The sequence below is a fragment of the Podarcis tiliguerta genome (assembly GCF_965153285.1).
Source record: "Podarcis tiliguerta genome assembly, chromosome: 1".
NCBI lineage: Eukaryota > Metazoa > Chordata > Lepidosauria > Squamata > Lacertidae > Podarcis > Podarcis tiliguerta.
The window spans coordinates 133,474,373-133,596,268 of NC_139534.1; the positions used below are offsets into that span (position 1 = coordinate 133,474,373).

Consider the following 121,896-nt stretch of genomic DNA (forward strand, 5'->3'; position numbering starts at 1 on the left):
CACAGCGAGAGGGTGTCAGGGTGGGGGAGGCCAGAGTGGACAATCCTAGGTGGGGTGAACAAATAGCCTGAGCTGCTATAAGCCACTAAGTTTCCATCATGATCCTGTTGTTGTTGTTTAGTTGTTTAGTCGTGTCCGACTCTTCGTGACCCCCTGGACCAGAGCACACCAGGCCCTCCTGTCTTCCACTGCCTCCCGCAGTTTGGTCAGATTCATGTTTGTAGCTTCGAGAACACTGTCTAACCATCTCATCCTCCATCGTCCCCTTCTCCTTGTGCCCTCCATCTTTCCCAACATCAGGGTCTTTTCCAGGGAGTCTTCTCTTCTCATGAGGTGGCCAAAGTATTGGAGCCTCAGCTTCAGGATCTGTCCTTCCAGTGAGCACTCAGGGCTGATTTCCTTCAGAATGGAGAGGTTTGGTCTTCTTGCAGTCCATGGGACTCTCCAGAGTCTCCTCCAGCACCAGAATTCAAAAGCATCAATTCTTCGGCGATCAGCCTTCTTTATGGTCCAGCTCTCACTTCCATACATCACTACTGGGAAAACCATAGCTTTTACTATACAGACCTTTGATGTCTCTACTTTTTAAGATGCTGTCTAGGTTGGTCATTGCTTTCCTCCCAAGAGGCAGGCATCTTTTAATTTCGTGGCTGCTGTCACCATCTGCAGTGATCATGGAGCCCAAGAAAGTAAAATCTCTCACTGCCTCCATTTCTTCTCCTTCTATTTGCCAGGAGGTGATGGGACCAGTGGCCATGATCTTCGTTTTTTTGATGTTGAGCTTCAGACCATATTTTGCGCTCTCCTCTTTCACCCTCAATAAAAGGTTCTTTAATTCCTCCTCACTTTCTGCCATCAAGGTTGTGTCATCTGCATAGGAAAACCATAGCTTTAACTATAAGGACCTTTGTCAGCAAGGTGATGTCTCTGCTTTTTAAGATGCTGTCTAGGTTTGCATTGAGAATTAAAGAGAGAGAATAAAAATAAAACCAGTTAAAGCGAATCCGAAGATCATCTGGCTCCACTCTGCCTCCACAGTCAGAGTCAGCAATGTCACAGGAGGGGAGGAGGTTCTTGTGCTTGAATCCTGCTTCCAGGATTCTTCGCAGGCATCTGTGAGAACAGGATGCTGGACTAGATGGGCGAATGGCCTGATCCACTGAATGGTTCTTAGGGCAGCAGACTTTGGGTTCCCAGGTGTGCTCCCATCCAGGTGGAGGATAGAGCCAGCCCTGCTTCAGTCCAGTTGGTTTTATGCCTACAGACCAGCAACATGGGGGCTGGGGGAGAAGGGACTTCATTAAAAGCAAAACAGCAGTAATGAAGCAGAAGGGCCATAAGGAAGCTTGCAGTATAAGTTGCCAACATTCTGCAAATAAAAGTTATTTCTCTCCACACACTCCCTCTTTCGTATATGCAATAAAAAGGGAGCGACCCAAATATCCCAGAATCTCATTTCTGCAAGGTAAACAAGAAAGCCATAAAGAGATGAATTCGTATCAATCCAAATCACGTGGGGCAGAATCTCTCCGCAACTGCGCAGCTTTCCCAATCCTCCCCCTGCAAATTTATAAAACGTACAATTTTTTTTCCCCCAGCAGAATGCCCCCCTCCCCTATTTTTATGGAGTGTGGGCTCTTCTCTTCTTGCAAACACCTTGAGGTTTGTTTGAGTGAGTAATAGCCCGGGCTAATGCAAAGAGATATACCGCCAAGTCGTTATTCTTGTCATCATTAAGCTGGCAAGTTGGCAATGCAGTCTAACCTGGAGTGCCAGAAATAATGAGGGTGCCAACCGGCTCCAGATGAATAATTCACAAGGTCCGATTCCCCCAGTTCCCAACAGACCCCTTCAAGCCCCCACCCCCAGTAATAATGTGGAGCGAGTACAAATCCGTATTGTTCGGCTGAGAGTCTTATCTCTTTACCTCGCTCATTTGTTTCCTGATAATCACCACTGTGCAGCCGGTTTGTATTCCGAGAGGAAACCCCAAAACAGCAGTGTGCAACTCTAATCTGCACAATACTTGAAGCTGGAGAGAACAGATGAAGAGGCTGCTGGATGAGGCCCATGGCCCATCTAGTCCAGCGTCCTGCTCTCACAGTGGCCAACCAGATGCCCCAAGGGGAAACCAGCAAGCAGGAGCGCAAGAGCAACTCTCCCCTCCTGTGGTTTCTCCAGGAGCCATCGAAAGCCCTTTCCTCCTCTAATCCTCTTCCAAAGCCATGCAAGTTGGGGGCTGTTATGTACTGAGTTTAATAGGATCCAAAAGGCAGCAGTCTGATTGGTCCACAGGAGCCACCCAATCCAGCTCCAGGTGGAAGTGAATCCGCAACCTGATTGGCCTACAAGTGAATCCCGGAATTTGCCAATCACATGGGGCCCATTGTGTAAATAATGTATATAAGGCAGACATTCTGGGGGAACTTCCATTCCTCCTCACCACTATGAGCATGAAATCCACTATCGACTCTAAGTATATTTCACTGGTGACGAGGATGGGATCCTGCTGAGCTGACCGCCACACACAGCACCGCAGCACCGCCACCTGCCGCACCGCTGCCTCGCACCGTGTATCCAGGCTTCAGCTCCGCGACCCAAGGAACTCAGAATGGCAACCGACAGCAGCTTCTCGCCCTTCAACCCAGCATCTGGAGACTGGGAAGCGTACGCCTCCCGTTTCACCTTCCTCCTAGAAGCCAAAGGGGTCACCAACGATGCCATGAAGAGGGCGATATTCTTCAGTGTCTGTGGAGAGGAGACGTTTGAAATCGCCCGGGCTCTCCTTGCGCCTGAAGACGTCGCCACTGTTCCATACAAAACAATAATGGAACAGCTGAAGGAGCACTTCTCGCCGCAGCCCTCGGTGGTGGCTGGTCGAAATGCCTTCTATGCAAAGCAGCAAGCCCCTGGGGAAACCATAACAGGGGCCATCCCTGCCTCCTGGGGGATACCTTCATCAAGCCTGCAAGCTGGACATGAGCTCAACAGCCTCCTGCCCACCAGAAGATCCCAGCAACGGGATTCAGGAGGAGAATGGCTGACAGCAGATGCAGAACACAGCTCTCTTCTTCTCCATGAATTTGTCTAACCCTTTCAGACCATCCAAGTTGGTGGCCGTCACTCCCTCCTGTGGAACTATGCGCAGTGCCACAGTTTAGCCATGTGCAATCACCCCACCACCCTGTTTTGCACCCAAAGATGGTCATAGAGCCAGTGTGGTGTAGTGATTAAGAGCAGTGGACTTGTAATCTGGGGAACCGCGTTCGCGTCTCCGCTCCTCCACATGCAGCTGCTGGGTGACTTTGGGCCAGTCACACTTCTCTGAAGTCTCTCAGCCCCACTCACCTCACAGAGTGTTTGTTGTGGGAGAGGAAGGGAAAGGAGAATGTTAGCCGCTTTGAGACTCCTGAAGGGGAGTGAAAGGCCTGATATCAAGTCCAAACTCCTCCTCCTCCTCCTCCTCCTCCTCCTCGTCTTCTTCTTCTTCACTGCCGAACATGTGTGAACCTTGGGGGATATTGTTGGATTATTTCCTTTTCTTTGCTCATATTTTGTTAATTCTTGCTTACTATTTTTTCAAAAACTTTTTTTTTTTAAGAAAGTCTCCTCCTCCCTAGGGAATCCTGGGGTCTTCTATGTCTATGAATGGAAGTGGGGGTCTGGAAGAAGCAAAGATCACCCATGTCAAAGCAATAATTCTTCAATATCAACTTTGTTGGGCTGGTCATGTTGTGCAGATGCCCGATAATCATCTTCCAAAGCAACTACTCTGTTCCGAACTTAAAAATGGAAAGCGTAATGCTGGTGGTCAACAAAAGAGGTTCAAAGACTGTCTTAAAGCAAATCTAAAAAAAATGTAGTATAAACATGAACAATTGGGAAACACTTGTCTGTGAGTGCTCCAATTGGAGAACAACCTTTACCAAAGGTGTCATGGGTTTTGAAGACACTCGAACTCAGGACACAATAGGAAGGCACGCTTTGCAAATCCACACCGTGATCAGCTCCCACCCAGAAACCAATGTCCCCACTGTGGAAGGACGTGTGGATCCAGAATTGGCCTCCACAGTCACTTATGGACTCACTGTTAAGACTGTGTACATGGAAGACAATCTTACTCGGCTGCGAGGGATCGCCAAAGAAGAAGAAAGAAGAAGATGCCTATGAATGGAAGTGGGGGTCTGCAGTGCGTAATTACGGACCCTCCAAGTTTCCCTATTTTCCAGGGACAGTTCTAGATTTACAGAAGCCGCCCGCGTTTCTCACACACTAATACCTCATCCTAGAATCATAGAGTTGGAAGAGACCACAAGGGCCATCGAGTCCAACCCCCTGCCAAGCAGGAAACACCATCAGAGCACTCCTGACATATGGTTGTCAAGCCTCTGCTTAAAGACCTCCAAAGAAGGAGAGTCCACCACACTCCTTGGCAGCAAATTCCACTGTCAAACAGCTCTTACTGTCAGGAAGTTCTTCCTAATGTTTAGGTGGAATCTTCTTTCTTGTAGTTTGGATCCATTGCTCCGTGTCCGCTTCTCTGGAGCAGCAGAAAACAACCTTTCTCCCTCCTCTATATGACATCCTTTTATATATTTGAACATGGCTATCATATCCCCCCTTAACCTCCTCTTCTCCAGGCTAAACATGCCCAGCTCCCTTAGCCGTTCCTCATAAGGCATCGTTTCCAGGCCTTTGACCATTTTGGTTGCCCTCCTCTGGACACGTTCCAGTTTGTCAGTGTCCTTCTTGAACTGTGGTGCCCAGAACTGGACACAGTACTCCAGGTGAGGTCTGACCAGAGCAGAATACAGTGGCACTATAACTTCCCTTGATCTAGATGCTATACTCCTATTGATGCAGCCCAGAATTGCATTGGCTTTTTTAGCTGCCGCGTCACACTGTTGGCTCATGTCAAGTTTGTGGTCAACCAAGACTCCTAGATCCTTTTCACATGTACTGCTCTCAAGCCAGGTGTCACCCATCTTGTATTTGTGCCTCTCATTTTTTTTGCCCAAGTGCAATACTTTACATTTCTCCCTGTTAAAATTCATCTTGTTTGTTTTGGCCCAGTTCTCTAATCTGTCAAGGTCGTTTTGAAGTGTGATCCTGTCCTCTGGGGTGTTAGCCACCCCTCCCAGTTTGGTGTCATCTGCAAATTTGATCAGGATGCCCTTGAGTCCATCATCCAAGTTGTTGATAAAGATGTTGAATAAGACCGGACCCAAGAAAGAACCCTGTGGCACCCCACTAGTCACTCTTCTCCATTTCTGATCTGAATCCGGAATGTCTGGCTTTTCCTTAGGACGTCCCTATTTTCATTGGCGAAATGTTGGAGGAGAAAGTAATTCTCGCTTCCCTCGGCAAACTCCCAGGATTCCTTGGGGGAAGCCGTGGTAGTTGAAAGGAAGATGGAAGTTTGCAGTGGAAACCTCTTCACTCTGCGCAACGTCTGCCTCTCCCCTTCCCAGCTCACCTGCTGCCTATGCAGCCATCTCCCTTCTCTGCGTCCATGAAGCAGTGCTATTTGCATGACTTAACATTTCCGCAGAGTCTGGCTGGGGACACAGCCCAGCACAGGCGAAATCCTGATGCGGAAGGAATTCAAGCGGACGGACGCTACAGAACAGATGTGCCAAGGTAGCTATGGCAACCCACACCACGGTCATCTGAGTCCCCTCCCTACTTGCCAACCTCCTGTTTTTCAACGGCTGCCCTTCTCGTCACAAAAGCATCACCACCGAGATGCTAATAAGGCCCGAGGAATAATTTCACTACCGGATCTCCATCTTGTCCTCTGAAAAATCCTTGAAATTGTATTATTCTATTTGTTGCAGACCATTCAGAAAGCAGCAGCTCTTGCAGTTGTGGCACATGAGGTGGGGCAATGCTGCTGCCCTGCTGTCTTGGCTGGAGCCAAGACAGGGCTGGGAAGCACTGCGCTGATGGCAAGCGCAGGTGGGCACACACTTGCACCCATCTCCACTGCCGCCTGACGTTGGATTTTTCTTAGGCCCCTTATTGATGAGGTCGGTGCTTGACCACAAAACTGGTAAGAACAGTTTAGGTACAGCCTTTCTCAACTGTGGGTCCCCAGATGTTGTTGAACTACAACTCCCATCACCCCTAGCTAGCAAGGCCAGAGCTCAGGGATGATGGGAGTTGTAGTCCAACAACATCTGGGGACCCACTGGTTGAGAACTGCTGGTTTAGGAGGAACCTAGGTAAAGGTAAAGGTAAAGGACCCCTGGATGGCTAAGTCCAGTCAAAGGTGACTATGGGGTTGTGGCGCTCATCTTGCTTTCAGGCCGAGGGAGCTGGGGTTTGTCCACAGATAGCTTTCCAGGTCATGTGGCCAGCAGGACTGAACCACTGCTGGCGCATGGAGGACCGTGATGAGTGCCAGAGCGCATGGAAATGCCGTTTACCTTCCTGCCACAGCGGTATCTAGTTATCTACTTGCACTGGTGTGCTTTCGAACTGCTAGGTTGGCAGGAGCTGGGACAGAGCAACGGGAGCTCACCCCATCGGGCAGAATTGAACCGCCGACCTTCCGATCGGCAAGCCCAAGAGGCTCAGTGGTTTAGACCACAGCGCCACCCGCGTCCCTAGGAGGAACCTAATGGCTAAATGCCAGAGTATAAAACAACTCTCGATAAGGTGCAAGGCGGGTTCTAATACACACAGTAAAAAAAATAGGTTGAGTAAGTGCTTTCAAGGACGTGACTGAATGACAAGTGGTGGGGGTGCTGGGGAAGCAGAAGGCGACTGGGTAGAGAATAAACAGCTAATCTGATTTATATTTACTCTGTAGCGTAAATATAACGGAACTCACTTCACAGCTGGAGGCAGCCATGCTTTTGAATCTCAGTTGCTGGAAAATGCAGGAGGGGAGACTTGCTCTTGTGGTCAAATCCTGCCTGCTGGCTTCTCATGGTCATCTGGTTATTATAGAATCATAGAATCATAGAGTTGGAAGAGACCACAAGGGCCATCGAGTCCAACCCCCTGCCAAGCAGGAAACACCATCAGAGCACTCCTGACATATGGTTGTCAAGCCTCTGCTTAAAGACCTCCAAAGAAGGAGACTCCACCACACTCCTTGGCAGCAAATTCCACTGTCGAACGGCTCTTACTGTCAAACATTCTTCCTAATGTTTAGGTGGAATCTTCTTTCTTGTAGTTTGGATCCATTGCTCTGTGTCCGCTTCTCTGGAGCAGCAGAAAACAACCTTTCTCCCTCCTCTATGTGACATCCTTTTATATATTTGAACATGGCTATCATATCCCCCCTTAACCTCCTCTTCTCCAGGCTAAACATGCCCAGCTCCCTTAGCCGTTCCTCATAAGGCATCGTTTCCAGGCCTTTGACCATTTTGGTTGCCCTCCTCTGGACACGGAGCAAGGTGGTCGACATTGGCCTGATCCAGCAAGCTGTTCTTATGTGTCTTGCATTGCAAACAATGGGGACAAACAGCATTAGGCCAAAGACAAACCAAATGCGATGCTGAGAGCTACCTGTTTCTTTTCAAGTCCCTCCAAACTGAGCCGAAAGCTCGAATGAAATTTGCACTTTCCACCAGAAATTTAAAAAAAATTATTCGCTGTCTTTTTACCTGCCACATTCCTCTGCTGCTATCGGGATGAGAGGACTGTTGTTGCTTCTACCCCTGGACATCACAAGTATTGAAATTAGTTATAAAAATAACCACCATTCCAGAACGCGGGAGTCGTGGGCGACGGTGCTGAGATGTATTTCTAGTTCTGAGAGATGAATGAGCAGAGGAGGCCAATAGGAAAGGAGAAGATCCCCACCTAGTGGAACAAAGAGACTCCTTCCTGCCTCCGCTGAGCCAGCCGGCTTGCTGCTAAGAAAATGCATTTTGCAGCACCGGACATTTTGCAATTTCTCTTTGCAGAGCCCTTTTCTGCGCTGCAACTATTTGCATGGAACTGTTGCCCTCAAGCAGATTAAAGTTATTCAGAGTTTAGTAGATTAAGACAAGAGCCTTGCACCTGGTCCAGGAATGTCAAGTTCCGTCAACCGTTTGCTCCCGTCAGCAGTGTAAATGCCTCCTTCTGCACCACCTGGAGCTTCTGGGGCAACCCAAGACCACATACCTGCCAACATTTCTCCGATGAAAATAGGGATGGCCTATTCCATCATCATCATCATCACCTTTTTTTTCAGTGACAGTCCCAGATTACAGAAGCCATCCTGGTTTCTGAATTGATCCCAGAACGTCCCACTTTTCCTAAAGATGCCCCTATTTTCATCAGAGAAATGTTGGAAGGGATGGAGTTATGAGACCCCGGAGCCAAGGAGATAAGTAACTATTTAGAAGACATCTGAAGGCAGCCCTGTAGAGGGAAGTGTTTTTTTTTAAGGTTTATTTTTTTAATAATAAGCAGTTGTTAACAGTCGTCAACAGGTATACCATACCCATTGAGTCAATCACCCATCTCCTACTACCCTCTGAGAAATGCCCCACCCCAGGCATAGGCAACCTCAGCCGGCCGAGGTTACCTATAATAAATAATAAAATAATAATTTTTTTATTTATATCCTGCCCTCCCCAGCCAAAGCCTGCCCCACCCTCCCACTGTATATAAGGGTCTGGTGATTTCTCTTTCAGAGTATCTGAAGAAGTGTGCATGCACATGAAAGCTCATACCCAGAACAAACTTAGTTGGTCTCTTAGGTGCTACAGGACTATTTTTAATTTTTACTTATTTATTTCAACTGTGTCAGACCAACACGGCTACCTACCTGAATCTAGAATGTTTTAATATGTTTTTACATGTGTTGGAAGCCTACTAGAGTTTCTGTGGCAACCCGTTCAGATTGGCAGGGTACAAATAATAAAATTATTGTTGTTGCTATTATGGTTGTTATTATCGCAGGGTCCAGGGTGGGCTTTTTAAGGTGCGGCCACACCACTCCCTCTCCACGGGTGATGGCACCTCTGCCTCCCTCCATGAGGCATCCACAACTTCCTGACCCCCCCCCCCGGCCATGCCAGCTGGGCTAGAACCAACAGGAAAGGCAAGGGGTCCAAACAGGGGTGTAGCCTTTGGGGCAGCTGCCCTCTGCAATCAATAAAAATACATAGCTAACTAAGGTTCTGCCCCCTCCCCAACAAAAATCCTGGCTATGCCCATAGGTCCAAAGGACTTGCTTCTGAGTATACCTGCACAGGAATGTGCTGGAAAATTGCAGGTATTTTTTTAGTCCTGCAGCAACTGTGTGCCAGGGCTGTGCATTTTCTACTTCTTTGTATTTAAAATGATATTTTGCCTTCCTCTGGCGGGAAGGTAAACGGCATTTCCGTGTGCTGCTCTGGTTCTCCAGAAGCGGCTTAGCCCTGCTGGCCACATGACCCAGCTGTACGCCGGCTCCCTCTGGCAGTAAAGCGAGATGAGTGCTGCAACCCGAGTCGGCCATGACTGGACCTAATGGTCAGGGGTCCCTTTACCTTTACCTTATGTATATGTGTGTATATCTGTGTGTGTGTGTGTGTGTGTGTGTTTGTTTGTGTGTGTGTGTGGGAAGCGGGTGGTGCTGTGGGTAAAACCTCAGTGCCTAGGGCTTGCCGATCGCATGGTCGGCGGTTCGAATCCCTGCAGGGGGGTGAGCTTCCGTCTTTCGGTCCCAGCTCCTGCCCACCTAGCAGTTCGAAAGCACCCTTAAGTGCAAGTAGATAAATAGGTACCGCTTTATAGCGGGAAGGTAAACGGCGTTTCCGTGTGCGGCTCTGGTGCCGGCCACGCTGGCCATGTGACCCGGAAGTGTCTCCGGACAGCGCCCACAGCCTCTTAAGTGAGATGGGCGCACAACCCTAGAGTCGGACACGACTGGCCCGTACGGGCAGGGGTACCTTTACTTATATGTGTGTGATATATATATATATATATATATATGCTTTCGTAGATTTTCACGGGTACAGGAATGCAGGTTTTGGTGTCCTCGGGTGTCTTCCCGTGTAAAAGTTGGGGTGTCTAGGCGACGTTTCGACGAGGTCTCACTCGTCATCTTCAGGCTGGTGCTTTCGGCTTCTTGTTACTGGAACAGAGCAGGATCTCAGTGTTTGAGTTCCTATAAATACTGTTGAGGAGGTGTGGTGTATAGCCTCCAATGTTCTGGGCAGAGAGGAGGTTCCCAGGCTAGTGTGCCTTTTCTTCTTTTGTTCCTTAATTACTTGAGGGATATCTTGAGTGATTTCTTGAGTGATTTCCTGAATCCCACTTAGGTGGGTCATTAGGTGTGGATTAGTTGCTAAAGCCTTCGTGTCTTGAACTCTTGAACTTTGTGAAGAGTTTTTCTGAGAAGATGGCTGTACTGCACTTGGTTGTGCTCTGGCTTGGCTTCGTGTATAGGGGCGAGCTGTGGTTTTGTGGCCTGTGCCAGCCAGATCTGTGTAGGGATTGCAGGGGGGTGCAGCATCCGGAGGTGCCACCCTGGTTTGGCTACTGGATGGTGTCTGTAATTTATCTGTGGAGAGGGTCTGGGTTTGGGTCTGGTGTGGTTGATTGGTGATGGCGTTCTGTGTGCCTCTGGATCTGGTGTCAGATTTTGTGGGGAGGGCTAATTTCCAGATGTCTGGCAAGCGGGATGTGTCGTCACGCTTGTTCATGTTGTGAGGGTGTTTCTCTATCTCGATGGCTTCCATGATTATTCTCTTGTGGTGATGTTCCATGTTAAAGAGCAATTTGGAATCTGCAAAATTAATTTCGTGTCCTGTTTCTTTCATGTGTTGGAAAAGAGAGGAAGTTAATTTTGCAGATTCCAAATTGCTCTTTAACATGGAACATCACCACAAGAGAATAATCATGGAAGCCATCGAGATAGAGAAACACCCTCACAACATGAACAAGCGTGACGACACATCCCGCTTGCCAGACATCTGGAAATTAGCCCTCCCCACAAAATCTGACACCAGATCCAGAGGCACACAGAACGCCATCACCAATCAACCACACCAGACCCAAACCCAGACCCTCTCCACAGATAAATTACAGACACCATCCAGTAGCCAAACCAGGGTGGCACCTCCGGATGCTGCACCCCCCTGCAATCCCTACACAGATCTGGCTGGCACAGGCCACAAAACCACAGCTCGCCCCTATACACGAAGCCAAGCCAGAGCACAACCAAGTGCAGTACAGCCATCTTCTCAGAAAAACTCTTCACAAAGTTCAAGAGTTCAAGACACGAAGGCTTTAGCAACTAATCCACACCTAATGACCCACCTAAGTGGGATTCAGGAAATCACTCAAGAAATCACTCAAGATATCCCTCAAGTAATTAAGGAACAAAAGAAGAAAAGGCACACTAGCCTGGGAACCTCCTCTCTGCCCAGAACATTGGAGGCTATACACCACACCTCCTCAACAGTATTTATAGGAACTCAAACACTGAGATCCTGCTCTGTTCCAGTAACAAGAAGCCGAAAGCACCAGCCTGAAGATGACGAGTGAGACCTCGTCGAAACGTCGCCTAGACACCCCAACTTTTACACGGGAAGACACCCGAGGACACCAAAACCTGCATATATATATATATATATATATACACACACATACTTGCTAATAAAAACGTGTGTGTGTGTGTATATATAAACACACACACACACACATATATATGCATGTGTGTGTGTGTGTATATATATATATATATATATACACACACACACACACACACACACACTGTGTGTGTATATATATATATATATATATATGAGGCTTGGGCGAATTCACGGAGGAGAGGGCTAGGGTGGGTCCCAGACATGCTGGCTCTGCTCTGCCTCCACCACCAGAGACAGCGATGCTTCTCAAGGCCCCTGGCCGGGGGAGCAGGATGCTGCCCTGGCAGCGCCCCCCCTGGGCTCGATCCAGCTGGCTCGTCTCCAATGCGAGCAGGCGAGGCGCTCCTTGCCTCCGGGCGGGACCATCGCCCAGCAACGCGCGGGGAGGACAGGTCGCTCCCAGGCCGCCTCTCCGCCTGAACCACCCCAACGTTCCACGGGGGGAGAGCCAGAGAGCTTCAGCACCTCCCAGAAAGGCAATACGCGCCTCCCCTCGGCGACCAGGGGCTTCCGCTTCCGCCGCCTCGCGCCCGGGGAGCCAATCGGCGTCGTGGGCGCCGGATTCGAAGCTGGCCGCGAGCAACGGTCGTCGGCTGAGGGGAGACGCGGCGCGAGTCGGGGCCGCTGGGTCGGGGGGTGAGTAGGGGCCCTAGGCGCCACCTCAGGGGCGGGAGGGCCAAGGCGGCCTGAGGGAAGCCCAGCTCCTCCTCAGAGTAGACCCTTCGAGTCCCGCCGAGCTGCTCCCGAGCCGAAGGCCGCGGAGGGAAGAGGGGGAAGGAAGGAATGGAGGGGGGAATGAAAGAAAACTGGCAGGCCTCTTGGTCCCCCAGAAGTTAGGCGGGGTATAAATAATAATAACATCATCATTACTATTATTACATTATTATTATTATTATTATTGGTTCCTTCCCCGTGGAACCAACTGTCATCCTCAGCAATCATCAACAGTTATAATAATAATAGATATAGTGGTGCCTCGGGTTACATACACTTCAGGTTACAGACTCCACTAACCCAGAAATAGTACTTCGGGTTAAGAACTTTGCTTCACGATAAGAACAGAAATCACACAGCAGCAGCAGGAGGCCCCATTAGCTAAAGTGGTGCTTCAGGTTAAGAACAGTTTCAGGTTAAGAACGAACCTCCAGAACGAATTAAGTACTTAACCCGAGGTACCACTGTAATAAAAATTTTTTATTTATACCCCGCCTTTCCTGGTTTAAAAACCGGGCTCAGGGCTGCTAACAGCAAATATAAAACATTGGTTACAATGCGACTTAAAAACAGCATAAAATGCAGCATCAATATCAATCAGATTCAAAAATTCAGGGATCGTTTTGGGGAGGGGGGGGGAACAAAAACCCAGTCAGTAGACATCAATTGATCACCAGGGCTAACAGGCCAAGGTGGTCCTACTAGGGCCAGCAAGGTTGTAGCTACCTCTGCTTCAGGAGTATCTGAAGAAGTGTGTATGCACACGAAAGCTCATACCTAGAAAGCTTATACGTACTTTGTTGGTCTTTAAGGTGCTACTGGAATTATTATTATTTTAAATGGGGGAAAGATTATTTTAAAGACTGTCATAAGACAAAGACTTGATTCTCTTGGTGCTGCATTCAGAAGCACTTTGATAGTGGACATACTGAGGGGGAAACAGCCTGTTATGATGGGACAGTCATTTTCATTAGGACCAAAACAAGTGTGCAATGTTCGGTGTAGCCTACAAATTTTGATACAATTTCTTTGCACTGAATGTGAGGGACTTTAAAACAATTGCCTGATATATTGAAATATAACGGACAGTAGCCGTTGGTTTTTCATTGTCACCTTGCTCATTTTGCCTGATAGCTATGGCAGAAACAATGTTACTCTTTCTTGTGTGACCATCAATAAAAACAAAAACAATTATGGTTCTTTTGCAGGTAGGATGCGAAGAAAAAGTAGACACACTCAAATCCTCTTTTTTACGTCATTAAAAAAGACACCTACATAAACAGGCCTTAATGAATTTACTTTTGACGCAATACCTGTTTTATTGAGATGATTGGAATCCCTTGATCTTTTAAAGGTACAGCCATGTCCCCGCTTCCTTCTCCTAGAAGAAGAGAAATGTCTTTGAAAGGTGTTCTCCTAAGCAACATCCCTGGAGGTACGCCGTTAAAGGATTTTGGGAAATTTCAAGCAGGTTGCGTTCCTGCTTCAGCAATGAAGAAAGCTACTTGGCCTTCAGGGGTCCCTGCTGGCCAAAACCTTTGCTTGGAGAAAGGTGGCAAAAGAGGGAACGTTTTCCAGTCCACTTTAATAGCTGGTGGTACTCATGCTAAAGAATTGCTTGACCTCAGCGAGATAAAGCCGGTTTCTGAAGGAGAACTGAATCCGCTTGCCTCTTGTCCGAAACCGGAAGCTGTGCCACCAACAGGGAATGCGGCCCTAAAACGTAAAGCTTGCGGGCAATTATCCCTGGAGTCTCCAGCAAAAGTCTTCGCAAGAATGAAGACCAGGGCAGCTCTTGCAAAACAGCAGAAGTTGTCAGAAGAAAAGAAATTGTTAAAAGTAGACATTACCACAGATTATATCCTCACTCCTGAAAGGCATCTTGCCCCTTTGGGAAGACAAGGCAAAAAATCCACGGCTGAAGATGATAAGCCAAAGGAGAGGCTGGCTGAGGAGCCCCTTGGAAAGGCCAGGGAAGAACAAGGTTTGCTTTATCATTTCTTCTTAGAAAATGCTGCTTAACAGAAGCTTCATGTTTAGATGTTTGGGGTGTAGTTGCAAACATGAGCCTTCACCTCTCACCAATGGGCTCCTAGCAAACCTCCTGTTTCCATTTTGTTTGTTACCTTTAACCTTTGGCTCCTTTCCCCCTACTGTACTATGCTTCTTGCTCATTATGTTCTTCACGCCAGTCACAGTCCTGTTGTGCATGCAATCATCTGCTGTAACACAGGCTTGAATAATTTTATCTCCCACCACCAACTCTGCAGAAAGGTCTGCCCTTGGGGAAGGGCTGTAGCTCAGTGGCAGAAAGTCTGACTTCGTTTAAGGCACCTATGGAGGCTGTGGGCAACTATTCAAGCAAAGACAGCTTGCCAACAGTACAACTGACTTTTCTCTGTGGGTGCTGGGGGGAGTAGCTTGGTCAGCTAACTCAAAATAAATAGAAGTTGTAAAGCAGTGTTTTTCAGCTAGGTTCTAAGTAGCTCTGGGATCCCTCCAAAACGTATCTGAGTTTCCTCAGTGAGAGTAGTTTCCCACTGCTTGAGGTTATATGTTGTTGTACAAATTTAAATAGAGAGCCTTGTGGAAGGCACATTATTTCTAACACATAATCCAGAGGCTACTGATATACCTTTGCTAAAATCCTTCTCTTGTCTTTCCCATTTCAGTGCCCAGCCATATTGCAAAGAACAAAAATGTTTGTTCTGCAGTAATGAGCCCTCCAGTTTTGGAATCCCCTCACAAATTTTTCTCACGTGTAAAGCAGAAGCTGCAGCAGAAACCACTGGAAAAAGGTACTTCTCCACAGAAATCACGTCAGGCTGTATGTTTGTCCTGGGGATGCTCACTCTTTCAGTCTGCAACAGAAACATCTGGGGTACACTGAAGGAAGGAAGCACTTTGCAGTTGCATGAAAATTACTGACCAGAGTCATTCTTTGATGCCTTTAAGATTCAGTTTGTGAAGCATTACAATGAAAGATTGCTCTAGTTATCCTCCCATCAAGCTTCAAAAGGTACCATGTAGTCAGCACTCGAATATAATTTGGCAGTTCTTTAAGGTCTCTGATATTTAAAATGGCAATAATCAAAGCTTCCTAACCTGATTGCATGACTCATTGGTGGAGCAAAAGGGTTGACAGTTATCTAAGCCAGCTGACGTCACAAATAACGAAATGCCAAGTGGTTGGCGTCGTGCTTTAATTCCATCACTGGTTCCATTCACCTGTCTTGACACCTCCACAGCCCCTAATTCTGATGGAATAGAGGGGTGTTTTCTAGTTTTACGTGGGGAAGATAATGTTACTATTTTTATTGTGTACTTTTTATAAAAAGTATAAAAATATATTGTTGGAAGCTGCTGGAGCTCTGAATGCCAAGAGGTTGGATTTTTTAAAAGTTTAAGTAGTAAATTCCTTGAGGTGCCGGGGATTGAATCTGGAATTTGTAAAGTGTGTCCTCTACCAGCAGGTTTTAGCCCTTTTATGATGAGATGTTCAAGAGAAGCCTGTATATGCCTACAGTGTGGTCCATTTGGAGAGAGACTTGTACTGATTAAAGCAAATAGCATAACGAATAGCAGACAAAATTGTGGCTGTGTGAATGTGCTAATGAGCACTGAAATGTCAGATAACAGTAGAGTTGTTCTTGTGTTCTGTGTAGTAGATGCTTCATCTTACCAAGCCAAGCAAAATGTCCCTCCTTCACCAGCAGTGAAGCAACCTTTAACTGTATCCAGTTCACCCAAAAAACTAAATAATCTTAATGAAGATTGTCTAAACACTCCTGCCAGTGAGGATGATGAATTTATTGTGGAACCGGTTGAATTGGACAATGAAACTTTTAGCATGGGAGTGAATGTTATAGACATGAGCTTTGATCTTGTTAAGCCTGGGGAAACCTTGGAAGAAATGGAACCTGGAAGACTTCCTGAAGAAGGAAGAACATCACATCAGTCCAATCAGAAACCTGCCCCAAGAGGGCAGCAGGAGTTGAAGGCTGGGCCTCAGACGCCTCCCCAACGTCTGTGCGATATTATTTTTGCTACTCCAAAAGTCCAAATACCAAGGAAGCAAAAACAAGTGGGGGCAAATTCAAGCAGTGATGACACAAACGAGGAGGTAGGAGGCTGTCTCTTATTCACAATCAAAAGCATTTTTGGTGGTGGTTTCAGTTCAGGTGCTCTTAAAGAGAAGGGGGAGGTCTGAATGGCTCAGTAAGCACCCTGCTTAATTTAGATTATGTGCATGGTTAATCAGTGATGACAGCAAAGCTGCCAAATTGAGTGTACATGAAATGCATAATGTTTTCTATAAAATGAAACTATAGCTCTGTAGACACTTTCACATTTAAATGTTGCGAAATTGATAAACAAGAAGTAGCATAATTTTATTATTATTTATTTATTTATTTATTCAATAATACATCCCCCTATACCCAGAGGTCTCAGGGCGGTTCACAATCAAGACCACAATATATAAAATCAAACCAAAAACAATAACCCAACTCAAAAAAATCCCCCAAAGAGCCACATTCTAAAAGGGCATTGGTGAATCTCTGGGAAATTTATTTTGAATAGATCTGTTTTTCTGTGAATGACTTGTTCAGTGATGATTTATAAATTTCTGTAATACAGGAAGCCCACAACTTACATGTATTTAACTTGTGGACATTCAGCTTTTTGTGTGTGGCAATAAAAAAAACTCATTAAAAGGGATGGGAAGGGGGTGGGTTTCGAGGAAAAATGACTCTGGCAGTCTCAGCCTCCAGTAAACCCAGTGGGTTTAGACTACATGCGATTTTTACTTTAGCAGTGGCCCCTGGGATGTAACCTCTGCGTATTTTGCAGGCTTACTGTACAGTAATAGATTCCCTGTTCATTTCAGTGCTACTTTTATCAAGGGAGCTCACGGGTGAAGGCTGCTGCTCCCAAGTTCATTCTAGTACCAGAAGCCAGACACTTTTGCATGCACATGAGATGTAGGATGATGCAGGTGCTCATGCACTCTGGCCTCTAAATGCGACATACTGGCCCAAACTGCGCACGCTTGACGCTACAAAGCCAGAGGGTTATAATCAATGAAGTCATCCCATTAGGGTAATAACTTTTGCTTGTGCAGTGGAACTTTCCCTCGCTCGCCTCTTCCTGTGCCCCTCTTTTTGCTCTGGAGGGCTGGGGCAACCCCTGAACAAGGAAGGCAGAAGAAGTTCCCTTGCGCAAGTGGAGGTCTTTGAGCTAACATGGGATGATGATGATAATTTTATTATTTATACCCCGCCCATCTGGCTGGGTTTCCCCAGCCACTCTGGGCGGCTTCCAACTGAATATTAAAAGCAGTACAGCATCAGACATTAAAAACTTCCCTAAAGCGGGCTGCCTTCAGTTGTCTTTTAAAAGTATAAAATAGTTGTTTATTGCTTTGACATCTGCTGGGAGGGCGTTCCACAGGACAGGCGCCACTACCGAGAAGGCCCTCTGCCTGGTTCCCTGTAACCTTACTTCTCGCAATGAGGGAACCGCCAGAAGGCCCTCGGCGCTGGATACAGTCCTTTGCATCTGAGGCCAAGCCTTGTTGGCACTGAAATGCCGATGTCGTATTTAAATACCAGGGCATGAAGGGAGCATGTGACTAGGCCGCTACTGTTTTCACAATGGTGTGCTTAAATTCCAGCTTTTGGTTTATCGATCTCTGTAGAAATAATTGTGGCCCTTAACGGTTTCCCTAACTTTGTAAAGGAACAACAGATGGTCTGCCTCAGTGGATGGAGAATCAAGGTGATCAATAACAATACCGCTGTGTGCCTGGAAGGAAAACGGAGGCAAGCAACTTCAGTTCTCAGCTATGTTCAGATGTATTTTGTTTGTGTAGCGCTAGAATCTGCTTCTCGATTGCATTGGGCGGCCCCAAGGACTAGTAATAGGAAGAAGGTAGAGGGTGTGAGTGGCTGCTGCTTTTGTCTGTAATGTCAGAGCCAGCAGCTGAGTCCTGGCTGCAGATGGGAAGGGGGGTCCTGCTAGATGAAGCATTGGCTCTGAAGGCTCAGTGGCTGGGAGTACCTCTTTCTACTTCTGGATGGTTTGACATCTAGGGGGCCCTTTTGGAGAGAGATGACTTGGCCCCTGTCCTCAAAAACGGAATAAACCATATGAGCTTAGCAACCTTGAAGCAAAGGGAAAATAATCCAGACAGAATTATTGCAGCATTGCAGACTGGCCTTGGATACAAGCTGAATTCCCTTCTAAGAGAATATGGTTATATACGTATCTCTCTCCTGTACATCTGTTCACTAGAATTTACCAACTCTGGCTTCCCAGTCTATCTACCCTGAATTCTGCCTACAGTCTTGCATGCCAATTATATAAAAAGCCCAGTAGCTAATGAAGGCCTTGATTCACTTTTGTGACTTGGGGTGCTTTTCATTTTTCCCTTAGGTTCTCCGTTAGCTAACCACGGAGCACTTGTTTGTTATGTCCTCTCCCTTTGGTTTCAGGGATATGAACGGCGTTAACTGGCATAGCAATGCCATTGTGGAACGAATGGCGCCCAACAAAGTTAGAACTTCATCTGGAAACGTCTACAAGTTAGAAGGGTGCGTTGACGCAAGCACCATGAAGAAAGAAGGTATGATAACTTGACTGAGAAAGAAGAGGACAGGCTGGGATTCATATAGGCTTCCTCAGTGGGGGGGGGGGGACTTCACCCTCTGTTCTCTCCAGGGATGCTGAGCTTTCTTCAGCATGTGGACTGGACCTCCAATCTCTGCTGCCAGGGGTTCAGCTGGCCTATTTTGATGCCAAATCTGCCAGATTGCTGCAGTCTGCCAGGCTTTCAGGTCTTGGGTGACACACAATGTGACTTTACCTTCCTCCCTTGAGGGTGGTAGGAGCTGGGCTGTTACACTGGTGGGAAGTCAGCAGAATGCCAATTCCCCTCTTGTCCTGGGCCACAAGGGACCTCATGTGGTGTGCATAAGCCAATTACATGGAAAGGTACACCCCTCTAATGGTGCTGTACCACAAAATACTAATCTGAGTTTCACAACAGCTTAAACTTACTCCACTCTCAAAACTGGGTGTGTGGAAAATTAAGAACTCTTATAAATTCTAGTTTATAAGAATCTGCCCAGACCTTCATGCTCATCACATTTAACTTGTGTTCTTTGCTGACCTTTACGTGTTTCTGCACATGTGCATCTACAGAACTGGATGCTTTAAATTTTAAGGATTTTCTTGAGGCACTTTAGAAAATGGAATGCCATTTGTGTTTGGGTCTGCCAAATGTTTCTGACAACTGACACATAAGGTTTTCTTTTTACTCTAATACATTGTAATACCTTGCCTCAAACAGGAATGCCAGCTAAATTCATAAAGAGGTTTGAATCTGGAATTCCACAAAACTGGAAAATGTATGTTGAGGATCTTCTTCGTTTTCTGAGGAGGTAAATGCCACTGAAAATAATATTTGTGCCATAGAAAGCTGCTTTGTTCCAAGTCAGACCCCTGGTTTATCTAGCTCAGTGTTGTGTCTGCTGGCTGGCTGTGCCTCTCCTGGGTTTCAAGAAAGGGCCCTGCCTGGGGATGTCATTGGCACAGCAGATGCTCTGCCAATACTTATTTTGCATGTGGCTTCCGACAACCTATTCAATCCCTTTTCCTTGATCCAGTTTCTTTACAGAGTGATTCTGCTGCCAGTTGCCTAGGACTCTTCCATGGGTTTGAGGTAGGGTGGGGGTTGTGTCTTTGCTCTGTGCAAAAGGGGAACAACAAGCTCTGGGGGTTTTGTGGGCAGCCAAGTCTGCTGCTTTAAGGCCTGAGGCAAACGGCTTCAGAAAGTAGCTGCTGCAGGTTAATTGACGACGCCAGTGGTTTTTTTAATGTTTCATAGAGGTTTTGTATCCACGAAAGGACCTTCTTAAGAGATTCAGTGAATTAATCCTTCTTTTCAACAAAACCTCTCAATGCTAGGAAAGAACAGAGAGCCTTCGCTGCAAGCATGGATAGCAATGAAAGGGAGGACCCTGTGGAGATGGAGGGCTTAGAAGACATGCCCAGAAAAGTTGGGAGAAAATCTAGAACGAAAAACACCACTTACGTGGCAACACTGCAAAGTAATAACAAGCTCGGTAGGTGTTATTCTTTTGTTAGGCCTCAGGTGACATTAAAAGCCCAATAGTTTTATTGATTGATGGATCAATAATAGTATTCACTTGTTTTCCAGCATGTATTATCATAGCCGGGTCCCATCCCCCCCCCCCCCACCCTTAATACTTGGTTATCTAAAAACGGAGGCCTCCGCCTGTGGCTTGGCTCAGGGATGGCCTGCTGTAATGGTTCTAGGGGTTGCTCGTGCGTAAGCCGGTGCAAACACCTGGCTGGGTTGCCTGAGTGAACCTTTTCTGTCCGGACAGCCACTCACCCGTGGCTGTCTCAATCGCTGGCAGAATCCGTCAGTGGGCGTTTCTTAAACTTCTTCCAGCAAAGAAGCTCTTTGACGCCTAGTCTCCTACTCTCTCTGCGCGAAAGCCTTCTGCGTAAGGAGGGCGTAGGCAGCGGAGGACCCCTACTCTCCCCGCTGGTCCCCGGCAAGGAGTCATGGGACCGCCTCACCGCTTCCCCCATCTGCCCCCCTTCTCCACTGGTGCTACGCTGATTCTCTTCCCCAGAAGATGGGCTGCCTCTCCCAATCCCGGGACACTCTCTGGAATCCCTCTGGATCTTGCTCTCTCCCTCTGGCACTGATGGCAGTTCCCTGACACCTTCCTTCAGTCTCTGCCTTCTTTCTTGCTGGATTGTTGTCCCAGGGCCCACTAAGGGATAGGAGACATGCAACCATTTGACTGTTCCATAGGGCATCTTTGCCTATTGACATAACTGGCTATGGAGTTGTTATTTGAAGGAGGTTGCCCCTGGTCAGGCGTGTACATTCCATGGGTCTTTGAAGGAGAGAGAAATGCCCGGGAGAGCGCTTCTTAAGCCAAGCAGAACGCACAGATGGTGGTTGCTAAAAGTGCAGAAAACCCTCTTTTTATATTACCCTTTCTAAATAAGCCCAGGGTAGCTTCTTTGCTTTCCCCACAGGTGCTGACTGAGTCAGCTGCTTGACACAGAAGCTGCCTTAAGCAAACAGGGGGGTCGATTTGGAGCTCGATCCAGTTCTGCAGCTCCACCGACTCAAGGGAAGAAAGCTGTTGTTGAAGGGAGCCTTTTTGTGTCTTGACAGGTGCGCAGCCACAAACATCTCTGCAGAACGGCAGAACTGACAGAAGTTGCACCCGCAGCGGCCGGCAGGTTAAGCCACCTATGCAGTTCTGGTGTGGGGAACGGATGCTTGTCGATCAGGCGCTGAATGTCACTGTGACCAAAACAGGCACCAACTATTTGACTCCTGTAAGATTCCACTCTCCTCACAGTTAACCCTGTTCTGGAATGACTGGAGACTAACAATTTTCATGCAGTAGGGTAATTCTGTGGCTTCTGGACTCTCGGCAGATGGAGAGCGATAAGCTTTGGATTATTATTAATTACATTTGTGTACCACCCTTTGTGCAGGGACGTGGCTGGCGCCGTGGGTTAAACCACAGAGCCTAGGACTTGCTGATCAGAAGGTTGGCGGTTCAAATCCCCGCGACGGGGTGAGCTCCCGTTGCTTGGTCCCTGCTTCTGCCAACCTAGCAGTTCAAAAGCACGTCAAGTGCAAGTAGATAAATAGGTACCGCTCCGGAAGGAAGGTAAATGGCGTTTCCGTGTGCTGCTCTGGTTCGCCAGAAGCGGCTTAGTCCTGCTGGCCACATGACCTGGAAGCTGTACGCCGGCTCCCTCAGCCAATAAAGCGAGATGAGCGCTGCAACCCCAGAGTTGGTCACGACTGGACCTAATGGTCAGGGGCCCCTTTACCTTTTACCACCCTTTGTCCGAATAGTGCAGGATGGGTCACAGCGTGAAAATACGAGAACACAAAATACAGTGGTGGTTGTTTAGTCGTTCAGTCGTGTCCGACTCTTCGTGACCCCATGGACCAGAGCACGCCAGGCACTCCTGTCTTCCACTGCCACCCGCAGTTTGGTCAGATTCATGTTTGTAGCTTCGAGAACACTGTCTAACCATCTCGTCCTCTGTCGTCCCCTTCTCCTTGTGCCCTCCATCTTTCCCAACATCAGGGTCTTTTCCAGTGAGTCTTCTCTTCTCATGAGGTGGCCAAAGTATTGGAGCCTCAGCTTCACGATCTGTCCTTCCAGTGAGCACTCAGGGCTGATTTCCTTCAGAATGGATGCGTTTGACCTTCTTGCAGTCCATGGGACTCTCAAGAGTCTCCTCCAGCACCATAATTCAAAAGCGTCAATTCTTCGGCGATCAGCCTTCTTTATGGTCCAGCTCTCACTTCCATACATCACTACTGGGAAAACCATAGCTTTTACTATACGGACCTTTGTTGGCAAGGTGATGTCTCTACTTTTTAGAATGCTATCTAGGTTTGCCATTGCTTTCCTCCCTAGAAGCAGGCGTCTCTTAATTTCGTGGCTGCTGTCACCATCTGCAGTGATCATGGAACCCAAGAAAGTAAAATCTCTCACTGCTTCCATTTCCTCCCCTTCTATTTGCCAGGAGGTGATAGGACCAGTGGCCATGATCTTCGTTTTTTTGATGTTGAGCTTCAGACCATATTTTGTGCTCTCCTCTTTCACCCTCAATAAAAGGTTTTTTAATTCCTCCTCACTTTCTGCCATCAAGGTTGTGTCATCTGCATATCTGAGGTTGTTGATATTTCTTCCAGCAATCTTAATTCCGGCTAGGGATTCATCCAGCCCAGCCTTTCGCATGATGAATTCTGCATATAAGTTAAATAAGCAGGGAGACAAAATACAGCCTTGTCGTACTCCTTTCCCAATTTTGAACCAGTCAGTTGTTCCATATCCAGTTCTAACTGTAGCTTCTTGTCCCACATAGAGATTTCTCAGGAGACAGATGATACAGTGGTACCTCGGGTTAAGAACTTAATTTGTTCCAGAGGTCTGTTCTTAACCTGAAACTGTTCTTAACCTGAGGTACCACACTTTAGCTAATGGGGCCTCCCACTGCCACCGCGTGATTTCTGTTCTCATCCTGAAGCAAAGTTCTTAACCTGAAGCACTATTGCTGGGTTAGCAAAGTCTGTAACCTGAAGCATCTGTAACCTGAAGCGTCTGTAACCCGAGGTACCACTGAACATAATAAAAAGAAACCAATAAGCCCCCTCCCACAAACACATTTAAAAGACCATAGAATGGAATTTCCTAGCTTGTCTTTTATTATTATTTCATAAAACTTCATACGCTGCTTGTTTTTTAAAATAATAATTTTTGTTTGATTTTACAAGCGTTAAAGTTATAACAATACCAAATATATATCCATGCTTAGAGATTTCTCTGAATCTCTCCAATCTTCCCACCATCCCTTCCATGGGTCCTATTGTCAACATTTTCAACTGCATATTACTTCATCCATATTTTATATCTCTCCATATTGTCCATAATATTTGTTACATTACAAGGGTAATTATAATCCTACTTGTGTTTTCGTCTGCTTACAGTGGTCTCCTAAATAAATTTTAATTTCCCCCCAATCTTTCTTGAAGTTTTCTTCTTCTTGGTTCCTGAGCCTTCCGGTCAGTTTTGCCATCACAGCAGAGTCCAACAGCTTAGTTTGCCATTCTTCTCTGGTAGGGACTTAGTCTTCTTCCCATCTCTGGGCTAGTAACATCTGTGCCGCAGTCATTGCATACACTGCTTGGTTTTAAAAAGTCTCAGAGTGGTTTACAAAAGATAAAACAGCAAAATCAAGAAAAAATTACAACCCTGCTTTAAAACATACAAGAGTTCAGATATTAAAACAGATTAAAATTACCTCTCTGTGCTCAACTTTTCTACTACTTCTAATGCTTTTTAGTATTTTAACCTGATAGTTTATGACCCAGAAAGACTTTCACAAATAAAATGCTGGGAGGTTGACAGTGTCTGGGTTTGGTGGTGGTGCAAGGGCCCTTTAGTGCACGACACAAATCCACTGGGGGAGCAGATCTGCCTGATCTTGCATTCTCCAAAGGCTTGTCAGGATTCATCCCTGACCTCAGACAGGGTTTCAGAGATCTCTGAAGCTCAGGGCAATGGATGAGATGCTGCTTTTGACAGCTTATTATGTTTATATAAATTGTATTGTCACATTTGTATTGTACCTTGCAATGTGGGGCCTGGGTTATGTTTGTCTCTGTAAAGGAGATAGTTTTTGGTAGTTTATTTATTATTATTATTATTATTATTATTATTATTATTATTATTATTTGTATTCCACCCTATAGCCGTAGATCTCAGGGTGGTAGTAACACCTTCTGATATACTTATGTATGTATTTCTCTTTTGTAACATGAAGAACTATATTAAAAATGAGATAAGATCCTCTTGCTTCAAAATAAGTTTGGTAATGACCACAAACTTTGACTGGCTCCCAAGGTCAGTTTGAGATCCTACAGCTCTATGGGCACCCGCAAAGAATATATATTCGTAGTGGGATTCTGGCTGTATATGTAAGGTCTTGTATATGTACGGTCTTCAAATAAAAACATCTTGAAGGTCCCAGGCCACAGAGAAGTTAGGCTAGCCTCAACTAGAGCAAGGGCTTTTTCGGCTGCGGCTCCAACCTGGTGGAACGTTCTGTCACAAGAGACCAGGGCCCTGCGGGACTTGACATCTTTCCGCAGGGCCTGCAAGACAGAGCTGTTGCACCAGGCCTTTGGCCAGGGCACAGCCTGACTCCCTCCCCCGGCAATCTTCGCAGAGCTCTGGCCCAATGGTTGCCAGTGGCTTGAATTAATTAATTTTATAATGAATTGTTTTAGAGTGTTGTTTGTGCAGTACTTTTGTACTGTTTTATTGTTTGTTGTTAGCCGCCCTGAGCCCGGTTTCGGCTGGGGAGGGCGGGATATAAATAATAATAATAATTATTATTATTAATAATAATAATAATAATATTCAGTCTTGCACATGTGACTTCCCCTGATTAAAGCGTTTGTAATTGTGTAACTAGCTGTTCATGGAAGGCAGCCTTAATGCCTTCCTAACCTAACCCAGATAAAGCATCTGTTGCATGCGGAGTCTTTGTCTGAAGATTCATGTCGCCCTTTGCTTACGTTCATTGCCTTGTTTCTCAAGACAGTGAGCAGTGCACGGCGTCCGGTCAGGCACAACATCACATCCCACGTGGAAAACAGAGAGGATTGTGAAGAAGCACCTCCAAGCCAAGCAAAAGGTAAGAAGAGTGCACCCTGTCCTTGAATCATAGAACTGTAGAGTTGGAAGGGACCCTGAGAGTATCGAACCTCTGCTTACAAACCTCCAGCTTTGTCAACATCCTTCTTAAATTGTGGCTCCCACAACTGGACACAGAACCGCAGGTGTGGCCTGAGCAAGGCAAAATAGAGCTATGACTTCCCTTGACCAGGACATTAGACGTCTGAAGATGAAGCTTAGAATAGCCTTTTTTGCTGCTGCATCACAGCATTGACTCATGCCATGCTTGGGGTCTACTAAGACCTTGAGGCACAGAAGGCCAACAGTGAGTTGCTTCAAGCCTGGCAAAATGTCGCTGGAGGATGAATTCTGCTCATGCTCAGGGCCAGATTTAGGAAGATTTTTTGCTCAGGCCAGATTGGCTAGTGCTTGGGGTGGGAAATGTGTTTCAGGGGGTTGGACTCGATGGCCCTTGTGGTCTCTTCCAACTCTATGATTCTATGTGTGCGTGTTTGTGTTTGTCTTCCTTGTAAAATCTGGATTGCCTCAAGCTGCTTGTAGGAGGCTGAGCTCTTGTGCTCTCCTGTGTGACATCTCCGCAATCTGCCTTTAATTGCAGTGTTGATATGGGTGGGCTGGACCTGAAAGCATTTTGTTTATCTCCCAACGCAGGGCATGTGCCAAGGCATTCTGCTCTTGATCTGTTCTTCGCTGATGGGAAGACAGTTGGACTGCCAGTTTTATTTACAAAATGATTTCCATCCATCCTGTTACTGTTTCAGCTTTATCAGTGTTGCCTCCATTGCACTTCTGTCTTGCTCGTGGAGAGAAATTCTGTTGCATGATGGGTGTCTCATTTAGCTTCACTGTGCAAGAGTTTGGATTAAGATTTGAGGACCATTTCCAAATCAGAGATTCTATGAGTCTATTGAGAATCTTTGTTTTGTTTTGCTTTCCCTAGGAAGAACAAGACCTGAAACCACCAGACAAACTGAGCCTGCCAAGAAGCAAAATGCCTGGCGCTTTATTTCTGACTCTGAAGAAAGCGACTATGAAGCCACGATCGCTGATGCTCGCAAGAAGAAGGCTGTTGTTACCCTGACGCCACTGAACTATAAAAAGCTGCATGAAAAGCCCTCCAGAAAAAGCAGCCAGCCCAGGAGGAAACAAAACGTGCCAGCGCAGGGAGCGAAAGCAAATTGCTACCAAAGATGTTTAGCTGAAAGCTCCATGCCAAGCGAAGATGAATCTAGCGAAGAAATGCAGTGTATCCGGAGGAAGGTCCAGCCCACTGTCAAAAGAGGGCCATCCAACAGACAGCAAAGTGAGATGAGGAAGCAGCTGCCGGAGCCAAGAGGGTCAGAGTCTCCTCCAGCCCATTCTCAAAGCAGAAAGTTGAGGGTTGCTCAACCTTCTGGGAAGCAAAACAAGTTGGAAGAGCCAACTTCTCCAGACTTGGCTAGCAGTACTCAGGGGTCACTCAGAAGGATTGCAAAGTTCAGGAAGTACAGCCCTGAATCCGAGTCCGAAAGTGAAACGAGTGTTAAAGAGTTTCAAGTGAAAAGGGAAAACTTAAAGGCCCAAAGAGCCAACCGTGAAATTTCTAATACTGCCAAGTCCTTGGCTTTCCCCAGAAAGACACCTGGGAAGAAGCCGTCAGGGAAGGGTGGGGATTCTTTCCCAGATGTTAATGAAGATTGGACTGAAAAGGAACTGCAGAAACTACACAGGTAAGTGGTGGTGTTTGGTAAGAATGAAGCTCCCCCACCCCCAGAGCTCCTCCCAGTTCCAGTTTCAGCTGCTCCTCCAGTGCAACAATAGTGAAGCCTGCAGATCCCTAATTTCCAAACCTTCCTGCACTCATCCTCTCGGTGCTCATCATGTGCTGCGCTCACTTCACTCCCGCTGCCCCTCCATCCTCACCTCTCCCTGGAAATTCCTACCTTTTCTCCTTTCTTGTCTGATGTCGGCTTGCAAGGCCTCCTTTAGGAATTGAAACAGGAGTCAAAGAGCAACGGTGGGCTTGAGCTTCACTGGGTCTTCTGTGTTTTGCAGGGCTTTGGCTTCTTTGCCCAAACACAAGAGCGACTTCTGGCTGCTTGTGTCAACGGCTGTGGGAACACGATCTGTTGAAGAATGCCAGCAAAGGTACATGGAAGAGCAGGAAAGCCACAAGCGGGCCCCAAAGAGGACCACCAAGCGGAGAAAGGAAGAAAGAGGTACAGGACGGGCCTTGTGCCTGTCTTCCGGGCTCCGGGAGCAGATGCAAGGGCCAGCAGAAGCCCCCTGCAAGAGCCAGAAATTGTCTGCTCCCCTCTCCCGCTTGCTTGTTCTTGTGGGGATGTAGGAGGGGCACCTGAAGTGGCTTAAAGGGGGAAAGGACTAATTTCTGAGTCTGACCTTGAGAGAACGGAGGTGCGCTCCAAACACATCAGGAAGGGGCAGGGGTAAGGAGAAGAAAAGAGCCAGGGTGACGACAGTAGGTCAGAGTGTTTGCCTGTTTATACCTGTTGAGAAAGAGAGAGAGAGTTCTGTCTGTGAATTCTGCCTTTAAAGTGGTATGCAAAACCCACATTCTGGGCCAAGGGGCAGAACTCCAGCTCAATACATCAGCCCAGCTAACGGCTCTGTTTGTGTGTCGCCCTTGTTGGCAGAGGAGGGGGCGAAGCAGCCAGTGGCCGTTGTTGCAAAAGTGGGAACGCTGAAAAGAAAGCAGCAGATGCGGGACTTCCTGGAACAGATGCCGAAGGACAACCACGACGACATCTTCGCTACAACCCCTTTTCAGAACAGGAACACAAAGGTAACTTTTGCACCTTTTATCCCAAGCAATAAAAAGTGCTCCTGGGTGCAATTTGTTATGCAGGTCCATAAATTTACTGCCCACCTCCTCATCACGTTGAAGGCTCCCTGCTCTCTTTCCATGCTCAGGAGCTGGGAAAGGGTCCATCCCTGGGCTCCTGCTGGGCTTCAGAGATGCTCCAGAGCTCAGTGTGATGTCTTGATAGACCTTGTCTCTCCAGGCCAGCTTTGATTATGACTACAAATTTTGGTTGGCTTCTGAAATCAATCCAAGTTTTGTGGAGTCCTGCAAAGGCTATAGATTCTCCCAAGGTATCTTCTGGGTATCAAAGGAAGCACACTGACATGTTCCTCTTTTCCTCGGGCCTTTTGAGCCCTTCCTCTCCTTTCCCCTCGCTCCACGGTGTACCTGCTTTGTCCCCTTGGGGTTTTAGCATCAGTCTGGACTCTCTTTCCGTAGTTCTCTGGTCATCAGTCTGCCCGTGCCACTATTGCTGTCGGCATGGCTTAGGTGAGGTTGTAATGCCAGCCTCTTCTCCCAGAGCTGAACTGTCAGCCACCGCCCAAACACTTGTGGTCGGTAGAGAGCACAGTAGCTGACAAATGAGGAGCTGAGTTGGGTTAGGAAGAGTCTTCCAGCGCCCGCCAGGCCTTGTCTTACGGGGGGCCGTAACAAAGATGTGATCTGTAGTTACCACAGTTTCGTACCGTCCCAGAGGAAGATGTCTTCCAGTTGAAAGACAGCCACCCCATCACACCCTCTTCGGCCATCTTTCCGTTGGTGAAGACCCCACAGTGTGAGCACATCAGCCCTGGCATGCTGGAATCCCTGGACAGGTGTGTACTACAGGGGGCTTCTCATAAGATAAGGGCGTGAAGCAATTCCCTGCTACGGCCAGCTTGGAAGAGCACCCCCACCCAGCTCCAAGATTCCAGTTTCCTCAAGATTCCTAGCCAGGGGTCCAAGCATGCATGTGCCGCTCGTATAGCAGAGTTTGACCAGATGGACATATAAATTGGAACTGAACTGGGCGTGTGGCAGGGGGTGGGGGAAAGGCAAGCAACAAGAGATTTCCACTGTGCTGGAAAGTGCTGTTGGCAGTGAGTGAGGGGCTTATGGGATGGTGAGCCAGGGGTTTTAAGAAGTGGCTGCTAGACGGGAGCATAGTAAACCCACAACTTACACACGGTTTACTTACGCAATTGCAGCTTTGGGGAGAGGGAACAATAGGAAGGGCTCCCTGAGGTCTCACACAACCTTCCCACAGCCCATCAAGCAAGGCAGGGGGCTCTGAAATCTTTCTGCACTGGGTTTTCCTGCTGCAGAAAGAGCTTTTGGGTCCTCTTCCATGCAAGGAAAGATGAGAGAGGATCTTGTGAGGTCTCCCAGACACCTTACACAAATTTCCCAGAGCCCGGTAAGGCATTTGGCAGTTACTGGGGTCTTCCATTCTGTGATTTTGCCTTTGCGTGTGAAACCCCAGAACGTAACCCTCGCATAGTTTTAAACCCAAAGACAGGTTTGGGATGGGGAGTGACTTAAGGCAGCAAGAGAGCCCTGCTGCCCCCATGGCCCTGCCTTCTCTTTCTAGCCAGGCTTCCTCTTAAGTAGCAAAAATGAACACTTGCTGTCCTGCAGCTGCTTCTTCGGCTTGCTTTCCCTTCTGGAGCTGGCAGATCTTAATCACCCCTCCAGACTAGGGCAGATTCTAGCTGCCTAAGCACTCTAGGGTGGTTATTAAAACTCAGTGAGACGGATTCCAAAAAGCTTTTTACATTGCCTGCCTATATGCTTTGGCGCTTAATTCAGGGTGCTGGTGTTGACCTATAAAGGCTTATGAGACTTGGGACCCAAATAACTGAAGGAGCAACTCCCTTCATCAGGCTGCCCTGCCTTGAGGTGGTGAGGATGGGGCTCCTTGCTGTTCCACCACTGGGAGGTGTCTGCTAGGCGGTGATGTGGGAAAGGGTGTTCTCTGTGTTGGTGGAATCCTGTCTTGGAGAAAGCTGTCCTTCTGGAAGCATTGGTGCTTTTCTCCTTTGGGTGCTGGGTAAAAAGCCATTTGCTTGTTCGGTCCTTTGCAGGGCAGTGTTGAAGCAACCCGCTTTCTAAAGATTCGCACTGTATTTTGGATTTCTGCCCCCCACTACTTTCTTTTGCAAGCTGATTTATGTTGCTATTGTTTTAGGGTTTATTTTGTATCCTGCCCTGAGATCTTGTGGCGAAGGGCAGGTTAGAAACTCTCTGGACAAATCGTTTTGTGTTCTAGGAACTACGAAAAGCGTGTGTTCCATCTGCAGAGGAACATCAAAGGCAAGGAGCGCACATGGCACAACGTGAAGAAGAAACAGGTACGATTCCACTTGAGCAAAACACGCCAAGCTCCATTGAGAGCGAAAGGAAAAGGCAATATTCCCAAAACTCACCAGAGCAAGCCCCTCGCCCTTGCTGTCTTACTTTATGTACTGATTACGTTTATATATTGCCCGTCACACTGATATGATGTCAACACTTCCCTTATTACAGTAATGGGATAAAGAGAAGGAACTCCATGGAAGTCTCCTTCGCCCTGTTCACTATTGTGGTTTTGCTTGACAGATCTGGCGAACTCCTGGTGTGGGGAGAGCTCACCACTGCCTGTCTTTAAGCTCCATCAATTTTTTTCCAATAACAAGCACAGAAAAGAAGTGAACATGTCAAAGGCTGCTCAGCTCTCTGAAAATGCCCTGCTCTGTCCTATTGCGGGCTTTATGGTCACTTAATCCAAACCTCGTTTGGGCCCCTTGCTTGCTCTGAGGCATGGGTAGGCAAACTAAGGCTCGGGGACCGGATTTGGCCCAATCGCCCTCTAAATCTGGCCTGCGGACGGTCTGGGAATCAGCGTGTTTTTACATGAGTAGAATGTGTCCTTTTATTTAAAATGCATCTCTGGGTTATTTGTGGGGCACAGGAATTTGTTCATTCCCCTCCAAAAAAAATATACAGTCTGGCCCCCCACAAGGTCTGAGGGACAGTGGACCGGCCCCCTGCTGACAAAGTTTGCTGGCCCCTGCTCTGAGCACTCTGGTGTTTCCGAGCCTCTCTGTGAAGCCTCAGTCTACAGGAAGTAATGTTTCCTCTGTTTCCACAGGCTGGGACCGTGTTCACCACTCCCAACTCTCGAAGAACGACCGTCTTTGCCTTTGATGAGCATGTCAAAGGTGAGCATAACTGTTGCTTGCTCTGGGCTGTTTGGGGCAGATCTCTAGAAAGAGGAGTCTGGCGTTTGGGGGGCCCTTGGCTATCTGTGCGCTGGCCCTAAGGGAGCAACCAGAGAAGCCCGTGGCAGACAGATGGGGGAAGTGGATTATGCTGCTCTGTGGATCGCAAGGCCCTTCTCCCGTTTTCATTATCAGCTGTAGGAAGGGACTTGCACTGGCTTCGTGTGGAAAGGTTTTCCCATTTGAGAGAAGGGGCAGGAAGCAGGGCCTACGAGTCTCTCGCTGAACCTGCTAGTGCCTAAATACTGTACCGAGGCACCAATTTCCTGCTGCTGTCCTCTATTTCTGAGTGCATTGCCTTAGACCAAGTAAATTCCCAATTGTAAGCAAAGAACACATTTAGATGCTGAAGTCTGTAACTTGCCCTTGGATACATTTATATGAATATCGCTTGCAGCAAAATTAGAGGCTCCTATTCTTGTGGATTCACAGCCTTGAAAAGGCACCTTCCATGTCAGTTGATTTGGAGTAGTCTCTCCTTTCACTGCCTGGAACTTCTTCTCCGTCCAATATCAGTCAGTCTCTTCATGAGCTGGCGGAAAGGTTCCACCTTGAAACAGAATCTCGTTGGAGCTCATCCTGCCTCTAACACAGGGGTGGCTAACCTTGGATCCTCCAGATGTTTTAGGCTATGATCTGTCATCAGGGGCAGCTGGGGAGGGATGCTATAGATTAGCCACTCCTGCTCTAATGGGATCCTTCTGGTAACTTGGGTTTTCTCCTCCTCCTCTAGACACCTTGGCTCCAGCTGGGCTAGGGCAGCTCTTCCAAGAGGATGAAGAGATGCTATCCGATGAAGAAGAGGACTTGTATTTTTCCACGTAGGCAGCAGCCGCCTGCCTGCATCTGCAAAGGGCAGTTTGCTAACAGGTCTCAAGTCACCTTCACAAAGCCAAAAGTGTTTCTCAAGCCTTTATTTTTATGACTTACGAAAAGGCTTTAGAGTATTGCATTCCATCTTTCTGGAGCTGTGTTAAGGTGCTGCTCAGGTGTTCAGAATGCAAAGATGTCTGCTGCTGCTCTGTTTTCCTGGTGGAGGGGCATCATGCAAAGAGGCATCAGATGCAGGAAACTATTTGGCTTTAAGGAGCAAAATAATGTTTTTAAAAGTTACTGTACAATAAACTTCCAAACGTGGCATTTAATATCAAAAGGATGCTTACGTTTCCTTTACAGAGCAAAGAATAGCGCTTATATATTTTTGTACTAAACCTGTTTCCTCTGTGGCTTTCAAGTGTTTTTGAAATGTTGAGTGTACCTTTTGTACTGTCTGTGTGTATGCAGCATGTTTGTTGCAGATCTTAATTGGCAGCTTAAAGTTTAAGAATGAAATGCGCAAGCAGCCTTTTCTGGGAAGTAAAAGGACATTGTCTTCTCTAATTGGAGACCCAATGGTGATGGGAAGTGGGTGCCTTTCATAAAAATCATGAGCCGCATCCTAACTCTCCAAGTTTAAGCCATATGAGAGATGTGAAGTCATTGTGAGGAGTGAAGATTTTTGAAAGAATTGGAAAAAAAATGGGAGTGGGAAATGGCATTCTACATATGCAAAGTTGCTGCGTGTAACTTGGTTTAATGTAGAATCATGTCTGGTATATTAAAAGTACTGTTTACTCAATTGAATTATTTTTAAAATTACAAATGGAGCTGCAAGCTTTTACCATCTCATGGGTCAGTTTATTTATTTGGTGTATTTCCACAGGTGGCACTGTGGTCTAAACCACTGAGCCTCTTGGGCTTGCAGAAGGTCGGCAGTTTGAATCCCCACAACGGAGTGAGCTCCCGCCACTCTAGCAGTTTGAAAGCACGACTGCAAATAGATAAAAGGGGACCGCTGCGGCGGGAAGGTAAACAGCGCTTTCGTGCGCTCTGGTTTCCATCACAGTGTTCCGTTGCACCAGAAGTGGTTTAGTCCTGCTGGCCACATGACCTAGAAAGCTGTCTGTGAACAAATGCTGGCTCTCTGAAAGCGAGATGAGTGCCGCAATCCCATAGTCGCCTTTGACTGGACTTAACTGTCCAGGGGTCCTTTACCTTTATTTCTGGACCAGATTCTTTCTATCTGCAGGCTTTTTAATATTCAGTTGGAAGCCACCCAGAGCGGCTGGGGAAACCCAGCCAGATGGGTGGGGTTTTAATAATAAAATTATTATTATTATTATTATTATTATTATTATTTAGATGGGAAGCAAACTTTTACTGTTGGTGTCAATAGTCAGCTTTCAGTGATTCCACCTCCACGCTTAGACAAGATTTCTCCTAAGCTTGCCACAAGCAAGGCCCAGGCAAATTTTTCAAAAGCACCAAAGTATAAAATGCCACAAGATGGCAGCAAATCATCACCCGAGTTACACAAATCAGAAGGCTGAACTACGGAGAAAAGTTTTTACAACCTGTGTAAAATTTGACTATTTATGCATGCATAATCCCAACTTTTGTTCCTTTTTCTTCGAGGCAACAACTTGCATGCTCCTAATCGCCTTGTTCACAATTCCTTTTCTTATTCCACTATTCCCCTACAGGAGCCTCATGTTCAGTTAGTCCTAGAAACTTACCTGCTTTCCACCTGCTTGTCAGCACTGAACAGAATTGCTGAAGCCCCTGCCCCTTATACCACACGCGGGGAACCTTTGAGCCCTCCAGAAGGTGCTGAATTACAGCTCCCAGAATCCCTAGCCCCTAACCTCTGGGGCTGATGTAATTCACCAGGCGGCAGGGGGCAAAGGTTTCTCCCACCTGCCGTATACCATGATCGAGGAAAGAAGAGACCACTCTTTTTTGCATAGGATAGATTTCTGACAAAGGCAGACACTGGACAGTCCATACACTTAGCGAATTCTTCAACCCCTCTTTTCCAGCCCCCACAAATCCCTACAAGTGTCTAGCTTGATCAGTGATGAATGCATAGCCCTCCACCTGTTGATGGACTTCAACTTCCATCAGCCTCACCTAAGTGGATGGTCTCAGGCTCCCTGCTTTTAAGAAAGTTCATTTTTAGCTGTTATGTAGAAAGCACAAAGCTTTACTCTTAAAACTTTCTCCAGGGGAAGGGAGAGCAAAGCCCATCTGGTTTTAGTAAGGAAGCAGGAAGAAGAGCTCCAGCAACACTGTTCTTGAGATGGAGAAGGGCATTTTTTCAACAGATGCATAAACTCTACCCATTTCAGAATAACCCCTGTGGTAAGGCTGCATTTGCAGCTGCCTGGTTTCTCCAGAGGAAAACGGTGGCCTGAAACTCACTGAGTTCGGAAGTTTATTTACATATCTTACAACGAGGAGATGTAACGATAAAGTGCGTCTTTTAAAAAGGGGTGCCCTTTGTGATTTGCGGTTGGTCACGTGATCTTCTCAGGCAGCATCTGAGCGTCAAAGGCGTAGTGCATGTAATGGTAGACCTTCTCTGCCTTCTGCTGACTCATCCGGGTGCGGGCTGCCATCTCGCCCGGGGAACTGGAAAAGAGCAAGAAGAAAGGAAGGCTGAGCTCCATCGCAAGCCAACAGGCAGCTGCTGCGGCCAGCAGGAAAAACAGCTTCTCCCAATGTGCCTGGAGGGGGAAGGGGAGGAGGAAGAGCCAAGTGACCAGCAGCCTGCTCAGGACAGAGCAGTGGATGGCTTTGGTTTCACACAACACCAAGTCACATTGAGGAATTTGCTACCAAAGAATGTGGCAGGGGCTACTATCTGAGGTCAGAGTCCCTGAACAGATATCGGCCATCACAAGTTGAGGAGGGAGCATGCAGCCCGTCAGGTTTGGGAAACAGGGCGAGGCCCTGCCCAAGCCCTACCTGTTGGCTGCCTCCTTCACCGAGCCAAAGCAGTGGCACAAGGCCAGGGCCTCTGGGTAGCTGACGCAGGGAATGCTGAGGTAGAAGCGGAGGGCATCTTGCCTGTGCCCCTGCACCTCTGTGGGCACTTGGATGGCCGCCTTCTTCCGCTGTTCCAGCGAAGCCAGCTCCTTCAGCAAGTCAGCTGTCTCCTCTTGGCAGGAGCTGAAGAGCACCCGGATTCCTGCCTGGACGAAGGCCAACAGGAGGCTGTCATAGTGCCGGCTTCTGTGGAAGACTCTCCGTGCTTCTGGAAGTTTACAGAACAAGAGTTTGGTGTCAGCATTTCTCCTGGGCTGCCAACCTGGGAGAGGCTTCCAGATTTCTCGCTATCAGTGGCCTTTCATTCCCTGATGCCCCAAGTGGCAAGCTTCAATGTGCTAAGCACAGAGATGTGGGGATGTTGTGGCGCTCTGGGTGTTCTTGGGCTCCCTCAACTTCACCCCTGATGTTGACCTGGGGCTGTGGGAAGTCCAGCAAAGCCTGGAGGGTGAGCACAGGCTCCCCATCCCGTCTCTGGCAGAAGGGCCAGTTGTGTTCTCAACTGCTGCAAGTTGTCAGCTGTTACAGCATTTCACAGCCCAGGGGGGCAGAGCAAGACCCTTAAAATCAGGACCCATATTTCTCTTCTCTTTCGCCCGTAAAGAGAGTTGAGTGGAAACCGAGGAGGCAGATACAAGTTCCTGATCATTCCTACACTACCGAAAAAGGTGCCATTCCTAGTTGCCTCTTCATTCTTCAAAGTGGAGTGAAGAACCTTATCATCTTTCAGTGCATGATCAGAAGCAGCTGGGATAGATTCTACTTGGTGGGACAACACCGGCTTCCCCAAAAGGTCCCATGCACACCATGTTACGTTTCTACCTCCTAAATGGCCATCTCTGTTCACCCATATTTGCAGTTCTGTAGCTGCTGTATTTTCTGTTTGACGCTAAATAGCACAACCAGCAGAGCTGGAAGCTGAAATGCTTAATGCCCAAGGAGAAAACCCGCCAAAGCCAGGAGACCCACCTGCTTTGACTCTCTCCTCCACGATCACACAGATCCTGTCAAACTTGCTCTTCAGCTGCTGCACTCGCTGGACCACCCTGCTCCTGTGTGCCGGGTTCAGCAGCTCCGCCTGGCATCTCCTCTCCACGGCCAGCCGGCTGCTGACAACGTAATCGCAGCTGCCCAGTGAGCAAACGTGGACCTTGACTCCGTGAACGGCTTTCAGGGTGGAAATGACGTCCGGCCCAGAGGAGATCTCGCGGCTGTCAACCAGAATGCAGAGAGGCAGCGGCGGGTTCTTCCGGGGGCAGAGTGCCGCAAGGTGCCCCAAAGAGCTTTCTGGCTGAAAACATCGCAAGAGAAATCATCACTCATCATCCTCAAAGCAGCCAGAGCAGGAGAAAGCCAAGGCTGAGCTTTCATTATCATCACCTTTCATAGTGCGTTACCAATGCACCCCAGAGCCTTGCAGGGCTTCCCAGGTGGCACAAGACCACAGTCCCTGCCGCCAAAGAGCTTCCAGACTCTTTTTGGAAGGTGTAGGTTTACTACTACTACTACTATGATTATGTATTTATTTATACCCAGCCTTTTCCCCATAGCAGCTAAAAACAGGGAGGTGGAGAATGGAGCATTCATTTAGGCAGAGGTTGGATGTTGACCATTTGTCAGGGATTCTTCAGCTGTGACTCCCGCATCAGGGGTTGGATGACCCTTGGACTCTACACTTCTATGATTCTACCATCCGAGGGCCCCCGCCAGACATCCTTTTCATCGAGCATTAGTGATGATTTGTTCTCAGGAAGCTATTGGGGAGGTTACACACAATCCCGCTTTCAACACTGCTTGCGCCTGTGGAGGTTTTGGGGGGCAGTCATGCTGCTTCATTTGCAACCAGGGCACCCCTGCAGAAATTCTGTACCTCAAAGGTTCCAGGTTGTGTGTGTGTGTGTGTGTGTGTGTGTGGCTTTTGTTGCACTGTAGTGCATGAATGTCCCTGCAGGTGGCACTGAGGAAGCGTCACAGAAAAGCTCCTAAAGTGCAATGATGTGTGGATGGCTCAGTATAAAGAGACCACTAAGGCACTATCAGCGCATCAGTGACCTGTTTAGGGCCCTAAAATAGACCACCAGGAAAAACTACAGGGAAAGATAAGTAAGGGTTGGTAGTTTGCCTGGCAGTCCAAATATCGCATAGAAAATGGCAGTATTTGACAAGTGATAAAGGTAAAGGTACCCCTGACCATTAGGTCCAGTCGTGGACAACTCAGGTTGCAGCGCTCATCTCGCTCTATAGGCCGAGGGAGCTGGCGTTTGTCTGCAGACAGCTTCTGGGTCATGTGGCCAGCAGGACTAAACCGCTTCTGGCAAACCAGGGCAGTGCACGGAAACGCCGTTTACCTTCCCGCTGGAGCGATACCTATTTATCTACTTGCACTTTTTGACATGCTTTCGAACAGCTAGGTAGGCAAGTGGTACAGAACCTAAATCCCACTTTTGTTTAGACATGCTTCTAGCCACATAGTAGAACAATTGCACACGGATGGAGGAAGCCACCTGCAAATTATTCCAACAGGACACCTTCTGGGAATGAGGAGGTGGTGCCCTCCCCACCAATCTTTCACTGACTTCAAGCCCTCTGTAGTCCTCTAGGCGCTCGATAAAACATAAATGCCATTGCAAAAATAGCTCGTGCACATTTATTCAATTTACATGCAGAAGGTGATTTGTGCAACCCCCAACATCTCTGGTCTGAAGGCTGTTAGGCAGAAAGGCTATAAAAGGCCTCTGAGCATGACCAAGGGGAACCGGGGTACTGCCAGCCAAAAGTGCGCAGAACAATTGCCTGTTCCCAGTACTGAAATGAGGCTGCATTTTAATGTTGTATTTTAATCTTGTTGTTGTGTTTTAATCAATTGTTTTTATACTTGGTGTTAGCTGCCCTGAGCCCGGTCTTGGCTGGGGAGGGGGGGGTATAAATAAATTTTATTATTAGTATTATTTTACTATTACTACATTTTCACAGTGGAGGAGGCAACCAAGGGGGCGGGTGGCCCCCTTTTGCTGAAGGTTGTCAAGGAAAGCCTGAAGAAGCATCCCTGGCGCTGTGGGATATCTTGCCTCCTGGCGAGAGCTTTGCCCAGATCGCTTTCAGGGCTTTGGTCTGTTATTCTAACCCTGGCCACAGATAAACCAGCAAAGGAAGGAACAGCTTAAACACAGCCCATACCTTTGACGCTGCCTGGAAGTCCAGTTCTTCCGACAAGGAAGATTTCAGTCCCACGAGCCCTTGGGTCCTGCTCTCTTGGGGCGGACGGATCTCAGCCTTTGGAGCAGATGTTCTGCAGTCCAGACGGTGGTCTAAAGCCAGCGATGAGGACGCATGCGAGCCCTGGTCCGCTTTTGCGACGGGAGGCGGTTCCCTTCTGACCCCTCCTTCATCTTCACTAGAGCTGCTGGGAATCTGGATCCGGGAGCGTTTCTTGAGGGGCGGGGGAGCAGCCCCTCCCTGCTGCAGAAGGGCCGCTTTCAACCTCCTCCTGCGCCGGGTGCAATACTGCTTTCTCCCGTGCCCAAAGCTCTCCTGCAGCAGGTTGAAGTCAAGACAAACTTCCTCATCTTCACTGGAGCAGCTTTGGGGGTCCTCCACCTCCTCCACACAGAAACTGTCTGCCAAATAGCTTTCGTCCTGCTCTGGAACCTGGAAGGAAATGAAAGCGCTGAGGAGAACCCATGCCATGATTGGCGTATCCCCAAGGCAGAGCCACAGAACGTCTTGAGCCTCACGTGGGCTGTAGCCGCAGGCCTGGCCAGCTCCAGCAGATGAAATGCAGGTGCCCTTTCCAGTCAAGTCTGGAGGAGTTTTCGACACATGAGGCTGGCACAGTTTCTAATGACACAATAACGTTGATGTGTCACTTTGTTCTCAGGTTTACAGGTATGTATGGAATATGGCAGACATCCAGAAGGCAAATGTCTTAATTGGCATGAGCCAGTTTATTTTGGCACGTCTACCCCGCCCTTTCTATTGAAAAATACAGTAAGAACCTGGGACAAAGTGACATGGATATGCTGAGGAACCAAGCTCTTTCATTTTAACACCTGAGCCAGGTTTTCCCAGGCCCCTGCACACTGCAAAAACACTCCCCCACCCCAGTTCCTGGACTGCTCACATCTCTCCCTGAGCTGCTGCCTGGACTCATGTCACAGGCTGAAGAAGTGTTAGAAAGCAGTAGTTCTGTGCCTGGAGGCTGCCTGGGTTTAGGGAGAAGGTCAATGTGTTCTAGATGCGCTTGCGCTCCCCTGAAGGATCTGTTTTTTGGTTTGGGGGGAGGATCCAGCCTTGTCCCTGGACTCCCAAGCGCTCTCAGTGGCACCAAGGGAGTTCCCTCTCCCAGCTGATGCTGACACATGAACTGTGGCTTCACCTAGAGAGCGGCAGGCTGGCCAAGGGCAGCCATGCTCGGGGGGCCTCTTGGCATGTGGGGTGCCCTGGAAGCTGCAGCTGGTATTGACTTTTAAGAGTGGCAAGATTTGTTCACAGCAACTTGGCCCAGTTAAAGGACCTTCACTGGCTACCAGTGTTTTTCCAAGCCCAAATCATGGTGGCATTATTGTCCTTTGAGGCCAAACTTGCTTGACTCCCCAGTGCTGAAAGGAAGGCCAAATTCCCTATCAAGCTACCTATATGATAAGGTCATTCTGCTCGTGGCTATGAGGGAGGGGGGACTTCTCAAGGTCAGCATCCCAACTAGGGACCACATTCCTCAGAGAAGTCTGCCTGACACAGACTTTTCCCCAGATCATTCAGGTGGAATCAGAATCCTGCTCTTAGGTTGTCGGGCCCCCCCAATCATGCTGCCTTTTCTTTCTTGTGCCGTACAATAGCTCTGATTTGCGATATTTGTATTTTACATTGTTTTTATATTTTGATTCATGTGAACCGCACTGGGGATTTTTATCGAAGGGTGGTATTAAACAAACCCCGACTGTATTGAGGCAGCAGGTTCTGCCTTGCTAAGAAGTCAGCCCACCTTGAAACAATCCTTTCGGCCTTGTCCTTTAAGACAACACTCGTGAAAAGCGACCATTCGCTCCGATAAGGCTGTGAGAGACCAACAAGCAGCATTTGTGGATCAAGACCAGCCCCTGTTTGTGCTTTGGACACAACCCTCCCTTGTCTGCCTTCTTACCTGTGAGAAAACGGCCACCGAGTTGCATCCTTTCTGCATCTTATACCTGTTGCCAACGGCTGGGCTTCGTACCGATTTCAAGTAGATTGCATGCATCTCAGATTCTGAGCAGAGAGAAAAAAGAGCAGCCTTCAGGCAGGCAGAAGAGGAACTGAAGCCGCAGTCAGCACCTGTTTGGGCAGGCTTCGCAGGCGGAAAGAGTCTCTGTGGGGTGGGGGAAAGTTGTGTTGTGCAGGGAAGCTTGTTTTGCGGATCCCGTTACAATTCCCACCACACAAACAGACTCCGCACGAATCAGGGGCCTGTTAGTAGCAGAGAAACCCTTCCCACAATGGCGCTGGGGGACAGGTTCCAACACGTGGCAATTGCTGCCACACAGAAGCAGTTCAGTGGCCTCCAAGCATCCATCTCAACATGCCATTCCTTCTCTATCCATTTCCAGGCCTCGGTCCAAGTGCTGGCTGTTCAAGCGCTCCTGCAGTTTGTGCCTCACCTTTCCACTTTGTTGATGATACTGCCGCATGGGCCGAAGGGTTAAGCAATGCAGTCCTGATTTACTGCTGCTAACTGATTTCCAAAACCTGACATGCTGGCTGCAATCACGGCCTTGTAGGAAAGCTACTGGGAGGACTGGTGCCAGTGGGAAAGGACAATGAGAGCCAAGGAAGTGCCAGCTAACAGGAAAAGGGCAGGGTTTTCCTTCACTTACCATTGAGATCTTGCATAATCTGTGTCTCATCATTTAAAAACTCGATGAGGGAAGAACTCTGCACGTTTTCCGAGCCGATGCTCTCGTCGGATGAAACCTCCATGGCTCCTTCCTCAGAAAGTTCCGCCTCTTGGTCCAGGAAGTATTTGGCTGCGCTCTACATGAAGCAAAAGCAAGAGTTCCTGCTCAGCAGCATCCCACTTCGCAGACTCCAGCCATTCCAGGTGGCCGGAGACTGGCCAACCCCCACCCCATGGCTTTTAGGAACTGGCCACGGGCAAGGACACGATCCCATGCTGGCAGCCAGTCCACGGAGCCCCACCACCACCAGCCATGCAGATCAAGTCATCTGAGGCCACAGCCTCACATGGAAAGAAGAAGCTCCCCATTACTGGGGGCCAAAGCCTCTAAGTGCAGAAACTGTTTGTCCATCCTCAACTACAAAACACAAGGCCAAAAGTACCTCTCCCCGAATTCCTTGGTTTGGTATTAGTTTCCTGACAGCATCTCCAAGTAGGCCTGGGAATGACTCCAGCCTAAAACCCTGGAGAGCCACTGCTGCCAGTCTGTGGACAATGCTGAGCTAGATGGATCAAAGCCCGTATAAGCCAGCTTCCAGTTTCATAATGACTTCTCAGGCAGAGAGAGGCCTCTCCTCCTTACCTGAAACCAGATCCTCTTCTTTAACTGGGGATGGGAGGGGCTGAATGACACACCAAGTATGTCTCGTCCTGCTCAGCTGAGCTGCATGGCCCTGCTCCAAAACTGAAATTTGGCCTAACAGAGGAGACTCTGTTTCCAAGCACGTTCCCCTCACGCGTGCTGCCCCGTATTTCCTTCCTGTTTAAGGTTCCAGAGGGGTAAACGAAAAGCACAGTACCCCACGCCTCACACCCATCAGAAACAAAGAAGCATCGCTGAGTGTCATATGCGCACCTTCCTGGCAGCAGCGTCCCCCCTTTTCCGCCTCTTCACACCTGGCTTCTTGCTCCAGCTCTTCTCAGAGCAATCTGGGCTTGCGTCGCTAGACAAATCTGACTGAAACAGAGCACAGACAGTGGTCAACAGTGGCATCAGAGCCAGATTCCTCTGGCCTTAACTGGTGCTCAATGCTACCCTGGCAGGGACTTTATGGGTCTGGCTTAACCAGAACGTGCAGCCTTTGGCTTCAAAGCTGGGATGCTATAGGCAGCCTGGTTCATGTTCCTTATGATTAATGTTGATGGTGAAATTACACTTAAGGGGTGGTTGAAGAATTCTGGAGGAAGAATGGAGGAGAGGAGGGGGTGGCCTGTTCAGCCGTTTCTTGTGGTGAACCCCTGGAGGGGCAGCATTTGGGCAGGTGGCCAAGAGGACGACTCAGGGGAAGGCAGCCTACTGACTGAGAATGCTGCCCAAATATCTCTCCATCTGAAGAATAAACTTTACCACATTTTACAGGAACTGCTTTGAGCACAGGTGTCATTGTGGGAAACATAGTACATAAATGAATTGGCTGTAAAAAAAACCTACTTTACTTCTGCTAGATATCTCAAAACTAATCAGCTCCTGTCCTTTTGCAGGTTAAAGCCATTTTAGAAAAAAAATGGTAATAACCATTTCCTAACAGTAAAGAGGAATGTTTAAGCCAAGTGGAGCAAAATGTGTTTTATGTGTTTTTCATGCCCTGACGGGGGTATTTACTCACTGTGACAAGCGGACGTCTCCGTTTCTTGACAGCACATACTGGCGATTCCAAGTCACAGTCATCATCAATCTTGGGAGAAGGAAGGAAGACGTCAAAACACATTTAGAAACCGCACAGAGAGTTTGGAGCTTGGTGGCCTTTAATTTTAACTGAGCTGACTCACGTTTTGAGATGTGAAAACGTTCACTTTCTTCTTATTTTTTCTGAGAAAAACAATTTCTTCTTCGCTTTCACTGTCGGCCGCAACTGCGAAGGAGTATGTAGGTAACAATAATAAGAAAGTGTGTGTGTGTGTTTCACCATACAATATATTTGTAAACTGAGAGGAAAACGCTTTCTCCCTTTTTTCTTTAAATAAGGCAATTCTGGCTTGGGGGGTTGCTATTGTCTGCCTGTGACTCCATCCAGGGTCCAGTTGGGGCAACTTAAACAGTATTTCCCAGCAGAGGAAAACAGCTGGCTGCACTGCCTTGCTGAGCCGGAAATTAAGAGTACTGCCGAGTGATGGGGATGAGGGGAAAGAGAAGGGGAAAACACTAAACCACCTTCACTTATCTGTTCTTGGACATGTTGTCAACCCACGTATAAGAGCTGTTGCTCCTCCTACAGGTAGCCAGAGAGGCACCTCTGGAACAAGGTACCTCCAGCTGACTCCATTTCTCCCCTCCCTGCCACTTTTGCCCCATTTTCCAACTCTTCCCGGCACATATTCCTCAAGGTTGTGTCGGTTTGTTTTTAATAGGAATCCAGCAATCCCCCACATGCTTTTACACAGAATGAGGAAGGAGTTGGACTGTTACATTTAAGCTAAGAATGTAAAAAGGTAAAAGATGGAAGCTAAGGATGTAGAAACTTATGCTGATCCTGCAGCTGGATGAAGCCTGGGGCTTCTCTGAGCAAGCGCCCTGTTCTCACGGTGGCCAACTAGGCGCCCACAAGGGGCAGCTGAGCACAGCCGTGCTCTCCCCTCCCACGGTTCACAGCAACTGCCATGCAGAAGCACACAGCCTCCGGCGGGGAAACCGCCAGGGCAGGAGTGAGCAAAGGCATTGCATCCACAGAAGCAGAGCCTCCAGATGCAGTGCTGCTGCTTTATTCTACTTTGGCCAAACCTCATCTGGCTTACTGTGTCCAGTTCCAAGCTCCAGTTTATTTACATTTCAATTTTTTAAATTGATTTTGTAATAAATTGCAGTATCGCTCTGTCTAAATCACATTGCATCTTATATAATACCACTCTTACTGCAAAATTGCTTACATCTGATTGGAAAAAAGCTTACTGGATGAGGAACAGAAAAAGTTGAGGTTTATTCAGACATATTATCCCAAATTAATAAAGTTATCTTCCTTTTTTAAAACAAACATGTAAACAACTGTATTTCAATAAACTTGCCTTGCCTTTGCTCTTATTCCATGAGCCTAAAAGTGTGCTATTTTAGCCACTTAACCTCCCAGAGTTTAACCCTTTCTTTAAAGGCTGGTACAGCCACCGGTCTCCACTTCCCAACAGAGTTCTAGCTGCTGCCTCTAACCATTTAAAAAGGATACTGACAAAGTAAGCAACAGAAGAAGAAGAAGAGTTTGGATTTGATATCCCGCCTTTCACTCCCTTTAAGGAGTCTCAAAGCGGCTCACATTCTCCCTTCCCTTCCTCCCCCACAACAAACACTCTGTGAGGTGAGTGGGGCTGAGAGACTTCAGAGAAGTGTGACTGGCCCAAGGTCACCCAGCAGCTGCAGGTGGAGGGAAGCAAACCCGGTTCACCAGATTACGAGTCCACCGCTCTTAACCACTACACCACACTGGAGTGTGACCTAGATGGAGGGGGACCGGGAGGCCCCTCACTAGGAGGAGAGGCTGCAGGGAAGCAGGCTTAGATCGGAGAAGAGACAATGAGGAGGGCCAGGATCTCCACTGATGTTGAGGATGGGCCGAGTAGGGTAGAGCAAAAACGAACCCATTTCAGCCGGCCTTTAGGGGCATCAGTGCCGCAGCAGCATTTTGGTCCTGTTTATTGTCACTACTGACTCTGCCATGGTTTTATCTGTTCCGGTTTTTATCTGACTGATGATCTGTAACTGAGGGAGAGGGGGTTGCTTTTAATTTATTCCACTGTACCCCACTTTAGTACCATCTTGTGTGGAGAGGAAGGCTAAAGAATATTTTAAACGCATCGCAAGAAAAACGATTTAAACATTCCCAGCAGCATAAACCATTCAAGAGAGAATGTCGGTTCTTAGGCAGAGGCAGGATGGCCTCAGCTCCTGGGGATCCAGGGGGTGGGGGGTTTCCTGCATCAGCTGGGGGGCAGGGGGGGTTGGGCTGATTCCCCATGAGGCCCTTTCCAACTCTGGGATGCTGCCTTCTGCAACCTGATGCTTAGCCTTGCCATAAACAGAGCGAGAGAACATCCCTCCATTGCTTAAAAGGCAGGATGTCAGTATCCAGTTCCCATCTGCCTTCTGAAGACTGTAAGCAGACTATGTCCTCTCTGCATAATGCCTTATGCTATTTTAATTTTTTAAACATCTTACCTTTCATGGGAAGCACGTTAGGGCCATTTAGGCTTCCGTTTTCCACCTTCGAGGTTTCCCGCAGTCCAAGCCCCTCCGTGCTGAAAATGGAGTTAGCCAAGTCCCTTTTCACTGTACTGTTCCCTCTCCTTGGAACCGGCGCCCGTGGGCTTTCCTGCCTATTCCCGGAGAAAGAACTCACAAAGGTTCTTCTGGGGGTGCCAGCGTGGCTCACCTGCCTGCCTGTCGGTGTGGAAAATGCAGCGTGCGCAGAACTTGGTGACTGGCACAGTTTCCCTCTCGCTGGTGTCAAAGGAGAGACCAAGGGAATAACGTTTTCAACTGCCGCAAGACAAGAGTCCCGATTTTGTAGGTGTAAAGGTGTAGAAAACTTGGTTCCATTAAAGCATTCATTACCCCAGGTCAGTGGAGACTTCCTTGACACGCTGCTGTTTGAGAGCGCTACTTCAGCGCTGGAGGAGCTAACTGCCGCGTGAGTTCCCCCATCTTTCATGGTGTCCACTTGCTCTGAGCACTCGTCCTCCGATTCTTGAGTCAGGAAACCCAGATCAAAGTTAACAGAGAACAACTCCTGAGAAACATTGTAGTAGAACTCTCCAGGACGGTGGCCTTCTTCTGCACGGACAGGATCAACAGAGGCTTCCAAACCTCCATCTCTTGGGATTCTCAATGACTCCATGCGGTTTCCTTGGCTGACCTCATGAAGCTCCTCCCCTGAGGGCTGCCTTTCAGAAGTCCCCTCTTCCTTGCTCAGGGTACTGGCTTGAGTAGCCCGCAATGATGGCTCTGAAAGCTCCCCTCCTTTTGTGTCCGGATGAGGGCCACTCTCTGCAAAATCCTCTCCTACAAAGAAACGCCCAGGCACTTCAGTAGGGCTTGCATTCCTCTCAGCCAGCTTCTGGGATCCTTGATGACTTCTGCAAGCCGCCTCCTTTCCTGAATGGTTTGCTCCTGGATAATGATTTGCGACGGGTGGAGTTCTCCCTTGAATGCCCATCTGCTTTTCATCCTCACACTCAAATATTTCGTCCCAATCAAAATCATTTATCTTGCTAAAGGAAGCTTCAGGAATGCAGCTTTTCCCCAAAGGGTTATCCAAGGAACACTGTTCCTGAGCATCGGTGAGTTCAGACATGTTCTGAGGTGACGTGGAAGGTGGTTTGAAAGGTGTCAGTTTTTCTCCTGAAGGACGTTTGCCTGCAAACACACCAGAAACACATGTTTGCACTGAGCTTAACTGCTGGGCTACATCCTCTGTCTCTTCTTCAGAATCAAATAATTCATTCAGAGAAGGGGGAGACCGTGACAGAAGCCTTGCTGCATTTGTTGGGATGCATTTCCCCCAAAAAGCATCCTCATCGGCACTTGCACCAGGAAGCACAAATAAATCCGCCACTGCTGGTGCTGCTGGTGCATAAAACAAGGAAGAAAGGGGAGAATTTTCTTCTGCAAAGCAGCCGGAGCCCGAATCTGCACTGTGTCCGTTCCATGAGCCGCACACTTTTGAGATGGGCTGAAATTTTGTTTCTGCTGCATTTCCACGATCATCAACGCTTCTCTGGGCAGTGCTTATGCTGGCAGATTCCTCCATGTTTTCCTCATCCTTATCTGACATTTTTTTACATCCAGCACCTTCAACCAATGGCAAAGTGCTCACTGGAAAACCATCTGCAGGGCTGAGTCCCTCTGCAGCATGACCTTCAGAGCCTACCGACAGAGCCTGAGGCCTATTCGCAGATTTGAAGCTCGTTGCTTTAAAGAGAGATACACATTCTGCATCAAGCTCCACGGAGGAAGATGAGCGGTGTGCTGCTGCTTTTGGAGCCTCTGCCAGGGTTTTTCGAGAGAAAGGCGCCTTTTGAGCAGCTGCAGCATCACGACACCTCTTGCCCCGCTGAGCCTCCTCCGATGCCTCAACATCTTCCCAGTGAAAATAAGGACGGGTATCCAGCTCATAGTGGCATTCTCCCTAGTTGAAAAAAAGAAAAGACACTATTTCAGATGTCTGCTTGACTCAAAGTTCATCACACTCCTCATCCTCCCATCAACTGTGTTTACTAGACTGGCATTGCTTCAGTCTTGCAGAAGGGAAATGGACCAGGAGAGCAAGATTTGCTCTTGAGGGCTCAAGGAGAAAATCAAAAGAGGCTGCAGGATCAGGCCAAGACCCCATCTAGCCCAGCTTCCTGTTCTCACAATGGCTTCTCCCCAGATGCCTGTGGGAAACCAGCAAACAAGATCTGAGCACGAGAGCCCTCTCGCTTTGTGCAACCTCCAGCAACTGGCATTCAGAAGCAATATGGCCTCTGACTCCACTTTCTACATCTCTCCATCCATAGATCTGTCCATTTATTCCTACTCGCTGGTTCTCAATCCCCAGTCCACAAGAGGACCTCTTCCATGACTGCTAAGCTTACTCAGCAGGAGTCTTTGGTGAGGTACTTTGTCAAAAGTATGCTATGCTTGTTGATACTCTCAAAGAACTCAAATATGTTCATAATACAGTGGTGCCCCGCAAGACGAATGCCTCGCAAGACGGAAAACCCGCTAGACGAAAGGGTTTTCCGTTTTGGAGGTGCTTCGCAAAATGAATTTGCTATGGGCTTGCTTCGCAAGATGAAAATGTCTTGCGAGTTCCTGCGGGGTTTTTTTCCTCCCCCCCCCTTTTTCCCAAGCCGCTAAGCCGCTTAACAGCTCATCCGCTAAGCCGCTTATCAGCTAATCCGCTAAGCCGCTAATGGGCTTGCTTCACAAGACGAAAAAAACCGCAAGATGAAAAGACTCGCGGAACGGATTCTTTTCGTCTTGCGAGGCACCACTGTATAAGACTTGACGTTGCAGAAGCCATGCTGGTTCTGTTTCAGGAAGGCTTGTTCTTCTATATGTTTGGTTATTTTATCTTTTAACAATACTTTCCATCAGTTTCCTTCTACAGCGTCCAAATCCTGGACTGACTATATTCTGGAAAACAATGCCTGTGTGTATTGGTGCAGCCTTCCCTAAGTTCACAGGATCATGGAGTCATTTAAATCAAAACAGAACGATGCAGCTAGTTCATTTACCTGCAAATTTGGCCTACAGAAAAAGAAATAACATTAAAAATGACCTGATACATAAGTTACATAAAGCAGCTCTCCTCCAGGGGTACCCAAGTCTGGCAGCTAGGATCATAGTGTGTGTCCTCATTTCAGGCTCACAAGGTCTTACATAAATGCTCTTCTTTGCTATGGAAAAGGACACTTGACCCCAGGCAGGTTCTAAACCGCAGGTGGGAAGCAAAGACACTCTCACACCTTCACACGTTGCTTAGTAGAGTAAAGCATCAAAAAACCATTTGAAGGAACTAACAAAACTTGAGATTTGAAACCAGCTGCTCAGCAAAATAGGTCATGGGACAAAAGCGCTCCTTTGCCAATACGATTGCATTAGCGCAACAGCTTTCATTAAGAATTATAGAATACTGCCAGATTAACAATATTCACAACTTGGAAAGGTGACAGAAAATGTGGTGTCTAACAATTAAATGGGCTTCTGGCCTGCAAAAAAACGAACAACAAGTTCTCTCTCTCTCCCAGGGAGCAGGGCATCAATAAATGGGAGAATCCATACAGCTCATTTCACAAACATCCCACCCGCAGAGTCACAAGGCAACTCTGGCTTTGGGAGCACAGGAGTCATAATAACAATACTGACAACTCTTGAGCTCCCGTGAAGTGACTCCTTGCACTGCAAAAGAACCCCGTGGCTGGTGTACATGAAGATTATGCCTCCAAAGGGAACATAAGGCACAAGGAAGGAAGGAAGGAAGGAAGGAAGGAAGGAAGGAAGGAAGGAAGGAAGGAAGGGCAAAGACAACACAGCATAATTTTGGAATGAACATCAGTTTCCCTGCTGTCATTAGGGGCAATGTGTTTTCTGTAACAAGCTGGAGAAGCAAGCAGGGAAAGCTGGCAAGCCTTTCAGATTGCTGAGTGCAGCTTTATCCTCTTAAATGCCCATATGACCCTTTAATGCTCCAGGGCAAAGTAGTGCAGGACCTGATTAGCAACAGAGTGTGTGTGTGTGTGTGTGTGTGTGTGTGTGTGCATGGGTATTAATGGAAGCTCTCAGCACACCAAGCTTAGCTTTTCAGATGTGGGTTGAAAAGCAAACCATGCCAACAGAATTGCGCAGAACCATCCCTCCTCCAAGCACAGCTTCCGCAACCTCCCCCATGAACCTGCGCCTTTCTTGTCAATGTTCTGTGCTAAAAACTCCTCCCTAGAAGTTCTCTCAGCTCCTGGGATCTTGCCCTCGTTGCCACAGTCCCAGGGGTGACAGCAGGTGTGCCAGGAGACTCATGCGCATGGCTCAAGTGTGCCTTGAACTGCATGACCACCTTACTGGAGCATTCCAACCTCCAATGGGCTTCTGCCTGGGGCTACAGCAATGCTTCAAGCTAACGTGCTCACCTTCACCGCACTCAGGCTCCCATGGGGCCTCCAACGATCCTTGCTAACTCAGATGCCTAGCAGGACCTTTGCAGTCATCCTGCCCCTTCTCAATCTAGGGCCAACCAACAAAGCTGAGCATTGGTCGATTCAGGACATATGAAAGGAAGAACTTTACCACGCATGGTTAAACTATGGAATTCACTCCCATGAGATGTAGCTGTGGCCACAAACTTGGATGGCTTTAAAGGGGAATTAGAGAGATTCATGGTGGAGGATGAATTCATGGCTTCTAGGCCAGGATAGCTCTGCTCTGCCTTCACAGTTGGAGGCAGCGATGCTCTCCTGAATGCCAGTTGCTGGAAGCCACAGGAGGGGAGAGAGCTCTTGTGTTGAAATTGTGCTTTTGGGTTTATCTGGGTGGCCACAGTGAGGAGAGGGCGCTTGCCTTTTGAGGCACAAGAATTCTCCACAACTGTAACCGTGCTCCTGAGTGGAAGTTCTTCTGCGGGCTTCCGCTGTGAAAATGAGATGCATTTTCAACACTGTTGGAATTATTCCAAAGAGGGAAAACAGACATAAATAAACAAAATTATCCAGATTGAGGCTGTCTTGCATGGACAGTTCCCATCCTCCAGACATCTGATCCCAAGTCCTGAAGCTGCAACAAAAACAGAGCATTTGCACGGCTCCTGCACGTGTGGGACTTGACTCCCTCCTCTGGATTCTCTGCAGGCTTCCAGCCGCAGTTTCCCACCCATGGAATCCCAGCAGCCATAAGTAGGAGTCGCACATGTGGGCAATTATAGCCTTGAGCCATTTTGTTGGCGTAGGAGTGTGAACTGAAGTAGGAGAGAAAAACCGACAAGTGTTAAATATAACACTCTGACGTTAGTGCAGGCCAAGAACTGCATAGTTACTGCGAGTGACTCAAGCTCCTGAACCCAAAGTGAGTTTGCTGCTTAAAACCTGCCTAAGTGTGCCAACACACGGCATCCCCTGTTCACTAGAAGCACGTTTGCATCCCTAGCTAAAGCAGAAGCGCCTGCAAGGAGGTCCTACAAGAGGGGGGTTAAAATCCACCCAGGGCACACTTTTTATTAAAGAATTCTCAGGAGTAGACCGACAATTCAATCCTTTTAATTTACTGGGCTCTGCATGGTAGTAAACACAGTGTTGGAAACTCCCATTGTTCTAGGCGCGTTTTGCAACAGGGAATTTCATTAGTGCGAGCAGTTTCTGAGCTCTGGGCGCAGCACTGAGCCTAAGATTTCAGATTAAAACTGCAGAATGAAGGAAAGGAGGACCTTTTCCTGCCTCCCCACTTCCAGCTACTCCCTGAAGACTGGAAAAAAGACCCTCTTAAGAATATCGGGGGGGTGGGCAGGGGAAGGACTAGACCATGTGAAAAATGAACATAATATTTTAGCTGCAATTCATTCATCTTGAGCTTTGCATTCTTGTTATTAAAAAAACACACCTAGACGTTCCGTTGTTGCATCCATAACCTAGAGGTTTAAGGTGCTCCTAGTTTTCATATCTCAGTTTCTAACACTGGGTAAACATTGTCCTCAAAGTTCAGCCACTCACCATTTAATTATTATTTATTAATTAGTTACTTTTCTTCCAACAGTAGCTCAAAGCAACTTACAACAAATGAACAAAACATTAAAAACCGCATAAAACAAAATAAAATAAGAATCTAATAGACAATCATATTCTTAAAAGGCAGGATTAAAACATCTCAGCCACTCAAGGAGGCCATGGATAATTTAAAATCAAAGGCTGGGCAGAAAAGAAATGTTTTTGCCTATTGCCTAAAGATATGTAATTATGGCACCAGGCGAGCTTCCCTGGAGGGAGCATTCCTCAAATGGGGACCCACCTCTGCAAAGGCCCGTTCCCCTGTTGCTGCCCTCCAGACTTCTCATGGAGGAGGCATAGGAAGAAGGGTCCAGGTCAGTTCATATGGGGAGAAGCAGTCCAAGAAGTATTGGGGTGCAGACTTGCATGAGGTTTTATAGGTCAAAATGAGTGTTTTGAACTGGGCCCAGAAGCTAACTGATAGCCAGCACAGTTGGGCCAGGATTACAGTTGTGTGCTCAGACCGCCTTTCCCCGGTGAGCAGCCTGGCCACCAAATTTGGCACCAGCTAGTTTTTGAAATTGAATTCACAGTCACTTATTGGTGTCAATATCTAAGGAGGCTCCTGTTGTTGAAGCTACAGCTCCCAAAGCAAAAGCACAGCAGAAAAGCCTTGAAAGGGTATTGTGCAAAAGCTGCGTTCCTTCTAATGAGCTGCGCCCAGCAAGCACACTCTCACTAAACAGAAAGTCATCTGCTGGGCTCTTCTGGAGCAGCTGTGCGGACAGCTCAGGATTCCAGAGCAGAGCAACTGGCTTCTCTCTAACAGAGGAGAGGTGGCCACCCATGGCCTGCAGGCCAGATCCAGCCTGCCAGGCCTCATCTTTATCTACAAGCAGACTGGGAGATGAGGCTCCGAGTCTGATCTTTAGGGCGAAGAGGGATCTTTTATCTCCAGTCTTAGTGCTAAGCACCACAGTACTGTGATGGGAGATAAGCCCACTGCCTGCTCTCGAAGCGCTGAAGGCAGCACTGTGGAACCTGCAAACTCTAGCTAGGGGAAAATCCAATCCGTTCGGCCAAGCCTCCGTTGCCTTAGCAATGAAGCCAGGAAGGCATTAATAAAAAGCTTCTTTTATGGTTCATCTGTGTGTTGATGTGTGCATCTGCATGAAACAGAGGGTTGTTTCCTCCTTTTCTACAGCAGGACACAACTGTCTCCATAGTTTTTTTGTGCTTGGAATAAAATAAAACACCTAGAATTTTCCAAGTTAGAATCTCATGCATGTATTTGCTCAGAATTTACAGCAAACTGAAGCGTTTTTACGTTAAACTAAGTTGCTGAGATCAACAGGTTCTCAAACCTAAATGCAATGAACTCACTTAAGATACATGAAGCATGACATTGCCCCAACCCCATTAGCAAATCAGACCTCTAAAGCTGCATTGTATGATTTGTGTGATTCACACGCCTGTCTGTGAGGAGCGTGAGAAGGGAAGACAGGCTTATCTTTCTTCCGGCATGAGACTGTAAAACTGTACTTTCAATTTTACGCTATGGATTCTTCTGCTCTCGGAGCTGAGAGAGAGCACCATAGAATCATAGAATCATAGAATCATAGAGTTGGAAGAGACCACAAGGGTCATCGAGTCCAACCCCCTGCCAAGCAGGAAACACCATCAGAGCACTCCTGACATATGGTTGTCAAGCCTCCGCTTAAAGACCTCCAAAGAAGGAGACTCCACCACACTCCTTGGCAGCAAATTCCACTGTCGAACAGCTCTTACTGTCAGGAAGTTCTTCCTAATGTTTAGGTGGAATCTTCTTTCTTGTAGTTTGGATCCATTGCTCCGTGTCCGCTTCTCTGGAGCAGCAGAAAACAACCTTTCTCCCTCCTCTATGTGACATCCTTTTATATATTTGAACATGGCTATCATATCACCCCTTAACCTCCTCTTCTCCAGGCTAAACATGCCCAGCTCCCTTAGCCGATCCTCATATCATCCACCATGATTGCTTGTCTGTATATTCTGTAAATAAATTACTAGTTTAGAACTACAATGTCTCTAACGTCTTGCTGTGTTAAGCCAGAAGGATAGTGTGCTTACACCAGCTGGTATAGGTCACTGGGAGTGCCCTGGAGAAGAAAGGGATGCCTTTTCCAGAGCTACGCTCACCAGAGTACATCCAGAGGAATGGGGGCTGACTCCGCTTGGGCCTACAAAGGGTCGTACGCAAAGGCATCTGAAGATGCTTGCCTCCTGGCAAAGGTCTTTTTGATAGTGCTTTGCAGCCCATTACCTTATAAATGTTCTGAATGGTAGGCTCAAGCTGAGAGGTGCTTTTTCCAAAGCCACCTAGTGAAGTTTATGGCTGACCATAGACTGCCCCCTCCCTTGAGTCCAAAATCCACTCCTACAAATTTCACTGCCTGGCCCCTCAGCCTGCTCAGCTTCCTTCGACAAAGGCACAACACTGTCTCATGCAAACTATAAAGTCTGACATGACTCTTATAGGGAGATAATGTTTGTTTGGTGAGGCTGTGAGCTTTCCACGGGGAGCTTACTGACCTCTTCGTGCCTCATCTGCTCGATCATCTCCATCATGCTAATGAAGTGGTGGCAGCGATCCGAGTGGTCCACCAGGTGGGTAGGGAAAGGGCGGTTCTGCCACAGCCTCCACTCTGTCAGAGACAGCACATGGACCTCCTTGGCTTGCGAGTCCTGGGTTTCAAAACAGAGAGCAACACAGAGCTCATTCCAAGTACCGGCTGGCAAAATACAAAGCATCTCATGATCCAGACTGTACAAAAATAGTAATTCCAGTTCCAGGGCTTGATGCTTAAATAAAACAATTACAGTTATTGCAAGAAGACGACTCTCCCTTAAATTACTCTTTATTTTTCACTCCAGTTTGTTAGTTAAGAGACGGAGAGCACCCAAGTACTGTGCATGGACTGTGAGACACGTTGTCTTCTATTCAACGGCCAGGGTTGCTGGCAGGAGACTTTCCCAGCCCTGGAGATGTGGGGACTGAACACTGCAAAGCAGGTCCTCTGAGACTTGAGCTACAGCCATCCCCCAGCTGGTGTCTGAGGTTCACGGCAAAAGCAGCCCTTTGTTATGCTTGACAAGGGATCAGTCCACTTTCCTCCTGGCTGAGGCGCATCCAGCAAGACAGAGCTTGGAATTCCTGCTCCAGGCCAGAGAACACCCAACAAGCGCATTCAGGCCCCAACTTACTCTCGTCTCCTCATCTTCTAATGTTTCAAAGTGACTTCGAGGCATAACTGGGTTTCTTATTCCATCGCCAGCTTTGATTTTATACAATCTATTCCATCTTTCAAATTCTTCAGCTGTAAGGCACCAAGCTTCGGACGGACGAGTTTGCTTTGCATCTGGAAAGTGGAGGTAGGGAGGGAGAGGAGGTCGATATTTAGAAGAAAATTCTCTCAAATAGGCACCAGACACATAGCTTGTCAAACAGAAGCACAAGATTGCCCTCCCTTTGTGGATTTCAGCCCCACATTGGGCAAAAGATTCCTGCTTTGCAGGGGGTTGGACTAGATGACCCTTGGGGTCCCTTCCAACTCTACAATCCTGTGATAGAAGCAGACCAGTTCTGAAAGCAGGAAAGCCAAGAGGGATAAGACAGACTTTAGGAAACCCACACACACACCCCATTGCATGGGGCAGGAGTGAGATGATGTTGCACCGTGTGGCACGAGTTAGACGATAAAACGTCTGGCGAAACACATCTGCACATGGAATGCCCTCATGAAGGAAGTTGAATGAGGAATTTTGCGTTTCCTTCTCCTAATCTAGATGCTGGTCAACACACATGGGAAAGCAGCAAAAGTGCCTCTCAGCCGGAACAGGTCTGGACTTAGTCGCTACTGATCCCCCTGCAACAACTAAGCCAGGGTGCAATAATGCTTTTCCAAAGGCCCTCACATATCCGTATATAGTTGGTGGAGCAGGGCCACTTCCACGCCTATGACCCTCCCCATCCCGCTAAGGTCTGCCTCGGGGGACGTGCCAGCGAGATCTTTGCGCAGGGCTTCCTCAGTGAGGGCCCAGAGCTCTGAACTCCCTTCTGACTGGCTGGTGCCTCATCACTACAGTAGAAGCACTCAAGGAGGCCTTGAAAACTTTTCTCTTTTGTGCTGCTTGTTGGGACTCGGAGCAGCTTCCTTGCATTAAGCTGCTGCCCCTTAAGGTGTGTACGGAATCGGCTGTATCTATTTTGCCCTCCCTTTTCCTGTATGCCAGCTTGTGAGTGCATGGCCCCAAAAAGCAGCCTTTAAATAACAGCAACGCCCCAAGAGGAGGAGAAAAAATATTCTGCACATCTTACCTGCCCCAGTGGGATAGGGAAGCCACTTTTGCAGCAGCAGAGTGTGGTCTCTCCTCCCTTTTGAGGTGGGCTTGGAGGGGCTTGGCTCACGCTCCGCAGGCGTAATTGGCATCCTGTGCATCTTCGGGTCGATGCCTTCTGGAATCATCCGTGGGCTGTGCTGGTATAAGTGGAGCCCTTTGTTTTCAGAAATAGCTTTGAGGAGGCTTCTTCTGTTTAACTGGCTTTGATTGTATGTCTGCAAAACAAAGAAGAACTTGGGTGGTTTTTTGTTTGTGTGTGTGTGGGGGGTGCAATTTCCAATCCTATGCATGTTTGCCTGGAATTACACCCCACTGCATTCAGCAGGACAGACTCCCAAGTAAGGATGGACAGACAGGCAGCTAAAGCAAGCTTGAAAACACAGGAGGGGACGGGGATTCTCCTGAGCATTCGGGGCCGGACTCCTATGCCCCACAAATAACCTAGAGATGCATTTTAAACAAAAGCTCACATTCTACTCATGTAAAAAAAAACCAGGCAGGCCCCACAAATAACCCAGAAATGCATTTTAAATAAAAGGACACATTCTACTCATGTAAAAACATGCTGATTCCTGGACCGTCCGCGGGCCGGATTGAGAAGGTGATTGGGCTGCATCCGGCCCCCGGGCCTTGGTTTACCTGCCCATGCTCTGGACCAACTGCTATCATGTGATTACATGAGATCAGGTAATTTGGTAACTTCCTCGGAACCCCTCTGTGAGGCGTCCCTGGAGGCTCTCGTTATTTCTGCCTGCCCACTCACCAGGAGGACATACCCTGGATCCAGTAAACCAGTGGAGACAGGAAAGAGAAAGCAAGAATAAGCACCGTTTCTACAGCCCACAGCTGCTGGATTGTTTAACTAACCCTTGTATGTTTAAAACCAGGATTCCTGGTTCACATGCAACAGTAACCCAAGAATCATTGGCAGAAGGTCTACTCCTGCCACGGCCACCAGAAGGAAAAGAGGAGGAAAGGGGATCCTGCAAGCCCAGAGCTTTGCTTGGGGCTACTGAGGCTCATCCATGGAACACTAAACCATGGTTTAATATTACAAACACACTAGTCCATGTTATCAGATAAAGCTATGTCCTCCTTGTTGCTGGCTTTGTGGGAGATGGATACACAGAACATATTCTGGGCATGAGGATCCTAAATGTTTGCCACAGCAGACCTGTCCTGCCAAGCCATGCAGCGCTGGGCCATTGGTTCATCTTACTCAAAGGACTTACTTTCAGTCTTAGGATTTGGGCTCCTGTCTTTAGGAAATTTGGAAAAGCAATTTTAAAAAGTGGGTTATGTTGAGGAATGCAATGAGTTGGCTGCAGAAGGGGCTCCTACTGGCTCTATGTCTTACTCGCTCTTCCCGTCCTTCAGAAAGGATGACCACGATCCGCCCTTCCCGCTTGCGCCCGGTTCGGCCCATTCGTTGCACAAGCCGAATTGGACTTTTCTGAGCATCGAAACAAACGATGAGGTCAACTTCTCCAATATCCAAGCCTTCTTCGCCCACACACGTGGAGACTAAAGTGTTATAGCCACCCTCACGGAAACGTTTCACGACCTAAAGGAGGATGGAAACACATGAGCATTTGCTTTGCAGAGAACCTGTCAATCACCTCTGGCTTCCTGCGGTCACATCTTACTGGAGCTAAGAAGGCCTGAGTCTGGCTGGTGCCTAAAGGAGTGACTCCCCTAGGAATCACATATTGAGTTCCTTGAGTTCCACAACAGAGGAAAAGCAGGATATGTAAAGGGGTGTGTGTGTGTGTGTGTGTGTGTGTGTGTGTGTGTAGAGAAGCTTGCAGGGTCCCTTCCAACTCTACAATTCTAGGATTCTATGATCAATAGCTACAGCGTATATCAGGGGCTGGCAACCTAAGACCCGTGGAATGGGTCGTTTAACCGGCCCACGAGCCGCCAACAAACCAAGCCGTCCGCTCAGCAAGTCCCCGCGCACTGCGCGAAACTGGCGCAGCATGGGGACTCACTTTCGCGATGCATCTGCACAGGCGCCGGAAATCGCAGGGTGTGCGCTCACGCACACTCCGGCCCACGGAGGGATCTCCGCTGTAGTGAACCGGCCCAGCCAAGGTAAACCTTGCCGATCCCTGCCATATGTCTTTGTAAGCCACTGCATCATTTTTATGGGCAAGTCACTACCAAATAGTAGTGGTGGTAGTAGTAGCAGGAGCAGCAGCAGCCGACACAATCCAAATGTACCTTGATACCAAGCAGTAATTTTGTTTCTATAGACTTCTGCCACTTGGTTCACCCAGATTTAGGTACTGAGCCTAAGAGACTTATGGGAATCACAGTGCATCATTTGAAAGAGGCAGGATTACTCTGGGCTTGTGCAACAGTGGCAGTTCTGCAGCCGGACCGTGATCATGCGCTTGCAACTGTGAGCAGTAGGGCTACACGCCCATTAATTCTATAAATATCAAGAGGCTTAAGCACATGCTAAACGAGCAGAAGGTATGGACCATCATGAGTTCAGAGCATCGGCACATAGCAGCCAAGTTCTAAATGGGCACCACTGTCTTGCAAAGAGCGCTTTCTTGGCACCGGAGCTCTCCTTGCAACAACAGCTCGCTGATGACAACAAGAAAGACGTGTGCAGCGTGACTTTGCCACGCCGGGCTCCCCGCCAGCCCCCGGCCCCTCCTTACCTCAAGCTGCTCCTTCTGCGTAAAGCCCTTGGTGCTCTTGCCGGTGGAGTGGCCCACAAAGGTCATGACCCTCACCTCCGGGTGGTGCTGGCTCAGCATTTCTGCAATTTCCTGCACACTGTCACGGAAGGAGGAGAAGATCATGACTCTGGTCTCCCCAGGCTGGCCTTCAGGTGCCCTTTGATCTATTGGATGCAGGAGAAAGAGAGTGAGACCCCCATATCAGCAAATGCATAGTCCCAGCTCCAACCAGTTTTTTTAGATGGGCAGCGTTACCAAGGAGATAGTGGCTTAAACTGAGAGGGCCTTCAGCAGCCTCTTTACTGTATCATACACCCTGAAATTTATCTAGTTCATTGAGTGCATGATTCATGCATCTCCTTGCAGCAGAATAGGAGGCCACAATATTTCCTCCTCAAATTCAACTCTACATTTTTGAAAACAAAAGCAGGCATTATCAGTGGGTGCAGTGATGGTCAGTTGGGTAACCACATTTCGTAAGGGGCTAATGAAGTCAAATGATTATAAAGGCTAGGGAACGAGGCTTTGTTAAGAGAAGAAGAACAGTTGTTGTTGTTGTTTTGGGAAAAGGCCATAAACTCTGGCAATCAGAATGTAAATTTACACCGAAGAAAGTCGAGGAGAAAACTCAACAGACAATTGGTAGTGACAAAAGCACAGAATACATATTTCCTAATACAAGTCAGAAACAGAAAAAGTTAGGGTGTAAATTGACACATACTATGGATTAGCATTTGAATTACATCCGAAATGTACCTCCACGCTCCTTCCAGGATCTGAAATGTTCTACTACAACATCTTCTAATTTCTTTAACTTTGGGTGACTGTAGATGAATGGCTTCCTGTTTCCATCTCCTGTAAGGCCAAAGGTTTTTGTTTTAAATCTGTAATTTCTAGGCAGCTTTATCTTTAATAGGAACCCTTTGAAACAATTACAATCAGACTGTTGTTATGACTATTACTATGGTCTAACACACTGTTAACAAACAATGAAATTGTTCAAATTAAACCATATATTTAGGGATTCATTTTTATTCAACTTCAAAAAGGTCAAAAGCAAAGAACATTTATAACAGATAAAATGAATTTGTCCAAAACTAAATCATCACAGAGGCTTCAAATTCTAGCAGAAGCAAAACACTTTTTAAAACCTGAAGGTAATTAACCATTCTCCTGCCAACTCCATGTTACTGTTTGCACAAGCAAGACAGCTTCCTTCTGAATTTAATAGTCTTTATACCACGGTAGTGTCAGTCGGGGTGGACAAGGTCTTAGAGGAGGGGCAGTAACTCTGGTGGCAGACCAGTCATGCTCCTTCTGGGGTAGTTTGTCCACCTTTGGTTGCCCACCCTGCACTCAGCCCTCGGGGAGTTAGGAACTTCCCTTGCCTGTGAAGACAGGCTCTGGGGGCCTGAGCGGACAAGACCAAGAGGGGTCCAATGGTCAAGAAGGAAGATTCTGCACATGCTGTACAGGAAGGTGAGGGGCAGGTGGGGCTCATCCACCTGGGAACGGAGCCCGTCTACAAGAATGAAAACTCTGGTCCTAAACCTCTGAATCCTACACAAATCCAGAGTGGAGACCCTAAGCCGGCTGGGTGGCACCTTGCACGCCTCCTTCCAATAACTCCTGCAGCCAAGCTGGTGCCAAACATCTTGCTCTGTTTTCCTTTAGACTACATCAGCAAAACCAAGAGGGGGGTCTTGTTGTCTGGGCAGCCCAGGACCTCCAGACCCACCACCCAGGCTTGCACCCCGGAGAGGTCACTTTGGTGTAGAGGTTTGACCTCGCCCCAGAAGGTACACTCCACTCTCCCGGGACATAAGGATGCCAGCAACAAAGTGCCCGTTGGCAAAAATGAGCAAGGCCCAGTGTGGTGTTTTATTAATAAAAAGAAAAATGCCAGTCTAGCTTTGCTTTCTTACCATTTGCTGAAGTCACATTTGTGTCTGCAAACATGTTTTCAAGCTGGCTATACAACATCATGAAGTCTTCATTACGCCCAAGTTCATTTTTGGTACGAGTCATGCCTTTCGAGAGAGGTAAACCAATTTAAAGATCTTGGGGGGGAAATGACACATGACTTATATAAGTTGGACACAGGAACTACCCTTTTAGAATTGCTTTCATGATCTGCAACAAGCAAGTCAATAAGCAATAATGCATTGTAACTGCAATGGGTTTTACACTACTTCAAAGTGTCTATTACTTTTCATGCAAGTTGCAAAAGTACTGCAAAAGAACCTGGGTCATTGGAACTGGGCAAAAGTTAACACAGGAACTCCCCTGCCTCAGACAAGCCGGCAATTATGAGAAATTAGATGCAACCTGGTTTGACTTTGCCGAAGGACTTTCTTGGCTCCTCTCCAACCTGCCCAGCCCTGACACATCATGTGTTCCTTCCTTCCACGTTCTGGCCATACTTTATAGCTCTCCTACCTCTACTGATGACAAAATGACCCCAACCCTGTCTGTGGACAAAGGCCAGCTCCCTCGGCCTGAAAGAGGAGATGAGCGTTGCACCCCATAGTCAAATTTGACTGGACTTAACCGTCCGGGGATCCTTTACCTATAAGTTAAATTGTATTATCCTTTGCTGCCCTGGGCTCCTTTGGGCGATGGCACAGGGTATAAATCTAATGAATAAATATTTTCCACAAAAATTGGAAACTTTCATTAATTGTTGCATGCTTGTGATAAGTCAGCTAAACCTCGACCAATTATTAGCATCCACACTCCTGCACAGATGAACGCGGGAACTTCCTCTCTTGTCTAGCCCATCTGTATCCAAAGCCAGCTGGAAATTTGCCTGTCAGGGTGGAAGTGCTAAACCCCTTCCGACAATAAGAACTGTTATGCTCAGCTGAAATCATTATGAATGTGCATTTTAAAATCTAAGATCTTCCATGTTACTGTCAAACCAATTTATTTTTAAAGCCATTTTGATTCTAAGATGCTTATTCCACATAGCAGATATTACAGCCTTGATATCTAAGAAAGTATTATTTGTCTAAATGGAAATTCTCTCACACTGAAGAAATACAACTTCAACAGTAAATCATTTTAGAGGAACCTAAAGGAATGCTTTTGTCATTAAGATAGAATCACAGAACTGTAGAGTTGGAAGGGACGCCAGGGGTCATCAGGTCCAACCCCCTGAAATGAGGGATTTTTTTGCCCAGTGTGGGGCTCAATCCCATGACCCCAAAGATAAGAGTCTCGTGCTCTGCCAACTGAGCTATCCCAGCAGGTGTGTGTGTATATGTGTATTTATTATTATGGCATATATAGAACCGCAATGACTGAAGATTTAAGAGCCTGAAAGCAACTAAGCTCTGTTTCCCATGCCTTTTAAGATTTTCTAGAGGTTATGTTAAATACTTAATTTCCAGTTTTCTGAGGGGGCGGGCAAGGCAGAGCATCTCTCCGAATGCCCTCAGCTGATCTGGGAAGAAGGTGTTCCACATGCAAAGGAATCCCTTACCTTTTGATCCATCCATAATTCCGCATAAGAAGATGTATAAGGACCGCATTCCCATTTGCAGCAGTAGCTCATAACCATGATACAAACTAATACAAAGAGCAAAATCTCCTTCTATTGCGCCTTGTTGCATTCCCTGTGGAGACATCAGTTCCAGTGAGAAAGATTTGCACCCAAAAGGACTTGTGCCATCATCCTTCCTACCAAATGTAGGCAAACCATATGGTAGAGGAACAAGAGTCTCTTCCTAGCCATGCTAGGGTGCTGTGTTGTTAAGGGTGATGGACTAGGACCTGGGAGACTAGGGTTCAAAACCCCACTCAGCCACAAAGCTCACTGGGTTACCTTGGGCCAGTCACCAGCTCTCAGCATAACCTACCTCACAGGGTTGTTGTGGGGATTAAATGGAGAGAAGGGAGACCTATGTACGCCACCTTTAACTTCTTGGAGGAAAGGTGGGGTCTGTCTGTTGGCATCCTTCTGTCTCAAGAGGCCTCTGGGGGTGATGACAAACTGCTGCATAAGCAGCATCCAAGGGACCCCTCTGGGGCACTCGACCAGGCACTGTCTCTGGAAGTCCTGGGCTGCTCAGACAACAAGACCCCTTCTTGGCTCCAAAGGAAGGCAGAGCAATACATCTGGCACCAGCTTGGCTGCAGGACTTGCCATAAGGAGGCGTACAAGGCGCCACCCAACCAGCTTAGGGACTCCACCCTGGATTGTGTAAGGTTTACTCCTGAGCCTTTTCTTCTCCCAAAGACGTCCCACAGAGACGCAGCAGAGATTTAGGACCAGAGTTTTCCTTCTCCAAACGTGGGATATATGAATAAATAACCTTTAACTGTAGGTGCCAGGGGTTGAACACAGTGTGTACTGCCACTGAGCAACTGCCCTTTGCCCTTCCATGGAGCCAAGTCCCCCAAAGACACATGTCTCACTCTTTTCAAACTGCCTCCCTGCACCAGAGGCCCGGCTGAATGTCCTGTGTCTGAATCACTTCTGAGAAAATCCATGGCCCAGGCAACTCTTAATCCACGTAATATGTGGATCATTTGGATCCTCAAGCCAGTTTTCAGAATTAATTATTGCACCCTGGAAACATATTCTAAAAGCGAGAGCAAGGAGTTCTAGACCTCACCAGTTTCCTCCCTCTTTCCTAGACAGACCCCTAAGAATTATTCTGAGAATGGTGCAGTATATCACTGCAGTGCCTTATTTTAATAATAATAATAATAATAATAATAATAATTTTTATTTATACCCCGCCCTCCCCAGCCAAGGCCGGGCTCAGAGCGGCTTACAAGCAATAATAAAAACAAGATGAATGATTACAACTTAAAAACAAAAGTAAAATACAACATTAAAATAATGGAACATTAAAATATTAAAATGTAGCCTCATCGTAGGAGGAGAAGGAAAAGAAAAAAGAAAGAGAGGGAGGGAGGGAATCAAATTGGCTCCAAGCCAAAGGCCAGGCGGAACAACTCTGTCTTACAGGCCCTGCGGAAAGAAATCAGATCCTGCAGAGCCCTGGTCTCATGAGGCAGAGCGTTCCACCAGGCCGGGGCCAGAGTTGAAAAGGCCCTGCCTCTGGTTGAAGCCAATCTAACTTCCTTAGGGCCTGGGACCACTAGGGTGTTGTTATTTATGGACCTTGAGGCTCTCCGTGGGGCATACCAGGAGAGGCGGTCCCGTAGGTACGAGGGTCCTAGGCCGTGAAGGGCTTTAAAGGTCAAAAGCAGCACCTTAAATCTGACCCTGTACTCCACCGGGAGCCAGTGCAGCTTGAAAAGCACTGGGTGAATATGCTCCCATGGCAGAGACCCCGTGAGGAGCCTCGCTGCAGCATTCTGTACCCGCTGGAGTTTCTGGGACAGCTTCAAGGGCAGCCCTGCGTAGAGCGAATTACAGTAGTCAAGCCTGGAGATGACCGTCGCATGGATCACTGTGGCCAGGTCGGGGCGGGAAAGGGATGCATGGAAATTAATGTGGATATTCATTGGTAAGAAGTACAAACAAGCTGGCACAGGGTAGTGGCTAAGCAACTGAGCTGTGCATTCAGATTAATCATATCTTTTTTTTTTTTTTTTATTTATTAAATTTGTATATCACCCTTCATCCAAAGGTCACAGGGCGGTTCAGAACATAAAAACCATACCCAGGCTTAAACCTTGTCTGTCTAGTCAACCCACTGGGAGGTTATTTTAAGTCAGCCACTTTCTTTCAGTCCAATAATGTGGGGATGCTGCTGACGTGTTTGGGAAAGGCGGTTGCCTAATTTTTGAGAAAATGCACAGGAAGCCCTTCAAACACTCGAGATGTGCATTAAACGGAAAGAGAGACCCATATGCTCAGATAGATGCTGCTTCACTGCTTTTACCTTGAACCAAACATTCTCTGATAAGAATATCATACTGCAGAGTAATATTTACCACAGTGAGCGAAGGGTTTTTCCTAAACTGATCCCGTGCTAGAATGATCTGATACTTAGTAAGTGCAGGAATTTCACGTTTAGACAAAACCTGGAGCCTAATCAGTCGGCCGGCAAATGTTTCCAGGACCTAAAAGTAAAACAAAGGACACAAAGGAAATTGGATGCATGTCACAATCACAGCCACACTGGGACCCGTACAGAAGAGGAAAGCCACCCTATTTCTGCCCCATTTAAATAAAACTTGATTAATTCCTCAGAAATATATTGCTGCGTATTTATGTAAAAAGCTTACATAAATGGCATACATTAGAATTAGATGAAACGTAAGACTGTAAGACATTTTCTTTGGGACGCAATTATTATTCCAGTTAAATAAGGTTATTGATGCAATCACAATGTGATGGCTTAGGAAGAAACTCTGATTCCAAGGTGTTATGCTGAGGTGACCCTTTTAATTTTCTCGTGTTCAATCTCCTGACCTGGTTTTACGTAAAAGATATTGATATGGCCAGAATTCACCCTGCGTGTAACACTGTCTGCTCAAGTTATCTTTCACAAAACAAGCTAAAACGGATTATTAAAACAAACAGCAGGAGCCAGTCACCTGGAGCTTCAGACTGGAACTAGTGAGTTCAACAAACATAACCTACTTAGAAACAACACAGTGGCCATCTTCACTCCGCTGTCTTTGGCAATCTCCTCATTATTTTTACAGAAAGAATAAATGATGTAAGGAGGGAGCTGCAGCCCAAGATAGGAAAAAAGGTAGTAAGGGAACACTTAGCCACTTTAAATGAATTCAGATCTCCAGGGCCTGATGAGCTGCATCCAGGGGTACTAAAGGATGTAATTTCAGAGTCTTTGTCTATGATCTTTGAGAATTCTTGGAAAACAGGGGAGGTCCCTACAGACTGGAGATGGGCACATGCTGTCCCCATCTTCAAAAGGGGGGGGGGGGAGGAAGACCCGGGTAACTACCAACCGGTGAGCTTGACACTGACACCAGGGAAGGTCCTAGAACAGATAATTCAACGGTTGGCCTGTGAGCATTTAGAAAAGGATGCTGTGATTACTAAGACCCAGCATGGGTTTCTCAAAAATAAATCATGCCAGACCAATTGATTTATTTCTTTTTTAAAAATGGAATTACAAACTTGGTGGATCAGGGTAATGCTGTGGACATAGTGTATCTTGATTTCAGTAAGGCTTTTGATAAAGTCCCCCATGATATTCTTGTGAGGAAGCTGGTAAAATGTGGGTTGAAGGAGGTAACTGTTAGGTGGATTTGTAGCTGGTTGACTGACCAAACCCAAAGAGGACTCATGAATGGTTCCTCATCATCCTGGGGAAAAGTGGCAAGGGGGGTGTCGCAGGCTTCTCTGTCCTGGGCCTGTTGTTGTTCAACGTCTTTATAAATGACTTGGATGAAGGAATTGAGAGGATGCTCATCAAATCTGCAGGTGGCACCAAACTGGGAAGGGTAGCTAATGCTGCAAAAGACAGACTCAGAATCCAAAATGGCCTTAACAGATTGCAGAACTGGGCGCAAGCCAACAAAATGAATTTCCATAGGGACAAATGTCAGGCTCTGCACTAAGGCAGGAAGAACCAGATGCACAAATATAGGACGGGGGACACTTGGCTTACTAGCAGTACGTGTGAAAAGGATCTAGGGGTCTTGGTGGACCACAAGCTTAGCATAAGTCCACAGTGGGATGCAGCAGCTAATGCTATTCTAGGCTGCATCAACAGAAGTATAGTGTCCAGATCAAGGCAAGTCACAGTCCCGCTCTATTCTGCCTTGGTCAGACCACACCTGGAGTCCTGTGTCCAATTCTGGGCATCACAATTTAAGGAGGATGTTGACAAGCTGGAAGGTGTGCAGAGGAGGGCAGCCAAGCTGATCAAGGGTCTGGAAACTAAGCCTTACAAGGAGCACTTGAAGGAGCTAGGTATGTTTAGTCTGGAAGAGATATGACAGCCATCTTCAAATGTTCTGGGTTAGAACTTGCATCAGGCCCCCAGAGTACCATAAAATCAGTCTAAGGACACGACTAAGGACAGGATTCTGCCTGCATTTTAGAAACCATTTTTATGGAATGGAGGCAGGGAAATGGATACAACATGCTTGCCCAGCACCACCTTCTTCACATAATTGCACGTAACTGATACAGGAGACTCGTGATTAAAAATGGGCTTTGTGCAGGACTTATTCAAAGCCAAGTACCCTGTACTATTGAATTACTATTCTAAAAACAGCTATTCAGTACAGTGGTACCTCAGGTTAAGAACTTAATTCGTTCTGGAGGTGCGTTCTTAACCTGAAACTGTTCTTAACCTGAAGCAGCACCACTTTGGCTAATGGGGCCTCCTGCTGCCGCCACACCACTGGTGAATGATTTCTGTTCCCATCCTGAGGTAAAGTTTTTAACCCAAGGTACTATTTCTGGGCTAGTGGAGTCTGTAACCTGAAGCATCTGTAACCCGAGGTACCACTGTACCAGCTATGAATATATTTGTTCATTTACAACCAACCAGTTGATGGTTTTTGACTGAAAAGGTTGAGCACGCAGAACTGGGGGAATCACGAGTATGACTCCAACTTGCACACGGTAACAGATGAATAATAATAATAATAATAATAATAATAATAATAATAATAATAATAATTTATTATTTGTACCCCGCCCATCTGGCTGGGCCTCCCCAGCCACTCTGGGCGGCTTCCATAGAAACAAAAATACAGTAAAATATCACAGATTAAAAACTTCCCTGAACAGGGCTGCCTTAAGATGTCTTCTAAATGTCAGGTAGTTATTTATCGCTTTGACATCTGATGGGAGGGCGTTCCACAGGGCGGGCGCCACTACCGAGAAGGCCCTCTGCCTGGTTCCCTGTAGCTTTGCTTCTCGCAATGAGGGAACTGCCAGAAGGCCCTCGGCACTGGACCTCAGCGTCCGGGCAGAACAATGGGGGTGGAGACGCTGATGGTGCCCTCAGGCTAAAGGATGTCCTTTCTTCCATGGCAGCCACACAAGGAAAAACAGGGCAAGTCAACACTGGTTACATCCTTTTACACCTTCAAACTGTGAAGCATCCCTCCTTTTTTCCCTCCCTGGAAGCTGAGGCTGAGAAGAAGTCCAGTTGCACAGTGCAGATAACTGAGTCAGCTCCCTGTGTGATCAAGTTCAGCTTGGCAGCCTCCAAATGCCAGCAGCCTCCTCCACTATGTTGATGAGTCAAGATGGCAGGATGCCATGTCAATTTCAGAGCAGCACACACATGTTGACACATTGCAAAACAGACTGAGGATCTACTTGTCAGTCTGATATGGCAACATGGACTATTTTTGTTTCTGCTTCCTCCAACTTGCCTGGCTTTCTCTTTCCAGAGTGTGTGCAGAGGGGAACAAAGAGGGAAGAGCTGCTAAGTACCACTTTCCTATAAAGCATCACACTCAGAAACCCAATATTCTGTTCAGGTACCCCACATAGGTGAATCGCCCTGAGACCTCTGGGTATAGGGCAGTATATAAATTCTAACAACAACAACATCATCATTAGAAAGAAGCATCTCTGCTTTGGAGGGAAATGAAGGAACTGTCAAATCCACTTTGCTAGAAAAATGCATATCTTGGCTGAGTGGGGATGTGAACCCTGATCTCCTAGGCCTAACCGCTCTAATCACTACACCACTCTGCCTCAAATTATTTGCATTTAAAGGGCAATTTTGCGAAGGACCATCACCAACCCCCTTCTTTAATCCTGGATAGGGTGCATAGACAGGGACAGGGCAAGAGGCTCCTGCCAGTCAGTCCATTGCCTCCTATGACCCCACAAACAAAGGAAGGTTTTCAAAAATAACAGAGGAGCTTCCTTCTGTCAAAGGAATGTCCTCTACCTCACCTAGGGAAAAGCAAAGCAAAGCAGAAAGCAAGGTAGACAACAGGAAATGGGGAATAAGAAGTACTCTGAGCACACACACCCCTGCTTCCTTTCATTGCCTCTATTATTTCTTTACATTTATTTCATTTATATCTCGCTTTTCCCTCCAAGGAGCTCAAGGTGCCATACTCGGCTCTGCTGACCGAAGCCCAGGGGCCGGCCGAGCCCTGGGCAGCTGCCCCTGCTGCCTCTCTCCCTTTCACGGGGCAGCCAAGAACAAAGGCTCACAGTCCAAGCCCCGATCTGCCCAGAAGCAGCCGACTGCAAGGCACATTGGAAGGGGGGGGGGCTTCATTTATGGCATTTTCCTCTTCTTCCCCTTCTCCATTCCATCATCACAAGGACCCTGCGGGGTAGGCTGGTGGTGGCGGCGGCGGAGGAAGGAGACCACCCTTTCATTCCTGCGGGGAGAGGGGCTTGCTGGGAGCCCCCTGGCACCGGGGAAGGGAGTGCCCATCACCCGATTCCCTAGGGACCGGGGCTGGGGGCCACAGGCTCGCGCCCCAGCCGGGCACCTGCAGGCTCCTCCCGAGTCCGACGTGCCTGGAGGGCGTCGCCGCGGCTGCCCGGGCGGACAGGCCCCCTCCCCTCCGCTGGGCAGGGCAGCTTAAGAAAGCAAGCGCCGCCCCGGGCGCGGACACTTGCCAGCGCCGCCTCCGCGCCATCCAGCCGGCCATGGAGAGCGAGGCGCGCACTTGCCGCCTGAGCGGCGGCGGCGACCCGGCCCCCCCGGGCGCCATCACGCTGGAGGAGCTGGAGAGCGCCGGGGCGGCCGGCGGGGACGAGGCGGAGGAGGAGGAGGCGGCGCCGGGGGCGGCCGGCTGCCCGGACTCGGCGTACGGCAGCAGCCTGGAGGACAACGCCGGCGACGAGCAGGAGCAGGAGCGCCTGCTGAGCTACTGGCAGAGCGTGGGCCGCGGGCACCGCGTGGACGTGCCCCGGGGTAAGCAAGGGGCAGCCGGCCGGGCTCCGGGACCGGGCAGCGCGCTCTCGCCTTGGCGCAAAAGGCGCGGCGGACTGCACTCGCGCTCCGGCTAAGCCTCTCGCCAGAGGTTTAAGGGGCTTTCGGTTTTAAAAGGATTAGCTTGGGAAAGGGGGGGGGGGCTGCTCGCCGGCAAGCGCCTGCTCCGGGTTTCCAAAGGCGCACGCCATCCGAGGGACAGGGAGACAGAGAGCGCTTGCAAGGAACGGGCTCCGTGGAGCAGGAGTTAGGAAGGGATCCCTTCCCTGGCAGGCCGCCCTCTTCGCCAGCTGTTTCCCATTCACGATCCGGAGGAAGTTCAGGCTGCTTTCAGCTTGGGTAGAGGGAATCTAAGCCAGGGGATGGAGCCGGTGCCCTGAGGCAAGGCGGCAGCATCGGGTTTGTTTTTAGTTTAGAGAAAAGGCAAGCAAGAGGCGACAGGAGAGAAGCCTGCAAAACTAGGCATGGCAAGGAGAGAGTGGACAGAGAGGAAAGTTTTTATCCCTCTCTCCGTACAAAACTCGTGGGAATCCAATGAAGCTGAATGTTGGAAGGTTCAGTTCTGATAAAAGAACACACAGTGCAGAGTTACAGCGTGGAACACACTCCCATAGAACACAGGGAGGGCCACCAACTTGGATGGGATGGAATGAAATGAGGATTAGACAAATTCATGGAAGAGGAGAGGGCTACCCATGGCTACTAGCCACAATGAGGCAGCAGCAGTTCTGAATGTCAGCTGGCGGAGAGAGTGATGCTCATGTGCTCAAATCCAGCTTCTGGGTTCCCCACAGGCCTCTGTTTGGCCACTGTGAGATGCTGGACTAGGTGGGCAAACCACCTAATTCAGCAGACTCTTCTTGCGATTACAACAGGATGGCACCTGCTTCTACAAAGCAGAACATGGATACCATACTTTCTACCTTTTTGCCCCCTGCTCATTTGTGATTGTCAGTCCGCGTGTTTCCAAGCCATGAAATTAGTTCCTCCCAACACAGAGTTTCCAGAGAGTTCATTCGATGGAAGGGCGAGGAGAGATGGTGCCCCAAAGTGGTTTTGTGTAGGACTGTGCACCGGCCAGTGTTACCCTGCAAGTCTGCAGCAGGAATTGCCTTGCTGAGTAAGAGAACCACCCAGTTTAGCCCAGTAATCTGCCCACAACGGGTGATGTCCTGCCCAGCTCTGTAGGAGGAACACCTCATACTATTTGCCCAAGCTAATATGATCTACTGTGGCTGGCAGCCGCTCTCCATGGTCTTAGGGTAAAGAAAGGTCTTTCACATCACTTTCCACCTGATCCTTTCAGATGCCGCCAGGGATTGAACTTTCTGCACACAAAAGAGATGCTCTCAGCCCCTCCCCAGAGATGATCATTGCCTCCCAGCACCTGCAAATGTGATCTTTGGTGCTCCTGAAATTGGATGCTCCATCCTTGGCTATTACGATTAATATCCACTGACAGATACATCTCCCACTAATTGTTTAATCCTTTTTGAAAACCATCTAAGTACACACACCCCGGCTGACACTTAATGCTATTATTGGTTTGACATCACAGAACTACAGTGAAGGCTGAAGCTGGCCAAAGGTTTCAAAAATGCTCTGCAAGGAAACCCAGTATGGTGCATTAGTAGTTTTGAGGGGAGTCTGGGGTGGCGGAAGCGCATCAAATTATGGCAATGGAGCAGGATACTCTGCCCACCAGAACTTAAGATCACAGAAAGTAGCGGTGAAGAGAAACTAGAACTATTATCTACAGGGAAATAACAGACCAAAGCTCTAGCACATAATGGCAAAATCCTGCTTACCACACTGCAAGGGGACATAAGCATCCAAGCTACTTTGGGGTGGGAGGTGTTTACTACCTTGGCACAAGGCAAAGACTGTCCAGCCACTTGGCCTCAAGACATAAGTCTTGTCATATAGAGTTGACAATAGGTTATTGTATTTTAGTGCTTTGTTGGAAGCTGCCCAGAGTGGCTGGGGAAACTCAGCCAGATGGGCGGGGTATAAATAAATTATTATTATTATTATTATTATTATTATTATTATTAACAACCTACAATGAAAGGTTTAATGGACGATCAGTAGCCCTCTAGTGGGGTGTGTGTGTGTCAGAGAAGTCTCCCTCCAAGCCATGCCCAATTATTAAAACACCAGTGAAAGGTCATAAGGTGACAAGAAACTGCTTCAGTGATGGTTGTAACACAGCCCACTCTTAAGCATTTGATGGCACAGCAAAAATCAGAGCCATATGAACCAAACATGGCACCAACCACTGCTTCTCCCCAATGGAGATAAAGAAGTGGTTTGAGGTTGGTTTGGTTAGCAACACAATTGGTTATAGTAATTAAGGGTTAGTTAATGGAGCAATCTTACAACCAGGGTCCTGTGCAGAGATGTCATCCACACCAGTCTGTAATGTCCATGTCTTGTACATATTTGCTGTGCTAATGCATTACATTGAACTAAAAGTCACATAGACCAGTCATAATAAGTTATGCAAATATTGCAATTGATTTTACTTTATAACAAAATTAGTTGGTTGTTCTTAAGTCCAATAAATATCAGTGTCTCTTGGAAACAAGCCTTTTCCAAACTGTGTTCTATTCTTACTACCTGTGTTCTATTCTTACCCACATAAGAATTTTCATATGTAAATCAGGCATATTTACTTCTATAAACAACAATTTTATCACGTTCTTACAGATATGGCAGAGCCAATCCAACAGCTGACCAGAAATAACCATCCTCAGGAGAGAGAAAGTGTTCCATTTGTTGTGATAGCCCGGAAAGAACAGGTATCATCTCTTCATTAAAATACACCTTCATGCATTATAGCAAGAGTGGGAAGAGAAAGAGGCATGGCTTCTAATTTATATGTCTAACAAGCAGTCAAATTTTAGTGAGTGGCAAGTGGTCTTAAAACTAGGACTTCTTAAAAGCTCTTTGTTCCTTCCCAATTTTAATTGTGCTCTAGGGGAAAAAATTGTTCCCTACCTAACATGTTCTAACCCTACTGCAGAGGTCTTAAAATGCATTTTTTTCTTACTTTAGATGATTAAATATAGAAATGCAACTTTGAATAATTCATATGTTTAAAATTTAAGCTAATTCCCAGCAAGACAGAGGTGCTATTGGTGAGATGGGGTTCTGGAAGGGGGTTGTACCCTCCCAGAGGGATTGCATGCTCAGTTTAGGGGTGCTCACAAGTCATCATTGTCAATGGATGCACAAGTGGCCTCAAAGGCATGAAGTAATGGTCAGCTATAGCTAATATTCCCCATTGCCGCTTCCTCGTGGAGAAAGGTAGCCTAGCCTTAGCTGTAGTCTGGTAACTCCTGGGTTGGATGAGTTCTTCTCAGCCTAGCTGCATTCTGAAAGACCAAGAGGGCAGGTAGACTGTATATAAACAGTATGAACAAATTCTGTGTTATGAATTACCCTATCCAGCCATCACAAATATTGATTATTTCTGAATGAATTCACCCCTTTCAGAGCCAAACTCACAGCCTACAACAGTGGTGGATGTTAAATACTGGTAGAAGTAAAAGCTTTCCTCAAGGCCCACCACCTGTGTGCCTTAGTCTTCCTTTTAACTCTTTGACTTGCCTTAGGGTGGTGGTATGCGGGTAATAAATTATAATAATAATAATAACAGCAACTTTTGAAACTTTACAGCTTGGGAATCTTCTTTATGAAAAGCGCCACTATGAAAAGGCGAAATGGGCTTGCGTCAAAGTGCAAGAAAAGCAGTATGAACAGAGCATATGCCTAGGATTCATGAAGATTATGAGATACATTTGTCAGCAGAATTCATCAGGTAAATAATCAACTGTCAGACACACATACTACATTATGTTTTGTTCTGACTGCACCACATTACTTATAAATGTGCCATTTGATCCTGCAAGGAGAATTCCCAAATGCAAAATTTCCCAAGGCTGCAAAATTTGATTCCACATGTGTGATTTAACTTCACAACCAGCTGACAGATAATGTCAGGAAATTACTAATGACGATATGCTTTCCTCAGGCCTATACTTGGGGATGACTGTTCCCATTGCAACCATAGTTCGCACCAGTGAGAGCACTCCAGGCATCACGAGATTTGTGACTGTAGCATATTACCTCCCCAGTGGGCTGCAAGAACAGCCACCTGCACCCAATGATCCGGATGTTGTCATTGAAGAGTGGCCTCCAACCATTATTTATGCCAGGTAAGAATCAAAAGTTGCCTATCTATTTAAGTGCCAGGGTTGATTAGCTGAAAATCTCACCATCATGACACATTCTTTTCCATGGATTCATTCCAAACACCGAACAATTCAAAACCAAAATCCTCTCATCCAAATACTCAGCATTTCATGTTTACTCCTCACTAACCATGAGCTGTAACCACGGTTTTTTCATGAACCTGGAAAGGAGCAAAGCCCCTTTGACCTCACCCTCTGGGAACTCTCACACTCCCAGTAAGCCTAGTTTGGCTTAGTGTGACAAACCAGGCAAGTGTGTGATTATAGATAACTATTTAATTCTAATTAAGCAAGAAGCAGCCTGAGACAAAATCAAGCCAGTGTTAAGACCTTGTCAGGTATCTTGGCTCCAGCTACACAGTGCCTTCTGGATATTTCTTTAAGTTGATGAAAAAGGAGGATATGTTTGTTTAAGCACATTTGTATCCTGGTATTGGGCTTCTAAAGCAGCTTAACTAGAACTACCAACACACACACACCAACTAAAATCTCAGTCTTGAAATCACTGGATTGCATCCAACTCACTCAACTAATACTTTCTCCCTCTTCTTCCCTGCAGCCCTTGCTACCCACCAGCCCCACTCAAAAGCCTCTCCAGAGGGTCAAAGGTGGTTGCCCAGACCCTTTGGAGGAGCTCTTTATGGGGGGCAGGAGGGGAAGGGGAAGATTGGTTATGCGAGCTGCCTTCTACTCACCCTAAATTTATTTAAAATTCTATTTATTTAAAATTCTATGTTTGCTATTCTGGGTTCCCATGGGAGCAAGGACACCAGACTACAAATGCAGAATATCTGTATCAAATAGTTGTGTGGAAACAAGCACAAAAATCAGCAAGCACTGAGAATGATACGTGGCACGCAGAATTCAGCCTCTAACAATCTCAACACTCTCCCCAGCCCACTTTTTATATGTGTGCGCGCACGCACATATACAATATAAACAGAGAAATGGGTAGTTGCCAGCGTTTGTGACTTCAGGGATCTTGTTGATGTCATGGTCCCATTTTCAATCTACAATCAAGGGATTGCTGTAAGTCTAAAACGAATAAAATATTATTTTAAAATGGCTTGTTCACAGGGCCTTCAGAGGAGTCACCAACGAAACGTCCATTGCAAGAGAAATTAATCTGCTGGCCGAACTCCTGGAGAGTCCTGAGCTGTGTTTGCAAGATACCTTCATAGTTGCAGGATACACAAATCCAGCTGCTACAAATCGACAGAACGAAATATGGTTTCTTGAAAGACCATAGCTGGCTATTTTTGAGCTACAAGACAGCCAAGTTCCATTGACGGATCACCCATGAAACACGCAGGTGAACTCTAGTCAGCTAGCTGGAATGATCAAGAATGATATGTAGCCATTAACTTTATAAAGCCTATTTCCTAAGAAAACACGAATATCACATTCCACCAGCATAGCCTGACAGACAAACCAGCTTCCTTCCTCAGCTATTAAGAAGGCAAACCTGGGGTGTCTGTTGCCAGTTCTGAAGGGTTTTTCCTAGTTGTTGCTTCAGTTATGTGTAGTCACTAAGATTTCAAGCACTTTCACCAAAATTAAGACATAGGAGATATTCTGTATTAATAGAAATAAAGTGTTCTGTTCCCTTGGCATCCCTCCCAATTCTACACTTCTGTGATTCTTCCCAGTATTTACTCTGACATTCAAGAGTGCTTCACTAACTCAATGGTTTACTTTTGAAGTTGTAGGTAAAACTGCACAATTTTTGAACATTTTATCTGATGCTACACAATCGCCATTCATTTGAGAGAGGCTACAGAGGTAGATCCACCAAAATGAACTGCATTGTCTGGAAGCAAATTATACCCTAGCAGACGCTAACAGTAATTATTCCTCATTATTACACAAGTTTATTTTTATAGATACCATGCTACTGACTATTTTCTTCTGAATATCTACTATAGGTGAACAGAAATTGCTACCTCCTTTATCAACAGAAATAGTGTTTTATTGTACAGTGGTACGTCTGGCTGTGAACGGGATCCGTTCCGGAGGCCTGTTTGCAACCTGAAAAGAACGCAACCCGTGTCTGTGCGGGTCGCGATTCGCCGCTTCTGCACATAACATCATTTTGCACGTCTGCACATGCGCGAGCAGCGAAACCCGGAAGTAACCCTTTCTGGTACTTCCAGGTTACTGTGGGACACAACCTGAAAATGCGCAACCTGAAGCAAACGTAACATGAGGTATGACTGTAAAAATTGTTGGTATCTTGGCTGTGAGTCCTGGAAGACTTGTTCCCTGCCCTGCAGGCCTTTTCCCACCTGCCCTGGTAGGGCGAGGCCCGGACTGACTCCAGCTACAAAAGCTGAGGCTGCTGAACAGACTCTAGGGTTTTGTTGGAGGTGGGGTGTTGCTGTTAATTTTTTGCATCTTTATTTTGGTTCATACAGTTTGTGTGGCAATTGTTCAGTTTGGTTGTGTACTTTTTGATGTTTTGTTTATTGTTTATGACTACTTTTGTTATGTCTGTAGCTATGTATTTTTTATATGTTGTAAGCCACCTTCAGCACAGTTTAAACTTTGCTAGCCCACAAGCAAATAAAATGATTGACCAATATTTAATTTGAAGGGTTATCAGAAGGAAATTTCACATTCTGAGAATACCATTTTTTACTCATTTTGAAAGAGGCCATTATCCACTTAGCCAACTAGGATACAAAATGAAATCTTTTGTAAGTCGTATTTTAAAAAAATCTAATTCAAGTCTAGAAATAATAAAGCTGGAATCCTAATTGCTAATTTACCTGTGCAAGATATACGTCATATCTTGTTTACTGTTGGAAGTTGCCATGAATAAAAACTTTATTGCTCTGTGTTATCCCAAGTTTATTATTTATTTCATAAATTTACACACTATTTGATTGCAACCTAAAAGCAATTTTGATATATTAGTTAAATCACCGGCATCTTTTTCTAAAAAAAGTTAGCAAAGTGTCCAGGTGAACTTTTGTTGCTCTCAATTTCCCCACTTGAATTGGAGACCATCCTCTATTTCAACACCACAGACAGAATTTTATAAAAATAATCAGTAAAATTACTTGTATTGGAAGAGGAACGCATTGTACAACCTGGATAATATGGAACAGAGACTTTAATTTCAGCAAGTCATATTAGATAGGAAATGGGCATAGAACTTGGCAATATAGTTGTCTAGGGTCACCTGGCCCGCCTCCCCAGTCAGGTGGGAGCATTGCAAAAGCTTCCTACGTTGCAGGGGGTTCGACTAGATGACCCTCAGGATCCCTTCCGACTCTACAATTCTATTATTAAGGGGCACGGGTTATGGAGCAATAGCCCATTTCAATAGCCCACATGCCCCAGGCTTACAGAGCAGCTGCCACTATGTGCTTGTAAACTACCAACCTGGGGATGTATCATACCTATTCCATTTAGCACCCACAAGTACAAAAAACATTGAACAACTGGCCTCTACAAGTTCTCTGAAAGGAACTGCTCCTTTTGCAGCTGTTCTCCCATCTGTCACAGCACACCTGTCTTTAACCCTACACGGAGCCTCAAGGTAGACTCCGCTAAAACGCACACAGAAATCAAACAAAACCTCTGTAGAAGACAGTAAAGGCGGCCTGAAATACCTCTGCATCACACTATTACTTGCTCAATGCACTTTTATGTTTTGTGTGGCTTTTCAGCAATGATGGCTTCATTTCAAGACAGGCTCATCTGAGACTGAGACACAAAAAGCAACAATACCACTTGCATTTTTTCACCACCTAAGAAAAACCAGGACAATGCCCATAATCCCTGCCAGCAGAAGATCCCAATCCCAGTTCACGGCTATGTAATATACACTGGTCAGACTGGAGCTTCAAAGGCCACTTTCTCTAGGGACAGGACCCACTTAAGGAAAACAGGATGACAGTTTCCTGAGGCTCCTTCACTGCATTCTTACAAGGAAGCCAACACTAGAATCGTCCACTCAGATGTCATTTAGTGAGAGACTAAAAACAAGCATCATGATCAGGTACCAGTGACATTTTTGAAAGATTAAAGCAGCACTTGGAAAACAAATCCAAAAACAAATCCAGTTGCAAAAGCGAAGCTGGCCTTCTGTTTCACAGAACAAATGAAGACACCTCTTTAGAAGAATTAAAAACAAGCTGCTTTCAACAAATGTTTCACCACCATTTCTGTTCTGAAGTCCTGCCTGCTGCCATTCTTACCCACTCAATACGAAGTTTCTGACTCACTTTGATGTAAGCATTACGGACTTCAGCCAGCTCCTTCCCAAGTGGAACAACACATTTTTCAACCTGCCGCTGGTGAGTGTAAGGCTGGATATCGGGAGAATCTTCAGTACATAGTTCTATGTGTGAAATCAACAGGTTGGAAATAACTTGCTGCACAGCCTGCAAGGAAATGGTAAAAAGTCACCATCTGGCTGTATTTTACTTGGCATCATGTTAGCACAGTAAAAATCGGGCATACAGTAGCACCGCCTCGGGTTACGTTGCCCTTGGGTAATGTAAACTTCAGGTTGCAAAAGCGGCAAACCCAGAAGTGTTTTGCACCCCTCCCGCACGCATGCGCAGAAGCGGTCTACCGCCGCGCGCATGCATGTAACGGTGATCCTCAGGTTGCGAAAACCTTGGGATCCAGACGGACCTCCGGAACGGATCCCATTCGCAACCAGAGATAGCACTGCAGTTTAGTGTATATACTATACATTATTATAGTACTTTCTTTATCTCCTTGATCTGCCCTCGGGCAGAAGATATAGAAGCCTGATTAGTCGCACCAACAGGGTAAAGAACAGCTTCTATCCGTGGGCTTTTAGGCTGCTGAATGAAAAGATAACAACAGGGCAACTGACTTTCCGGTTTGGTGGGTGTGCGCCAGTAAACGAAGGGAATTAAGACTAAGAGAGCTGAGTGGGGGGTGCTCGTGTAACCTCACTGTATACAAGTTGTACAAGTGACAATAAAGTATTTCAATTCAATTCAATTTCTGTATATTACACTGTATCAGGGGTGTCCAACTTCCAAGAGACTGAGATCTGCTCCTACTATAAGTAAACTGGCAGTGATCTACCCATTGGAATGACCAGAGTTGAGCTTTTTTTGGAAAGAAGGACCAAAATTGTTGAGCTGTTGCACAGGCCTGCACGATATCATGTAACAGTTACATCCCTAGGTTAGATTCATAGTATTATCACAAGGACACAAGTCCAGCATCCTGTTTTCACACCCACCAAGCAGTTGTCCCAAAGGCCTTGAGCAGGACAGAAGCACTCTCCCAACTCACAATTCCCAGCAGCTGGCATTCAGAGGTGCCACTGAAGGTGCAAGTGGAACACCAGCTGACTGGGGGCTTCAGTGAGATTTATTTATTTATTGAATTTATATACCGCCCTATACCCAGATGTCTCAGGGCAGCTCACAGAAAAGATCAAGATACAAACCACAAAATATATAATCAAAATAAAAACAACCCAATAACGCCCTCCTCCTAAAAAGAGCCACATTTTAAGTGGGCATGGGATGCCAAAGCAAGCCCCTTCACCCCCAGGTCCTTGGATTAACAGGACATGAATTACCTTTGTGTCACTGCCCGGAGTGGCACTTAGAGCCAAAATACGGAACTGCTGCGTATATTTGCATAATTCTTTCACAACCTGAAGAAAGAAATAGCTTTCATCGCCACTGTTATGCTACTGTATCTGAAAAACAAATCTCAACAAGACAGGCTCCCAAATGACATGCCAAAGCCCTCCTAGTTCACACCAAAAGCTCATCTAGAGCAGCATTTTATCTATTTTTCATTGGCTTACTTTTTCTGGCATGGGGGGGGGGGTGTTGGGAAGAACAAACAAAATCTCCTGGCTTGGATGCAATGCTAATCCGGGGTTCATGGCTGGTTTCTTCTATATGCTAAGAGAAAGAGACCAGCAGCACAGAAAGCCACGTTGATTGCAGTGCTCTGCTTGTTTACTGTGACCTGTGAAGTAGCTTTTGCTTCCCAGTTAAATCACAGGACCTCAGAGCCATCTAGAGGCACAAGACAGGCATCCATCTGATACTTCTGCTGCTAAACTTCTTGTAAATATTGCAATAAGAAAACCCAAAAGTTCAGTGCTTTTTTCAGCATAATACAGTATATGAAAGACTTCAAGTTAAAAACAACCTTTCAGGAGACAAACTTCATTTCCCCACTACTCTTCCACTTGTTCAGAATGGATTACTTGGAGTCTCAAAAAAATTCAGCCATTATTCAGTCAGGAACCATCTAGGCTGGGAACTGGTTAGTTTTAACAAAATTAACAGCAACTAAAATGTTTTCTTGAACCCCTTGCTTCATGGCATTTTTGATATCACTTTTAAAGTAAGGATGTGACATACATAAATCCTCAGAAAGTCATAATCAAACCCCTTACCACAGATCGAAATTTATAGTTAAAAATTTATGTTTCAAGTTGCAAACAGTCACCCTACCTGACAATAAGCATGATTTCCAAGAGCTCTGTGGGCTTCATCAATAACCAGACATTTAATTTTCACTGCAGGACAGACTCCACGGGAAAGGTCATTTGCCATTATCTGAGGCGTAAGAAAGAAAACCCTCTTATTTTGCCAGATTTCTTTCCGATCAGCCACTTGAGTACCTCCTGAAACAACACAAGCAAGCATTTAGAAAGGCACCTAAAACCCCACTATGGTTTCCCTGGCGATTCACAGAGAGGCCACACTTCAGCAGTGTTTGCTGCCAACAGATCCATTCTTACACTTAAAACAAAGGGTCCAAAACAAACAAAGGAGTCCTTACATTTCTAGCCAGAGACCAGTTTTCCATGTTGGAGCATCTTGGAGTAAAAGGCAAAATATGGCACATATCACATGTGAAAGGAAGACATTGGCCCAGATGCTTATTGTCTGGCCAAGGGAAATCCCTTCCAGCTCTATAATTCTTTGGGGGTTGTTTTTTAGCCGAGATTCCCTTGTCTACCTCTGCAGTGCCTGAAAACCAGCAGGTCCTGCATCCACAGCAGTGAGCAGAGGAGGAATGACCGCTGGGAGGAGCGCGGAGAAGAAACGCCCTGGTGCATCTGCAGGAGCGGAACTGTACACCTTCCTCTGCCCCAAGCGTGTCTCTCCTGCATCAGCCTCTAAAGCCATGACAGGTGCTGCAACTCTCCAGCCACTTGCTTTTATTCCTCCACTGTCTCCAGAGACAGACGGGTGCCACAGGAATGTTTAACTGCCTTTGGGAAAAAAAGATTGCTTCCCCAAGTTTTTAGCTGTTCTTAATTTTATCCATAAACTGCCTTGAGCCCGTCAGGGGAATACAGTGGTACCTCGGGTTACATACGTTTCAGGTTACAGACTCCGCTAACCCAGAAGTAGTGCTTCAGGTTAAGAACTTTGCTTCAGGATGAGAATAGAAATCGTGTTCCGGCGGCGCGGCGGGAGGCCCCATTAGCTAAAGTGGTGCTTCAGGTTAAGAACAGTTTCAGGTTAAGATCGGACCTCCAGAATGCATTAAGTACTTAACCCGAGGTACCACTGTAAATGTTTTATTATTATTAGGCTTCTAACCCCCAGTGTTCATTATTACTATTATTGTTGTAAGCCAGAAAATAGCTTATCTTCTGAGTTTATTCCAATAAAACTCAGGAGCGTGAGGAGTTAAGGGTCCAACGTTGTTCATTGCAAAGCAATAGGTTACAGTCAGATCGTTCTGCAAAACTGCAACCCCGCCCGGAGGTCCAGGCAAAGTATTTCATTTTTCACCAATCAAACACATCATTACCTCACTTCATGTTTAACACACACGCACAATTTCTGCTGATTAAGTTCTGATTCCCACCGTGTTCTGCTACATTGTGTTAGTGTGCATGTTGGGAACCTGTGTTGCGTGCAGCCATTTGCACCATGTAGCAACTTATGTTTCAGCTTACAGCTGTATCTTTGTGAATCACATATTAGCTATATTTCTGCCCCAATTTTGGGGGGAGGCAACTTGCAAAATCATCGGTTTCATAAAGCAACAGGTTGCCATAACTTCTCTATTAGAAGCGAACTCGGGGATTTCCAGGGCTACACATTATCATATTTATTGTGCCACGTTATTGCATAATTAAATTGGTCAGAGTTTAACTGAATTAATAATAACAGTAACAGTAATATCAACAACAACAATAACTGTAGTAATTCCTGGGACCTGTGAGGAGGGCCATCCTTGGGCTACCCCACCCACCTCTGTATTATATTATTATTATTATTATTATTATTATTATTATTATTTATTATCAGTAATAATAACATAATAATAATTGTAATTCCTGGGACCCATGAGGAGGACCATCCTTGGGTCCCCCCCTCTTTATAATAAATTATAATAATAATAATAATAGTAGTAGTAGTAATAATAATAATAATAACAGTAGTAATTCCTGGGACCTGTGAGGAGGACCATCCTTGGGCTCCACCCCCCCCCCACCTCTTAATAATAAAAATTTATTATTTGTACCCTGCCCATCTGGCTGGGTTTCCCCAGCCACTCTGGGTGGCTTCCAACAAAACATTAAAATACAGTAACCTATTAAACATTAAAAGCTTCCCTAAACAGGGCTGCCTTCAAATGTCTTCTAAAAGTCTGGTAGTTCTTTATCTCCTTGATATGTGAAGGGAAGGAGTTTCACAGGGTGGGTGCCACCACTGAGAAGGCCCTCTGCCTGGTTCCCTGTAACTTGGCTTCTCGCAGTGAGGGAACCGCCAGAAGGCCCTCGGAGCTGGACCTCAGTGTCCGGGCAGAACGATGGGGGTGGAGATGCTCCTTCAGGTATACTGGGCAGAGGCCGTTTAGGGCTTGAAAGGTCAGCACCAACACTTTGAATTGTGCTCGGAAACATACTGGGAGCCAATGAAGATCTTTCAGGACCGGTGTTATGTGGTCTCGGCGGCTGCTCCCAGTCACCAGTCTAGCTGCCGCATTCTGGATTAGTTGTAGTTTCCGGGTCACCTTCAAAGGTAGCCCCATGTAGAGCGCATTGCAGTAGTCCAAACGGGAGATAACCAGAGCATGCACCACTCTGGCCAGACAGTCTGCGGGCAGGTAGGGTCTCATCCTGCGTAACAGATGGAGCTGGTGGACAGCCGCCCTGGACACAGAATTGACCTGTGCCTCCATGGACAGCTGAGAGTCCAGAATGACTCCCAGGCTGCGCACCTGGTCCTTCAGGGGCACAGTTACCCCATTCAGGACCAGGGAGTCCTCCACACCAGCCAGCCTCCTGTCCCCCACAAACAGTACTTCTGTCTTGTCAGGATTCAACCTCAATCTGTTAGCTGCCATCCATCCTCCAGCTGCCTCATAATAATAATAACAGTAATAATACCAATGACAATAAGAGTAATTCCCGGGACCCCTGAAGAGGACCGTCCTTGGGCTCCCCCCCCCCCCGCCTCTATATAATAAATAATAGTAGTAGTTCCCGACCCCCCCCCCGCTGTCTCCCCCCCCCCAAGCCCGTCTCACCGGTGAGGGCGGCCATGTGCCGGGCGGGGATGGCCATGAGGGCGGCGCAGGCGTCCCTCTGCTGGGCGACGAGGGGCTTGGTGGGCGCCAGGAAGAGCGCCTTCCCCCCGGGGAACCAGCGGTAGAAGTTGCCCAGCACCACGGCCGCCACCAGGGTCTTGCCCAGCCCGGTGGGCAGGCACAGCAGCGTGTTCTGGAAGAGCGCCGCCCGCGCCGCCCGGGCCTGGTAGCCGCGCTCCTCCACGCCCGCGCCCGCCGGGAACAGCCACACCGAGCCCGCCGCGCCGCCCGCGAAGCCCACCCCACAGGGGGGAGGCGCCTCCTCCTGCTCGGCTTCTTCTTCGGGCGCCGCCTCGGCCGGCGGCGTCCCCCACACCTGGAAGAGCGTCGCTTGCCGCTCGCCCCGCATGCCGCCCCTCATCCCGCCGCCGCCTTCCCCTCACGAGCAGCTCCCCTCAGGCAGCGGCGGGCGGAGCGGCCGCCATCTTGAAACGGCCGCTCGGCCGCCCTCAAAAAGCCGCGCCATCCCCGCCCCGCTCGGCTGCGCGCCCTGATTGGCCGGAGGGCCGCCTGGGCGGGGTTTCCCCAGAGGCTCACGGGGTGAAGGGGAGCCCGGGAGCGCATGCGCCGAGCGCATCGTGACGCCGCCTGTTTCCCGACCCGGGTTGATTTCCATGAAGTTCGCCGCGTCCAAAGGCTCGTTTGTAAGAAAGATAGAGCGATATCAGGAAGGTAATGGACAGCTGTAAGTTGAAACGTACGGGAGTTTGCAAGCCGCGAGAGAGTAGGCTGAAACAAAGTAAAACTTACTCTCTCATTTAAAAAAAAATCTGCAAAGTTGTTGTTGTTTTTAATTGCTTTTTATTGATTTTTCCAGCACGACAAAAATTACACATTCCAAATAAAACACACACATAAAAACAAATTTCCAAATAAAGCAAGTCTGGCAAGGCAAATCCCCCTCTTTCCTTACTATCTATCAGTAATTTATCCTGGTGTTTTTTGTTTGTTTGTTTTGCCTTGCCAGATAAGCAGGGACCAGCATGGTTTCGAATTAGATGGGTGACCAAGGGCTGAAATCCCAGAAGTGCATGGGGCTGGACTAGATGGCCCTTGGGTCCCTTCCATCTCCACCAGTTCTTTGATTCTATGTACTTAGCAGCCACCGAAAAGAGGACAGTGGAGGCACCTGCTTGACATTAATAGGAAGGAGTTCCAGAGTGTAGGTGCTACCTGCCAGACGGAATTATCGAGTTTTTATGAATCATCACAGAATTTTGTTTCCTACTTGGGTACCGAAAGGTGCAGCTAACCAGTGAAATAAAAAATCTAAGGTCTTATATATATAATAAATGTTCATAAATGTACCAAGAAAACATGTACATAAATATATAAACCACATGTCTGAAGCAGCACAGGAAAGCAGCCCTGGAACCATTTTGACTCCCAAACTGACCAAATGATTTTTCAAGGAAAATGGAAAAGCCTCCCCATTGTCTTTTTATTCACAAATCATGTCTTAAGGGTATGTCTGTGTATGAATAGGGTGAGCCTGTGACCTGGCTCAGGAACTAAGTATTTGTCATTACAAAAGACTGGCCAGGCTCCCCAGGGTATCCAATCAAGTAAGCATTAACAGGTAACCTGCCAGACAGGAGATAAACAACACACTCAGATTTCTGCTGTAGACCGCCCTTTCTGTGATGCATGTATGATGTTTCTGGGGGTGGTCTTGGACTCCAGGGCGGGCAATTTAAAATGTCTATATAAGGGCAGGCACACCTTTGTTCTGGGTCCTCCTCCTTTCCTGCGTGTGAAGGGGAGCACCCTGTTGCAACAGTTCAATAAAGATCAGGCTTACCAGCTGCTTTGCTTCTCAATATTCTCTGGTTGGCCTCTGTTCCTTTCTCCGACCGATGGAGAACCTGCAAAGGACTCTATAAGGGCTCTTGTGTCCCCCATAAGGGAATAAGGGCAGATTTATGTTTATTACACCAGCAACCTGGAAAGCTAGTTATTTAAAAGGTATGCCCCTCTCTCTTGGTCAGGGGAGATCTTTCATATCTATCCAACCTAACTAAAGGACAATTAGTCCTGCTGTCAGGAAAGCTGATGTGGGAATTCCTCCTCAGTCCACAACTGCCAGAACTCCTTTCTTCAAGGGCAGACAGACAGGCTGTCATAAGCTCTCCTTTGGTATGCATGCTTATTCTGGTGCGGAGAGCATGAACTAGTTCTTCCGAAGTAAAAACAAATATCAGTTACTGATTGTGCATTATTAATTGTGCACATGGGTCAATTATATATATATAATTTCCATGCCATTTAAAATATCACTTAAGCGATTTACAAAAAACTGAAGGAGCAACGGACAACTTAAACGAAATATCACAACAATGCACAGTTACCCAAAAAAAGTTACATGGATAAAAAGCTTCCGATAGATATCCATTCATTTCCTTTTGACGCATCCCCGCTCCCTCCCTCGCAGCCTCCTCTATCTATCATATATCTATGAACCTCCGCACAGCTGCCGCAGCGAGCCCTACCCAGCATGCACCGGGGGCCCCCTTGGCCGGCCGGTCTCTGCCCACCCCGCGTGGACTACATTTCCCAGCATGCCGAGCGGGCAAAGCGGCGGCGTAAGGCACCCGCGGGCGCGCTGGGAAATGTAGTCCCGGCTTCGTGAGGGAGCGCCGGCTCGTGTGAGGAGGCGAGGCCATGGCGGCCCCCGCGCGGCCCTGGAGCCCCGAGGAGCTCCGCGGAGACGCCCTGCCCAAGAAGGAGATCGTCCGCTTCCTGCAGGAGCAGGCGGCGCACAAGGTGGGCGCCCGCTCGGCCTCCCTTCACACGGTCGCGGGGACACGCGTGTCGGGCGGAGGGGCCGGCGCACAGCCCCTCTCTCTCTGGACTAGGGCGGGAGACACGCGAGGAGCGGGCGGGGCCGCCTCCCGCCCGACACGCGTGCGGGGAGAACGTCTGAACTCGCGTGTCCCGCCAGCGCCTCCCGCCTCCCCTTTTCCCTCGACCCCGTCGCGCCCCGCTTATCCACGGAGCTGAGTCGCGAGGGTGGACGGGGTTCCCCGAAGGTCATCCAGCCCAACCCCCTGCAGTGGAGCCCGCCCGCCCCCTTGGCCAGCCCCGCTCCGGCCTCCCACCGCCCAAGGGCTCTTGCTCATTGTGGGGCACTCAAATAATTTGCATTAATTTTCCATTTAAACATATATAATCACATCCTTATTATTATTATCCACTTGACTTCCTTGGCTCCTCAGAGGCTGTCGCCTTCCTTCCCTCTCACCTCCTGGCTTTCAAAGCTAACCTTTATATCACAGCATTTGATATGTTTTCCAATTCTAATATAACTCATTACTAAAAATTCAAATAAATATAGAAAGCTAAAAAAAAATCTCATTACAAGTCTTCAGTCAACCCTACTAGCGTTGTTGGCTGCTTACAATTATCTTTCAAATATTGTATAAATTTACTCCAGTCTTTTTGGAATAGGTGATTGTGCTGGTTTCAGTTTTTCTCCATCAGCTTCGCCAGTTCTGCAAAGCCCAGCATTTTCAGCTGCCCCTCTTCTTTCGTCTTTGTGGGGCATTCAAAGCTCCCCTCCTTTTCTAATTGTAAAATAAAGATCACCCCCCAAAAGAAGCGAAGGGACCAAGTCCCCTGTCCCCTTTGCAGGCAGAAGGCCTGAGGTGGCTGGGAAGGTTCCTGCCCAAAACCCTTGCGGGCTGTTGCTGCCGGTCAGAGTAGACAACAATGGGTCTGACTCTGGGCAAAGCAGCTTCCTATGTTCATGGATCTGCGCTGGCCTTTGCTTTCATCTGTAAGCCACCTTGAGTCGCCGACAGGGGAAAAGGCAGGGCGTCAATAAATGCCGAAGGAGAAGCAACTTTGGGGTTTCGTTTGATTGCAGGGCCTTCTTTTGTACCTATAAGCTTGCAAGAAATACTCTTGATGCAAAGGCTGAGGATTGCGACTGAGGTTCCCCTTGCAGGGGATCCCTCTGGGTTGGGTGACAACTGCTGATTCCTGCAGCTGGGTGGGAGGGGGGTCACAAGGGCAGCACTGAGTCTTTCCTTTTTTATTATTATAATTTTTATTAATTATCCATTTACAGTGGTAAAGGTAAAGGTACCCCTGCCCGTATGGGCCAGTCTTGACAGACTCTAGGGTTGTGCGCCCATCTCACTCAAAGAGGCCGAGGGCCAGCGCTGTCCGAAGGCACTTCCGGGTCACGTGGCCAGCGTGACATCGCTGCTCTGGCGAGCCAGAGCCGCACACGGAAACGCCGTTTACCTTCCCGCTAGTAAGCGGTCCCTATTTATCTACTTGCACCCGGAGGTGCTTTCGAACTGCTAGGTTGGCAGACGCTGGGACCGAACGACGGGAGCACACCCCACCGCGGGGATTCGAACCGCCAACCTCTTGATCGGCAAGCCCTAGGCGCTGAGGCTTTAACCCAGTGGTACCTCGGGTTAAGTACTTAATTCGTTCCGGAGGTCCGTACATAACCTGAAACTGTTCTTAACCTGAAGCACCACTTTAGCTAATGGGGCCTCCTGCTGCTGCTGCGCTGCTGGAGCCCGATTTCTGTTCTTATCCTGAAGCAAAGTTACTATTTCTGGGTTAGTAGAGTCTGTAACCTGAAGCGTATGTAACCCAAGGTACCGCTGTAATAACATATATTCACATCATTATTATCCACTTTACCTCTGTGGCTCTTTAGCCTCATGGCTTTCTTTATTAACCTCCATATTATCGCATTTTGTACGTTTTCCAGTTATAATTGCACACATTGCAAAATATCTCAAAACTTATATAAATAGAAAATTTCTCATTACAAGTCTTCAGACAAGCCTACTAGTGTTGTTAATTGCTTACAATACAGTGGCTGCTCGGGTTGTGAATGTGATCCGTGCGGGATGCACATTCGCAACCTGCATCTGCGCACACACGGGTTGCGATTCTGCGCATGCGCAAAGCGCGATTTAGCACTTCTACACATGCGCAACCACTGAAACCCGGAAGTAACCCGTTCCGGTACTTCAGGGTTTCGGCAGCCCACAACCCAAAAAGACACAACCTGAAGCAGCTGTAACCCGAGGTATGACTGTATTCTTAAATAGCATACAAATTTACTCCAGTCCATTTGGAATACTTGATCGCTAGTTTCAGATTTCCCCCGTCAGCTTCGCCAGTTCTGCAAAGTCCATCATTTTCCTCTGCCAGTCTTCTTTCCTTGGTCCTTTTTGTTTCCATTTTTTGGCTAGAAGAATTCTCGCCGCTGTTGTTGCCTACATGAACAGCACATATACTAAAATTGGAATGATACAGAGAAGATTAGCATGGCCCCAGTACTAACTCTCTGTCCTGTGCCGCCACTGGGTTGTGTTCAGGGTTTATAGTTCACCCCCAGTGCGTGGCCACAAGGTATTACCTGTGATGCCCACGTGAGATTTTTGAGCTTGGTTGGAAGAAGAGGCGTCAGTTGATTTCATTCATTGGATGTGGTCTGGTTCAAGCAGAGTATTCCACTCCGTAAAATGCACTTCCCATAATCCCAGCTGCATGGCAAGAGAGTGACATGACTCCTTTCTTTCCCGGTATTGAACTAACGCTCTTGGTTTTGCTTTTAGTTCCTGTCAGAGCACAAACTACTAGGACAGATAAAAAATGTGGCCAAGACGGCCAGTAAGGAGCAGCTGATCACGGCGTATAACGAGCTCTTTGAAACCAAGGTAGGTACCCTGCCTTGTCTGAGCAGATCTTATTACTAGAATCTTTGTGGCTAAGGTCCGTAACAATCAAATTTATTACCTGCCCTTCACTAGCGGGTTCTAGGGCAGCTTACAACAATTAACAAAATCAAAATTAAGAAACAGTTGCAGGGTGATTGATGCAGGTTAGGAGTGCCTCTCCTTTTGGCGCAGTGCCTCTCTCTAGCCTTTATGAGATGGATCACTAAGATGAAAGCCATTTTCAGTAGCCATTGATGGTAGGGAGAGGGAGATAATATGTCTTTTGCCATACAAGCTCCTACTTAAGTTCTCTAAAAACCTGGTAATTATTTGCTGTGGATCAATATAGTTAACCAAATGACTATGAAGGCCCAGTATAGGGTGGTGGAGCTTTCCAGGAAGCTCAGCCATCAGCGTTTCCGTGCTCATTTGTGCAGTCTGCTTGTTGGCTTGGTAGTCAGTGTTGTAGGGTCTCTGGTTTGTGGCATTTTCCATAAGTCTTTTCCCTGTAAGTTAAAGCTCGCTGTGTCCTGTGTGACTCGGCTTCCTTCCTTTATAAGGTATACGAAATGATATGGATTGTATTTCCTTTACCATGAGTATGTAGGAAGAGTCTGCTGGATCAGGCCAATGGCATCCTGACCCAGCATCCTGTTCTCACAGTGGCCAACCAGATGCCTCTGGGACAGGAATTTATTCACCGATGTAACACATTTTCTTTCTAGAGATTTAAGGGCACTGAGAGTCCAGAGCATGTAGCAGAGCAAGTGAAAAATGTCAAGATTGATGAGGAGAAGCCCAAGGAGACGAAGCCTGAGGAAGCTGTGGATGAGGTAGGTGAGGAGAACAGTCAGGTATGATTTGCAGACTCTGGCTGGTGGGAAGAGGCAGCCCTTGCAGGAATGTAAGGGAGCAGGCAAAATGGGCAGGAGGGGGGGTGCACCTCTTCTGGACACAGAAGAGCCGCTTCAGAATTTCAGGATCTTCCTCACCAAGAAAATGCAGGGCTGTAATCGTGGGGACTTCTCTCCAGAAAGTGCAGCTGTGTGCCTAGAAGTCCCAGTTCACACCCTCACGAAGGGTTTGAATATCTGGATTGGAACCAGCTGTCGGTTCCATTTGCAATTTCCTCCAGGGAACTCTCTTCCCTTGGAGATTTATCAGACCTGTTGCAGCATTTTCTGGACAGGCGACCTTAAATCAGGCAGACTTCAGCACATATTCTAAGAGCTCAGAATTTAAGATCCTCCCTGAACATAGCCACAGAGTCCTAAGTGATTTACTTCGTAGTCTGACACACATCCTCACAGAAATAAGTCCCGTTGTATTTCTTGGGCTTACTCCCAGGGAACTGTGTATAGTAAGTATTGCAGCCTTCACCCTGTTGTCCAGCGTACACATCATTTTGTGATCTCATCTACTAGCTGTGTGGAGCATTGTGTTCAGTCATATTGAAGCTTTAATGTTAAATAGCAGAGCTAACGGGCGGCTGTCTTTCCTTTCTGCTCTCTGAAGCCATTTTTTCATTGTCTTTTGTGCAATGCTTTGGTCAACTTCTGTACCTTTTGGAACAGTGAGAGCGGGAGCATGACCCTTGTTTCTTCCCTCTTCCCATTTCAGGGCCCCCCAAAATATACAAAGTCAGTACTGAAGAAGGGGGATAAAATCAACTTTCCCAAAAAGGGCGATGTCGTTCACTGTTGGTATACAGGGAAGCTGCAAGATGGAACAGTCTTCGATAGTAACATTCAGACAAGTAAGTGTTCAGAAAAGGTGGCATTTCTCTTCTTCACAGAGATGGGGAAGCTGTGGGCTTTAAAGACCAGAGTAGCTGTGACTGAAGGCACAGCTTTATTTTCTCTCATTTATACCCCCCCTGTCTTCTGCCACGGAACCCAAGGTAGCTTCTACTTGTGCTTCCCAGTCACTCACTAGACCCAGACCTGTTTAGCTTTAGCCAGGTGGTGGCTTTGTGGACCTACTGAGCATCTCCTGGGAACACGATGCAGCAGATGTGTTGCCTGTGAAGTGAACGGGTCTTGCACAAGGCCACGCCTCTCCTTCTGGGCTGCAGTTTGCATTTTTTTCTTCCCGTCTGGGGATTCCAGTTTGCATTCCCCATGGATTCTCGAGGGCATGGTCTGTTTAGCACTGGGGAATCAAATTTTGCATTCTTACAAATGGGTTGGATCTGAATGGATTTGAGTCTTGTTGTCTGAATGAAAAAGAGATTTCTGTGATTTCTTCCTACTCCCGCACCCCCAATCTACAGCCCACATGCTGTCCATGTGCTTCTAGAGGGTCCCTGACCTTCAGCATCAGCTCTCCCAGGAGCTGCAGTGGAGAGAAGGAAACAGAGTCCCATTCCATGAGCAGTGTTCCACTTACCGTATTGTAGCCGATGTGATGTATTCAGTGTGTCTGGGTTGACACATGTACGTACAAATATGTACACACACACATCACTCATGGGCACAGTCAGAACTTCTTCCACTGCTGCCTCTCACTATAGATGACAATTCAGACCTAGATGGTCCAGTGGTCCGACTCTGTATAAGGCAGGAGTTTCTTGTGGTCCCCTGTTTCCTGCTCTGCATGTCTGCTTGGCCTCTGGCCTAGAACTGTACTGTACCCAAAGACCCAGGTGTTTGGGCAGATCAGGGGTGCTCTCTTGCCCTCAGGATTGTGGATGCCCACTGCCTCAACGTGGATTTGTGACGTCACACACCCAACATCTGTGGCTCCTCTTCCTCCTCCTCTCCACAGCGAGTGAGGCAATGTTTTCCATGTCTGAGTCCCCCACTCCCTCGGAAAAGGGTGCCTGGCTAGTTGGCTGGGGATGGCAGAGCTGAACTGCTTTTCCCTCAGAGGTAGTGCTGGCTTTTCTCAATGACTTTGTGGGTGCCCTGCTCCCAAAGTTGTATTATTGTGGGTGCCCAAGCACCCACGGCCCCCTGGAGTTGGCTCCTATCGTGCGGATGTCTCTTTCTCAAGCACAATTTAGGGGGTCTTTGTTCAGTGCAAAATGCCCTGAAATATAGTAGACGGAAGCTGTTTCACATGTCGCTTGCCTTCCAGTGCATCTTGCGCCAGAGATGACCCTCGTGAGGTTTCACCACCAGGCTTCCAAAGGAGAGTGGGATGGAAATCACAGTGTTTCTCAGTCTTCCATGCTCCTTTTATACACTAAACATTTAGCAAACTGGGCTTTGACTGAGAAACCCCTTTCTTGACAGAGTGGTGGGAGTTTTGTAGCCATTAAGCAACTATCAAAACAGCTCCATTCCTTAGCTGGAATGGCTGCCTTCTTGTGACCAGGCTAGTCTTGCCCCCTAGTTACCTAGTGAATTTGCGTGACCTGGAATGTGGGTGACTCCTCGGGAATCCTTTCCCAAAGCAGTGCCCTTGCTCAGGGGGACCACCTTTTGGTATTATTGTTGCATGTTTTTAATATTTGTTTTGTATCTAAGTTGCCTTGAGACCTTTGGGCAGAAGGCAAACTTTCTCATCGCCCTTGACCACCAGCGATACTTTCTGGGTGGGGAGTTGTAGTCCAGAACATCTGGAGTGCACCAAATGGGGGGGGGGGAGGCTGGTGTAGAGCGAGAAGCCAGCTGAGAGAGGGATAAGAGCTCCAGAATGTTGGTGTTGTTTCAGGTTCAAAGAAAAAGAAAGCTGCAAAACCACTGAGCTTCAAAGTCGGCGTTGGAAAAGTGATACGAGGCGTGAGTATCCTGGCGGAAGGGTGGGTGGGTGCAGCTAGGATATCTTTGGGCCGGCCCACCCACCTCCTGTGCCCATCTGTCAGGGAGGAGCTCCTGTTGCCAGGCAGCTGTCAGGCTATTTGCTTGAATCCTCCAAGAAGAGAAGCTGATGCACGTTGTCTGTCAGCCTTCCTCCATAGCACATCTGACAAAATTCATTTTCCTTTCCCGTGCTCAGTGGTCTTTGCATCAAAGCCCATTGAAACAGATTATGCTGCCCACCAAGATGGAGGGAGGAGGTGGGGGTGTTAAATGTTTTACCTGAGCGCAGGTTAGGATGATTGGCATTAAGATACCTAAGTGTATATGCCGTTTTAAGGGTTGCCAGGATTTATTTATTTCACTATTTAGCTGTTTCTATGTGTCCTTTGTTACCTGTCCGCACTCCCTGGGCTACTTGTCGTCACATCTCACAAGTGCAGTGGCCAACAAGTTGCGGCTTGCCTTACTAGCGAGACCTGCAACTTGTGATGTCCCTGACCTCTCCCTTCCCTGTCTCCCGTGGCGTGTGCAGAGGGAGGGAGATGTGCCCTTGGGTGATCTTCTGCAGAAGGTGCAAACTTTTGCTACAGCCTCCTGAAAAGGTTCCAGGGAATAGGAAACTGATTCCTTTATCTAATAGGGAGGAGGAGAAATGGCTTCCGTCATATCAGTTGTGCTTTTGGCAGAATATAGAAGCAGTATTAATGAGCCCCTAAGAGAGGCAGAGAAAGGGGTTGTTTATTTCCTTCCAAATGGCATTTTGCAGGAAGCTAAAACAGCAGGGACAGTGGTGGCTTCTTCTGCAGAAACTTGTGGGATGGACATCACTTCTCTTTCATATATAGCTGTGGCGCTTTGGTCTAAACCACTGAGCCTCTTGGGCTTGCTGATCGGAAGGTTGGCGGTTCAAATCCCCGCAGTGGGGTGAGCTCCCGTTGCTCTGTCCCAGCTTCTGCCAACCTAGAAGTTCAAAAGCATGCCAGCGCAAGTAGATCAATAGGTACCACTGTGACGGGAAGGTAAATGGCGTTTCCGTGTGCTCTGGTTTCCGTCACAGTGTCCCATTGCACCAGAAGCAGTTTAGTCATGCTGAGCACATGATCCAGAAAGCTGTCTGTGGACAAACGCTGGCTCCCTCGGCCTGAAAGCGAGATGAGTGTCGCAACCCCACAGTCGCCTTTGACTGGACTTAACAGTCCAGGGGTCCTTTACCCTTTTTTACATATCCTGCACCAGTCTGTCTCTACCTTTCTGATAATCTTAAAAGCACTAGAATGCATTCATTAAACATGATTTTGCAGCAATTCATCTGAACCAGATTTTCAATAAGACAGACATCTTGTAAAACATTTAACCTAAAAAGGCTGGCTCTCTAGTCCTCCTCAAAACACAAAGGTCTTGGCCTGCTGAGTTCGTTAACTTACCCAGCAGAGGGAACTTGCTCCACTCACCCTTATTGTTTCAGCTTATCTTCTAATAGCCCAGGTCAAAAACATTCCTTCCAGCCTGCAGGGGAGAAGGCTCACCTGGAAATCGAACCGGAATGGGCTTATGGGAAGAAAGGGCAGCCAGATGCCAAGTATCCTTGCAAAGTGTGCCGCTGAGCAGTCTACTAATCTGATGGAAAATGTGGGTGTGCAAAATTCTCTGGCTCAGAAAGCCAGGTGCCGGTGAAGGAATTCCCAAGGTCTAAGCATGGGGCAAGTGCAGGTAAGGACATCAGAACCTACTGGATCAGGCCAATGGCCCATCTAGTCCAGCAGCTTGTTACGATACAATATGATATCTTTATTGTCATTGTCCCATACAGAACAATGAAATTGAAAAATCTACATAAGACATTCAAAAGCCCCTAAAAATTCTGAAACCCCATTTTAAAATACAATATACAGTGGTGCCTCGCAAGACGAAATTAATTCGTTCCGCGAGTCTCTTCGTCTAGCGGTTTTTTGTCTTGCGAAGCAACCCTATTAGCGGCTTAGCGGATTAGCGCCATTAGCGGCTATTAAAGGCTTAAGGGATTAGCGGATTAGCTGCTAAAAGGCTATTAGTGGCTTAGCGGTTTAGAAAAAGGGGGTGGGGAGCGAAAAAAAATCTCAAGAATCGCAAGACATTTTTGTCTTGCGAAGCAAGCCCATAGAGAAATTCGTCCTGCGAAGCGCATTGAAAAACGGAAAACCCTTTCGTCTAGCGGGTTTTCCGTCTTGCGAGGCATTCGTCTTGCGGGGCACCACTGTACTCCTATAGAGATGCCCCAATGGGAAACCTGCAAGTGGGATTTGAGTACAAGAGGCTTCTCTCCTGATGTGGCCTCCAGCACTGCTGCTCCAGCTGTGGAGGGAGAGCACAGCCAGCATGGCATAATTTTGGGGGAGCGTGGGATGCAAACGGGCAGAAATGCCTGCAGCATGGCAGGCCTCACCAGCACCCTTTCCACAAGGGCAAAGCACATCTCTGACACTAAGTTGGTCAATTGAATCCCTATGTGCTGCCAAATACAATGTGATCCCTAAAATTGGGCATGACGGCAGTGCCGAGATGTTTGGAGATGAGGCAAGAGGATCTGGAAATAAGGAACTGAAGCGGCAGGCTAGAACGTTGCACTTCCCCTTTCATGCGACAATGCTTGCTGCAGCCCTGTCCATGTGGCGTGTCCCTTGGCTAGGAATTGTAACCGAAGTTGTTCTGGAGCAGAGTCAAACTCTGCCTATCTAGTTTTAAGTACTTATGTGTTCTCCATTGACTGAATATTTCAAGGGAAGGTGATGCCAACTCTGAACCAGACAGATCATGTACTTGAAGAACTTTGGGGAGGGGGGAATGTTATATAGCAGGTCTTCATCAGCTAATTATAGGATATGTAACAACAACAATTGGCAAATGCTTACTACATTTTGTTCCTTCCTTCCCCTATTCCTGTGAACTTTGCGTTCTGACCCTCTTCAGAACTGCCACTCTGCAAGTGTAACTTCTACCGTAGAACGAATTCCTTAACTTGCATACTTTAGAATTCCACCAAATGCAAAACTTTTCTTTGAAGTGGAACTGGTGGATATTGAATGATGGGTTGCTCCTCCTGGCCCCCCATCTCTGAAAACTGTGAAGATGCTCTTGGAAGTCCAGGAAATGTGTTTGTGGCCTTGTTTCTCACACAGCAAGGGTGGGGTGGAAAAGCTTTTATTCCAGTTGCTGTGTACAGCATCACTTTAACTAAAGACTGGTTTATATACGTGGCTCTGACTGTCATTGGCCATCTGTGGCTGTCATTTTTTTTTTTTTACTTTGGCACACCTATGAAATGTAGTGCACATTCAAAAATGGTGCAGTTGTCATAACCTTTGAAGAGGTCCTCCTCTCACATATTTTGAGGCGGCCCCTACAGTTAGAGACTATTCCAGGCAGCCACTTTTTCTGCTATGGGGCAGGGGAAACTTCTGAAAATCAGGTTGACGGAGGGGACAAGAGCCTAATTAGCACTAGCTGCTAATTGGAATTACTAGTGTATTACTAGTGTAGACTGTAGCTTTCTCGTGAGAAAAACATATTCTTGCCCTGTAGAAGCTTTCGAGCCTCTGAAGTGTTACTAGGTAGTGTATTTGACAACTGTGATACTGTTCAGGACCAAAAGAGAAACGAGAAGTAGCTCAATTTGCACAATTTTATTAAAAAAAGGACATTTTAAACAAACCTTTCTAAACTTATACATGAAAATTCAATACAAAACCCACCCCAAACACAGCATGGTTCTAGCAACACACTTCATTTGTCACTTCTTTAAATCCAAAAGATGCCCTTCCACATTATGTAGTCCCACCCACCCATATATATATATATATATATATATATTTTAAAATCTCTCTTTTTTGGATGCTGCAACTGTAAACTCAAAGCCAAAACAGACCTGGATGAGGGTGTAGATTTGAAACTTATCGAGGGACAGGAGCAGGAAACTCACATAGAGCACCATTTCCTGGAGTGGCGCAAACCTGTTCTAGCCGCCTTCAGATCATTGCCGAGAGCCGACTTTAGCCAGCATTCAATAGATGTTATTGCAATTTCTTGGAATTTTTTGTAACAGGAAAGCCGAAATCCTGATAAAACTATGTATACAGCAAGATACCAATTAATACAAGAATTTGTCACAAGAACCCTGTGGACATCAGTTCACCGCACATGCAGAAAACACAAAAGGATTGTGTGACTCTGTTCACATCCCCCTTTTTTATTTATATATATATATAAATATATATATAAATAAAATAAAAAACCAAAAACACTTTCACACCCCATTTCTACTCAAATTGTTCTTCTGCTCAGGTGGAAGAGGTCTGATAGTATTGTCCGTAATTCCATGCATTTGGGTAGTTGTACTAGAGGAGGAAGCAAAAGGGGGAGGTGGGTTAGCAAACTTTTTGTGCATTCCACACTTGCGCAAAACTCTGAAAACGGCCAAGAGCTAAACAGCTCCACCACTGCAATATTGTGCAGGTGCAGAGGCCCTTGGCATTTTTAAAGCCTGAATCTCTGTCATGGCAGAGCTTGAGTGTGGGAAGGGTTGCGTGGCAAAGAGGAGCCCGAAAACTTCCCCCGTATCCGCTGCTCACCTGGTACCAAGCGTTGTAATTGTAGGCAGCCTGGTTCGCTTGCATGTCTCCGTCCGCCATCTGCCCAGATGCCAGAGCTGCCTCGTCACCCTGCGCCCGCTTCTCGTCTGGCTCTTCACAGCTGCAAGAGGCGACAAATGCGCTGCTGTTACTCGACAGAGCAGATGGCCCAGAGATGGAATAGCTAGCAAGTCCTCGACTGGCTGGGTCTGCTTTGCCTTGAATCTTAACACCACTGTCTAATATCCCAGCATGGTAAGGAGCTGGTGGAGAGGGGGGCTTCTCACACCCCCCAACTCCCTGTCTGTCACCTCCCCTCCCCATCCTATAGGGAACGACCAATGGTGGCCCACTTTGTAAGGGCAGGACAACTCACCTGCCTGGGGGGGGGGAAGAGAACAAAACATCTCTGTTCCCCTGACCCCCACTTCAGGAAGGGATCCAGGCCTCTCCCTTTGAGATACTGCACTTGCCTCTCTGCTCTGAAATACCGTATTTTTCGCTCTATAGGACGCACTTTTTCCCCTTCAAAAATGAAGGGGAAATGTGTGTGCGTCCTATGGAGCGAAGACGCTATAGTCCCGCGACCCTCTCCTGGCTGGAGAGGTGACGCGCGCCTATAGCAGGAGTCTCTATAGCCGCGCGTCACCTCTCCAGCAGGGAGAGCGCGCGCGGGGCTAAAGCAGCCCCCCGCGACCCTCTCCTGGCTGGAGAGGTGACGCGCGCCTATAGCGGGAGTCTCTATAGCCGCGCGTCACCTCTCCAGCAGGGAGAGCGCGCGGGGGGCTAAAGCAGCCCCCCGCGACCCTCTCCTGGCTGGAGAGGTGACGCGCGCCTATAGCAGGAGTCTCTATAGCCGCGCGTCACCTCTCCAGCAGGGAGAGCGCGCGCGGGGCTAAAGCAGCCCCCCGCGACCCTCTCCCGGCTGGAGAGGTGACGCGCGCCTATAGCATGAGCCTCTATAGGCGCGCGTCACCTCTCCAGCCGGGAGAGCGCGTGCGGGGCTAAAGCGGGCTTTTGCGAGAGGTGAGGGAATTCCCCCACCTCCCAGGAAAGCCAAGAGAAGCCGTGCAGCCCTTTTAAAGTGCGCTCGGCTTCTGCCGGTTTTGCGGGAGGTGGGGGAATTCCCCCACCTCCCAGGAAAGCCAAGAGAAGCCGTGCAGCCCTTTTAAAGTGCTCACGGCTTCTGCCGGTTTTGCGGGAGGTGGGGGAATTCCCCCACTTCCCAGGAAAGCCAGGAGAAGCCACGATCTCTTTAAGGGGGTTGCGTGGCTTCTGCGGGCTTTTGGGAGAGGTGAGGGAATCCCCCCACCTCCCAGTAAAGCCAGGAAAGCCCTGCGCAGCGTCTCCAGGCAAGGAGAGGCTGCACGGGGCTAAAGGGGAAGCCATCCCGCTCTCTGCCTTGGCTTCCTCCATAGCTGCGCGCACCCCCTCCGGCAAGCAGAGGCTGCACGGGGCTATGGATTCTTTAGCCCCACGCAGCCTCTCCCGGGAGGGAGAAGCTGCGCGGGGCTAAATGGGAAGGCAAAACAGCCTTGGCTTCCTCCATAGCTGCGCGCAACCCCTCCGGCAAGGAGAGGCTGCACGGGGCTATGGATTCTTTAGCCCTGCGCAGCGTCTCCTGGCAAGGAGAGGTTGCGCTGGGCTAAAGAGGAAGCCAAAACACCGAGCGGGATCCATCCTGCTCTCTGCCTTGGCTTCCTCCATAGCCGCGCGCAACCCCTCCGGCAGGGAGAGGTTGTGCGCAGCCTGTACGCTGCTCTTTGGTGCTGGAGGGGGGGGGGGAATATTTTTTTTCTTGATTTCCCCCCCTAAAAACTGGGTGCGCCCTATGGTCCGGTGCGCCCTATGGTGCGAAAAATACGGTATTTCCTTTATTTAACCTATATATAACCTTTACCTATATAGCACTTGACTGTAAGAAAACCTCTTAAGCTGTTTACAAAAGCATTATATCTTATTCCTCAGTTCTAAAAGGACTGCCTTTTCCAAAATAAAATAATAATAATAATAGCAGCAGCAATAATTTATTATTTATACCCCACCCATCTGGCTGGGTTTCCCCAGCATCTAAGCCCTCCTCCACAGTCCCCACCCCAAACCTTTTGAAATTAGGCAGGAGGTGATCAGTGAGGGGGACTTTCTGGCTGCGACACCCGACAAGGAAGACCCTCAACCCCAGCAAGGCTCACCTGGCGCCAAATCTGGTGTCTTCCCAATGCCAGGCAAATACCTTTTTATTTGCTCAGGCCTTATCTCCTTTTATTGTTCGGAGTTTTTTTTTTCTGATTCTGATGAGCTGATTATATTAATTTATGTGGGGGTTTTTTTTGGGGGGGGGAGATGTCTTTTTACTGTTGTGTGCTACCTTGCGAGTTTTTTAAACAAAGACTTGACATCCAAATAATTAAATGTCATTTGTCAGAAAGCAAAGAAACCCTGCTACACATTTGACAAGGCATTCAAGCCATGGGCGCTATTCACTCCTATCAACCCAGGGAGGGGGGGCTGTTCAACTTAAAGCCACCTGCTCCTCATCTATCTTCAGCACAACAAGAAGCCAGTTGCCTGGCCACCCCTTAATATGAAGAACAGCCTTGGAAGTTTCCAAAGTTTGAAGAACCCGAGCCGATACTTGAATGCTGCTCCTAATGCTTCATGGGAAAAGAGTAAAAAGCTCTCGAGTGCTTGCGTTTAAACATGGGGTGCATTTTCATGAGTGGCGCATCAGATCATTCACAACTGTCAAGGGGCATGCAAAAAAATAAAATAAATCCTCAACTTCAGATGTGCTAAGGTATTAGCCAAACTTTGTCGTAATTCTCACGGAGTTGGTAATCCTGAGGCACTGCCCACCTCCATGCAGAGGCAGCTTTTTCAGAAAAGCTCTTTAGCACATCTGGGAACAGAGCTTCCACCCTGGCCTGCCTGCCTGCGTCTCTATCTCCCCCCCCCCCCCCCCAAGAAGCATGGTCATATTGGGTGAACCAAAATGTATGATTTGGAATAGGTAGCCCTGATACACTTTTGCAGTCAAGCCTTAACGCCATCCCTGCTCTCTGCTAAACAAGACAGTCCATACCCATTTTCTGCTTTCCTTTTCAAAGACTCTTGCTCCTTCAGAAGGGATTGATGCTCTTCATAGGCATCCATAAGCCTGCAAAGAGGAGAGGGGAGAAAAAACAGGCTGCAGGTTAGGCCTTTCTGCTCGTCAGTGCAGGATGCGCAAACATTTCCATTTTGAAAGTTTGTGAACTGGATCACACTAGTTTAAATCCTCTACTGAAGTTGGCACCAGTGAAGAGAGAACCCCACTTACTCCCAGGGCCAGAATTTCTGCAACCTTTAGCAGTTTTCTACAAAGAATGGCCTCTCATCAACCCTCCTGAATTTTGTCTGCAACGTACATGCCATTAATAGGCATTAAAATGGGCTCAGATGCTGTCCAGTTCCCCTAAGGCTGGGTTAAGCACATGTAAAACCTCACTTGTTCACATCCAGACCAAAATCTTCAAGGAATTCCACCTTTCGCTGAGAAAATATAATCCTCATTTTTATAGCCAATGTGCCACTGATCGCTTTGTCAAAACACGCAATGATGTTCTCTTCATTTTGTTTTAGGTCTCCGTTGTACTCTATTTCCAGCAAGTTGAGATACAGTTTGGGGTTATCCTAGGCAAAATAAATTAAACACAAACATTCAGGTGGCAATATTCAAGAGTAGTACACAAATTATTACAACCGCAATGACGAGGTAGTTAAATATATTGAAATTACAGGAGAGAATGTCTGAATGGTATGTCAGCGGTGGAGCCTCTGCTTGGGTGCAGGGGGAGCAAGCTTCCTCTCAGAACTACCTCTTTCAGAAATGTTTTCAGGCCGGGACTAATTTGCAACTACACTTCCAAAAATTAGATGGCTCAATTTAGCCATGCACGAGATCCTCTAAGTAAGCATACGCACAGCAAACCAAGAATCCCATGAGCACTAGTATCATCAAGGTGCTCATTTACGGTATCATCAAGGTGCATCTTAGACCGCCAGAATTATCCCTCCACCTCCTGGCCCAATCAAGGCACAAAAGTCTTGCAGGAGGTTAGGAAGGGGCTGGTGCCTTCCTGAGGAGGAAAAACTTTTGCTTGCCTAGAGACATGCACCAGATCTGAATGCCTTGAAAAAAATGAATTTTAGTGAGTGCACCTCTATGTGTTTATTATGGAATCTAACATAAATATGCATATTTGTAATGCGCAGAACTTTGTGGAGTGCCCCCCCCCCGCCTTAAGCCAGTACTGAGAAGGGTCTTCTGCCGTGAGATATGGGGCTCCTTTCCCATTTAAATGTCTCTATTGATTCTTCTGTAAATGCATCTACATCTATGGCCCAGGAACTGGCGAAAGTGAGAGAGCTGCACCCCTGGCCACATTGCAGCCCCAGGATCTGGCACCTGAGCCACTGCCATGCTAAGCTAGCTCTGCTCTGGTGGGAAGCCTGGAGTTTGGGGTGGGGTGTGTAGGGAAGGGAGCCTGGCAACATCAGTTTAGAGGGACTGGTGTCTCCAAGTTGCAGCAACACGCATTGCAGAGTCAAGAGTCGTCATCACTGTTGCCAGGCACGGGAGCCCCTTGGCAGAGGTGGCAAGGCAGGGGTCCAGTTAACCCTCCTCCGAGAGCTGCCTACCCTGTCTCTGTCGATGGCGTCCAGAATCACTTTCCTGGCTTTGGGGAGGTTCTTCTGGATTTTGAAAAGGTGCCGAGCGAGCTTGACCGCGAAGAAGGAGGCTTCGTAGCTGGACTTGGCGTTCTTCACAGCTTCCTGGAGCAGGTGCTCAGCCTCCTCCATGTTCCCATGCCTCCGCTCCAAGCTCACTCTCCGCAGGCGGATCATGGCCAGGCCTGAAACGTTCTCCTCAAAGGTCTTCAGAATTCTTCGGGCTTCATTGATATTCCCTGAAAGCAAGGGGAAACGTGTGGGTGTGGAATGGCACCTGGCTGGAATCGGCCAACAGCCCCTTGGGGTCCTCCTGCACAACTCCCTGTCAGGTACCCAAATATCAGTTTTTGCTTTACCCCCCCCCCCCCCACTTAACTCTAGCTGAGTTAAGTTTCAGATGGGCATGAAAGGGAGCTGGGGGCTTCAAGCACCAGACTTTGTTCAGGTCACTTGATTCCCGCCTTCCTGAGAAGTAGGAAGCAACAACCCACTACAGTGGTACCTCGGGTTAAGTACTTAATTCGTTCTGGAGGTCCGTTCTTAACCTGAAACTGTTCTTAACCTGAAGCACCACTTTACTTATGGGGCCTCCCGCTGCACCTGTTCTTATCCTGAAGCAAAGTTCTTAATCCAGGGTACTATTTCTGGGTTAGCGGAGTCTGTAACCTGAAGCATATGTAACCTGAAGCGTATGTAACCCCTATGTATGAATATCTCCTTCACACCAAACAGAGAAACTGGAACAAACTAAGAGAATCAATGCACAGGTGTTCATAAATCAGCCCTTAAGTTGTCCAGCAGCACACACAGCGCCCTCCTCAAGAGTCTCCTTTGTGGTGCAGTTTCAAGGCGGGAATAGCGGAAGTCGCTTCCAAGCAGCAGGAGACATTCCTCCGCCTCTTGCCAAGCCCTCTGGCACTCTCGTGGAGAGGAGCAGGGTGTGCTCTCATATGTGCGGAGGTTGAGAGTAGATAGATAAAAACAGGAGTCTCCCTGCAAGGAGGGCTGATTACAGTCGTCATGGGTGGCAAGTGTCTGTATGCACACACCCAGCAGATTCCATGCACAGATTCTGCAATGTCCTGGAAAAGATCCTCATCTTCAAAGAAGATACAGACACTTAAATACACCCTGATCTACATTTTACTACCAGCTACTAGAGTCACAAACCTTGCTAAATTTTACCATCTGCATAATCTATTCTTCTAACCAGGCTCTGCAACCAATTCAGAGAAGCAGCAACGTTAGCACAGACTGCAAGGCGAGGTTAGAGGGAAACGGCAAGTGTTCCTATTTTGCAGGCATGTAATCCCCATAGGGATACTGGAAAGAGACCCTAAAAAGTGCTGCTACTAGGAGAGGAGGGGTCAACAGTGTTACAGCGGGTATATGGCATTAAGCACCTCCTTGAATCCTCTGTACAGCACTGGTCTTTCAGTCAGGTCTCATCACTGAGATGCCAATCACGGTCCTAAGCAGAAGACCTGAACCTTCAAGATGTGCCCTACTATCAATGTTTATAGGGCCTCATTCACTTCTCCAGAATTTGCAGTGGCTGTTTCATCCACAGATGAGCAACCTTTCCTGGGTTGCCAAATGATCAAAATACTGGGATATGGAGATGTGTATCTCCATATGGTCTACGACCATTTACATTTACTCTTATCCTGTGGCAAGGATAAAAACTGCATGTATCCTCATTTGCTTTTATTCTTGTTATGGTCTTCTTCATGGAGTGGCTTACAAGGCGGCATTTCAGTTTGTAGAGAAAATGACTGACTGAGCGGTGAGCCTCCAAGAGCCTGCCGTTTTGTTTGGCTGCAGGATGCCCCTGCTACCCATTCCTTCCTCTAGGAGACCCGGCTCCTCACTCACCTTGCTGTTCTTCAAAGGCTGCCCAGAGCAAGTGCACCATCGGCTTCTTTGAGAGGTGTATCGTGCAGGCCCGGCTGTAGACGTGCCTCACTCCTTCGATGCTGTGGTTCTCCATATACTTGGCATACTGCATTTGAAGACAGAGCAGAGACTGAACAATTCACAGCTTACTCTGGGCTGCTAAATACTTGAGAGAACTATAAAATTCTTGTGTTTAAACCCATTCAGCACCTTTATTGAACCATTAGACTAGTTTCTGTAAGGAGGGACGAAGAGAGGCAACGAAGTTGGCATATGCAGCTGTCAAATCTGGTTGCAAGCAGACCATCTCCTAATGCAACAGATATAGTTATACATGAACAACATTCAAACAAGAGTACAGAAGGTTAGTCACTGATCATCAATGTTTGCAAAGGCAGAGAGCTGTGCGTGGGAGACACGCCCCGTACCTTGATCCAAAACTCCTCATAGAGGGCACAGGAGATCACACAGCGCTCAAAGAGGACCACCACTCGCTCATGAGTCCCGTTTTCAATCTCAAAGTCCAAGTACTCCTTCCAGTTCTTCAGCTGAGTTTTCTCCAGAGGTTTAACGTGAAAATAAGGTCGTTTTATCTGCAATGGAGGAGAACCAAGGGAACGGAAAGTAAACCAGTTTTACAATGGCGACAAAACAACTTTCATCTGCCACTTAATCCCGCCAAGCACGTGAGAAACCGGAACCTGCTGCTATCTAAGCGAAGGCCTGCTCAGAATCAACACATCCATATACAAGTGAATGCGTAGGAGAGAGGTGGATCGCATTATTCCCCCTACATTTTTCCAAATCTGTGAACAAGGCCTCCATGCACCCAGCTTGGAGACAATCACAAGTTTGAAGACCCTCCACAAGTCGTGGACAGACCTCCGGAATAATACTGTTGCTCCTTCCACACATTAATTTATACATGGTTTAATGTGTGATCAGCCCTATACCCCCTGAAATGTAGTTTCAAGAACAGCTGACCAAGCTAGCAAGTTCCCTATACAGAAAGACCTAACAAAGATCAGGCACAGGACTCTTGGGTCCAATAGGAATGCGCAGCTCTCAGAACGCGGGTATCTAGAGATCTATCCCACTTTATAATTTTTTGCTTCTTTAATGGCCACACCTAAAAAACCACTTGTCTCTGAAATCTTGAGATGCTATTAAGCCAATTAAGAGTATCCAACAGAGATCGGATCTCATCTCTCCTACACCCCACATTCTTTGAAGCCTATGGACAGGCAAACACCCTGAGCAGAAGCAGCATCAAAGGAGACAACAGAAGCAGTTGTGTTGGTAAGAAGTCCCACACGTCTCATAACATTTATAAGAATGCTGCAATTTCATTAAAAATATAAGTATCAGAGCATTACAAAACTAGAAAAAACAAAAATCACAGATCACTGGCTAACTAGCAGAAATTATTTTTTTCTTTAACTATCCACATTAGGTGGGGATGTAGGAAAGTTTTCAATGAACATTTCAAAATTAATACAAAAACCACTGGCTGAATCTCTGCTGGAAGAGCATTCCTCAAGACCGGGCCAATAACACTGGAGCCTTCTCCAACTTGGGGGATAATCAGCAGCACCACTAAATATCATCTTGGTGACTGAGATGAGATATAAGGATTCAGGCAACCCCTCAGGTGCCCTGGACCGAAGTTGCTCAAGGCTTTGTAAATTAATACAAGGGCCCTGAACACGGCTTGGCAGCAGATGGGCAGCCAGTGCAGATCTTTTCACAACAGTGCCACATGTTGCCAGCTATCTGCCCTCATTATCCCAGCAAAGCCTGGCTTAAGCATGCCTGCCTAACGCTGGACTGAACTCTGGCCCCTTTGAGCTGCTTGCAAGGGGGAACGCAATAGGAAAACTGCCTATTCTTCATATATGGTCACAACTGTTAATTTGTATTTTGTGGCAAATTTTTACATCTGAAGCAACAGCACAGCCCGTAAAGGAATTTGCTATTGGTGTTACGGCTTCAAGGAGAGAGAGCTTTGGTTAGTTGTTGGCATCTGTCTGTCTTGGGACACAGTGGCTGGAATTGTATCTCACAGGGGGAAAGTGCTCTGCCCAGCAACCACCAGCCCCTGCTTCCAGAAAAGCTGGGGTACTCAAGACATCAAGCAAGTGACCTCACTTATGAATCCTTACATTTATACAGAAATCAATTAATTTCACAGGTGCTTGGCTTGCCTCCAAGCAGATAATTCTGTAGTCCAAGAGGCATGAGGACTGTATGCCCCAAGATTTCAGGTATCGCTCCCAGAGAGTATAAAGGATCTATATACAACTGGTACCTCTAGTTACGGACTCAATCCGTTCTGGGGTGCCATTTGCACCCCAAAAAGTCAGTAACTAGAGCGCCACTTCTGTGCACGGCAAAACCCGGAAGTATACACTTCTGGGTTTGCCGCATTTGCAACATGAACCTAATGCAACACAAGGTATGGCTGTAATCACAAACTACTACTATGCTTTAGTTATAGCAGCCATTTGATGCCTTGTGTTTATTGTTGAAATGAAAATATATGAATTATGTTAACAGGAAATTTGACTTCAATGATTTTCATTGGTCTTTTTGCACTCTGATTTGCACTTTCTAGAAAAGCAGTCCACACATTTTAAATTAAATAAGCAATCAGTGAAGTGTAGCGCAGACTCCAAAAATGCATTGTGTTGAACCTCAAAATAGGGGACCCCAGTTGCAAACCCTGCTCAGCCATGAAGGTGTATACAAGTGCCATTAGAAAACTGAAACCACGAGACAACAGAGGCCATGCTGGCTGGGGCTGATACGAGCCAGAGATCAACAACATCTCCACCTCTGCCTTAGTCTAACTTGCTAGGAGAGGCTGCCTGGCCTGCCCTGAACGCCATTGGGGAAGGGTAGGATTAGAAAGCTCAACTGAACATCTGGAACCGCAATTCAAGATGCAAGAAGACTCTGTGCTGTTTTTGTGGCAATATACTAACACAGCAATCCATCTGGATTTTTATTTTTTAAGTGTATTAAGGATGAAAAAGCTATACAATACAGGTACATCCCTCTGCCATTTGGATTCAACAGAAAGCTTGAACTTTGGCCCATTAAATGTGTATCTAATATTCAAAATACTCCCAGTCGAATGCAAAGTTGTTAATTAAAGTCTGCTGACCGCAGCAGAAGCTGAGTGGAATACAAAGGGATGTGGAGCCACACCCGAGTTACTCAGGATTATCTTTATCTACAGAGTATGAATTTGCTTTAGGACCTGCCCAAGTTGGGTGGCCTTGACGGATTGCAACACATCCCATTTCACTCACCTCTTCCTCCAAGGTGGAGCTCCAAAAGCTGCCACCACAGACAAGCTCTAGGCAGAATGTTATGATAACCTTAACTCCGCTTGAAGTCATCTTAAGGGTAGGAAGCCCTTTGCCAAGGCAGGCGGCTAGTGCTGCCCTGGGCTCCTGGTGGCTGACCCTCCAGGCAGGGAGTCACTACATTCTGCTGCTTTCAAGTCAGGGCTCCTGCCTAGCAATACTGATGACCTACCCCACCCAGCAGTCAAGAGGTTGTGCATTTACTCACAATAGCACTTTGCAGTTATTTGTCATAGGAGGAGACAGTTCGTTTTCTCTTTATGCAAACTAAGCCAACTGGAGACCAGATGAGAACACTGTTATAGGCCCTTGCAGTGAAGAAATAATCTTGGGCCAATGTAAAGCTCCTGAACTTGGCACCTTTGATATTCCAGACGGTTTAAACTGCTAAATGAAATGCCTCCAACAATACATACTACACATCACACACATATAGCAATCCTGAGGGCAAGAAAGCAAAGGATGTGCATGAAATTCCAAATGCAAGCAAGAGATAAGGCTGCAATCTCAAGTTTGTCGGGCATGCGCTATCTGAGGGATTAAACAACTCTTCTTTCATCACTGAGGGGGCCTGCCTACAAGCAGCAGACAGGGAAACAGGGAAAGTTCCCGTAAGGCAACCACAAAAAATGCTGATGCAATGGCACCTCTGTGTAAAATTGTCACTCTGAGTATGTAATACCTCTGGCTCACAGATCTGCACCAATTATCAATCTGCTACAGGTTCAGGTTCAAGGTGCAACCTTTATCTTGGCAGCTTGAGATCAGCTTACTTGCAAGACCACTTTGCCTTATATATGCCCACTTGACTGCTTCCATCTGCAGAACTAGCACTGTTAACAGGTGCCATATAATACGTAAGAAGTCAATCTCTGAGTGTGGCAGCACCTACACTTAGGAACTCCTTGCCTATTGGCATCAGGCAGGCACCTTCACTGTACTCTTTTCGGTGCTTGCTAAAAACATTTTTCTTTAGGCAAGCCATTATTTCACTGTACAAATGACTTAGCAAGCATAAGAAGAGCTGTAGGACTGACGCTTAGCAAGTCTTGTGGATGAAGTCTGTGGAACCAGGTGGTGGCTCAAAAGTCAAGTTTGTGCGCTTCAACTACAAGCTGCTTTGGACATGACCCACAAATGCCAGAAACAGCTTCTCCATGGAAGTCCAAAGTGGCTGCTGCTGCCGCCTCCTCCTCCACTGAATTTCAAAAGCATGTTATGCAAAGGAACTTACCCCTTCCTCAAAGGTCCACCTCTTGCTGACTTCATGCTCATTGTGATTGAACATTTCTTGATGAATCTCAATGATTCTGTGTCGCATGTTTTCTATTTCAGTGATTAGCTAAACAAATACAGAAAGGAAAGGGCTTGACAAAATCCAGACACAGGCACGCTTTTATGAGGCAGTGAGCTTCAAAAGTTTCCTTCTGAAGCAAGCACACACAGTGCTCAAGAGGGGATCCAGAAAATCTGCCCGGCTGGGACTTTGAAATGTGATGTCCTTGGACTCTATTGCCAGCACAGCACCTGGGATCTGCAGAATCCAGTTCTTAGGGACAAACCTCTAGTCTGACCACAGCGAAGGAGAACAACAAGTACCTAACTCAAGGGTAGAATTCAAGTTTTCCAAATTCAAGGTACCACATTCGTTATGTCCACCTAAAGCAACAGGAGAAGACCTCTGGTTGAGAATCTTGGGAGAGTTCTTGCCAGTCAAGATTTGGTAATACTGAGCTAGATGGATCCTTGGTCTATAGGTCTGGCAGCTGCTTATATATCCTTCTTTCTTCTAAACACCCACAACAAAGGGGTAGGGAGCACCCTGTGCGGCACTTCCGCTGCTCGCTGTGCTTCATAGGCCCTGCCACAGATCTGTTGCCTCAAATACACGGAGTGACAGCTCTCCTTATCCCCATCTTTTGAAAGAAGGAACTCTAGCATTTCCAAATTTTGGTGAAGGGAACTGCTAACAGGATTCAGCATTTCTGCTGCCTGAGGTGCTGCTTCCTGTGACAGGTAGCCAGCCTTCCCCTTCACTTTGAAGCTGCAGAGCTGAGCTGGAATCGTCCCAACAGCTGCAGGGTAATCCATCCACCTCCTCAGCTGGGAGTAAGGCAGGGCTTTATCTATTTATTAAAGTATTTATGATCTGTGTTTTTCATAAAAGTATATAAAGGTTGTATACAACATAAAAAGGTTCAGTAAAATTGGCAAAAGCTTCCATAAGACAACATGTCTTGTAGCTACACCATCGGGGTACTTAGGAACCCGTAACAGAACCCTCCTTGCTGAGGAAAGGGAAATGCGGAAGGGGTTTGCTGTTGACAACCAATCTGCCTCAACAGCAATGCTGGCCAAAAACTGGTAGACCCTGCCTGCAAACTACTTGTATAAATACAGTGGTACCTCGGGTTAAGTACTTAATTCGTTCCGGGGGTCCGTTTTTAACCTGAAACTGTTCTTAACCTGAAGCACCACTTTAGCTAATGGGGCTCCAGCTGCCGCCGCACCGCCGGAACACGATTTCTGTTCTCATCCTGAAGCAAAGTTCTTAACCCGAGATATTATTTCTGGGTTAGCGGAGTCTGTAACATGTAGCGTATGTAACCTGAAGCGTATGTAACCCGAGGTACCACTGTAAATGCTAAAGGTCAGATCTTGCGTCAGTTCATGCTCTACTCTAACCAGAGTCAAGAAGAAAGGCTTCGGAAGCACATGTGCTAAAACTAGGACAGGAATATGCAGAGCTGCTATGGGTGAGAGACAAGGCAGGGAATAACTTTAAAGGCAGAAAGCAAAGGACGGCAGCTGGCAAATGCGGAAACATGACACCAGATGCAGACACGCCCGGCTTCTGAATGTGCTTTCAAAGAGCTCTAATCAGCAAAAGATCCAGGCGTTTTATGAGCAGCTGAATAAATTAGGCCTATGCAAAACTGCTGTTATTAACCCCGAGAGAAAAAACAGGGCAAGCTATGCAGAGTTACCTTAGCAGGGTCAGTTATATCTTCCGTTCCAGAAGGGAGGTCATCTCCAGGGGGGGCATCCTCCCCATTATGGCTATTGGAAGAAGCGAGTTCTCTGCGCAGTTGGATAAACTGTTCAGTAGTAAGAAGGTCCCGGGGCAGGTTATTCTGGACATGCTCTTTGAACCTACAGTTGAGAGAGAGAATGAGAATGAATTTGTGGACTGTTCTAAGATGAAACTGGACAGCTCTCTGCCACAACGAAACTGCTCTAGGAAGAACCCAGGCAGCAAGCACTGCATTTGTTACTTTTTAATAAGCCACCAGCTGGCCTTGCTTTCCAGAAACGCCTTTCTCATTTCATCTGGTTGCCCTTGACCGTTGCAGCTCTTCTTTATAATCACATATTACCAAAAAAACCCCACTAACGTAAGATGTTAAGTTGCTTGTTAGGAGCTTATTCGTCTTCCAAAAGGAAGCCCTGAAGCTCAGCTGCATTACCACAAATAACTCAGAAAGCCACCCCGGCTGCTCTATTTCACACTTGCAGTTAGTCAGAAATTCAGGAATTTAACCCCTGGGAAACATTTAAGAAATTGACATCCATCAACCAGCTCACAGACAACACAATGACACAGCAAAGGTCTGTGCCCAAGGAGAAGATTTGTCACCCTATCAGGAATTACCAGGGCTTTCCGTAGCTGAACTGCTCTTACAGATGCCAAGCTATTTCTCAGGGACAGATAAAATTATGCTACCTAGCAGAGAATACATGCCTGGCAGAACATTTATAAGTGCTCTTCTTAATAATGAATGCCATGTATAAAGTGCTGAAAATTATTAGATGCTCCACTACACCTTTTCACAGTTACATTGCTCAGGTGTAACGTCGTCTCAATTTCCTCCTTTAGAATTCAACCAAAACACACATGCAAATAACAATGCATTTGTTTAAAACAATTTCAAGGCCTTTCAGTGTTGCAATAATAGGACATTACAGAAACCAAAAGTGTAACACTAACTCAACCTTAACAACCTCCTTACCTTTGGAAATGATGGCTGTAAAGCTGGGTGGGAATCCCAAGGATGCGGTCAAATACGGCAGTCACTGCTCTCAGGTTAGCCTGTTCATTTTCCCAGTTTATATACATTTCCCAGAGTTTGTCAGAGCGGAAATCTGTCCCTGCAGCTAAGACTGCGTGTTCGTAGGTCCTGGGAGGTAAGACAATTTATGTCATCGTGGAAATACTTCATTGGTCCTGAGCACAGATCCTGCTCAGATGGCTAGAGTTTCTCCCACTCAATAAAAAAGTCATGCACTGATTGGCTGCTTAAAATGGCATTGATAGCACCCAAAATTCTCTGTCTTATGAATAACTGTGAATCCCCCTGTGGTCTTCAGATGGAGGATGGTATGAAAATTAATTAAATAAATGAAAGCTGCTTTATGCCAAATCCGCCTCCTGGTCCATCTAGCCCAGCACTGTTCACAAGAATAGGCTAGGGCTCTCCAGGGTTTCAGAGAGCTGTTTCCAGCCCTGCCTGGAGATGGCACTGGAGACTGGACCCGGGACACTAAACCAAACCTTCCAGGCTCCGAACTGGAAGAGGAGAAAGCGAAGGGGGAAACTGGGATTGCTCACATTTTGCAAAACCATAGCTTATCTGAAAAGAGTCGTCATCAGCCTTTTAAATCTGACTGTACTGATAGAATTTGATACTGTTCATTTCTTAGGCCATTTGGGCTCAGATGTCATTTCTGCAATATTCTATACCCCCAATTCCTGAACTGATGCAAAATATCAAAAGCCCTTTCCTTCCATCAGTGACAATGTAAAAATTTTAAGATCTGAAGAGAAACCAGTGTAAAATTTAACAAAAAGCTCCCTCACTCTTTGAAAACAATACCCTTTCTTCAATACCCTCAAAAAGACTGCTAGACTAAGGATGTGGTGACATGAAAGTTTATTTCAATTTGACTGAATTGTCCAGTTGACAAACTGACTTTAACAGCAACTAGTGAAAAATGTGAACACAGAACACATCTCATTAACCAAATTGGGCGAAGGTATTAAAAGCCGACTTCCACACCCTCTTGTTGAAAAGAATGACATTTGTGATGACACAGAAAACGATCAGGGTTATCACCATGCAGTGCCAGAAAATATTCCGTGTGAACCATTTTTTAAAATTTACAAACCATGCCTACAACGCGTTTTAATCATTGTTGGCCCCTCCCTCAATTTAAGGCAGGGATGGGGAACCTCTGCCCTGCAGACTCCATCTGGCCAGTGAGGATTCCACGCTGGATGCAGATGGAAGGGCTTCTCTTCTGCTCCGGCCAGCACAGAAATGCAGCAAATGGCAGGCATCTGTATTTCTTTCGTGGAATCATAGGCCCCTGGGGGGGGGGGGTCACCTAGTCCAACCACCTGCAATGCAGGTCTAATCCAGACCAGGACTTTGGCATGGGGAACAACAAGGCTTTAATCCTTTCCCCACTCACTTGGGTTGCAGCCCCAAACAGGTCCCCGTATCAGTAGTTTGCATGCGGGGCGGAGTGGGCGACCACTTCCCTTTCATTCCAATGGGAATACCCCCCTGCACAGGGTTCCAAACTACAGGAGCCAGGGTGGGGAGGGCTACCCCCCAGCAGCAGGGGACAAAGGGGTACAGCTTCCACTCCTAATGCCTGGAGTGTCCTGATGCATTCAATTTGCATGGGGGGGGGAGTCTTCCCCCTCAAGGCAAGGTAGAGACAATATGAATGAATGGGATGTGGCATGTGGGAAAGAAATTACTACTACTGTTTGTTTGTTTGTATACCGCCCTTTATCTCTAGATCTCAGAGCAGTTCACAGCATACAAATGCAAGATGAAAACACAAAATGCATAATCAAAACAAGAACCCAAACATGTGTGAATTAATGAGCATGGGGTGCTTCCAGGCATACAAGGCATATGACCCAGAGAAGAATGTGTCCCTTAAGGAAGTTTCTCCTCCCCAATTGCTGTTAACTCAAAGACCTTGCAAGCTGAGAGCTGCGGGCTCAGCAGAGGTCTACATCCAGGTCTCCCAAGACCAGTTCAGACGAGTCCTTTTGGCAAAAAAAAAGTTTCAATTTCACACCCCAGTGGTCTACTCCAGGAGCCTGGATAGCAGAAGCCGTGTGCCTGCCCTCTGTTCAACAGGGATCCCACTCAGATGGAAAATGAAAAGGCTGTTTTTCATATGACCGAGCACAGCTCTAAGCAAAACTCCACCCCACAGGGTGTTTATATTGGATTGTTTTTGCAAACAACTTACCCCCTAATGGTCCCAACAGTTTCAGGGTCACTGGGATCCAGCGTCTCTTTGAGGAAGTTTATGTAATGGATCCAGAGATCAACACTAAGAGGTATTGCCTGGAGTCCCCTTCGATATACCTACAAAGAGAACACCAAAAGGCTATTTTTCGAATCCTTACTTAGGTGGCAAGAGAGAGGCAACACTGTGTTATCCGGTGAACCTTAAGAAATACTAATGTACTGGAATTTTGTTTAAATAATCTACCATTACCATTGGGTGGAGGTTGGCTAGAACATGGCAATGCTCTGATCTCCACGTGCGGAGTCTTGATCTTCAAAGCGCAGCGGTCCCTGCATCTGACCAGGCTGTGTGGGCAGGCTTTGGGGTACAGACCATAGGGCACAGACCCTCTAGAGCACCAATGACAGCGTCTGACCAAAAATGCAATAAGATGTAGCAATGGTGACCAGCAAAACCAACCACAGTGTTCGAATTTTGCGAAATAATAATAAATGTATAACGTAAGTGACAGAAAAGCCCTGCCCTACTTGTTAAGCTGCAGTGTAATGCAGACGCTTGCACTGCAAAGCTTGACAAACTGTAGTAGAGGTTTAACGCACCTGCCAACAAAGAGAGAAGATATTAGCTCCGAGTGCCACAAGGAGGGACAAGCGCAAACAGAAAGCCCTGCACAAAGAGTGGAAGGTACTGGCAGCCAAAGAGTTACTTTCTGTGGTTTGGTTGGCGTTTGGCTCACAGGACCCAAGAGCAACAGCTGAAACCCACAGCCTACATACCTCGTCCGACTGCTTCATGTTGCTGTGCCGCTTCTCAAGGTCTGCATATTTTTTCCAATAGCCGTAGCAATAGGGGTAGTGTGCAAAAAAACTGTCGAAGGCTTTTCTGGCAGCTAGTAAATGGTTCTGGGGGGGAAACACACAGCTCAGTTTCAGAGGTCTTAAGACTTTGCATAGGTCATTCCACACATTATCAGGAGGAGGTTCTGTCAAAAGTGAGGCCTCCCCGAATCCAGAACAACAGCACTTCTTTTAAAAGAGCCAACCAACAGGGGCTGCTTGCCTGGACATTCTTCATCCATGCACAACAAAAGAAAAGGCTGAAGGAAAAGCAGAAGTCCTGCAGACCTTAGAAATCACAACCTCCTCTGGATTTCACAACCATCTTATAAAGAAATAACCAAGAATCTTTCTAGTATTTAATCAATGAGCAGAATCCGTGGAACAACGGCACGAAGACTCAGTGGATTTGTAACTGGCTGACTGACCGAACCCAAAGGGTGCTCATCAATGGTTCCTCTTCATCCTGGAGAAGAGTGACTAGTGGGGTGCCACAGGGTTCTGTCTTGGGCCCGGTCTTATTCAACATCTTTATCAACGACTTGGATGATGGACTCAAGCGCATCCTGATCAAATTTGCAGATGACACCAAACTGGGAGGGGTGGCTAACACCCCAGAGGACAGGATCACACTTCAAAACAACCTTGACAGATTAGAGAACTGGGCCAAAACAAACAAGATGAATTTTAACAGGGAGAAATGTAAAGTATTGCACTTGGGCAAAAAAAATGAGAGGCACAAATACAAGATGGGTGACACCTGGCTTGAGAGCAGTACATGTGAAAAGGATCTAGGAGTCTTGGTTGACCACAAACTTGACATGAGCCAACAGTGTGACGCGGCAGCTAAAAAAGCCAATGCAATTCTGGGCTGCATCAATAGGAGTATAGCATCTAGATCAAGGGAAGTAATAGTGCCACTGTATTCTGCTCTGGTCAGACCTCACCTGGAGTACTGTGTCCAGTTCTGGGCACCACAGTTCAAGAAGGACACTGACAAACTGGAACGTGTCCAGAGGAGGGCAACCAAAATGGTCAAAGGCCTGGAAACGATGCCTTATGAGGAACGGCTAAGGGAGCTGGGCATGTTTAGCCTGGAGAAGAGGAGGTTAAGGGGTGATATGATAGCCATGTTGAAATATATAAAAGGATGTCACATAGAGGAGGGAGAAAGGTTGTTTTCTGCTGCTCCAGAGAAGCGGACACGGAGCAATGGATCCAAACTACAAGAAAGAAGATTCCACCTAAACATTAGGAAGAACTTCCTGACAGTAAGAGCTGTTTGACAGTGGAATTTGCTGCCAAGGAGTGTGGTGGAGTCTCCTTCTTTGGAGGTCTTTAAGCAGAGGCTTGACAACCATATGTCAGGAGTGCTCTGATGGTGTTTCCTGCTTGGCAGGGGGTTGGACTCGATGGCCCTTGTGGTCTCCTCCAACTCTATGATTCTATGACAGGCATGCACAATCACTACCCCTCAACTCTGGAATGCTCTTCCACAACATGCTCAAAATCCTGGCCAGCAATGGGAAACCTACATTTTTATGAAAGCTTTCAACAGGTGAAAACCACCAAAATGAAAGGGGTACCTCTCACAAAGTTAGCCTTTGGGATTAAAAAAAACCAAAACCTTTCAAGAAGTACTTTAGCAAATTTAGGATTTACCCCAAGTGCTACCTGCATTAAAGAACCAGAACTATTCTTTTCAAAGGGCTGGACCATATGAATTATATAGATTTGTAGAACAAAACTGTTATTCAACGATCCAAAGAAAAACTAAGTTTAAGAACTGCTGTCCAAGAATTTACAATCTGCTGCAAATAGTCTTCTAATATGTCTACTTTAGAGCAGCCTAGGCATGCAGAGAGCCCTTCCCAGTTGTTGGGAGAGGAACTGTCTCTATTATTTGAACTTTCTCTCTCTGCTGTGAAAACCCCCAAAACACAAGTATCTCCCTGACAATGTTGCAAGACCTTTGAACCAGCTGATGATGACCAGTTATTTGTATCAGATGCTTTAATATATCCTGTACTTTAAATTCTTGTTTATTTCATTGCATGCTAGGAACACTTTGGGGGTTATGGCAACGCTTGAAATATCAAAATCAGCGCTGACGTACTGAAGCACTGCCCATTTGAAAGAGGCCATCGGAGAGAAAAAGACAAACCACTTGCTTACCTCTTGTTCTACATACTGCAGGAGATAGACCCAGCCCGTGAAATCTTGTGGATTAGTTTCAACCACCTTCCAGAATTTTTCAAACTCGGGAGGGAATGAAGGTTCAGGGTCACCGGTCTTTGCAGCTTCATTGTCTGCCATTTCACTGTCCTGGGTAGTTTCTTCCAGAGTGTTGTCGCCGGGAGAGTTGTCAGGGGACTGCTCCATCTCCGTCACACTCATGATCTCCGTGCTGAAGTCAGCTGGTTGCTCACTCTTGGCATCAGTGTCCTTGCCCATGCTCTCGCTTTTCAAGTTACTGTTGTCGTCCTTATGATCTGAACTCTGCATAGCGACAAGACACTCCTCTTGTTCTGTTAGAAAATAACCTGTTGAAGTGGAAAATCATCGTCATCATCATCTGCTGGGGATAAGATTCCCAAAACAAGGGCAGATGACACTATACATTTTCACCAGCCCAGATAGAGGGGAATAAAAATGTGGAAGAACCAAGGGTGAATGAATGAATGAGACTTGCACCAAAACACCCTGAGCATCAGTGGCTGGACTGGGATACAATCCTAGATATCAGAGTTAAAACTGATTTACAGTTCTGCACCTTGGTTCTCCTAGTCAATGGGTTTGTCAAGTATTGAGTGAGAAGCAAACAGTTTTCAGACTCTCTCCTCTGGCATCAGAAGAAAGGAAGCCCAAAGCCAAGGCAGAAGTTGAGGACCCAAACCAAATTACTGGCTAAAGATAATTAATTTAAGAACTGTCCCAAATTTGTAAACAGTGGGTGATATTACTCAGTGTAGAGCCACTGACATTAAGGAACATGACTAGGGTAGGTTCATTAATTTCAATGGGCCTTCTTGGAGTAAAACGTTTGGTTGAATACCACCTGCTGTACCTGCACTTCTCAGATAAATCTGAAGGTGAGGGCAGGTGGGGGAGGCAGAGAGCAGTAAGAGATTGACAAGCAAGCAAACACATATAAGCATCCGAGGACAAGGAGAACTAACCAAACTCTGTGCACTCAATCCTGATAGAAACAAAGCAGCAGTTCTTAGCAAAGCAGCTCTAAAAAAGTTTGGTGCTCATACCTTAAATCCCAGCTCTCCTAGTTTAGCAGTAAAATAAACAAACCTGGAAAATGCCAGTGCAGCCCAAACCTTAGCCTACATAACTTACTAGAAAGTAAATTTATTTGAATTGTTTCATATCCTGAAGAAATACCTAAAATCACTGATAGCTATATGGAAGTCTTCTGTATTATTAAATGCTGTTAATAATAAAATACTGTTACAGTACTGTACTATCATCCGAGCTCTTGGCTAGCCTAACTATCCTTCATTCCAACAGCTGGGACTTTATCAGCCACATGGCCTTTCTTTTATACACACACCCATCAAAGATAAGTGGCAGCCCTCCAAATGAAGGTTAACGCTTTTGTTGGGAAACTTGCAGCCTTTCTGCTGTGCTAACTATGACAGCGGCATGGCAATTCAGTGCCCTCTCTGAATGTAATGTTCCAATTAACTGGTTGAGACACTCTGAAATAATCCTATTAATACTAACAACAAAACTCAGACCACTAGCTGTAGAGGAGCCGGAAAATCCAACTCAAGCCCCACAAGATAAATAGAATCATAGATTCATAGAACTGTAGAGTTGGAAGATGAGGGTCATCTTGTCCAACCTGTGAAATGCAGGGATCTCAGCTAAAGCATCCCTGACAGATGGCCGTCCAAACCTCTGCGGAAACAAGTCCACCACCTTCCAAGGGAGACCATTCCACTGTCAAACAGCTCTTACTACCAGAAAATTATTCCTGATGTTTCTGACTAGCCCCTTAGGGACTCATCTTTCCTCCCGCTCACAGTTCCTGGATTTCCTGCAAACCAAAGCCCACATCCACACACCCTGGAACAGCTTGCCCCAGCTGTTACTTTCCCCATAAATCCTTCAAAGCACACAACAATCACATTCCCTGCTCTGGAAGGCCAGCCAAAAAGAGTGAGCTCCCACCACCCCCTGAACACAAGTAAGTAACAACAGGCACAAATGCTTCTAGCCAGCCCATCTCCCACACTTCCTTTGCAAGGCAGCCCAGATGCTCTCAGGACTCTCACCTCAGAAAAGGGTTCCAAGAGCTGCGCACTGGAATGCCAAAGAGGCAGAGAGGCCCTCCCTGTTCCCTGCACAGTCAAACAAGCTGCAACCATCTAAACCCCAAATCTTCAAAACCACAATGGCTTTTAAAGCAAAACGGGGCGCCTACCTTGGCAAAGTGGCTTCCCCAGCGTGCAATTAGACTAGTTGCAAAAACCCCATCCCATCCCTGAGAGTCATGCGTCACCACCTCTGTGATAATCCCAAACTTTGGAAGACCAAAGGCCTTGCCCACATAATTTAATCAAGCTAGGAGAAATGAGCGTCAGGCCTTGATGTGGGTATTCTCCGTACTGCTTTATGAGCAAGACGGTAACAATTAACAACCTGTAATCAAGGCTGATGATGATCATCAATCACAACACTTCTATAATCGAGACAGTAAAAATCAGTTCCCAGCATCTCTACATGAGAAATATAGCTTAAGTAATTAATACTTTTAGAATAAAAGGAAAAGCAATTATATAATTACAGTTTTTTTCCAGGGATTGGACAGTGATGAAGAAAATTAAAGTTTCAACCACAACACAAATTTGGGTGTGCTCTTAGATGCAGCCCTAAGTCGGCAGGCCCAGCTTTCTGCAGTGGCCAGGACTGCATTTGCACACTTGTGCCTGTTCTAGCACACAACTTTTGCACATTTAACCTGTGCACATTCAGCTTTATGCATTTAGCAAAATAATCATTAAAACTGAAAAACTGGGTAGAAAGGGGGTGGGTGTCCAGGGGGAAAAAAGCTCTGGCAACCCCACCTGACATTGCACCCAACCTGATTTTAGCTTTAGGCACACTTCCCAGAATGTAACCCCTTGTAAATTGCGGGCTTACTCTGTTTTTAGGACCCACCCTACTTTTGTAATTGTAATTTGTTTTTAATGTTGTATTTTAGTGTAATGGTGTGACACACCTTAGGCCCTTAGGGTGAGAGTATGTAAAATTAAAAATGTCCAATACGACTCTCAAAACAAAGAGCATAAAACGTCCACACACTTAAACCCACCTATAAAAAACAAAGAATAGCAGCAATAAGCCTCAGCCCTAAATAAACAGCACTAACTGCTGCCAATGACCAGAAAGTCTTATTGAAATAAGCAAAGCCTCACATGCCTTCCCCAAAAACAATTAAGGAGGTGAATCTTCACACACGCCCATGTGGCTTATTCCAAAGCAGGAGAAAGACTATCAAAATATCCAGCTACCAAGACATCTTGGGATTTCAGTAATCGATTAAAACTTGCAATGCGGGGCAGAACATTTTCCAGCACTTTATTTTTCTATGTTCTACAGTGGTACCTCGGGTTAAGTACTGAATTCGTTCCGGAGGTCTGTTCTTAACCTGAAGCACCACTTTAGCTAATGGGGCCTCCTGCTGCTGCCACGCCACTGGAGCCCAATTTCTGTTCTCATCCTGAAGCAAAGTTCTTAACCCGAGGTACTATTTCTGAGTTAGTGGGGTCTGTAACCTGAAGCACCTGTAACCTGAAGCGTCTGTAACCCGAGGTACCACTGTATTTTCTATTTCGTTGAGTACAACAGTAACGATGAAAACGTGCCAAGTTCAAACGCAGAAGACTTAGACTGCTCCAAAGTTTACTAAATACATGCGAAACAAAAAGAAGCTAGAATCAAATGATTCTCTACCTTTTCAACGCAAACTGAACTTTCCCTCCCAGAAAGCCCTTGGCATAGATTGGGAGAGAGACGCGCGGAACCTACTACTACACGACATGGAAATCAGCTGATCGGCCCAGCGTGGTCTCTGGAGACTTGTTTCCAACTTCTCCCCCCCCCTCCTTCGCCTCCAACCCCGCCGCCCGAGGCGCCTCGCCCAGGGGGATAAGAGGCAGGGAGGGCCCGATGGGCAGGATCTGGGTTCGAATCCCGGCTCGGGTGGCGGGGGGGGGGGGCGACAGTCGCCGAGCCTATCCCGCCTCGCAAGGTTGATGGGGGTGTTTAAATGGGATTTTTTTTGGGGGGGGGGTCCGTTTCGGCCACCAGGAGGAGGAGGAAGGCCGTAAAGGCCCCCCAGGCCTGGTTCCAGGTCCCCTGGTCTCTCCTCCGGACCCCCCTGGAAATCCCTCAGGGGGCGTCCGCCTCTCCCCCCCCCCAGGCAGGCGCGTCACGTGGTCCAAGGGGCGGGGCTCACCTGCCTCTCCCCCCCCCCATATTTCCTGAGGGAGCATTGGCGCCCCTCCCCCCGCGGCGCGAGGCGGGAACGGGAAGGCAGGCGGCGCCTCCCCCTCGGGAGACCCTCCGCTTCCCCTCCGCGGCCTTTCCCACCTGGCCCAGCGCGCTCTCTGCCATGGGCCCGGCCGCCCGCCCGCTCGCCGCCGCCTCCTCCGCCTCTTCTAGGCCGCCCGGCTGAGGGACTGGCTGGGAAGGCCGCACTGCGCAGGCGCCGAGCTGCGCTGCGGCCCCGTCGGCGGGAAAGGAGCGGCGCAGGCGCGAGAGGGGGGAGGAGGCGGGGTCGCGCAGGCGCCGGAGAGGCCGAGGGGCGGGGCTCGGGGGCGTCGTTTTCCCGCGTGGCTTCGCTGCCCCGCCTCCTTCTGAGGAGCGGGCCTCTGAGCTGGTGCAGAGTGTTTCTCCCGCCGCCAGGCTCTGCTCTCTTCCCAAGGCAGGGCGGGGCTCCCCCGAAAGAGCCCGATAAAATGCAGAGGTATTTATGGTTCCTGTTTATCGGGGTCGGATTTAGGTTGGATGAGGCCCTCAGCTCCTGAAGACAATGGGGGTCCTTTATATGTCCAGCTGTTTTTGGTGCTGAATATATGCTATATGGTAATTTATGTATAATAATAAATTATTATTATTATTATTATTTGTACCCCGCCCATCTGGCTGGGCCTCCCCAGCCACTCTGGGCGGCCTCCTACAAAGATTAAAAATAGATTAAAATGTCACACATTAAAAACTTCCCTGAACAGGGCTGCCTTCAGATGTCTTCTAAATGTCAGGTAGTTGCTTTTCTCTTTGACATCTGAAGGGAGGGCGTTCCACAGGGTGGGCGCCACCACCGAGAAGGCCCTCTGCCTGGATCCCTGTAACTTGGCTTCCGTAGTGAGGGAACCGCCAGAAGGCCCTCAGTGCTGGACCTCAGTGTCCGGGCTGAACCATGGGGGTGGAGACGCTCCTTCAGAT

General features: G+C 47.3%; 5 protein-coding genes and 1 long non-coding RNA gene across 17 annotated transcripts; 4 read left to right on the forward strand and 2 right to left on the reverse strand.

Annotated features, from left to right (window-relative positions):
- The first annotated feature begins 12,124 nt into the window (after positions 1–12,124).
- MIS18BP1 (MIS18 binding protein 1) lies at positions 12,125–33,282 on the forward strand. Of its 10 annotated transcripts, none has more exons than XR_014509749.1 (17): positions 12,126–12,221; positions 13,508–14,283; positions 14,972–15,118; positions 15,965–16,422; positions 18,039–18,121; positions 18,794–18,924; positions 19,651–19,741; positions 20,268–20,425; positions 21,523–21,689; positions 25,484–25,580; positions 26,523–27,291; positions 27,617–27,709; positions 28,216–28,364; positions 29,055–29,200; positions 30,634–30,715; positions 31,495–31,564; positions 32,358–33,282. XR_014509749.1 is itself a non-coding variant. In XM_083434384.1 (17 exons), exons 2-17 carry the CDS (start codon positions 13,662–13,664, stop codon positions 32,447–32,449), a joined length of 3,426 nt encoding a protein of 1,141 aa, XP_083290510.1. In that variant the 5' UTR covers positions 12,126–12,221; positions 13,508–13,661; the 3' UTR covers positions 32,450–33,282. The 10 variants fall into 10 exon arrangements, 6 of the variants coding, with proteins under 6 accessions (XP_083290514.1, XP_083290510.1, XP_083290511.1 ...); XR_014509750.1 differs by having other exon boundaries at positions 14,972–15,097; XR_014509751.1 differs by having other exon boundaries at positions 14,972–15,097; positions 15,968–16,422.
- A 1,582-nt stretch (positions 33,283–34,864) lies between these two features.
- Positions 34,865–83,676, reverse strand: FANCM (FA complementation group M). The gene is made up of 23 exons (XM_083433274.1): positions 83,241–83,676; positions 80,198–80,370; positions 79,303–79,380; positions 77,957–78,115; positions 64,562–64,690; positions 62,133–62,265; positions 60,574–60,678; positions 59,405–59,503; positions 58,628–58,812; positions 57,313–57,519; positions 55,933–56,170; positions 54,819–54,973; positions 54,147–54,299; positions 45,562–47,530; positions 43,191–43,273; positions 43,028–43,096; positions 42,277–42,378; positions 41,341–41,497; positions 40,632–40,735; positions 38,669–39,139; positions 36,461–36,782; positions 35,411–35,699; positions 34,865–35,074 (listed from the first exon to the last, which is right to left on the reverse strand). The coding sequence occupies exons 1-23, from the start codon at positions 83,659–83,661 to the stop codon at positions 34,960–34,962; spliced, it is 5,916 nt and encodes a 1,971-aa protein (XP_083289400.1). The 5' UTR covers positions 83,662–83,676; the 3' UTR covers positions 34,865–34,959.
- On the forward strand, positions 69,166–76,566 carry LOC310677161 (heme-binding protein 1-like). The gene is made up of 5 exons (XM_083439603.1): positions 69,166–69,450; positions 72,178–72,269; positions 73,150–73,291; positions 73,505–73,688; positions 74,802–76,566. Exons 1-5 carry the CDS (start codon positions 69,183–69,185, stop codon positions 74,971–74,973), a joined length of 858 nt encoding a protein of 285 aa, XP_083295729.1. The 5' UTR covers positions 69,166–69,182; the 3' UTR covers positions 74,974–76,566.
- Positions 83,677–85,853: 2,177 nt separating the features above from the next.
- FKBP3 (FKBP prolyl isomerase 3) lies at positions 85,854–95,966 on the forward strand. Of its 3 annotated transcripts, none has more exons than XM_083431740.1 (7): positions 85,854–86,063; positions 88,889–88,990; positions 89,716–89,823; positions 90,611–90,746; positions 92,648–92,735; positions 94,249–94,315; positions 95,745–95,966. In XM_083431740.1, exons 1-7 carry the CDS (start codon positions 85,962–85,964, stop codon positions 95,772–95,774), a joined length of 633 nt encoding a protein of 210 aa, XP_083287866.1. In that variant the 5' UTR covers positions 85,854–85,961; the 3' UTR covers positions 95,775–95,966. The 3 variants fall into 3 exon arrangements, with proteins under 3 accessions (XP_083287866.1, XP_083287865.1, XP_083287867.1); XM_083431741.1 differs by having other exon boundaries at positions 85,897–86,063; positions 92,648–92,719; positions 94,222–94,315; XM_083431739.1 differs by lacking the exons at positions 94,249–94,315; positions 95,745–95,966 and having other exon boundaries at positions 85,894–86,063; positions 92,648–93,021.
- A 414-nt stretch (positions 95,967–96,380) lies between these two features.
- PRPF39 (pre-mRNA processing factor 39) lies at positions 96,381–121,155 on the reverse strand. Its single transcript, XM_083431725.1, has 14 exons — positions 121,042–121,155; positions 116,608–116,975; positions 114,373–114,498; positions 113,594–113,712; positions 111,331–111,498; positions 110,308–110,473; positions 108,555–108,662; positions 104,378–104,542; positions 103,929–104,055; positions 102,021–102,289; positions 100,828–101,012; positions 100,423–100,497; positions 97,341–97,461; positions 96,381–97,106 (listed from the first exon to the last, which is right to left on the reverse strand). Exons 2-14 carry the CDS (start codon positions 116,935–116,937, stop codon positions 97,050–97,052), a joined length of 2,016 nt encoding a protein of 671 aa, XP_083287851.1. The 5' UTR covers positions 116,938–116,975; positions 121,042–121,155; the 3' UTR covers positions 96,381–97,049.
- LOC310673346 lies at positions 112,667–113,202 on the forward strand. Its single transcript, XR_014508968.1, has 2 exons — positions 112,667–112,896; positions 112,946–113,202. It is a non-coding gene; the product is annotated as an uncharacterized lncRNA (long non-coding RNA).
- Positions 121,156–121,896: the final 741 nt, after the last annotated feature.

What these genes read in the sequence shown, in the direction of transcription:
- MIS18BP1 (XM_083434384.1), top strand. Translation starts at nt 13,662, where the DNA reads ATGTCCCCGCTTCCTTCTCCTAGAAGAAGAGAAATGTCTTTGAAAGGT. An exon ending in TACTTCTCCACAGAAATCAC is followed by an intron (nt 15,119 to 15,964) that starts GTCAGGCTGTAT and finishes TGTTCTGTGTAG; the next exon opens with TAGATGCTTCATCTTACCAA. An exon ending in ATGCTGGAATCCCTGGACAG is followed by an intron (nt 29,201 to 30,633) that starts GTGTGTACTACA and finishes TTTGTGTTCTAG; the next exon opens with GAACTACGAAAAGCGTGTGT.
- FANCM (XM_083433274.1), bottom strand. Translation starts at nt 83,661, where the DNA reads ATGAGGGGCGGCATGCGGGGCGAGCGGCAAGCGACGCTCTTCCAGGTG. An exon ending in CTCCGGGCAGTGACACAAAG is followed by an intron (nt 78,116 to 79,302) that starts GTAATTCATGTC and finishes ATTTCCTTGCAG; the next exon opens with GCTGTGCAGCAAGTTATTTC. An exon ending in AAATGTGACTTCAGCAAATG is followed by an intron (nt 59,504 to 60,573) that starts GTAAGAAAGCAA and finishes TTGGCCTTACAG; the next exon opens with GAGATGGAAACAGGAAGCCA.
- LOC310677161 (XM_083439603.1), top strand. Translation starts at nt 69,183, where the DNA reads ATGGAGAGCGAGGCGCGCACTTGCCGCCTGAGCGGCGGCGGCGACCCG. An exon ending in TTGTCAGCAGAATTCATCAG is followed by an intron (nt 73,292 to 73,504) that starts GTAAATAATCAA and finishes TGCTTTCCTCAG; the next exon opens with GCCTATACTTGGGGATGACT. An exon ending in CCAACCATTATTTATGCCAG is followed by an intron (nt 73,689 to 74,801) that starts GTAAGAATCAAA and finishes GCTTGTTCACAG; the next exon opens with GGCCTTCAGAGGAGTCACCA.
- PRPF39 (XM_083431725.1), bottom strand. Translation starts at nt 116,937, where the DNA reads ATGCAGAGTTCAGATCATAAGGACGACAACAGTAACTTGAAAAGCGAG. An exon ending in TTTGGTCTGGATGTGAACAA is followed by an intron (nt 100,498 to 100,827) that starts GTGAGGTTTTAC and finishes TCCTCTTTGCAG; the next exon opens with GCTTATGGATGCCTATGAAG. An exon ending in ATTACAACGCTTGGTACCAG is followed by an intron (nt 97,107 to 97,340) that starts GTGAGCAGCGGA and finishes TTCCTCCTCTAG; the next exon opens with TACAACTACCCAAATGCATG.
- FKBP3 (XM_083431739.1), top strand. Translation starts at nt 85,962, where the DNA reads ATGGCGGCCCCCGCGCGGCCCTGGAGCCCCGAGGAGCTCCGCGGAGAC. An exon ending in AGGAGCAGGCGGCGCACAAG is followed by an intron (nt 86,064 to 88,888) that starts GTGGGCGCCCGC and finishes TTTTGCTTTTAG; the next exon opens with TTCCTGTCAGAGCACAAACT. An exon ending in CTGAGGAAGCTGTGGATGAG is followed by an intron (nt 89,824 to 90,610) that starts GTAGGTGAGGAG and finishes TTCCCATTTCAG; the next exon opens with GGCCCCCCAAAATATACAAA.